The 144,179-nt window shown below is 41.9% G+C and overlaps 4 protein-coding genes and 1 long non-coding RNA gene across 6 annotated transcripts; 2 read left to right on the top strand and 3 right to left on the bottom strand.

Annotated features, from left to right (window-relative positions):
- Window positions 1–6,464: 6,464 nt before the first annotated feature.
- Window positions 6,465–16,430, bottom strand: LOC117521132. Its single transcript, XR_004563896.1, has 3 exons — window positions 16,420–16,430; window positions 12,540–12,543; window positions 6,465–6,782 (listed from the first exon to the last, which is right to left on the bottom strand). It is a non-coding gene; the product is annotated as an uncharacterized LOC117521132 (long non-coding RNA).
- A 6,947-nt stretch (window positions 16,431–23,377) lies between these two features.
- mmp14b (matrix metallopeptidase 14b (membrane-inserted)) lies at window positions 23,378–74,747 on the bottom strand. The gene is made up of 10 exons (XM_034182464.1): window positions 74,205–74,747; window positions 37,218–37,366; window positions 37,000–37,122; window positions 36,434–36,741; window positions 35,883–36,044; window positions 29,794–29,954; window positions 29,567–29,705; window positions 29,309–29,459; window positions 27,528–27,643; window positions 23,378–24,845 (listed from the first exon to the last, which is right to left on the bottom strand). Exons 1-10 carry the CDS (start codon window positions 74,301–74,303, stop codon window positions 24,397–24,399), a joined length of 1,857 nt encoding a protein of 618 aa, XP_034038355.1. The 5' UTR covers window positions 74,304–74,747; the 3' UTR covers window positions 23,378–24,396.
- Window positions 74,748–81,088: 6,341 nt separating this feature from the next.
- sall2 (spalt-like transcription factor 2) lies at window positions 81,089–87,777 on the bottom strand. Its single transcript, XM_034184079.1, is given in 4 exon segments — window positions 81,089–81,917; window positions 82,095–84,452; window positions 84,454–85,934; window positions 87,410–87,777. Coding segments are annotated over 4 exon segments (4,239 nt in total). The 5' UTR covers window positions 87,486–87,777; the 3' UTR covers window positions 81,089–81,593.
- A 3,065-nt stretch (window positions 87,778–90,842) lies between these two features.
- Window positions 90,843–119,007, top strand: trim110 (tripartite motif containing 110). The gene is made up of 7 exons (XM_034182570.1): window positions 90,843–90,953; window positions 109,546–110,052; window positions 110,137–110,232; window positions 113,478–113,696; window positions 115,093–115,115; window positions 117,902–118,047; window positions 118,940–119,007. The coding sequence occupies exons 1-7, from the start codon at window positions 90,843–90,845 to the stop codon at window positions 119,005–119,007; spliced, it is 1,170 nt and encodes a 389-aa protein (XP_034038461.1).
- Window positions 119,008–130,885: 11,878 nt separating this feature from the next.
- On the top strand, window positions 130,886–141,601 carry cbln12 (cerebellin 12). Of its 2 annotated transcripts, XR_004564228.1 has the most exons (5): window positions 130,886–131,132; window positions 131,707–132,162; window positions 136,773–136,892; window positions 136,970–137,233; window positions 141,572–141,601. XR_004564228.1 is itself a non-coding variant. In XM_034183917.1 (4 exons), exons 2-4 carry the CDS (start codon window positions 131,851–131,853, stop codon window positions 137,165–137,167), a joined length of 630 nt encoding a protein of 209 aa, XP_034039808.1. In that variant the 5' UTR covers window positions 130,886–131,132; window positions 131,707–131,850; the 3' UTR covers window positions 137,168–137,691. The 2 variants fall into 2 exon arrangements, 1 of the variants encoding a protein (XP_034039808.1); XM_034183917.1 differs by lacking the exon at window positions 141,572–141,601 and having other exon boundaries at window positions 136,970–137,691.
- Window positions 141,602–144,179: the final 2,578 nt, after the last annotated feature.

Here is a 144,179-nt window from a genome sequence, read left to right as displayed (position 1 = left end):
CCAAGACCTGGGTCCGGTTTCATAAAGCAGTCTAATCTTGTTTAGTCGAATAAACTCACTTAGTTGGCTGATTTTTTGACATTAGTCATTGAACAAAGCTTTTAGTCAGATAAAGTTTCACGTTACCCGACTAAAGTTTTTAGCCTGGTACAGAGGAGGCTAAGCTTACTTTTGTCTAGAAGATGTCAGTGTCTTACCTCACAAAACACACAAGACGTGTTTTGTGAGGTAAGACGTGAGACGTGACGGAGTACGTCATTCGTATTCCGTCAAAAGGAGAGCTTCCTCCGCTTTTGGTCATGGTTGCAACAGACGACTGTCGTAATGTGTTTGTGACAGTTCTCACATGAGCCACCGGGTGTCGCTGTTATGATGAGCAACGCTGTGTGCACAAAAAAGCTCGATGGAAATGTAGAAGAAGAAACTGAAGAGTGAAACTGCTAGGCTAATATAAGAGCTAAGCAAGTCATTCTGCTGTTTATGTGGGTCTGTAAATGTTAATAAAGCCAATTAATGAAACAAAGGCTGGATAGTTCATGACAATGGCCAACCTGGAAGTAAACAAAATGGCCGCACATTGGAGCCGTCTCTTGGCAACAGCATGCATGAGGCTGTTATGCCCATGAAAACCATTGACTAAGGTAAGATGGGTAATCTACAAGTTTAACCGTTGATGTCAAACGGTGATTAAATGGATAATGTTGGACAACTAACTGTAGTTGACTAAGTACGTTTAGCAGACTGAAAGATTAGATTGCTTTATGAAACCGGGCCCTGATGAACGTCAAAATTCAGAACATTCCTTAGTGGTCATATTGTGCAAAAACATTTTGATTTACCTTTTAGAGGTAAATATGGTTACATCATCAGAGTCCGAGAAGAAACTACCCTGCTGTAAGCAAAATGTAGCCCTGAAAATGGTTCATTGATTCCGCAAATTCCACACCTAAACTCCTGCTTGCTCTGCTGCATACGCCCATCTGGTCTGATAGAGAGATTCCCAGACTTGTCTCAACTTGCCAAACTGTGCTCTGTGTGTTCACAGGTGAGACCCCAGTGCAGAGAACAAACCAGATGATTAAGTGCAAAATTCCTTTAAAAAAAAAAACAACAGGGAATCAGACCAGGAACAAGAAACAAGTGCCTGTGATGTGACAGAGTGAATGGTAACTCACAATATAATTAAACTTCAAGGACACAGGGAATCAGTCATTCAGAGGGAGGTAACAGAGGGTTATCCAGTAACAGAAACAAGTGTAGCTGCCACTGTAGAGTAAAGGACAGGTATATAAATATACACTCACTGATATTTGAATTCTTCCTGATTTGGCCCAGAAAATGTAGGTCAAAGTCAGTGTCTTCTGAACTCTTCTGAAAGGGTTGTGAGATGAACTTATATCCCAAATATCTTGGATCATTAAGGATTTTGTGTTAAGTATTTGCGTGGCAAAAGACATGGAAGTGTGAATGGATGCACCTATGGATGGAGCCCATTTCTATGTTACTATGTTAAATTAACACTGACAGTGTACATATGGTGTTAATTTAACACTGTCACTGTTAGTTTTACACTGGTGATTTTACTGTGTATAAATATCAATTCTTCTGAATTTTGTCTTTTTAGTCCCCGTTTATAAACCAAGATGCTGCAATCACCCGTGTGCGCATTTCATGGAGACTGAGTGGGGAAAAGAAAGCACTGGACCTCAGCACTCAGTTGTGCAACATGCAGCATGCAGCGTGCTTTTTGCATTGTCGGAACTTTGATAAAATTGGAGTGGGGGGAGGGGGATGTTGCAGATCCCAGCTGCTTCCCCTCCCCCATCCACTCATTGGCGTGTCCTGCTGTGTCTGGCCATCAAGATGCAGTTGGAATTCCAGATGTTGCTAATGGAATTTTGCTTCATCTCTGGCCTCCAAATGTGACTTAATTCTCCTCCTCCATCTCCTCCCTCGTATAAGCCTCGTGACTCTTCTGCCTGGACCCAGTTCTTCAAAACACTGCAACATAATAGGAGACAAATGGGCGCCCCAAATCTCTACAGCGCAACAGGAAAATACTTCATCATTTTCACTGCAAGCAATGATAACGTGTCATAGAGTCGCCAGCCCACCTTGCCTTCAGTCATCTTCACAGTGTGTTTGATGCTGGTGCAGCAGTCGTGTCATTAGTGGGACACACCTAAACTCGTTGCTGTTTGAGTATTTATTGGCTCATATACACTATACACATATAAAGACATTTATAGCTGTTAGAAATGATGCATGACAGCATGCGTGCATGTGCACACAAAGATGTGTTTGTATCTCCATGGGCACAGACTTGATGTGTGCAAATATCATAATGCACACACTCTCTCTCTCTCTCTCTCTTTCTCTCTCTCTCCTGTAGCTGACATTTGTTTTCCTGCTGTGCAGCAACAGATCCACACAAAGGGTTCATCGCTGTTTCCACTTAAGCTTTGGACTATGGCCACGCTTTCCGACCCAGTTTGCGGCCTACTAGTTTTCGAGCCCCAGTGTGGCAGAGCGGTGCTGTAGGGGAGCAAGAAACCTGGAGGTCCAGGAGTAGTGAGAAAGGCCAGTTGGTAAAGGTGTGTTCAGAGTGAGAAGTGGAGGGGCCAGATGGATGCTTGACATCATCCATAGGTTTTCTATAGAGTCCCAGACCAGCCAATATTAAGCCCATATATGGGCGTCACCATGTTGGCAGCACAGACTCTGCTGACGGTGCATCCAGAAAGTATTCACAGCGCTTTGCTTTTTCCACATTTTGTTATGTTACAGTCTCATTCCAAAATGGAGTGAATTAATTTTTTCCCCTCAAACGTCTACTCACAACACCCCATTATGACAACATGAAAAGTGTTTTTTTGTGTGTGTAAATTTTAAAAATAAACTAAGAAATCACATGTACATACATATTCACACCCTTTGCTCAATACTTTGTTGATGCACCTTTTGCAGCAATTACAGCCTCAAGTCTTCTTGAATATGAAGCGTGGGTGCACAGCCATTTTCAGATTTCTCCAGAGATGTTCAATCGGATTCAGGTTTGGGCTCTGGCTGGGCCACTCAAGGACATTCACAGAACTGTTCTGACGCAGTGAGAAGTTGGATGTCTAGAAACTTTCTACTTTTAAACACTAATGGTTCTTGGTCCAGTGAGACATCGGCATCAATTTGGCCGGTTAACGCTCAGCCTCGGCTCGTGTGTCATACATCACACTGACAAAGTGAGGAACCTTGGGGTAATTTTTGATCCTTCGTTGTCCTTTGGCCTCCACATTAGAAATATTACTAGGACTGCTTTCTTCCACCTGTAAAATATAGCGAAGATTCGTCCCATCCTGTCTATGGCTGATGCTGAGACCCTGATCCATGCATTTATCTCTTCAAGATTGGACTACTGCAGTATTCTATTTTCTGGTTTACCACAGTCTACAATTAGGGGTCTCCAATTGGTTCAAAATGCTGCAGCCAGACTTTTGACACGAAGCAGAAAGTTCGACCACATTACACCCATTTTGGCATCCCTTCACTGGCTTCCTGTCCCAGTGAGATCAGATTTTAAGGTTCTGCTACTAACCTATAAAATTATTCATGGACTCGCACCTCCCTACCTAGCTGACCTAATTAAACCTTACGTACCGGCCCGGGCTTTACGTTCTCAGGGTGCAGGACTACTCTGTGTCCCTAAGGTGAATAAAAAGTCTGTGGGTCACAGAGCTTTCTCTTATCGTGCCCCTGTTCTGTGGAATGATCTCCCTGCGTCAATAAAACAGTTAGATTCTGTGGAGACTTTCAAGTCCAGACTTAAGACGCACATATTTTCCCTTTCATATGGCTAGCATACTGGTAGTTTTGTTTTACGCTTTTTACTCTTTTAATTCATTTATTAGTAATTGGAGTGGGCTGCGGCCTCAACTTAACCTAAATTCTGGGTCTTTTAGTGAAGTTTAGGGCTATTGGCCGGCGATCACCTTAGTATTTCTCTGTTTTTCTTGTTGTTTAATGTTGGCAAATTATACAGTATTTTTTGTCTTTCTGATGCCTGATTCTGTTTTTTCTCTCTGTTTAAGGTGCAGCTTCATCCAGAGATGGGAGTTGTATTTGTGTTGGCGATCCTCCTGTCCTGTGCGCCAATAGCATTTCTTGTATATTTGTCCGTGAATTGTTCTGTAATTTATGTTTGTAGCAATTCCCAAGCAGAGGGTCACCCCTTTGAGTCTGGTATGCTTGAGGTTTCTTCCTCAGAGGGAGTTTTTCCTTACCACTGTTGCTCTGGGGGTTGGTAAAGTTAGACCTTACCTGTGTGAAGCGCTTTGAGGCAACTCTGTTTTGATTTGGCACTATATAAATGAAAATAAATTGAAATTGAAAATTGAAGCCACTCCTTTGATATCTTGGCTGTGTGCTTAGGGCCATTATCCTGCTGAAAGATGAACAGTCGCCCCAGTCTGAGGTCAAGAACGTTCTGGGGCAGGTTTTCATCCAGGATGACTCTGTACATTGGTGCATTTATGTTTCCGTCAATCCTGACGAGTCTCCCAGTTCCTGCCACTGAAAAATATCCCCACAGTATGATGCTGCCACCACCATGCTTCATTGTAGGGATGGTGCCCGGTTTCCTCCAAACATGACGCCTGGCATTCATGCCAAAGAGTTCAATCTTTGTCTCATCAGACCAGAGAATTTTGTTTCTCATAGTCTAAGAGTCCTTCAGGTGCCTTTTGGGAAGCTCCAGGTGGGCTGCCATGTGGCTTTAACTAAGGAGTGGCTTCCATCTGGCCACTCTACCATACTGCAGAGATGGTTGTCCTTCTGAAAGGTTCTTCTTTCTCCACAGAGGAATGCTGGAGCTCTGACAGAGTAACCTTCAGGTTCTTGGTCACCTCCCTGACTAAGGCCCTTCTCCCCCGATCGCTCAGTTTAAATGGGCAGCCAGCTCTAGGAAGTGTCCTAGTGCATCCAATCCACTTCCATTTATGGATGATGGAGGCCACTGTGTTCATTGGGACCTTCACAGCAGTAAAACTGTTTCTGTACCCTTCCCCAGACTTATGCCTTGAGAAAATCCTGTCTTGAAGATCTACAGACAATTCCTTTGACGTCATGCTTTGTTTGTGCTCTGACATGCACTGTCAACTGTGGGACCTTATATGTAGACAGGTGTGTACCTTTCCAAATCATGTTCAATCAACTGAGCCACTTATTTTCTCAATAATCATGCATTAAATGGACCTCATCAATCAGGCTACCAATAACTGCTAACACTGTTAATGCCGTTAGCATACAACATTAAATAAGACGAGAATTTCACTCAACATGAACATTGAAGCTGGGGCGTCTTAGAGACAAATGATAGCGGCGCACCTAGGTGGTGCAGCAGCTTTCCAGCTCTCCGTTCAGTGCTCGTTTCTTTTTATTTTCCTACAGTTTTATTTATTTTTGGACACTATCTGTGCTGCGAGCTTGCAGTACACCCGCCAGTCGCTGTTGGATATCGGCCATTTACATCAGATATCTGTTTCGAGCAACTTTCACCACACGCACAACATCCCAGACGACATAACGAGACCACCGGGCTCTCCATGGATTGTTATCGGATCTGGGAGGCGATGAAGACCGAGGAGGGAGAGGAAGCAGAAGCGAGGCTGCAGGTCTGGTGTTATGTTAAGGCTACGCAAACAACCACACAAGCCACCCCTCCCGAGCCTGTTTCTCTCCAGTGCCAGCTCCCTGGTGCATAAAACGGACGACCTGGTTTTACAACTCGCTGGAAATCGCTATGTTCGTGACTGCTGTGTGCTTATTATCACCGAAACCTGGCTACACCCGGACATACCCGACGCTAGCGTGCAGCTAGCTGGCCGCACGCTGCTATGCGGAGACAGGACAAAGGACTCCGGGAAGAGGAGAGGTGGGGGGCTCTGTATTTATGTGCATGATAACTGGTGCAACAACGGGACAATCATAGACAGTCACTGCTCCCCAGATGTCTGTAAAGTGCTGGCTTTTTTTTCTCCCGATAGAGCTAACTATTGTTATCATCACTGCTGTGTATATTCCACCCGACGCCAGTGTAAACACAGCGCTCTCTCACCTGCTGAGCACCATGAACGAACAGCAGCGGGCTCACCCAGACGGAGTACACATCTTAGCAAGGGATTTTAACAAGGCCAACTTAAAGACTGTACTGCCTAACTTCTACCAGCACGTGAAATGTGCTACAAGAGGGGAGAACACACTGGATCATGTTTACTCCAACATCAAACTTGCATACAGAGCCATACCCCTCCCCCACCTCGGACAGTCAGACCATCTTTCCCTCCTGCTCACGCCAGCCTACACCCCCCTTAGACGCAGGCTTGAGCCCACAACAAAGACTGTTAGAATCTGGCCTGACAACACACTCTCCATACTCCAAGACTGCTTCCAACAGATAGACTGGGACCTGGGACCTTTGAACATCATGAGCTGGAGACACACACGGGAACGGTTCTGGACTACATTCAGTTCTGCATCGGGAATGTAACTGTGACAAAAACCATCTGGGCTTTTCCAAATCAGAAACCCTGGATGACCAGCCAGGTCCGCTCACTCCTCAGGGCCTGCGATGCTGCCTTCAGGTCAGGTGACAGAGCTCTGTATAGTGCTGCCAGAGCTGACCTGAAGAGAGGAGTAAAAAGAGCAAAGGCGGACCACAGGATGCAGATAGAGTCCCATCTGTCTAGCAGCAATGCACGGAGGGTGTGGCAGGGAATACATGACATCACAAACTTCCAGGGTTGTGATGCTCCAACAGCGGACCTGAGTGCACCACTGGCAGAGGAGCTAAACGGCTTCTTTGCTCGGTTCGATCTTCCCAGCTGCACTCACCTGCTCCTGCCCTCCCACTGCCTGAGGTGGGGGCCGACAGAGCCTGCTGACATATTGCATCACAGTATGGTTTGGCAGCTCCACCGCTGCTGACAGGGAGAGAATGCAGAGGGTTGTTAAGGCAGCACAGAAGATCATCAGCCGCCCTCTCCCCTCCCTGTTGGACATTTACACCTCCCGCTGCCTCAGCAGAGCCAAAGCGATCTCCAAAGACTGCTTTCACCCTGGCTCTGCCCTGTTTGACCTGATGCCCTCAGGGAGGCACTACAGGCTCACAAGGACAAAAACAAACAGACTGAAAAACAGTTTCTTCCCGAAAGCCATAATAACCACATTGAACTCTAGCATGCACTGATCCTCCTCGTGCAATCCTAACCATGTGCAATAACCCAATCACCCATAGATAATATACATTTCTGTGCAATATATTTATATCCTAGCCGCACCTTGCACTAGTGTCAATTGTGTATATATATTTTTCCTTACATTGTTGAATTTTTCTTTATATCTTGTTTTTGACACATACTCTTGCACTATTTTTATCTGTTTTTTTGCACTATTTTTATTTTTATTCTATTTTATTGCACTGCAACTGGATGGGCCTAATCTCGTTGTACCAATGTATAATGACAATAAAAAGCATTCTGATTCTGATTCTGATGATCCATGAGGATGTTTCACCACACAAAAAGCCATATTATTCCAAGTGTTTGCAATAAAATGTTCAAAATGAGACACACAGCCCTCCACAACGGCTAGCAGTCGCTACCACCAGACACTGGTTTACAGACATTATGATTGGCTGAGACGCAGAGGTCAGCTACCGTCACTCAAACCAACCACGCCCCTAATTATACATAATTTTATGGCTTAAAATGTTTTAAACAAAGAACTTTGACAAAAAATTACCCCTGTACAGCTGTCTTGGAGGAAACTACCGATAGAGTGTTTTCACATGATGTCACGAACCTGGAAGTGGCCATCTTGGCGGTACACTGCTATCCATTCTATTCATACCTACATCTATTTTTAGCATTCAAATGCTGTCATAGTGATTCATTATCACGTTGTTGGCTGCCACAGATGTCAGACAGAGAGCCAATGTTGTGCTGTATTGGACCTGTGCTCTGCCTCTGGTTCTCCTCCTTTCCTGTCTCTTCAGGCGCTGCATCACGGAGCAGATTGGCACACCTGTCTTCAATCAACCACCTGCTGTATTTAAACCCTGGCTCTTCCACTCCACAGATGCCGGAAACTCAGTTCACCTTGCGTGTTATTCTGGCCTCAGTGTTTCCTTCGTTGTTCCTAAGCTAATGTATTTTTGGACATTCCTAATCGCTTTTTCTTGTGCACTTAGATTCATCTGCTGTCAGCGCCGTGTGTGGCCACTTGGTTCTGGCTCCTCTGTCACCTGTCTGGGAAGATTTAGCTACACTCTGGTCTGGTCGGCGTCTCCCTCTTCCAGTGTCTCTTGAAATCTTACCATTATCATTTACCTTGACCTACAACAAATTGTTACTTTTTTGCCTACTCATTGTGTGCTTCCTGCATATTGAGTTCTTTAACCTGTTTTCTGGTTTTAACCATAATAGGAGTTTCTGGCCAGCTTCATGGACTCAGCTGGAGCGGACCCAGTCAGACAGGCCTTCAGCTCGCAGGGAACCTTTCTTGACCAGCAGCAACAAGAAATATCCACCCTGACCAAACAGCTCTCCACATTTACACAGCAAGTATCTCTTTCTAACTCTTGTATCACAACCCTCACAACTCAAGTCGCTCAGCTCACTTCTTTTACTTCACAACCATCCACTTCCACACAGTCTCCAACCATTCAAGCACCCGTTACATTATTCTACTGATAGCAGCTTCCGTGGTGAAGCTCTTTCGTGGGCCATGGCTCTCTGGGGACAGCAGTCGCCTTTACTGTCTACTTATTCTGCTTTTGAGCAAGATTTCCGGATGGTGTTCGATCATCCGATGCGGGGGCAGACGACCTCCAAAAGATTATTGTCCCTTTATCGTGAGGCTCACAGTGTGGCAGCATATTCCGTGGAATTTTGAGTACTGGCCGCCCAGTCAGGCTGGAATGCTGGCGCACTGCGAAGCGCGTTTGTTAATGGTCTTTCCGAGAATCTTAAATATGAACTGGTGATCCGGGATGAACCAAACTCCCTCGACCCTCATCCCTATTGCAGTTAATGTGTTAGATGGGACACCTCTCTCCAGTATCACATATCAGATGGTGCCTATCACCTTAATTGTTTCAGGTAATCACAGGGAGTCCATTTGCTTTTATGTTTATTCTTGAGTTCCTTCACTGGTATAGGGGCACCCTTGGCTGTCATTGCACAATCCTAACATCGATTGGCCGACTGGTGCCATAACCCGGTGGGGCGAGCCCTGCCACCTGTGGTGTCTTAGGTCCTCTGAACCTTCTACCCCCAGTGCCAGGGAGTCTGAGTAAAAGCCATGCTCTTTCCCTTCCTCCTCCACAGACCATATGATTGCACCATCGATTTGCTTCTGGGCACACCACTGCCTTCCAGCCATTTGTATAATCTGTCGCACCTGGAAAGGTAATCAATGAAGCAATACATACAGGACTTCCTGGCAGCTGGTCTCATTTGGCTCTCTTACTCACCCATGGGTGTTTTTTTTTTTTTTTTTTGTGGGGAAGAAGGACGGAACATTATGACCTTGTTTTGATTTCCGGGGTCTTAATGTCATAATGATACGTAATAAGTATCCCTTGCCACTTTTGGATTCTGCTTTCAACTCTCTTCATGGTGCATCTGTTAGGGAGGGAAATGAGTGGAAGACAGCCTTTAACAACCCCCTGGTGCATTTTGAGCACCTGGTAATGCCCTTTGGTCTCACTAACACTCTCACCATGTACCAAGCCCTGGTTAATGATATACTGAGATATTTCCTTAACTGCTTTGTCTTTGTGTATTTGGACGACATGCTCTTTTTTTCAAGAACAAATAAGATCATAGTCACCATCTCCATCTAGTGTTACAGCGACTTCTAGAAAACCGTTTGTCAAAGCAGAAAAGTGTGCCTTCCATCAGTCCAGTGTATCCTTTTACGATTTGTTTTCCAACAAGATCAGACCAGATCCAGCCAAGATCTGCGCCATTTCTGACTGGCCAGTCCCTGCCAACATAAAACAGCTTCAACAATTCCTCGGGTTTGCCAACTTTTGCTGCCGGTTCATCAGAAATTTCAGTCAGGTCACCGCTCCCCTACACAGTCTTACCTCCTCTCATTGAAACACAAGTTCACTAACGCACCCATATTTATTCAGCCCAATCTGGATCATGAATTCATCATGGAGGTCGATGCCTTTGACATCTGGATCGGGGCCATCCTTTCCCAGTGAGCTGAGGGAGATAACCAGTTGCACCCCTGTGCTTTTTTCTCCCAGCGTCTGTCTCCCACTTGAACATAATTATGATGTGGGGAACCAGGAGCTCCTGGCAGTGAAGGAGGAGCTGGAGGAGTGGAGACACTGGCTGGAAGGTACGTCAGTTCCCTTCATAGTTTCGTCTTCCAGTTTGTACATGCCTCGAAGTTTCCCTGTCACCCTGGAATATTCGCACCCTCAGCAGGCTTAAGGAACACTTCTGGTGGCCCTCAGTCCAGGCAGATGTGCAAGAATATGTTAAGGCCTGGACCATCTGTGCCAGAAGAAAGGCTTCTCACCAAGAACCATCTGGACTGCTTCATCCCTTGCCAACTCCTGGGTGTCCCTGGTTGCACATCTACCTGGACTTTGTTACTGGGCTCCCACCTTCAAACGGACACACAACCATCCTCACCATCGTCGACAGGTTTTCCAAGGCAGCGCACTTTGTGGCCCTGCAGAAACTTCCATGGGCCCAAGAGACTGCCAACCTCCTAGTGCACCATGTCTTCCGGCTGCATGGCATACCAGTGGACATCGTTTCAGACAGAGGACCCCAATTCACCTCCCAGGTCTAGAAGAACTTCTGCTTGGCGTTTGGGGCCTCAGTCAATCTCTCGCCCAGCTACCACCCTGAATCCAATGGTCAAGCGGAAAGGGCCAATCAGGACCTGGGAACCACCCTGTGGTGCATCCCATTGTCTCATCCGACCTGCTGGAGTAGACAGTTGTCTTGGGTTGAGTACGCACACAGTTCACTGGTATGTTCTGCTACAGGCATGTCTCCATTCTTATGTTCTCTGGGATACCAGCCGCCACTGTTTCCTCACCCAAAAAGAGACTTAACGATGCCTTCCGTTCAAGCCCACCTACGATGGTGCAGATGTGTATGGAGTACAGCCCGTTCCACTCTCCTCCAGACGAGAGACCGGACAATCCACCATGCAGACCGGCGCCGTACCCCGGCCCCACCGTATCAACCAGGCCAGGAGGTGTGGCTCTCAGCCAAGGATATACTACTCCAAGCTGAGTCTTGGAAGCTGGCACCTCGGTTCATCAAACCCTTCCGCATAGAGAAGATCATCAACCCATCCGCTGTCAGGCTCCAGTTACCATGCTCTCTGCAAATCCACACTGTGTTTCATGTCTCTTGCCTCACGCCTTTTCTTACCAGCGACCTTTAAATTTCAATGATTCCACGGCGTGTAGATGTTATGGCGTCAGTGACCCCATGGCCTTGGCGGAGGTTTGCACTCTCTGAGTGCTTCTAGTTTTTAAATAAAAACCTTTGAAGCCCCCAAATCTCCTTCATTTTGTATTTCAATCAATCAATCAATCAATTTTTTTATATAGCCCCAAATCACAACAAACAGTTGCCCCAAGGCGCTTTATATTGTAAGGCAAGACCATACAATAATTATGTAAAACCCCAACGGTCAAAACGACCCCCTGTGAGCAAGCACTTGGCTACAGTGGGAAGGAAAAACTCCCTTTTAACAGGAAGAAACCTCCAGCAGAACCAGGCTCAGGGAGGGGCAGTCTTCTGCTGGGACTGGTTGGGGCTGAGGGAGAGAACCAGGAAAAAGACATGCTGTGGAGGGGAGCAGAGATCGATCACTAATGATTAAATGCAGAGTTGTGCATACAGAGCAAAAAGAGAAAGAAACAGTGCATCATGGGAACCCCCCAGCAGTCTACGTCTATAGCAGCATAACTAAGGGATGGTTCAGGGTCACCTGATCCAGCCCTAACTATAAGCTTTAGCAAAAAGGAAAGTTTTAAGCCTAATCTTAAAAGTAGAGAGGGTGTCTGTCTCCCTGATCTGAATTGGGAGCTGGTTCCACAGGAGAGGAGCCTGAAAGCTGAAGGCTCTGCCTCCCATTCTACTCTTACAAACCCTAGGAACTACAAGTAAGCCTGCAGTCTGAGAGCGACGCGCTCTATTGGGGTGATATGGTACTACGAGGTCCCTAAGATAAGATGGGACCTGATTATTCAAAACCTTATAAGTAAGAAGAAGAATTTTAAATTCTATTCTAGAATTAACAGGAAGCCAATGAAGAGAGGCCAATATGGGTGAGATATGCTCTCTCCTTCTAGTCCCCGTCAGTACTCTAGCTGCAGCATTTTTAATTAACTGAAGGCTTTTTAGGGAACTTTTAGGACAACCTGATAATAATGAATTACAATAGTCCAGCTTAGAGGAAATAAATGCATGAATTAGTTTTTCAGCATCACTCTGAGACAAGACCTTTCTGATTTTAGAGATATTGCGTAAATGCAAAAAAGCAGTCCTACATATTTGTTTAATATGCGCTTTGAATGACATATCCTGATCAAAAATGACTCCAAGATTTCTCACAGTATTACTAGAGGTCAGGGTAATGCCATCCAGAGTAAGGATCTGGTTAGACACCATGTTTCTAAGATTTGTGGGGCCAAGTACAATAACTTCAGTTTTATCTGAGTTTAAAAGCAGGAAATTAGAGGTCATCCATGTCTTTATGTCTGTAAGACAATCCTGCAGTTTAGCTAATTGGTGTGTGTCCTCTGGCTTCATGGATAGATAAAGCTGGGTATCATCTGCGTAACAATGAAAATTTAAGCAATACCGTCTAATAATACTGCCTAAGGGAAGCATGTATAAAGTGAATAAAACTGGTCCTAGCACAGAACCTTGTGGAACTCCATAATTAACTTTAGTCTGTGAAGAAGATTCCCCATTTACATGAACAAATTGTAATCTATTAGACAAATATGATTCAAACCACCACAGCGCAGTGCCTTTAATACCTATGGCATGCTCTAATCTCTGTAATAAAATTTTATGGTCAACAGTATCAAAAGCAGCACTGAGGTCTAACAGGTCTATCTAGCTAAGATAGCTGGGTCAAGTGATGGCTTTTTAAGTAATGGTTTAATTACTGCCACCTTAAAAGCCTGTGGTACATAGCCAACTAACAAAGATAGATTGATCATATTTAAGATCGAAGCATTAAATAATGGTAGGGCTTCCTTGAGCAGCCTGGTAGGAATGGGGTCTAATAAACATGTTGATGGTTTGGATGAAGTAACTAATGAAAATAACTCAGACAGAACAATCGGAGAGAAAGAGTCTAACCAAATACCGACATCACTGAAAGCAGCCAAAGATAACGATACGTCTTTGGGATGGTTATGAGTAATTTTTTCTCTAATAGTTAAAATTTTGTTAGCAAAGAAAGTCATGAAGTCATTACTAGTTAAAGTTAATGGAATACTCAGCTCAATAGAGCTCTGACTCTTTGTCAGCCTGGCTACAGTGCTGAAAAGAAACCTGGGGTTGTTCTTATTTTCTTCAATTAGTGATGAGTAGAAAGATGTCCTAGCTTTACGGAGGGCTTTTTTATAGAGCAACAGACTCTTTTTCCAGGCTAAGTGAAGATCTTCTAAATTAGTGAGACGCCATTTCCTCTCCAACTTACGGGTTATCTGCTTTAAGCTACAAGTTTGTGAGTTATACCACGGAGTCAGGCACTTCTGATTTAAAGCTCTCTTTTTTAGAGGAGCTACAGCATCCAAAGTAGTCTTCAATGAGGATGTAAAACTATTGACGAGATACTCTATCTCACTTACAGAGTTTAGGTAGCTACTCTGCACTGTGTTGGTATATGGCATTAGAGAGCATAAAGAAGGAATCATATCCTTAAACCTAGTTACAGCGCTTTCTGAAAGACTTCTAGTGTAATGAAACTTATTCCCCACTGCTGGGTAGTCCATCAGAGTAAATGTAAATGTTATTAAGAAATGATCAGACAGAAGGGAGTTTTCAGGGAATACTGTTAAGTCTTCTATTTCCATACCATAAGTCAGAACAAGATCTAAGATATGATTAAAGTGGTGGGTGGACTCATTTACTTTTTGAGCAAAGCCAATTGAGTCTAATAATAGATTAAATGCAGTGTTGAGGCTGTCATTCTCAGCATCTGTGTGGATGTTAAAATCGCCCACTATAATTATCTTATCTGAGCTAAGCACTAAGTCAGACAAAAGGTCTGAAAATTCACAGAGAAACTCACAGTAACGACCAGGTGGACGATAGATAATAACAAATAAAACTGGTTTTTGGGACTTCCAATTTGGATGGACAAGACTAAGAGTCAAGCTTTCAAATGAATTAAAGCTCTGTCTGGGTTTTTGATTAATTAATAAGCTGGAATGGAAGATTGCTGCTAATCCTCCGCCTCGGCCCGTGCTACGAGCATTCTGACAGTTAGTGTGACTCGGGGGTGTTGACTCATTTAAACTAACATATTCATCCTGCTGTAACCAGGTTTCTGTAAGGCAGAATAAATCAATATGTTGATCAATTATTATATCATTTACTAACAGGGACTTAGAAGAGAGAGACCTAATGTTTAATAGACCACATTTAACTGTTTTAGTCTGTGGTGCAGTTGAAGGTGCTATATTATTTTTTCTTTTTGAATTTTTATGCTTAAATAGATTTTTGCTGGTTATTGGTGGTCTGGGAGCAGGCACCGTCTCTACGGGGATGGGGTAATGAGGGGATGGCAGGGGGAGAGAAGCTGCAGAGAGGTGTGTAAGACTACAACTCTGCTTCCTGGTCCCAACCCTGGATAGTCACGGTTTGGAGGATTTAATAAAATTGGCCAGATTTCTAGAAATGAGAGCTGCTCCATCCAAAGTGGGATGGATGCCATCTCTCCTAACAAGACCAGGTTTTCCCCAGAAGCTTTGCCAATTATCTATGAAGCCCACCTCATTTTTTTGGACACAATTTCACAATTTATATCCCTGTTACATACAGTATTTTATGATGGCACAGTCATATTATAACACAAGTATATTATGAATGTCTTTAAACAAAAATATAGTCAAAATTTCAAGATGCACATCGAACCTTTATTTAACAGACATAACAGTGTCTAATTGTTCAACACAAATGCTATCTTAAAGATTGGCCAACAGATGTTGCCATATCAAATGTTTCAAGCACTGAACCATTTCAACACAATTGCTTCATATTGATTCAGTAGTTCAAAACGCTTCAGTTTCTCCATCACTAATAATTATCAATAAAATACTTCAGCGACCACACATTTTCAGCACATGTGCACAAATAGACTTGCAATCATGAATACTTGCTAACCAGGACATTAAATAATGTCCTTTAAATGGCCTAGCTTGCAACTAGTTGAAGTTTGTACCCTACTGTGCCAACACAGTGATTAGGCTACGTCTGTAGTGACAACCCAGTTTTATGAGACAATAGATTATCCAATTTGTTAGGGTATTTTATTGGCTTACCTTTGTCATTCAAAAAGTGGCCGACTCAGAAACAAGCTCCGAAGTTTTGCTCAAACTCTGTCTGAACTCTTCACGCACAGCTGACGTATCAGCTACAAGGTTTTCAGCGAATCAATGATCACTGAATGCTGCAGTCAGAACATTGTCAGCAGATGTTAACAGCTGTTTTGTGTGTGCACGGCATGTTTTAAACTCCTTTCCTTTCATTAAGAAACAATGCACTGTGGTCTGCGGTGAAACGTTACTTTTCCATTCATCCTTCACGATCCGTGACACTTTTTCTCTGACCCAGCCACAAACAAACTGGTTATAGACATCTAAGCTTTTGCAGTTTTTCAAGTCCTCTGAGAGGTCCAGGTGAAAAAAAAGTGGACAGTCAAGGAACTGCAACCTTTTCTTCTTCCAGGTGGGCTTCATCTGAGATCATTGAAGCTTATCACTTGGTTACACCTAACACCAGGTTTGAATGAATATGATTCTTTAAAGGGAATGACAGTCTGATTATTGTAATTCACGTTATGCCCAGAACACATCCATGATTAATTAACAGAGTAAATACCACCCCTGTTCACCGTACTCTGTGTTCAGATTACACAGTGTAAATAGAAACACAGAGTTGAACACACCCCAAATGCACTTGCAGTGGGCACTTCAGACCACACTATTGTTTGTCAAGACAGAAGTTTTGATGTGATTTGGATTTTTGGTTTTCTTGTTTCTGTTATTTGGTAGAATGACCTAAGCACTGGGTCACCCCTCTGAGTCTGGTCTGCTTGAGGTTTCTTCCTCATAAAACGCCAGAGGGAGTTTTTTCTTATGACTGTTGCTTGTGTGCTTGCTCAGGGAGGTTGGTGAGATTAGACCTTACCCATGTGAAGCACCACATGCTGTGATTTGGTAAATAAATCTAATTGATCAAACTTGGTGGAATGATGGTTACCCAAGGACAAATTAATTTGATTTTGAGAAAAATGCATATATGCAATGCATATATATATATACGAGGGCTGTCCATAAAGTATAGGTCCTTTTAATTTTTTTCAAAAACTATATGGATTTCATTCATATGTTTTTACGTCAGACATGCTTGAACCCTCGTGCGCATGCGTGAGTTTTTCCACACCTGTCGGTGACGTCATTCGCCTGTGAGCACTCCTTGTGGGAGGAGTCGTCCAGCCCCTCGTCGGAATTCCTTTGTCTGAGAAGTTGCTGAGAGACTGGCGCTTTGTTTGATCAAAATTTTTTCTAAACCTGTGAGACACATCGAAGTGGACATGGTTCGAAAAATTAAGCTGGTTTTCAGTGAAACTTTTAACGGCTGATGAGAGATTTTGAGGTGACACTGTCGCTTTAAGGACTTCCCACAGTGCGAGACGTCGCGCAGCGCTCTCAGGCGGCGTCATCAGCCTGTTTCAAGCTTAAAACCTCCACATTTCAGGCTCTATTGATCCAGGACGTCGTGAGAGAACAGAGAAGTTTCAGAAAAAGTCGGTTTCAGCATTTTATCCGGATATTCCACTGTTAAATGAGATTTTTTTTAATGAAAGACGTGCGGACGGGTCCGCGCGTCGGGACGCAGCCGACGCGGTGCGGCGGCACAGGAAAAACACCTCCGTGTTGATAACCATTTGTAAAATCCAGGCGGCTTTTGATGGCTTTCAGTGGAGTGAGTATATGAGAAATTGTTTAACAGCTGGACATGTTCCAACTTGTCCTTAAGGCTTCCAACAGAGGTGTTTTTCCTGTGGCGGAGCGTCGCGGCGGCTGCGTCCCGACGCGCGACCCGTCCGCACGTCTTTCATTAAAAAAATCTCCTTTAACAGTGGAATATCCGGATAAAATGCTGAAACCGACTTCTTCTGAAACTTCTCTGTTCTCTCACGACGTCCTGGATCAATAGAGCCTGAAATGTGGAGGTTTTAAGCTTGAAACAGGCTGATGACGCCGCCTGAGAGCGCTGCGCGATGTCTCGCACTGTGGGAAGTCCTTAAAGCGACAGCGTCACCTCAAAATCTCTCATCAGCCGTTAAAATTTTCACTGAAAACCAGCTTAATTTTTCGAACCATGTCCACTTCGATGTGTCTCACAGGTTTAGAAAAACTTTTGATCAAACAAAGCGCCAGTCTCTCAGCAACTTCTCAGACAAAGGAATTCCGACGAGGGGCTGGACGACTCCTCCCACAAGGAGTGCTCACAGGCGAATGACGTCACCGACAGGCGTGGAAAAACTCACGCATGCGCACGAGGGTTCAAGCATGTCTGACGTAAAAACATATGAATGAAATCCATATAGTTTTTGAAAAAAATAAAAAGGACCTATACTTTATGGACAGACCTCGTATATATATATATATATCTTCTATTTATTTGTAACCAAACTTTCCTGTTGGCTCATGACCTTTGATGGTAAGGTTCAACCCAAGCTCTTAAGTGCTCATGTGCTCATAACACATACATTTCACCTGAAAAGCTGATCTTTAATTTGCATCTCAAACACCTGCAATGGGTGAGAATTTTTTTTTATTTGGTGATGTCCTGACATGATAGTAGCTCTATTCTTGTAATAAAAAATGGAATGGATATGATGAATGCATAGAGAACCATATTATGTTTGTGAAAAAGAAAGAATTAAATTGCAGGAATCAATGTCAAACATAAGGTGCGGGTGTTGCATTCTCTCAGGGTACCTTCTAGTTGTTTTTAACGAAAGAGTGCCTTATACAAATGAAATGTATCAGAGGGCTGATGCATACCCTGTACACTCTAGACGAGGTGTAAATGATCAAGTAAATACACTGCACAAAATTATTAGAGGGACACTGTGTTCCCCTAATTGTTTTGAGCAGTATATATTTGTCTTTATGACTTCCTCATATGACTTCATTATGAAGTCATTCGTAACAGTCAATCACAAATATCTGTCTGATTGATACATGCTTTAGATCATCCATCTCAGCTTCTTAGTTGTTCAGATATCACCAATAAATAAAGAAAAAAAGAATTTGGTCAAATTATATCTTTTCGATTAATATTCCCACCAAGTGTTATCCATCTCGGCTTGTTGGTTGTTGAGATAACCTCCAAAAATTGTGTTTTCAGGCCACGGTTCCCTTGACTCTGGCCAAGCTAATCCAAAATGTAATCACCTCTATCCAAGCAATATTCCCACAAAGTTCTAACCCCAATTCCAATGAAGTTGGGATGTTGTGTAAAATGTAAATAAAAACAGAATACAATGTTTTGCAATTTCTCTTCAACCTATATCCAATTGAATACACCACAAAGACAAGATATTTAATGTTCAAACTGATAAACCTTATTGTTTTTGTGCAAATATTTGCTCATTTTGAAATGGATGCCTGCAACATGTTTCAAAAAAGCTGGGACAGTGGTATGTTTACCACTGTGTTACATCACCTTTCCTTCTAACAACACTCAATAAGCATTTGGGAACTGAAGACATTAATTGTTGAAGCTTTGTAGGTGGAATTCTTTCCCATTCTTGCTTGATGTACGACTTAAGTTGTTCAACAGTCCGGGGTCTCCGTTGTTGTAATTTGCGCTTCATAATGCGCCACACATTTTCAATGGGCGACAGGTCTGGACTGCAGGCAGGCTAGTCTAGTTCCCGCACTCTTACTACGAAGCCACGCTGTTGTAACAAGTGCAGAATGTGGCTTGATATTGTCTTGCTGAAATAAACAGAGATGTTCCTGAAAAAGACGTTGCTTGGATGGCAGCATGTGTTGCTCCAAAACCTGGATGTCCCTTTCAGCATTGATGGTGCCATTACAGATCACTAACACACCCCCATACCATCACAGATGCTGGCTTTTGAACTTAACGCTGGTAACAATCTGGACAGTGTTTTTCCTCTTTTGTCCAGAGGACACGATGTCCATGATTTCCGAAAACAATTTGAAATGTGGACTCATCAGACCAAAGCACACTTTTCCACTTTGGAGCTGTCCATTTCAAATGAGCTCGGGCCCAGAGAAGGTGGCAGTGTTTCTGGATGTTGTTGATGGCTTTCGCTTTGCATGGTAGAGTTTTAACTTGCACTTGTAAATGTAGCGACGTACTGTGTTAACTGACAATGGTTTTCTGAAGTGTTCCTGAGCCCACGCGGTAAGATCCTTCACACAATGATGTTGGTTTTTAATGCAGTGCCACCTGAGGGATTGAAGGTCACGGGCATTCAATGTTGGTTTTCGGCCTTGCCGCTTATGTGTAGAAAGTTCTCCAGATTCTCTGAATCTTCTGATTACAACCCCTGGCAATAATTATGGAATCACTGGCCTCGGAGGATGTTCATTCAGTTGTTTAATTTTGTAGAAAAAAAAGCAGATCACAGACATGACACAAAACTAAAGTCATTTCAAATGGCAACTTTCTGGTTTTAAGAAACACTATAAGAAATCAGGAAAAAAATTGTGACAGTCAGTAACGGTTACTTTTTTAGACCAAGCAGAGGGAAAAAAATATGGAATCACTCAATTCTGAGGAAAAAATTATGGAATCATGAAAAACAAAAGAACGCTCCAACACATCACTAGTATTTTGTTGCACCACCTCTGGCTTTTATAACAGCTTGCAGTCTTTGAGGCATGGACTTGTGACAAACAGTACTCTTCATCAATCTGGCTCCAACTTTCTCTGATTGCTGTTGCCAGATCAGCTTTGCAGGTTGGAGCCTTGTCATGGACCATTTTCTTCAACTTCCACCAAAGATTTTCAATTGGATTAAGATCCGGACTATTTGCAGGCCATGACATTGACCCTATGTGTCTTTTTGCAAGGAATGTTTTCACAGTTTTTGCTCTATGGCAAGATGCATTATCATCTTGAAAAATGATTTCATCATCCCCAAACATCCTTTCAATTTATGGGATAAGAAAAGTGTCCAAAATATCAACGTAAACTTGTGCATTTATTGATGATGTAATGACAGCCATCTCCCCAGTGCCTTTACCTGACATGCAGCCCCATATCATCAATGACTGTGGAAATTTACATGTTCTCTTTAGGCAGTCATCTTTATAAATCTCATTAGAACGGCACCAAACAAAAGTTCCAGCATCATCACCTTGCCTAGACCTCTTCAAATTAGACCTTTTTCATCAAACTTATGCAAACTGATATTATTCCCATTCTCCAAGGTCTAACTTAACTAAATATACCAGTTACTTTGGTCTTGGACCTTGGCTATGCCTGCCTCAAGAGCCATGCAGTTTTTTTTTCAAAAACGCTGCAAAATTCGGGATATTATGTCCTTGTTTTCTTTGTAGCTTCCCAGAGGTTAATGCTATAGCATTGAAAGTGGTACCAAATGAAAGCTAATAAAATTGTCTTGCATATGGTGTCAAACACATGAACACCTGTATAAATTTTAACTCATTTTAATGCACAAACATACATATTTTTGATGCTTGGAAAGGATGACATCATATGATACATAACTTTATCTCAAAAATGTTACTCTATAGTCTATACAGCTTTACTAAAGCTGTATAGACTATAGAGCTATAGAACTATAGACTATAGAGCTCATGAAAAATGAGAGCAAAAACAAAAGTGTTGGATTTATATTTTTGTTCAGTATATAATTGTTTCCTGGAGGTTTATGCAAAATATTAAAATGCATGTTTTGTTTTAATAGCAGTGCTAATATATTCAGTTTCATTTGGCTCATTGTAACTGAATATTTTACTCATTACTTCCAGTGAAATTTATGATTTTGTTTACTTGGTGATAATTTGGCTTTTTACTTGTCAAACTTGTCATGTGATGTTCACTGAGCTTGACGCAGCATACAGCTTTAGTAAAGCTGTATAGACTATAGAGTAACATTTTTGAGATAAAGTTATGTATCATATGATGTCATCCTTTCCAAGCATCAAAAATATGTATGTTTGTGCATTAAAATTAGTTAAAATTTACACAGGTGTTCATGTGTTTGACACCATATACAAGACAATTTTATTAGCTTTCATTTGGTACCACTTTCAATGCTATAGCATTAACCTCTGGGAAGCTACAAAGAAAACAAGGACATAATATCCCGAATTTTGCAGCGTTTTTGAAAAAAACTGCATGGCTCTTGAGGCAGGCATAGCCAAGGTCCAAGATCAAAGTAACTGGTATATTTAGTTACGTTAGACCTTGGATAATGGGAATAATATCAGTTTGCATAAGTTTGATGAAAAAGGTCTAATTTGAAGAGGTCTAACCTTGCCCAATGCAGATTTGAGATTCATCACTGAATATGACTTTCATCCAGTCATCCGCATTCCACGATTGCTTTTCCTTAGCCCATTGTAACCTTGTTTTTTTTCTGTTTAGGTGTTAATGACGGCTTTCGTTTAGCTTTTCTGTATGTAAATCCCATTTCCTTTAGGCGGTTTCTTACAGTTTGGTCACAGACGTTGACTCCAGTTTCCTCCCATTCCTTCCTCATTTGTTTTGTTGTGCATTTTCGATTTTTGAGACATATTGCTTTAAGTTTTCTGTCTTGACGCTTTGATGTCTTCCTTGGTCTACCAGTATGTTTGCCTTTAACAACCTTCCCATGTTGTTTGTATTTGGTCCAGAGTTTAGACACAGCCGACTATGAACAACTAGCATCTTTTGCAACATTGCATGATGATTTACCCTCTTTTAAGAGTTTGATAATCCTCTCCTTTGTTTCAATTGACATCTCTTGTGTTGGAGCCATGATTCATGTCAGTCCACTTGGTGCAACAGCTCTCCAAGGTGTGATCACTCCTTTTTAGATGCAGACTAACAAGCAGATGTGATTTGATGCAGGTGTTAGTTTTGGGGATGAAAATTTACAGGGTGATTCCATAATTTATTCCTCAGAATTGAGTCCATATTTTTTTCCCTCTGCTTGGTCTAAAAAAGTAGCCGTTACTGACTGCCACAATTTTTTTTCTTGATTTCTTATAGTGTTTCTTAAAGCCAGAAAGTTGCCATTTGAAATGACTTTAGTTTTGTGTCATGTCTGTGATCTGCTTTTTTTCTACAAAATTAAACAACTGAATGAACATCCTCCGAGGCCGGTGATTCCATAATTATTACCAGGGGTTGTATATTATGGACTGTAGATGGTGGAATCCCTAAAATCCTTGTAATTGAACGTTGAGAAACATTGTTCTATTGACTATTTTTCACACAGTTGTTCACAAAGTGGTGATCCTCACCCCATCTTTGCTTATGAACGGATGAGCCTTTTGGGGATGCTCCTTTTATACCCAATCATGACACTCACCTGTTTCCAATTAACCTGTTCACCTGTGGAATGTTCTAAACAGGAGTTGTTTGAGCATTGCAAGGTTGGGTAGGATTACTTTGAAATGTAACCCAAAAGTAATCAGATTACAAGTAATCCAAATGTATGTACATACATACATGTAATCCACATGTATTCTTTCAAAGTAATCCTACCCAACCTTGAGCATTGGTGATGTAACACAGTGGTAAACATACCACTGTCCCAGCTTTTTTGAAACGTGTTGCAGGCATCCATTTCAAAATGAGCAAATATTTGCACAAAAACAATAGTTTATCAGTTTGAACATTAAATATCTTGTCTTTGTGGTGTAGCAACTGAATATAGGTTGAAGAGGATTTTCAAATCATTGTATTCTGTTTTTATTTACATTTCACACAATGTCCCAACTTCATTGGAACTGGGGTTGTATATGACAGCCTGGGTGGGGGAAGTGACCCTCTAACATTACTAAGTGAAAACCAGAGCACAAAAAAACATTTTTTCAAATTACTTTATTTAACAATACAAACATGAGTGGAAAGACAAAATCTCAAATCTCTATTTAGAAAACTAGAGCATTATCATTATTATCATAATCACTAGTATCATTATCATTGTTGCTAAACTACTTAGAAACCCATGATTTGTAACGCAGCACCATGATGTGAAAAACTGTAAACAAGTACAATGACAAAAAGCAGTCATTTTCAGATTATTGATTTATTGTCATTAGAAATTGATTCAAGATTTAAAAACAAACAAAACAAAAACAGTCAAGTTTCATGAATATATAACCCGCATCCCCATTCACTGTCCCCACATATAAAATTAAGGCCACTTTCAAAGCTGTATGTCACTGTCCAGCAGGACTTTTTAATGACAATGTACAAAAACACATTCTTTACACACAGGACAACAACAATAATAGTAATGTCATAATAATAATGACAGCATCATTTATAATAATAATCAACACTAAACAAATCAATAAAAAAAGAAATGCAGTCAGATATCTCATGCTTCATTAAGGGGTGGACTAATATTTGTTTTTTGCTTTTAGGTTCCATACGGGTTCAGACATGTAGCCTTACTGGAAGATTTCAAAAACAGTGACTTATGCTGCTGAGGCTTCCACATGTTTGTGGATCTTTTGTGAGTGATGTTAAGTATGCAAACAAACTAAGGTGGGACATTTTTCTTACACGAATGAACATGGTGGTCAGGAAGCTGCAGGTTCAAAGCTGCAGCTTCTCATCGCTGACAAAGACAAAAAAAATTCAAACTGAAAACAGGCTAAAACAAACAGCAATGAGCTGGCGTCAGTAACCACAAGCACAGAGACAGCGAAGGAAAGCCAAAAAAAAAAAAAAAAAAAAAGAAAGAAAGAAAAATGCAAGGATCAAGTGGTTTAGAGATGGAACAGAAGGCAGCGGTAACAATATTTTAAAACTGAAGTGTAGTACTCTACCTACTGTTGTTTCTTGCGTATTTTCTCTTATTTTTAAATCTCTTGCTCTGCTCAGTCTACACCTTGTCCAGTAACGATCGTTGGCAGTAGAGGAGTCGGCGTGGGGTACCATACCGCCGGAAAAACAGCAAAGCAGCCAGTGTCGCTATCACGCACACCAACAAGAACAGCGGCACCACTACCGCCGCTGCCCCGGTGCCACCGCTTCCTTGTCCCTCCTCATCCACCTCAATAATGATCACCTCTGTATCCTCCTCCCTCTCCCTCTCCTTCTCCCTCTCTTTCTCCTTGTCTCTATCTCTAGTTGTGTCCTTGTCTTCGCGTTCCTTGTCCTTCTCTTTGTCCTTGTCATGTCCTCCACCACCTCTTCCGCCATCTGTCTTGGGATCTTCATTGGGACAGCCCATCCAGTCGTGAAGGGCTGACTTGGGGTATCCCGGCTCCACTCGCATCATCTGGTTGTTGAACTTCCAGTACTTGTTGGCTTTGTAGAAGTAGGTGTACGCTGAGGAGTGAAAGAAACCAATGTCAAAAATACAGTGCATCCAGAAAGTCTTCACAGGGCTTCACTTTTTCCACATTTTGCTATGTTACAGCCTTTATTCTAACATGGATGAGATTTATTTTTTCCCCAAAATTCTACACACAACACCCCATAATGACAATGTGAAAGGCAGAGGACCCAGAGACATTAATGTCAATGCAGTGACAACTGAATGTCTATACAAGTTCAACATGTTGATGGCCGAGTCCCAGAAGGCACTGAAAGCCTGGCTCTTAGTCTTAATCCAGGACAATCACAAACCCAGACATTCTGATGCCTCACTTAGCTTTTGAAGTAATACAATCAAAGCATCCACTGATTCCAAAGTAATTTAGAAAGGTGCAATGCAAGAAAAGCTTTTAATAAATGTGACAGAGCACAATAAAGAAGAGATGCTCAAAACGATGATGACAAACAGTCAGATGTTGGATCCTAGATGAAGAGATGTGCACAAGTGCCATTGAAGACAAAGATTTTCCACAGTTTGGGAACTCAAACAATCAGTCAGTCAGTAATGAAGCAGATCAATGGCTTTTCCTTTCTTTTGCTGCCCCTTAATATCTTGAATAAAATTTTCAAGTCAGTTATTATTCTTCAGGAAGTGTGGAGATCCCCCTCTCACACAGTAAGGAACTTTGTAGAGAATTTGCAGGGAGCTGGAGTACAATGATGGATTTTTCTGCTTGTATCCAGAAGGTTGAGGCAATGAAAGTGAGGAAGTGGAAGATGTAGCAATAGAATTGTTGCATTGTTTGACACATGTGCGATAAGCACTCTGGCAGTCGCTCGTGTCAAATGCTTCAGGGTGAAAAGCATTAAAGTGAGTAGTCAGACGTTTATGCTCTGTGTAGGCAGGACAGACATGACTGAACTTATAGATAACCCAGACATGACAACTGGAACCTTATTTAGTGCATAACAGAGCTAAAACATTTGACAGACTACCAGTTTGTGCTTCCAAAGCCACAAAAGCATACAAGTTCTTCTGTGAAGGCTACATGCAGGAGATCCAGTTTCATCCTGGTGATGGAAAGAAATGCCACATAAAATCTAACGTTATGACCTCTATGACACAAAGGAGGATGTACAGCGTCACCATCAACCTGTCAGTGGAAAACCAACGTGCAATGGAAAGAATATGCACTTTACATCGAGTAAGTTTCATGCTGTCATCGTGAGGACTCCATGTTGCAGGTTACTGGAAGTGACATTGTTTCTGTTGTCAAACTTAAGGCACTGCTGATATTTTTGCTGTATTAATACGACAAATTCCTCAGTTCCATGTGTTCCAGTGTAATTTTACTATAAATAGTGTGGTATTGATAGGCAAGTACCAAATTATTGAGTGATCATAAATCATGGAACTGAGCTAAAGTTTTTAAATTTCAAAATTTGTTTGAATATAAAAAATTCCTACACAAATCTAGCTATAATATGCACAGGTCATTGTTACACAAAAGATTCGTGGGAAAAAAAATCTGTTTTCAAAGGTTGATCACGCGCTTTGCAGGACAGGTGGAATCAGCTGACAGTGTGGGATTTCACATGCACAGTCATTTTGTAACAAAGAAAGGTCTGTTTGTAAACTAAAAATCAGTCATAATCTTATTTGCATTTTTATGTTGGGGTTTGAAAGATTCGACAAGCCAGGATTAATATCCATCCATATTCTAAACTTGTTTATTCCAGTTAAGGGCCACAGGAGGCTGGAGACTATCCCAGGTGCCAATGGGGAGAGGCGGGGTACAACCTGGACAGGACTCCAGTCCATCCATAACAGAGCTGACACATACAGTCAAACAGTTTAAAGTCACCACTTCACCTAACCTGCATGTCTTTTTAAGTTGGAGGAAGCCAGAGCACCCGGAAGTAACCCACACAAACACGGGAAGAACACGCAAACGCAAACCCGGTGTCGCAGACCAAACGGTCCCCCCCCCCCAAAAATGGGTCCGCCCTGCCTCCACTGCGCATGTATCATTTCGGAGCTGAGCTGCTCATCTAAGACAGTCTCTTCACCCAAAGCGATCAAATGGATTAATGTGATTATTAACCATCAGATGACAAGGTAAAACCTCTTATATCATTCTAAAGTCAGTCTTAAGCAGAAATGAGGCCATTTTAAGCAGAAACGAGGTGAAATTCGGTGACGCTTTGAAATGACTGATGCGCAGTGAACACATCAGCTAGCAACTCATGTAGCCGCGGCACTCCGATAGCTTCCTCCATCTTTTATGATGAAATAATGCTGAATCTATGTGGAAATGATTGTACAAAATTTTGATGTACAAAAGCTTCAGATATCTGTCGCTGAGATAAATGATGACTGGAGTGCAGTTTGAAGCATAAATGAGGTGATAATCGGTGAACCACGGCAAATGATGCATGCACAGTAAAGGCAGGGTGGTCTGTTTTTTAGGGGGGACCGTTCGGTCGGCGACACCGGGACCATCTTGCTGTGAGGCAAAGGTACTGACCACAAAGCCACCATGCTGCCCCATTGTGAAGATTCACAAGATTTTTCATTTTGGGTTTTTTGTGGTTCCATTTTCCACTTGAGACTCTGCCACCCAAAACAGTCTGCGATTACACTGGAGGAAGTTGTGCACGTGGTGCAAGGTCACCACCACAGACCACCCTCACCTTGATCTTTGCTCATGAAGGCAGCCTTGATGTTGTCAGGCACTCCATGCCACACGCTAATAGATTTTGGATAACCATCATCAACAGCTCTTGAGGCTTCATTGAAGCGGTAATACCTGGATGACGGAAAATACAAAAAGAGAAGCAGAGTGAGTTTGAAGCATGATTCCCTCCAACAATCAGAGATCAGTGACCAGGAAGTTGACAGATAATATAATAATAATAATAATAATAATAATAATAATATAGCCTTTTATTGCCACTGTACATATACATACAATGAAATTTGTTCTCTGCATTTAACCCATCCCAATTACAGTTAGACACAATCCAACCACTAGGAGCAGTGGTTGGATGTAGATGATGTAGAGATGCTGCCTTGGTCAGGGGCAGGTATGGGAACAGACCCTAAAATAAGCATGTTTTTGATTGTGGGAGGAAACCAGAGTGCCCGGAAGAAACCCACGCAGACACGGTGAGAACATTCAAACTCCACACAGAAAGGAAACGATCCCACAACTTTCTTGCTCTGAGGCATCAGTACTAACCACGTGAATGCATTTACACATCATGCATGAAATAAAATGGTGTTGCTTTACAGCATCCCCGGGACGCAACATTCACGGCACACATGCACACTGCTATCAAAAATTGACTTTTAGAATAACATCTCTGTTTTGTTTTTCACTTGGTTGCCATCAGTGTCTGTTTCTCTGCAGGAGGAGGGGAACTGGGGAAGGGGGGGGCGGGGTCAGCTTCCACATTTGTGTTTAATGACTGCACATTTAAGAAGACAACAGCATTTAAAGCACTAAAAGTAAAACGTTTCTTTCATTTAGCCTAATAATGTTTAATTGGTACTGAATAAAGTAAAAGCTGTAGAAAATCTGTCTCTGTTTATCCTGAAGTATTGAAATAACATGTAGGTTAAAGTCTTTCTGCAACCGGGTTTTAACTTGTACTTGTAGATGTAGCGATGAACTGTGTTAACTGAGAATGGTTTTCTGAAGTGTTCCTGAGCCCATGCTGTAAGATCCTTTACACAATGATGTCGGTTTTTAATGCAGTGCTGCGTGAGGGATCGAAGGTCACGGGCATTCAATGTTGGTTTTCGGCCTTGCCACTTGTGTAGAAAGTTCTCCAGATTCTCTGAATCTTCTGATTATATTATGGACTGTAGATGATGGAATCCCTAAATTCCTTGCAACTGAACATTGAGAAACATTGTTCTTAAACTGTTGGGACTATTTTTTTCATGCAGTTGTACATAAAGTGGTGATCCACGCTCCATCTTTGCTTGTGAAGGGCTGAGCCTTTTGGGGGATGCTCCTTTTATACCCAGTCATGACCCTCACAATTAGTGTCCTCAGTTCCCAAACGTTTATTGAGTGTTGTTAGAAGGAAAGGTGATGTAACACAGTGGTAAACATACCACTGTCCCAGCTTTTTTGAAACATGTTGCAGGCATCCATTTCAAAATGAGCAAATATTTGCACAAAAACAATAAAGTTTATCAGTGTGAGCATTAAATATCTTGTCTTTGTGGTGTATTCAATTGAATACAGGTTGAACAGGATTTGCAAATCATTGTATTCTGTTTTAATTTACATTTTACACAACGCCCCAACTTCACTGGAATTGGGGTTGTACATCCAGGAACAATGACTTAGTTCAAATGTTTGGTCCTTATTTGGTAAATGTTCAGTGCTGTTTTTGGCTTCGTTTTGATCAAGCTTAAGCCCAGTTTCATGGTGACACAGAAAAAGAAGAAGGTGACTAACTTGTTTGCTCGGAAGAAGAATGTCTGTCCTGTTGGGGTGTAGTAGAGAGCAGCATCTATTCGATCTTTAGGAAGCCCACTGCCCATTTCCTTCAGGCTCCTGGGGTAACCAGAATCCAGAACGGATTCAGTGAATACCCAATGCCTGTCCCCTAGAGAGAGAAAGGGCACATCTGCGTGAATACTAAGCCTCTTGAGTATGAATGGTAACGTTTTTCAAAGTGAAACTGTTCAAATTTCCCCAAATATTAAAGCTTACCTTTGAAGAAAGCAAATTTCCCATCTTCCCTTTCAAAAGCTGCACTGACATGACTGGGTAATCCCCTCCAGAAGTGACCAATTGGCATTGGATACCCATCTAGAACACGGTTGTTACGCAGTCTCCAGAACCACTTATCCTGATAGAGTGTGAACAAAGGGAGATTTAATAATGGCACAATGAGAGAACTTTAAAATCATAACTTCAATGGTGTCAGGTGGGTTCACCTTGAACACAAACATTTCTCCTCTGAGGATGGCAATGGTGTCAACGTGGCCTTCACAGATGTTGGGGCCAAAGCGAGGCGTGTCTGGTGGATATGTGGACTCGGGGTTGGTGTCAGGTGCACGTGGTGTCACAGGTGGGGGATGGTGGCCTGATCCTGACCCTAAGTGAGTTGCAGAGGGAAATTAAAGTTAATGTTTATGTCTAGTCCTTTGAGAGACATTACAATAGAGGGAAAAATCCAAATTAAATGTTCATACTGGCTATTTCATGCAGTCTGATAGCATCATTTTCTCACTAAAACTGCAACAGGAGAGGAAAAACCCCTATGCCCCAATGGTTAAAAACAAAACACAAACAACAACAACAAAAAACTCTCATCCACAGGGCACTAGCGAGGCAGGGGTAATGGTTTGATGTTCATGAAAATTTGCAGTCACAAGATCGTAACAGAATTGAACACCTGTGGAAGAAGATTAATTAATTAATCTTTCATTTTCTATATACCCGCTTACTCTAAAAAAGGTGGCGGGGGGGGGGGGGGGGGGGCTATACCAACAGTCATAGGCCAAGAGGCAGGGTACACCCTGGACAGGATGGCAGTCTATCGCAGGGTCACATACAGAATGACAAGCTCATTCTCACACACACACACACACACACACACACACACACACACACACACACACACACACACACACACACACACACACACACACACACACACACACACACACACACACACACACACACACACACAGTACCTACATACATTTTAAAGTTTCTAATCCACCTAACCTGCAAGTTTCTAGAGGTGGGAGGAAGCTGGAGCACCCAGAGAGAACCCATGTGAACATGCAAACTCCATACAAAAAGGACCAGGCGAGTAAAGATCCCAGGACCTTCTTGCTGTGAGGCAACAGTGCTAACCACTAAGCCACCTTGCCGCCCCCGTGGAATATTTTGGACGAATATGTCTGACAATACTTTCGACACATAATCGCAAAAACACCAAATGAGGAATTATGTTTAATTAGAATGGTACTCCATTTCTTCAGTAGAGCTCCAGAGACTGGTAGAACCAACGCCAAAGTGCACTGAAGCAGTTATGTATTTTATGAGTATCTTTTTAATTTCAACCTTATAGTTTAGATTTAGGTTTACTCCAACATCTGTTCAGGGACTCCAGATGAAATAGACCTTTGACTAGCTGTGGTACATTTACAGCAGTGTATATTAAGGACCTTACCGAAGGGCACTTAGTGACTTCCCAGAATGATGGGGATTGAAACAGAGCATGGTTTAACCTCTACACCTAGGTTTCCCTAAACTGGGGTCTATGCACTTCTAGGAGTGCATGAATTGCCATTAGGAAATGCTCAAGAGAAAATCGGTAATGGCAGGAAAAATATATTAAAAAAAAAAATCAAATGCCATTTTACACATGAAAGTCTGAACCATACACAGTGTTTCTATACAGTGCATTCAGAAAGTACTCACAGAGTTTCACTTTCGCCACATTTTGTTATGTTACAGCCTTATTCCGCAATGGAGTAAATTAATTTTCCCCTCAAAATTCGATTCACAACACCCATAATGACAAATATGAAAAACACATATTTTTTTTTTTGCAAATTTATTAAAAATGAAATACTAAGAATTCCCATGTACGTAAGTATTCACACCGTCTTCCATAAATGATGGAGGGCACTGTGCTCATTGGTACCTTCAAAGCAGCAGAAATGTTTCTGTATTCTTCAATAGATTTGTGCCTCGAGACAATCCTGTCTCAGAGTTCTACAGACAATTCCTTTGACTTCATGCTTGGTTTGTGCTCTGACATGCACTGTCAACGTTGGGACCTTATATGTAGATGTGTATACAGTTGTATGCAAAAGTTTGGGCACCCCTGATAATTTTTCTTTCTAAATCATTGGTTGTCTGGATCAGAAATTTCAGTTAAATATATTGTATAGCAGATGAACACACTGATATTTGAGAAGTGAAATGAAGTTTCTAGTATTTACAGGAAGTGTGCAATAATTATTAAACAAAATTGGGCAGGTGTATAAATTTGGGCACCCTTGTCATGTTATTGATTTGAATACATTTAGCACTAATTATTGGAACAGAAAATTGGGTTGGTAAGCTCACTGAGCCTTGACCTTCTTACACAGGTGAATCCAACCATGAGAAAGGGTATTTAAAGTGGCCATTTGCAAATGTTTCCTCTCTTTGCATCTCTTCTAATGAGTGGCAACATGGGAACCTCTAAACAACTCTCAATGACCTGAAAACAAAGATTGTTCAACATCATGGTTTAGGGGAAGGATACAAAAAGCTATCTCAGAGATTTCAGCTGTCAGTTTCCACTGTGAGGAATATAGTGAGTAAATGGAAGACCTCAGGCACAGTACTAAGTTAAGGCCCGAAGTGGCAGACCAAGAAAAATCTCAGATAAGCTGAAGCGAAGGATGGTGAGAACAGTCATACTTGACTCACAGACCTGCTCCAAAGACCTACGTGATCTTGCTGCAGATGGTGTCTCTGTGCATCGTTCAACTATACAGCGCACTTTGCACAAAGAGATGCTGTATGATGCTGTAATGCAGAGGAAGCCTTTTCTGTGTACAGGCCACAAACAGAGTCGCTTGAGGTATGCTAAAGCACATTTGGACAAGCCAGCTTCATTTTGGAATAAGGTGCTGTGGACTGATGAAACTAAAACTGAATTATATGGACATAAGGGGCGGTATGGACGGCTGAAAAAGAACACAGCATTTCAAGAAAAAAACTTGCTACCTACAGTAAAATTGTGATGGCGGTTCCATCATGCTGTGAGGCTGTGTGGCCAGGTACTGGAAATCTTGTTTAAGTTGAGGGTCACATGGATTCCACACAATATCAGCAGATTATTGAGAATAATGTTCATTAATCAGTGACAAAGTTTAAGTTGCAGGCCTGGACCTTTCAACAAGACAATGACCCTAAACACTGCTCAAAATCTACTAAGGCATTTGTGCAGAGGAACAATGTTCTGGAATGGCCATCTCAGTCCCCAAACCTGAATATTATTGAAAATCTGTGGTGTGATTTTAAGCAGGCTGTCCATGCTCGGAAATCAACAAACCTGAGATGTTTTGTAAAGAAGAATGGTCCAAAATACCTTCAACCAGAATCCAGACTCTCACTGGAAGCTACAGGAAGTGATTAGAGGCTGTTATTCCTGCAAAAGGAGGATCTACTAAATATTGATGTATTTTGTTCTGTTGGGGTGCCCAAATTTATGCACCTGCCTAATTTTGTTTAAAGAATTATTGCACACTTTCTGTAAATCCTATAAACTTCATTTCACTTCTCAAATATAACTGTGTTTGTCTGCTATATGATATATTTAACTGAAATTTCTGATCACACAACCAATGATTTATAAAGGAAAATCATGGAAATAATCCGTAGTGTCCAAACCTTTACATACAACTGTATTTCAAAATCATGTCCGGTCAAGTGAATTTGGACTCCAATTAAGGTGTAGAAACATCTTAAGGATGATCGGTGGAAACAGGATGCTTCATGGCAAAGGCTGTGAATAATATATACGAGGGCTGTCAATAAAGTAACGGTCCTTTTTATTTTTTTCAAAAACTATATGGATTTCATTCATATGTTTTTACGTCAGACATGCTTGAACCCTCGTGCGCATGCGTGAGTTTTTCCACGCCTGTTGGTGACGTCATTCGCCTGTGAGCACTCCTTGTGGGAGGAGTCGTCCAGCCCCTCGTCGGAATTCCTTTGTCTGAGAAGTTGCTGAGAGACTGGCGCGTTGTTTGATCAAAATTTTTTCTAAACCTGTGAGACACACCGAAGTGGACACGGTTCGAAAAATTAAGCTGGTTTTCAGTGAAAATTTTAACGGCTGATGAGAGATTTTGAGGTGATTCTGTCGCTTTAAGGATTTCCCACGGTGCGAGACGTCGCTCAGCGCTCTCAGCCGCCGTCGTCAGCCTGTTCAAGCTGAAAACCTCCACATTTCAGGTTCTATTGATCCAGGACGTCGTGAGAGAACAGAGACGTTTCAGAAGAAGTCGGTTTCAGCATTTTAACAGTGGAATATCCGGATAAAATGCTGAAACCGACTTCTTCTGAAACTTCTCTGTTCTCTCACGACGTCCTGGATCAATAGAACCTGAAATGTGGAGGTTTTCAGCTTGAACAGGCTGACGACGGCGGCTGAGAGCACTGAGCGACGTCTCGCACCGTGGGAAGTCCTTAAAGCGACAGAATCACCTCAAAATCTCTCATCAGCCGTTAAAATTTTCACTGAAAACCAGCTTAATTTTTCGAACCGTGTCCACTTCGATGTGTCTCACAGGTTTAGAAAAAATTTTTATCAAACAACGCGCCAGTCTCTCAGCAACTTCTCAGACAAAGGAATTCCGACGAGGGGCTGGACGACTCCTCCCACAAGGAGTGCTCACAGGCGAATGACGTCACCGACAGGCGTGGAAAAACTCACGCATGCGCACGAGGGTTCAAGCATGTCTGACGTAAAAACATATGAATGAAATCCATATAGTTTTTGAAAAAAATAAAAAGGACCACTACTTTATTGACAGCCCTCGTATATATATATATATATATATATATATATATATATATATATATATATATATATATATATATATATATATATATATAATTTGCAAAAATCCAAAAAGAAAAAAAAAAATCACACTGTCATTATGGGGTATTGTGTGTAGGATTTTGACAGAAAAAAATAAATAAATTCATCCATTGTGGAATAAGGCTGCAATTAAACAAAATGTGGAAAAAGTGAAGTGCTGTGAATACTTTCTGGAAGCACCATACATTTAGTCTAGTTAGTTTGCTTTCACGCTGCAATGTTACGGTTGGACAAAAGAACTTTTAATGGCATACTGTACTTTTGTCTTGACATCTATACAAGCCACATCTCCCCATACTCGACAATGACTGCCTTGTAGGCGTGTGAAAAATGAATGAACAGAGTGTGGATAAATGATTACAATTTCCACCCAATTCCAGTGCAGTCCAGTCATTTGTTTGTTTTTTCTGGTTGATACCTTTGTGAATGTACAACACTGAAATATCTTTCTTATTTGCAGCGAGTGGTGGGCGATTTTACAGCACTTGCCATCAAAAGGAACAAATTTTCAACTGCTGCCTGCTGCAGTACCGCAAAAAAGGATGTTTTATCTTATCTTATCTCTAAAGATGGCATCAAAGGATACACTAAGTTAGACAGGATGTACAGACGGGTGTGTGACCTAAAATGTTTGGGGAGCACTGCTCTTGATCATCACCTACCCTGATGTTAAATGAATTAACAAACAAGGAATATGCTTTATTGTTGTTTGTCTTGTAATAGTTCACTCATCTGTACATGAAGGTCCTCAGCCCCGCACACTACCCAAGCCTGAGTGGTCACATTCCTGATTGACTGATAAAACCTGAGCAGAAAGAAATGGAAAATGTGCAATCTTAAGGGAGTCCTTGCGGATCTGGATTAAAAGGTACCACTTTAGAAGACCTAACCTTTACCCTCATAGGGTCTGCCATTGACCTCCCCAAAAGAGGTCATGTTTTTCCACTCACATCTGGAGCATCTGTCTGTTTTTGTTGGTAAACAACAAAAACAAATGAAGCAATTTTAATTAATCCTTTTGTAGAAGTGAGGTATCGTCAGGAAAAATCCACTATCCTTGAAAAATCCAATGAAATTGGAGGGCAGATCTGGATCAAGGGGCGGATAAGACAAGTTGTTTCACATTGCTGGACAGGGCCATCTGGATCAAAGTTCAGCAGTCAGGACCAAAGATCAAAAATCAGGATCAAAGATCAGCAGTCAGGATTAAAGGTTACTGAACAGGATAGAAGGGTCTGGAATATAATCATGGATTCATGATCAGGACCACATGCGAGCATTCAGGGTCAACATTTGACGGACAGCCAATGGTAGCAACTATCAGCTTTCAGTATCAAAGATCACTAATGAGGATCAAAGGTCAATCGTCATGTTTTGATCATTTGCATAACGTCAGTGATAACGCACCATAAAGTTGCTGAATGCCTCTACGGTCATCATCAGGAAGCTGGAAGTTCTCTGTCTCCATCCACTGGTAGAAAGGAGCCATGATGGCGGATGGGTCGTTGGAGTGCTCTAGACCCAGAGCGTGACCCAGTTCATGCACCGCGACCAAGAATACATCATTACCTGAAATGCCAAAACAAGAACAACTCTTTCTTTATTTGTATTTAATTGAAGTCCAATTCAGTTTAAACATACATTTGGGGGAAACACACAGCAGATAAAAATATTCTCACATGACATTTGCAGGTCATGTGAGAATGTTTTTGAGTCACACAGCTGACACTGTCAAGTAAAAATAAACCATTTCTCCATTTCTCCTGTGTTAAGACAAAAAAAACCCCGTCTCACCAACATGGACCAGTTCCTGCTCGTACTGTGCTTACAGAAGCAAATTTAAAAGTCCCAACTCCCCAAAAACAAACAAACTCCCACAGTCTTTATCGTGTCATCAGTTTAACTGGAATCACTCAACAAAGTGCAAAGTCAGTTTGAGCTCATATCCAGCTGCTCACCTAACAGATCCTGGTTTCTCAAAGTCCATGGCTCAGCTGCATCAAAGTGGGTATCTCCACCAATGCCATTTCCAGGAAAATATGCATGAGCTAGGAAGCCCCCCTCGCCATCAAAAGGGCTACTGTCACCGTGGAAACCTTCAGCGAAGAAGATCATGATGTCTGCAAATTCTTCCACCTTGTCCCGGATGTAGCTATAGGGGACTTCCCGGAATCGAAGCGGAGTGATGCTCTCCCACACCCTGAAGGCCTTCCTGATGGCCTCGTATGTCTCATACTCACCCACCTTGGGGGTGTAGTTCTGTATGCTAAAGAGATGGCAATGGGTGTGAGAGAATGTGGAGGAGGTGAGATGAAGCAAGGTGTTTTTCCATCAGAAGATACTCAAGTATGTAATAGACAAGCATTTTCAATGCACACACACAAGTCAGAAGTATTTATTATTTTTTCTATAAGTATTTGGTTTTTTTTTTTAGATATTTATTACCTCAGTTTGGGTTTCTGTCTTTGGACAATTAGAAATTCTAATGACAGCTACAGAATAGTCTCTTAAAATTCTGACTTACGAGAAAGTGATGTCCTTCTTCTCCCACTTCAGAGTGTTTATGGCGTATCGCTTCCTCCTCAAGTTACTCTTTAGCTCGGCACCAAACTTATCTGGTACGCCACAGCGGGGCCGCTTCATAGCCCTGTCAGATACAGGACAAAGCATGAAGTCTAATATGGCGGCCCCTGAATCACCTGCCTCGCTTTTATGTGGAGAATGCGTTTGCTCGCTTCTCACTCCATGGTGTTGCTGTCGATGATGCCGGTGATTGTGAGGCCGTAGAACCGCTGCATGGCGGCAATGGCTGAGGTCACGGAGTGAGGGGAGCGTAGAGAGTGGGTCCTCATGTCGCCTGGTGGAAGGTAACCGTACTGCTGCAGCCACGACTGCAGAACAAAAACAGGAGACACACAAGAGCTCAATAAGGTGACTCATGAGAAACACTGCAAAATGAAATCAAGACAACTCCAAGCTGAGTTTGCAGAAAGAGCTGTTTTCATTTAGGCACGTCATATCTCAGCTGATTTCTGTTGTTAAATAAAACACAACCACAGGAAAGGAGTCACCGCCATGCTGACTGAGCTACAAGCTGAAACAGTGCAGGTTCTGGGTGTTTCATACAAGTCTTCAACACTGTCTTTTAGTACCTGGTACATCTCCAGGCAATGTCTAAAAACAAAGCTATTTTAAAAATTTAAAAAAAATTTTTGGCTCTGCAGTCAGTGCAGACAGCAAAGCTAATAGAGATGATGGTCAACTCGAAAGAACGCCACCAAGCCCACATAGCTCTAAACAAAGATGATTTATGTTTGGACAAAAATGCTGCAAGAGTGAAACCAAACCAGGAAATTCCCCTCTCAGAGTTACAGATTAACAACAGTGTTTACACTCAAGGTACACTTTTGTTTGGGTTTCAGTGCAGATCGCCACTGTGCTCACTGAAGCTGTCATTGGAAGTGATCAAAGTGTTTGCAGTACGTACTGTGACACTCACTCCTTCCCAGCGTGACCTCATTTTCCCCTGGAAACCCTTCTAACCAAAGCACCGGTTTGACCTCTGGACTGCTTCCAAGAGCGTCACACCGCACCTCTCCCACACAGTTTCTCCTGCACTCTTTGTCTCCCAAACTAAAGCTGACAAACGACTTTTGTGAACAAAGTGAAAAGTAAGACCACTGTGATGTTCTTATCCACATTCTTACTTTACTGTCTGTGATAAACAGATAATAAGCACTGAGTTTCTTTGTATGATTTTTTTTTTTTTTGAGGTGGGGAGCATGATATAGACATGACATAGTCCAAACTTTTGACTGGTAGTGTGTCTATACATGCAAACACTAAAATCTTTCAGGGTGATTCAACTTAAAAACATAAGTGAACTCAACTTCAAGAAAAGCTGTAATTCAACTCAGGATTTTATATATATATACATATACACATATATATACATATACATACACATACATATATATACATATACATACATATACATACATATATATATATATATATATATATATATATATACATATATATATATATACACACACACACACATGCAGGGGTGGTGGCCAAGTAGTTAGTGCACTTGGTTTCAGTGCGGAAGGTTCCTAGTTCAAACCCCACCCCTGCCACATTTCTCCATGTAATGTGGCACTGCATCAGGAAAGACATCTGGCATAAAATTTGTGCCAATTCAACATGCAGATCCACCTTGGATTTACTGTGGCAACCCCAAGTGCAAGCAAGGGAGCAGCCAAAGGGACTTACTTTATAAGTTGTTATATACACACAGGCAGTGGTGCTCATACGTTTACATACCCTCGCAGAATATTTGATATTTTTTGGCCATTTTTCAGAGAATGTTAATAATAACACAAAATCATTTTTTCCACTCATGGCTAGTGGTTGTGTGTTTATTCTTTACAGAAACTAACCAAATGACCCTGATCAAAAGTTTACACACCCTGGTGATTTTGCCCTGATAACATGCACACATGTTGACACAAACAGGTTTGAATGGCTACAAAATCTAACCATCATCATCTGTGATCTGTTTGCTTGTAATAAGTGTGTGTATAAAAGGTTGGTGAGTTTCTGGGCTCCTTACAATCTCTTGCATCTTTCATCCAGTGCTGCACTGATGTTTCTGGTTTCTGAGTCATACGGGAAAGCAATAGAATTGTCAAAGGATCCATGGGAAAAGGTAACTGAACTGTATAAAAGAGGAAAGGGATATAAAAAGATTCAAGGACCTTAGATTGCCAATCAGCAGTGTTCAAACCCTAATCAAGAAGTGGAAAATGAGAGAAACCAAACAACTGTCAGGTAGACCCACATGAATTTCAGCAAAAACTGCCAGGAAAATTGTTCAGGATGCAATGAAAAACCCACAAATAACTTCAGCTGAAATACAGGACTCTCTGATAAAATGTGGTGTGGCTGTTTCAAGATGGCACTTGAAGAAAAATGGGCTGCATGGTCGAGTTGCCAGAAGAAAGCCATTACTGTGCAAATACCACAAAATATCTCACTTACAATACGCCAAACAGCACAGAGAACAAAGTCATTTGGAGTGATGAGACCAAAATTTTACTTTTTGGCCACAACCATAAACATTACATTTGGAAAGGAGTCAACAAAGCCTATGATGAAAGGTACACCTTTTGTACTGTGAAACACGGAGGTGGACTGCTGATGTTTGGGGGTTGTGTGAGCCACAAAGACATAGGAAACCTGGTCAAAATTGATGGCAGAACTACTAGCTGTAGTACCAAAAAAAAAAAAAAAATCCCCTCATGCTGCTTTAACAAACAAACAGTCTCACAACTGCAGATGGAGAAAGGTAGACATATTGGGCCACATTTATCAAACGAACGTACGGCAGAAAACGTGCGTTCGACCATTTTTACGCAAGCTTCGGTATTTATCAATTTGGACGTGAGCGGAGGCTAAGACGAATCTCACGACAGAGCTCACATCTGGTCTGAGCTCGTGTACGCAAATCTGAGTCTGTGGATTTGCGGCGCAGCACTACAAAATCTGTCTGAGTCTGAAAATAATTATGAAACAAACCTCAGCTGTCATCCAAGCATAAGCAGCCACATATTCAGAACAGATCAAAACGGATTCTTAAAATGGATTAAACAAAATTAATTTAAAAAAGCCCACTTTTAATGATACTGCTTCCTTTGTAAAATAAAAAATACATATGCTAAATAGCCTAAACATGACAACTAATCATTGCACATTGAAATGCCTAATGCTGCGCTTAAGTTCCGCAACACGTTTTTTGGTGGCCAGCTTTAAATCGGATCACTTTTCCTTGACCTAAATGCAAAGAATTCTTAATCAATTAGCAGGCATAAGCTTTTAACTGTGGATGCATAAAAGACTGATTCAAAATCATTAGGCATAGGTTAAGTCAAAGAATTCTTCAAACCTCAGCCAGAGTCCGTTCCTCTGCGGCAACGCTGTTGACCGCCTCCGTTACACTCTTCCACATGGCATTTTTATGAGCGCCTTTGACTCCACTTTTCAGACTGCCTAAAAAGTACAAGTTTGTTTTTCTCCACCTCCGATGTTAGGATGCCGATTTCCATCTCCGAAAAGTTTTTTCTTCTTCCCAGTGCTTCTTCTCTCCATGTTGAGCTCAGTGGGCGAGGCTTCCGAACCATGAATATTTAAGGGCGTAACATGCTAATGACGATTAAATTCAGCCGCCGCATTCATCAAAAGCCGATCATTCGTACGCTGGGATTGGTCAGATACGAATGTTTCATAAATCACACGTGCCTCTTGTTGTAAGACCAATTATGCGCTCAGATCTGTGCCTGTTTTTACGCAATGTTGATAACTGAGGCCCATTGTGTGTGCAATAGACCAAGTGGAAGGAGCATCAGCGGTGGGTACAAGTTGTACCATGGTGAGAACAGGAAGAGAAATGGTGTTGGGGTCATTTTAAAGGAAAAGTATGTTAAAAGTGTGTTGGAGGTTAAGCGAGTGTCTGACAGGGTGATGAATGTGAAGTTGGAAAAGGGGTGATAATGAATATCATCAGTGCATATGCCCCACAGGTAGGGTGTGAGATGAAGGAGAAAGAAGATTTCTGGAGTGTGTTAGATGAGGTGGTGGAGAGTATGTCCAAGCATGAAAGAGTGGTGATAGCAGCGGACTTCAATGGGCATGTTGGTGAAGGGAACAGAGGTGATGAGGAAGTAATGGGTAGATATGGTACCAAGGATAGGAATGGGGAAGGACAGATGATAGTTGATTTTGCAATAAGGATGGAAATGGCTGTGGTGAATACCTACTTTAAGAAAAGGGAGGAGCACAGGGTAACGTATAAGAGTGGAGGAAGGTGCACACAGGTGGACTACATTCTTTATAGGAGATACAAGCTAAAAGAAATCAGAGACTGTAAGGTGGTGGCAGGAGAGAGTGTCATAAGACAGCATAGGATGGTTGTTTGTAGGATGACTAGAGGTAAAGAAGAAGAAGAAGAGAGTGAGAGCTCAACAAAGGATCAGATGGTGGAAGCTGAAGGAGGAGACTGTTGTGTGAAATTTAGCGAGCAGGTGAGAGAGGCACTGGTTGGAGGGGAATTTTGGACAACTGGAAAAGTACTGCAGATGTTGTGAGGGAGACAGCTCGGACAGTACTGGGTATGACATCTGAACAGTGGAAGGAAGACAAGGAGACTTGGTGGTGGAATGAAGAGGTCCAGGAAAGCATAAGGAGAAAGAGGTTGGCGAAAAAGTTTTGGGATAGTCGGAGAGATGAAGAAAGTAGACAGGAGTACAAGGCGATGCGGCGTAAGGTGAAAAGAGAAGTGGCAAAAGTGAAGGAAATGGCATATTGTGAGCTATACAAGAAGTTGAATAGTAAGGAAGGAGAAAAGGACTTGTACCGATTGGCCAGACAAAGAGACAGAGCTGGAAAGGATGTGCAGCAGGTTAGGGTGGTAAAACATGCACATGGTAATGAGCTGACAAGTGAGGAGTGTGTGCTGAGAAGGTGGAGGGAATATTTTTAAGAGCTGATGAATGAAGAAAATGAGCAAGAGAAAAGGCTGGATGATGTGGTGAGAGTAAATCAGGAAATGCAAGAGATTAGTAAGGAAGAGGGCTGCTATGAAGAGGATGAAGAGTGGAAAGGCAGTTGGTCCAGATGACATTCCAGTGGAGGCATGGAAATGTCTAGGAGAAATGGCAGTAGAGTTTCTAACCAGATTGTTTAATAAAATCTTGGAAAGTGAGATGATGCCTGAGGAGTGGAGACGAAGTGTGCTGGTTCCTATTTTCAAGAAAAAGGGTGATGTGCACAACTGCAGTAACTACAGAGGCATAAAGTTGATCAGCCACAGCATGAAGTTATGGGAAAGAGTAGTAGAAGCTAGGCTTAGAAAACAGGTGAAGATCTGTGAGCAGCAATATGGTTTTATGCAGAGAAAGAGCACTACAGATGCAATGTCTGCTCTGAGAATACTGTTGGAGAAGTACAGAGAAGGCCAGAAAGAGTTACATTGTGTGTTTGTGGACTTAGAAAAAGATGATGATATGATAGGGTGCCAAGAGAAGAGCTGTGGTATTGTATGAGGAAGTCTGGAGTGGCAGAAAAGTATGTTACGGTAGTGCAGGACATGTTACAAGAACAGTGTGACAGCGGTGAGATGCGCAGTCAGAATGACAGACTCATTCAAGGCTGGAGGTGGGATTACACCAAGGCTCAGCTCTGAGTCCTTTCTTGTTTGCATTGGTGATGGACAGTTTGACGGATGAGATCAGACCGGAGTCCCCATGGACTATGATGTTTGCAGATGACATTGTGATCAGTAGTGAGAGTAGAGAGAAAGTTGAGTCTAGTCTGGAGAGGTGGAGATATGCTTTGGAGAGAAGACTGAGTACATGTGTGTGAATGGGAGGGAGCCCAGTGGAATAGTGCAGTTACAAAGAGTAGAAGTGGTGAAAGTAGATGAGTTTAAATATTTGGGGTCAACTGTTCAAAGTAATGGAGAGTGTGGTAGAGAGGTGAGAGGCAGGGTGGAGTGGATGGAGAAAGGTGGCAGGAGTGATTTGTGACCAAAGAATATCAGCAAGAGTGAAGGGGAAAGTTTACAAGACAGTAGTGAGACCAGCTATGTTGTACAGCTTAGAGACGGTGGCACTAACAAAAAGACAGGAGGCAGAGCTGGAGGTGGCAGAGCTGAAGATGTTGAGATTCTCTTTGGGAGTGACAAGAATGGACACGATTAGGAATGAACATATCAGAGGGACAGCTCAGGTGGAACGGTTTGGAGACAAAGTCAGAGAAGCGAGATTGAGATGGTTTGGAAATGTGCAGAGGAGGGACCCAGGGTATATAGGGAGAAGGATGCTAAGGATGGAGCCACCGGGCAGGAGGAGAAGAGGGAGTCCAAAGAGGTTGTTTATGGATGTGCTGAGGGAGGACATGCAGGTGGTTGGTGTGACAGAGGAAGATACAGAGGACAGGGTGAGATGGAAACGACTGATCTGCTGTGGCGACCCCTAACGGGAACAGCCAAAAGACAAAGAAGAAGATTCTGTTTTACTGACTAATTACATGGAACATCATGTAATACAGTGGGGGAAATAAGTATTTGATCCACTATCAATTTTGCAGGTTTTTCCACCTACAAAGACTGTAGAGGTCTGTAATTTTTATCATAGGTACACTTCAACTATGAGAGACAGAATCTAAAAAAAAAAAAAAAAAAAAAAATCCAGAAAATCACATTGTATGATTTTTAAATAATTAATTTGCATTTTATTGCATGAAATAAGTATTTGATCCCCTGCCAACCAGCAAGAATTCTGGCTCTCACGGACCTGTTAATTTTTCTTTAAGAAGCCCTCTTATTCTGCACTCTTTACCTGTATTAACTGCACCTGTTTGAACTTGTTACCTGTATAAAAGACACCTGTTCACACACTCAATCAATCACACTCCAGCCTGTCCACCATAGCCAAGACCAAAGAGTTGCCTAAGAACACCAGGGACAAAACTGTAGACCTGCACAAGGCTGGGATGGACTACAGGACAACAGGCAAGCAGGCAAGCAGCTTGGTAGAAGACAACAACTGTTATGATTATTTATTAGAAAGTGGAAGAAACACAAGATGACTGACAATCTCCCTCTGTCTTGGATTCCATGCAAGATCTCACTTTGTGGGGTAAGGATGATTCTGAGAAAGCTCAGAACTACACAGGAGGACCTGGTCAATGACCTGAAGAGAGTTGGGACCACAGTCACAAAGATTACATTAGTAACACATGATGCTGTCATGGTTTAAAATCCTGCAGGGCAGCAAGGTCCCCCTGCTCAAGCCAGCACATGTCCAGAAGTTCACCAGTGATGAACTGGATGACCACATGACCTTCTCCCATGCCTCCTCTGGATCATCCAGAGGAGGCATGGGAGAAGGTCATGTGGTCAGATGAGACCAAAATAGAGCTTTTTGGAATCAACTCCACTTGCTGTGTTTAGAGGATGAGAACAACCCCAAGAAAACCATCCAACCGTGAAGCATGGGGGTGGAAACATCATACTCTGGGGGTGCTCTTCTGCAAAGGGGACAGGATGACTGCACCGTATTGAAGGGAGTATGCATGGGGTCATGTATTGTGAGATTTTGGCAAACAACCTCCTTCCCTCAGTTAGAGCATTGAAGATGGGTCATGGCTGGGTCTTCCAGCATGACAATGACCCCAAACACACAATCAGGGCAACTAAGGAGGGGCTCCGTAAGAAGCATTTCAAGGTCCTGGAGTGGCCTGGCCAGTCTCCAGACCTGAACTCAATAGAAAATCTTTGGAGGAAGCTGAAACTCCAAACCTGAAAGATCTGGAGATCTGTATGGAGGAGCGGACCAAAATCCCTGCTGCAGTGTGTGAAAACTTGGTCAAGAACTACAGGAAATGTCTGACCTCTGTAATGGCAGACAAATGTTTCTGTACCAGTTGTTAAGGTCTATTTTTCTAGGGGATTAAATACTTATTTCATGCAACAAAATGCAAATTCAATCAATCAATCAACTTTTTTTTTATATAGCGCCAAATCACAACAAACAGTTGCCCCAAGGTGCTTTACACTGTAAGGCAAGGCCACACAACAATCACGAAAAACCCCAACGGTCAAAACGACCCCCTGTGAGCAAGCACTTGGCTACAGTGGGAAGGAAAAACTCCCTTTTAACAGGAAGAAACCTCCAGCAGAACCAGGCTCAGGGAGGGGCAGTCTTCTGCTGAGACTGGTTGGGGCTGAGGGAAAGAACCAGGAAAAAGACATGCTGTGGAAGGGGGCAGAGATCGATCACTAATGATTAAATGCGGAGTGATGCATACAGAGCAAAAAGAGAAAGAAACAGTGCATCATGGGAACCCCCCCACAGTCTACGTCTAAAGCAGCATAACCAAGGGATAGTCCAGGGTCACCTGATCCAGCCCTAACTATAAGCCTTAGCGAAAAGGAACGTTTTAAGCCTAATCTTAAAAGTAGAGAGGGTATCTGTCTCCCTGATCTGAATTGGGAGCTGGTTCCACAGGAGAGGAGCCTGAAAGCTGAAGGCTCTGCCTCCCATTCTACTCTTACAAACCCTAGGAACTACAAGTAAGCCTGCAGTCTGAGAGCGAAGCGCTCTAATGGGGTAATATGGTACTACGAGGTCCCTAAGATAAGATGGGACCTGATTATTCAAAACCTTATAAGTAAGAAGAAGAATTTTAAATTCTATTCTAGAATTAACAGGAAGCCAATGAAGAGAGGCCAACACGGGTGAGATATGCTCTCTCCTGCCAGTCCCCGTCAGTACTCTAGCTGCAGCATTTTGAACTAACTGAAGGCTTTTTAGGGAACTTTTAGGACAACCTGATAATAATGAATTACAATAGTCCAGCCTAGAGGAAATAAATGCATGAATTAGTTTTTCAGCATCACTCTGAGACAAGACCATTCTGATTTTAGAGATATTGCGTAAATGCAAAAAGGCAGTCCTACATATTTGTTTAATATGCGCTTTGAATGACATATCCTGATCAAAAATGACTCCAAGATTTCTCACAGTATTACTAGAGGTCAGGGAAATTTTTTAATTAATTATTTAAAAAAAAAAAAAAATCATACAATGTGATTTTCTGGATTTTTTTTTTAGAGTCTGTCTCTCACAGTTGAAGTGTACCTATGATTAAAAATTACAGACCTCTCCATTCTTTGCAGGTGGAAAAACCTGCAAAACTGACAGTGGATCAAATACTTATTTCCCCCACTGTATTTACCCTCAAACTGACACTGACAGCTTTCAACTGTAATATGTTGCAAGAAACAGATACAATAATATCCAAATATGCATGTGCCTAACTGTACACAGAGCAGTGGTTGAGCATTTAGAGAACAAATTTGGGCATAAGGCAGAGAGAGAAAGTGAGGGAGTGTCCCGGGGTGAGACTGTGGCCTTTGGCAGCATCAACCCTCCAGTCGAGCAGTAGCGTCAGCCGGTAATTTAAGCGGGAAATTCTTCTTACTTGCCTCCAAACCTCAAATTCGAACTCTTTCCCTAACGTCCATGTCTCCATCTCCTCCTCATCACTCCACTCCCCTGGCTTTCCCTCATCCTTCTCTTGTGGAAAACCAGGAGATGGGACGGTGAATACTTACAAACAACCACACCCATGAATGCCCAATTACTGCTGCACGCTCTGTGTACTGGAATGCCAGAACATCAAGTACAGTAAAGATAACAGCAAATGCGGCATTCCCGTTTCATGGATTATCTGAGCATCCACTCACATCTGTGTATTTATATGTACACGACCTTACTGTATTTGTACAGACAGCCTTGGTGTTTCTGTTGCTTCGAGAATAAAATAAATCATCAGATGCCTGAAGGTCTAACAATCGCTCTCTTTTTCCTCTCACACTCTGTGTCTTTGAGGAGCACGGAGGTCTCCAAGTTTAAACTTCACCCCTGAAGGAGCCCTTTTCTGCTTGTGGCTCACCAACATAAAGACACTGTTTATTGAGCGAGGACAGACCGAGGTTATCCTGTAATTCACACCCGTAATGAGAGTGTTGCAATTTGAGGCTCAAATAATTATTCATGTAATTTTCATCCTGTAAAGTAGTCGAACACACACACACACCTCGCTGGTGAAGATACAATGGAGTGAGAAGTAACTAATGGATGAAATTGTTATGTTGTAGGTTGTATCCCATTACATTTGTTTGAAAATTAAAATAAAATTGTATATTACTTTACAAGTTAAAATTAACATGAAGAACATATTATAAATGTTGCTTTGTTTGATGGTAAATTAATAAATCCATAAGTACACTGTTAAATATAAATTAAACAAATATTTAATATTGCAACTGTAAAATTATACTATTTAATACAAAGCAACAAAGGCTTTAGTGTAAATAGCTGAGCGGATAAGGAGCTGGTCTGCCAATATGTGGGCATCGGTTTGAATCCCACTCATGCTGTGTCCTTGGGCAAGACACCTAATCTGCATAGTCTCAGTCCACCCAACTGTAAATGGGTAATGCTGGGGAAGTGATCCGTGTTGAACTGGCATCCTGTTCAGGGGAGTTGTAATCGCTCATCCACTTGAAGCTACCAAGCAATAAACCTGAATAGCTCAGATGTTGCCCACCTGTAAGAAGAAAAGGTTGCAGTTCCTTCCATGGCCACTTCAGGCTTCCTCAAAAAGTGAGCAGGTTCCCATTCAAGTCCAACTTTAGACCAGAAATAAACATTTTTACAGCCTAGTACAAAAGCCACTTTTGGTCTCTATAGGTAGTTTCCACCTTAGGAATGAACATATCAGAGGGACAGCTCAGGTGGGACGGTTTGGAGACAAAGTCAGAGAGGCGAGATTGAGATGGTTTGGACATGTGCAAAGGAGGGACCCAGGGTATATAGGGAAAAGGATGCTGAGGATGGAGCCACCAAGCAGGAGGAGAAGAGGGAGACCAAAGAGGAGGTTCATGGATGTGCTGAGAGAGGACATGCAGGTGGTTGGTGTGACAGAGGAAGATACAGAGGACAGGGTGAGATGGAAACGACTGATCTGCTGTGGTGACCCCTAACGGGAAAAGCCGAAAGACAAAGATGAAGAAGAAGGTAGTTTCCACCTCCATGACAACTGTACTGGGGTGAATTTTTTCTAAAATTTAGTTTAAGATCATTTAAACAATACAATTAAGTACAATTAGGGCGTGGTCATTTTGAGTGACAGCTACTGACACCAAATTTCAAAGCGTCCATAACTCAGAGGCCGTCTGATGCACCCTCTAATTGTTGTGGAGAGCTGTGTCATTTTGAGGATTTTACTACAAACACCTGAAATGATGTGGCTTGTGTGGTGAAATGTCCTCACAGATTATCTAAGACATCTACAATATTCGTGCTGAGTGAAATTCTCATCTTATTTAATGTTGTCCACTAATGGCATTAGCACTTTTAGCAGCTGTCAGTAGCTTCATCAGTTAAGTCCTATTAATGCACAATTACAGAGCAAATAAGGGGCTCATGACTTTTAATGCCCACTCAAAAGCAAACCATTATGAGAACCATTGCACCGTCCCCAAAAATATGATTTAATAAACACTCAAACTGAGGTAAACCTGTTACCTGAACTTGTACGGACTTGAAGATAGGAGCATATTCAGGCTTCTTTCAACATAAACTGGCCACGGTCCACCTCTTTATCCATTTAAGAGTTCAATGTGATATAGGCAGAATAAGCACTACTATCAACATGGCGATGCCCAGATATGGGCTTCATATTGGCGGTCTTTATAGAAAATCTATGGGAGATGTCACACGAGGTTTGTTCAGTCTACGGACACTACAGAATCGAGAGAGATATAAACACCGGCAACAACAAGCCTATATAGGATTTAAGTGGTCCGAGTGGCCACAAGCACCCTAACCACAAGGCTTCAGAAGCAACTTGATAGGTCTGTCTGGCTTTAGTGTATGTTATGTTGTCCACATTAAAACAGGCTAAAACTGTTTCACTGCTTCTCACCTTTATCTATCAAAATGTTGAATATGCAGTAGTTTTCATGGTGTTAGTTACAGAAAGTCACTGACTGACTGACTCCGTTAATTTTATGCTTGCCCTGCTAATATAGTGTACAAATAATGAATGTTTGAGTTCAATGGTACGAGTATTTCATGAGGTGAAAGCTGGAACAAACCATTCAACTTGGCTTCACCTCATTGAATGGTTTGTTCCACCTTTCACAGAATATTCATTCCACTGCAAGAATGTAAAAACATTCATTATTTGTTTTATATAACAACTAAAATAGATCCTTGTCATTTGATATTTTATTAATTTATAAACAACATAAAAGGGACTTACATTTTGGTGTTCCACTGCTCCTAAAGTCCAAATTGTGACATGTAGTCCAGTGATGCTGTGCACTGACTTCGGACTTCCATAAAAAAATAAAAATAAAAAATAAAAAAAAGACTTTTTGTAGTTCCTCAGTCCAGCCAAAATTCATTTTGTGCTGTCTGAAGATCCTCTGTAGTTTTTCCCCTACTCCTGCTAAATAATGTCTATCTGGTCTCTTTGTTCTCTGGGACTTCTGCACTTTGTCAAGGGACCATCGTAGGTACCCACATACTGTGAGGGCTTTCCGGACACGTTGTTGTTCTTTACAAATAAATTATAAAAAAAAAAAAAAATCATACATTGTGATTTCCGGATTTTTTCTTAGATTATGTCTCTCACAGTGGACATGCACCTAAGATGAAAATTTCAGACCCCTCCATGATTTTTAAGTGGGAGAACTTGCAAAATCGGAAGGTGTTCAAATAATTATTTTCCTCACTGTACATATACACATACACACACACACACATATATATATATATACATATATATATATATACATATACACACATATACATATACATATATATATATACATATACATATATATATATATATACATATACATATATACACACATATACATATATACACTCAACAAAAATATAAATGTAACACTTTTGGTTTTGCTCCCATTTTGTATGAGATGAACTCAAAGATCCAAAACTTTTTCCACATACACAATATCACCATTTCCCTCAAATATTGTTCACAAACCAGTCTAAATCTGTGATAGTGAGCACTTCTCCTTTGCTGAGATAATCCATCCCACCTCACAGGTGTGCCATATCAAGATGCTGATTAGACACCATGATTAGTGCACAGGTGTGCCTTAGACTGCCCACAATAAAAGGCCACTCTGAAAGGTGCAGTTTTGTTTTATTGGGGGGGGATACCAGTCAGTATCTGGTGTGACCACCATATGCCTCATGCAGTGCAACACATCTCCTTCACATAGAGTTGTTCAGGTTGTCAATTGTGGCCTGTGGAATATTGGTCCACTCCTCTTCAATGGCTGTGCGAAGTTGCTGGATATTGGCAGGAACTGGTACACGCTGTCGTATACGCCAGTCCAGAGCATCCCAAACATGCTCAATGGGTGACATGTCCGGTGAGTATGCCGGCCATGCAAGAACTGGGACATTTTCAGCTTCCAAGAATTGTGTACAGATCCTTGCAACATGGGGCCGTGCATTATCCTGCTGCAACATGAGGTGATGTTCTTGGATGTATGGCACAACAATGGGCCTCAGGATCTCGTCACGGTATCTCTGTGCATTCAAAATGCCATCAATAAAATGCACCTGTGTTCTTCGTCCATAACAGACGCCTGCCCATACCATAACCCCACCGCCACCATGGGCCACTCGATCCACAACATTGACATCAGAAAACCGCTCACCCACACAACGCCACACACGCTGTCTGCCATCTGCCCTGGACAGTGTGAACCGGGATTCATCCATGAAGAGAACACCTCTCCAACGTGCCAAACGCCAGCGAATGTGAGCATTTGCCCACTCAAGTCGGTTACGACGACGAACTGGAGTCAGGTCAAGACCCCGATGAGGACGACGAGCATGAAGATGAGCTTCCCTGAGACGGTTTCTGACAGTTTGTGCAGAAATTCTTTGGTTATGCAAACCGATTGTTTCAGCAGCTGTCCGAGTGGCTGGTCTCAGACGATCTTGGAGGTGAACATGCTGGATGTGGAGGTCCTGGGCTGGTGTGGTTACACGTGGTCTGCGGTTGTGAGGCTGGTTGGATGTACTGCCAAATTCTCTGAAATGCCTTTGGAGATGGCTTATGGTAGAGAAATGAACATTCAATACACGAGCAACAGCTCTGGTTGACATTTGTGCTGTCAGCATGCCAATTGCACGCTCCTTCAAATCTTGCGACATCTGTGGCATTGTGCTGTGTGATAAAACTGCACCTTTCACAGTGGCCTTTTATCGTGGGCAGTCTAAGGCACACCTGTGCACTAATCATGGTGTCTAATCAGCATGTTGATATGGCACACCTGTGAGGTGGGATGGATTATCTCAGCAAAGGAGAAGTGCTCACTATCACAGATTTAGACTGGTTTGTGAACAATATTTGAGGTTAAATGGTGATATTGTGTATGTGGAAAAAGTTTTAGATCTTTGAGTTCATCTCATACAAAATGGGAGCAAAACCAAAAGTGTTGCGTTTATATTTTTGTTGAGTATAGAAGGCCAAGGTCACCAAGTTGATTCCAGTCCTCTGAGTGGGCGGGGCCATTGGATGGAGGCAGGAGGGGTGGAGCTTTAAATGCTCCACTTTCCAGCTCGAGTCGCTTTTGTTGAGTGTATATACATACATACACATATATATATACATATGAGGTTTGTTAGAAAAGTATCCGACCTTTTTATTTTCTCACAGGACATGTTGTAACATGCCCAGCTCGTCAACCATTCGGAAGATTCAGACGGCTTTCAGTGGCTTTTCAGTCGTGTGACTATCCGAGAAATTGTGGACAAGCTGGACATGTCAGGGCATGTCCTGTGAGGCTTCATCACAGAGGCGCTGTTGCTCCGTGCCGATGAATTTCGCCGCCACTCTTTTCATGGCAAAATCTTCTTTCACAGAGGAAAGTGCTGAAAAAGTGCTGATGTCCACCTCTTCCGCAATTTATTGGATAGTCACACGATGGTCCCACATCACACAGCGTTCACTTTGGAAATGATCCGGTTGTTTCAGCGTGTTGATGCCGATCAGAGCGCGGCTCACTCTCCACCGTTGTGCGGACGTCTTTAAACTGGTTGTACCGCTCCTTAATCTGTGTGATGCCCAGAGGATCATCACCGAAAGCAGTCTGAATAATCCGAATGGTTTCCACCTGGCTATTGCCCAGTTTGTGGCAAAATTTGATGCAGTCGCGCTGCTCCAGTTGTTCCGCCATTTCCTTGCAAAGAAAAAATGATGGGAAACTCCACCCATCCTCACACAAAGGCTGCTTACAAGCAAATGACGCAACCGACAGGCGTGAAAAAAAATCACGCATGCGCACGAAGGTTCAAGGTTGGCTCATGCAAGCACATGTGATTCAAATCCATCAGGTTTTGGGAAAAAATAAAAAGGTTGGATACTTTTCTAACAGACCTCGTATTTAGGTGTATTTTCAGTGCTCTCCTTCAATTTATGAGAAGGTAAAGTTGTATTGTTGTCCAAGGCTTTTATTATTACAACTTTTACATGGTGGTAGTTAAGTGGGATATGTCGGACAACCAATATCTTGACCAGGGTTCAATTCCTGGCCAGGCTACATGTCTGTGTCCTTGGATAAGACACTTCCTCTGTATTGTCCCAGTCTACCCAGCTATAAAAGAGCAATGGTCTCAGCTGCAAGAGGAAGTAACCTTTGACAGACTGACGCCCCATCCAAGGCAAATCACAGACTTTCGTCCACTTCACACTACAGAATCCCGAGATATAAGCTCTGGCACCAATGGGTCTCAGGCTCTACGACTTCTGCATTTATGAAAATAAAAGACCTGAATAATTAATTCATGATCACGCACATTACTTTTAACTGTAAAAATTATAACAGTGCTTACTAATCCTATAATTAACTATTTGAGTCCATTATTCTTTTCTTCAATTGGTTTATGTTTAATCAAACAAAATATTAACTTTGAATTGCTGTTTTTGAGCCCTTTTTTTAAACTTTCAGTCTACCGGGCATCTGCTTGTGTCATGTGACTAAATAAAGTCTTATTCACTGTCGCAACAGGTTATTTTTGACCACACTAAAGGTCTGACTGACTGCAGAAAAGGAAATGAGCAGGATTTATGGTGGTACATCAGACGAGAGTTAGAACTCATACAGAATTTTGATATGTGGAAACTTTTTAATGTGAAAGCCTCTTGATTACTGGCAATGTCAAGACAGAGTAGCTAACATTTTTTCCCGGTAATGTGGTAGAGTGAAGGGAGAGTACTGTGATTGGGCCAAAGTCTTTCCAGTACGGAAAGACTCAAGTATCCAGTGCGGATACTTTCCAGATACTCGAGTATCCGCTGAAGAGACCTAGTACCTAGTGTCCAAAGACATCCAATGGTGGCCAATAGTGAGCATCCAAGTCTCACAATCGTACAGTCCACTGCACCATAGACCAACAAAAACTTGGTGTAAAGTCAAGTCAGGTTTTTCAGCTGGCTGGCTGGAGCTGTGGTGGATGTCTGCGAGCTTTGACACTTGAGGATCAGAACCCTTTCCTCACCCAAAAACTCTCACTTCTGAACCTGCCATCTAAATAACAATGTGTCAGTCATATAGTTTATGCTAATTTTATATTTGTATATGTTTGTGTGTGGTTGATCCAGAAGGACATTTTCAACTTGTAAAAATAAAAAAATCAATAATAATTATTATTATTAATTCAGTTATTTATGAACATTTGGATTTTCAATGAAGTGTGACAAATTATACTCAATATGTAAGCCTATTACTGGCCATCTACTGTCAGGCAGTTAGTGCACCTGCTTCCAAAGCAGCTTCCCCAGTTAAAGACCACCTGTGCCCATTCTCCATGTATTGCTGAGTTGCATCATGAAGGGCATTCGGTTTAAAACTTAGGCCAAATCAACATACAGATCCACGTCAGCTCCGAGTGAAAAGGGAGACGCTGAAAGACCTTAAAATGTAAGCAATGCATTCCCATAAAGGCCAGTCACAGTGGTGCATTAGAAAATTTGTGCCACAGAGTTTATTTAATGGAATATCTACAAGACTACAACAGTGGTTGCTGGGGATGTGAGCAGGCAGCACACCCACTGTATAGAATGAGAACAGGGGAGGAGGGATTGCATTTCAGAAGAGAAAAACAGTCAGTTGTTCCATTTGTTGAGAGCCAATGGAAAGAAACTTGGCTTGACAGTGATGGCAGTCCAACAGAATCAGACTGAGTACACATCAAGCACCGGCCCTCATTATATATATATATATATATATATATATATATATATATATATATATATATATATATATATATATATATATATATATATATATATATATAAAACGGCTAAGTGGATTCTTGTCATTTGATTGGTGCTTTGTATGTCACATGACATGGATTAATTCGTCCCATTTGTGTTGGATTGCATTTAGAGTGCAGTATGGTTCCATTTAGAGTGCAAATTTGGTTCCATACCTTTGGTACCACTCCAATCTGCACACACACACACACACACACAAAGTAAATCCACTGCACTGTCTGGAGGCTGTTAGCAGGAAGAAAGAATGAAAAGCTGGACTAATTCTGATGTGATTTTTTTTCGCTGCACTGAGGATGTATACAGTCTTTTTTTGGTAGTACACGCACGCACATGCACCGACCTGGTTGCATGTGGGACAACTCGACCGAGACATAATTTGACTGAGCTAACTGATGCTGCCAATTCTTGTAACACACACACACACACACACACACACACACACACACACACACACACACACACACACACACACACACACACACACACACACACACACACACACACACACACACACACAAAATCCACTCCGCTGTAAGCCATCTGGATGCATTAAGAACTGTTCAGAAGAAAAGCTGACGTGATTTTTTTGCTGGACTGAGGAACTACACAAAGTCTTTTTTTTTTTTTTTTTTTTTTTTTTTTAATGGAAGTCCGAAGTCAGTGCACAGCATCACTGGACTACACGTCACAATTTGGAATTTAGCAGCAGTGAAACACCAAAATGTAAGTCCCTTTTCTGTTGTTTATAAATTAATAAAATATCAAATGAAAAGGATCTATTTTAGCCGTTATATATAGTAAAACAAATAATGAATGTTTTTACATTCTTTCAATGGAACAAATATTTAATTTAGTGATGAAATATTCGTACCACTGAACTCATAAACATTAAATATTCATTATTTGTATAATATATATATTTCAATGTGACTTTGTGCACCAAGATAAAGCTATTTCTCAGACCCAACCCCTGCAGCCAGGACCGCTAACCCACATACCCTCCACCCCCCCCAAAAAAACCCACACACCAACAATAAGACAGTAGACTTGAAAAATGCAACACTGCGAAAGTCATATGAGCAATGAATTAACACAGAGTTAACCTCTACAGTAGTATTTCCTCTCTAAGGTGGGGGGACCTTTATTTTACACAAATTCCACGTTTCCTCAGCTCACCAATCACTGATCACCACTACCCTCCTTAATTTCCTTTTTTTATGCCTGAATAACCGATACGACTCATTAATGGGCCGGTGTTGGTTAACACATCCTCTGATTGGGTGAACAGACGGGGTCTGTCTGTAATGATTTACATCCTGTCCTATTCAAACGGCTGATTACTTCATTTTCTGACTGTCCTTTCCCAAGATTGCATCATCACCGGCACCACAATGGCTTCCATTCTGGTTTGTACAAGTCTCCTCACTGTTTTCTTGCATACATTCTCTCTTTTCATGTCCATTCATCTTCCTCGGCAGAAAATGACCTCATCTTGCCAACTTTTGCGCATGCATGTGTGCATGCTTGGGTTTCTTCCTTTGTTTGCCCACATTGGCAGATGGCTGATGACGCGACATGGTGCTAAAATAGAAAAGAAAAAATTCCATATCACTTCTGAGAAGAGGAAGGAAATGAGTGTTACTTCCTTAGCACCCACAGACCCACTGACAAGTACTCATCCATTCACGAGCACCCAACTCTTTGGTAGACCTAAACAATTATGTGGTGAGTTGTGATCTCAACCCTTTAAGTAAATACAAATACAGGATGCAGTGGTGCTGAGTTCGGCTGGTGTCATGAAAAAGAGAGGAGGTGAATCACTTAACGAATATAAACCTACTGAATCACAGAACTTAAGACAAATCTGTTCTTTCATATGCTATCCCATATCAATGTCATAACTTTGATGTCTGACATTATGGACCTTGAGCATTACCTACTAGGGGTCGACCGATTACTGATCAACATTTTTCAATGGTTTTTGGGTAATTTAGGGCGCTGACGCTGAATCTGGTGTTAGTTTTTCCCAATCACATCACATTTTTGCAATATAAAAACATATTTTTTCACATTTAGCATTGAAGCAAAAGCTGCAGTTTCGCACACCTCTTCGGTGCCATAAATGATATTACGGCTCTTGTTCACATTTTGCAAACCTGATTTGAAAACTATGCTTTTGAAGCTGCTTTTGTGAATGATTAGTGGCATCGAACTCATGAGTGATTGAGAAACTTTTGCATAATCCATCAATATGGAACATGCAGACTTCAAAAAAACAAAAACATGATGTGATAGAGGAAATATGAGCCTAGATTCGGATTTACCCTAAATCAGTTCTCATAGTCCATGCAAGAAAAAAAAAAACTTTTTTTTGACCAGTGTTATCAGCACTGATATTCAGCATTTTTTCGGATAACGGTATCAGCCATTTATACCGTCACTGGCCACCAACTTCCACTTTGACGTACTGTGTGCTGCAGCTCAGAGTGAAACTGGAGCACACAGCTGAAAGCAGTGTCTCTTCATCAGAGTAAAAGAGAAAAATTAATCAAAATCGTTAAATAAATCCTCCTGTATCCGTAGCTGCAGTTACATTCAGAAATTAACCATTTATTTTACAGATTAAAAGCTCCATGTTTCCTCAACAAGAGAAAATGCTGCAGCAGAGAGGGTGTTTGAATGAAGGGGAGGGGGAGGGGTGTCACTCATTGTCACATGAAAACAAAAACATAGCAGCCATGGAACGTTTATAAACTATACAAGCTGTTCACGGTTTACAAATAATCATGTGAGCATTTGTAAACAGCGAACTTTAGTGCAAAACGCTCACTAAAGCAGCGGAGCAACTTAAATCATCAACAATCATCCTTAGCCTCACTTTGAAACAGGAAAGTGTGAAAAACTATGACCCATGCAGGTTTTAGCCATTAAAGAGCAGGTTTATAATGAATCAGTCCAAGAAAACTGTCAAGATGACTTTGTTAAATTGTCTGATGGAGCTCTCTGCCTCACTGGATAAAATCTACCGAGTGTAATTTACACACAGTAGCTTTTATCCAGTGAGGCAGAGAGCTCCATCAGACACTTTAACACTGTGAGGCAGTTTTGAAGAAGGGACCAAATGCTATGTCCATCAAATATTTATGTGTTTTTAACCTTTTAACCATTATTTATAACCTACGCATTACATAAATATACATGAAATAACAGAAATATGAAATTTGCATAATTTCAGTTAAATTGCCTTGAGTTATGGCTTTTACACTAGATTACAAACATTATAAATCTTACTTTAAGTTATTTTGCTTCACATAGACCAATTCATGTCTGAGAAGTACCCTTCATATGAAGCAAATGCCCCCTGATTTCAGGCACTGAGGTGCTATTAGCCCACACCACTGTTAAAATATGAATTGTTGATATGAGTGGCGGTTTGTAGCAAATTCTGTTGTGTGTTGGGGGGGTTTGGCTGGACAAGGTTGGGTTGTTTTGTGTTTATTTTCCTTCCCAGGTGATTTGGGGCTGTTCTCTGAGGAAAATGTGCTGCAGAAGAGTCTCTCTCCTCTGTTATGATGATTGGCTGCACCTGTTGCATTCTCGTGCGGCTCTCTATCAGGACAATCCACGACACCTGTGATGTTCACGTGCAGATCTGAGGACTTCCAGCTGGTACCAATGTAGTGATGAAAAACTACATTTAAACCAGCAGTGAGTTGGATAAGATTGCCGGAGAATACGACCTTGTGACGACCATGTGGGGACGCTGAGGGCCGTTTCAGAGTCTGACATCGCACCTGTGAAGGAGGACGAGGGTGAGAGGCAAACGTTGTCAGCACACGACAGAGGTGAATATTCTGAAAAGTTTATCCGTGAATGTAAATTGGTGTTTATACGCAGCTATAAGTAATTATTGGTGGAAATTGTTTGGCGTGCTCCTCACGGCAGTGGCGTGCGGATTAATGATCCTCCACTGGCTGTGAGCAGCAGCCTCTTTGAACTAAGTTTGAAACCAGACCTAAACGTGTAGCTGATTGGTTTGCCTCTAAACAATATTTCGTAGTAATAAGTATTGAATAATCTCATCTCTGTTCCTCCTTCGCAGAGTACAGTCTGGGAAAGTCACCTGGGGGGGGGTGTTGGCGGAACTCCTGAGTCCTGAACGTTCGGACTCCGACTGTTGAGACGCTGAGAGAGCGCGCCGCCTTTTCACCTCACCAGAACTTTAATCATTTAGTATTTCATGTATAGCACAAAGGGAGACAAATAAATGTGTTTTCTTTTTGGAACTGCTTCTAATTATTTCATGCTGGATTCAGTCAGATACTGGACCGCTCCTCAATCTGCGTCTTATCCATAACAAATTCCCTCCCACAGGACTACTTGTTTTGTTAGAGAAGTTCAGCCAGTCAGTGCTGAAGCCTGCTGTCCCACAGACTGGCATAGAAGAAGGTAGCAGTGAGCAGACTGGAGCTGTGTTGGATGCATTTATTTATTTGTTCACCTTCATAATGTCATTTGTAGCTCCTTGCACTTTTTGTGAAGGTCATGCTGAAAGGTTCTGTCAATTGAACATATGCTGCAAAACATTTAACCCTCTGGGGCCGTCGCCGTCGTATATGATGACTGGTACCAAGCTTTACTAAATTATAAATAACTTTTTAATGACATGAGACAGAAACTTACTTTTTTTTTGCTGAAAAGTTAACTCCGCGAACTTTAGATCCACCGTCGGCCATCTTTGTACTCCTCATAGAAGCTGCGTGATGGTGTGTGCAATGTGGGTGTCCAATCGGAATTGGTTCACCATCACATGGTTTTCCAAAATCCAATTGTAGGCCAGATTTACCTCACGTGATAAACCAAAGATCGTTTTCAGGAGTGATATCTTACTAGTTGGCCCATTTGAACAGGCCCCTAACTCCTCCAATGCGCCCTGCGCCATTATGCACAGCGAAAGTGAAAGCAGATGGAGCAGACGGAGAGCCTTGCATGACAATCTTACGTGCTCAAACAAAGAGTGTGTAACTATCAGGATTGCTCCACTAGTTTGCATTTGAATGTTACTGGATAACTCTGTGGCTCTCTCCCTCTGGCGTAAAGCACTGTTTAACATATCAATGGGGTGAGGGAAAGGGGCCACTCCTCAGACTGTAGGAGCCAATGTGTGAAATGAAATCTACTTTCCAGAGTCAGACAGAAGACTCCAAAACACAGCAAAAATAGAAATTTGTGATGTGACCTTTGTGGAAAAGCAGATAGAAATTGCTTTGAGATGAAGACAAACAATATTGTTTGAACTTTTTGTTGTACAGTCTTTCACACAGGACCTCAAATTACCTTTAGAAAGTGTCAAAACAGTTGTTTATTATAGTTTGCTGTGTGTTTTGAATAAATGTGTATGGAAAATTATATTCCGCTTTACGTTTTCCTTTGTTATTTCTGATTGCAAACCTTTATTACACTTATAAAACACAACAAAAGCATATATATTATGAAAGAACAGGTTGTCCTGAAAAAAGAGACATAAAACTTGATTGTGGGACACAAGGAGAGCTGTTAACAGCAATAATAAAACATTTATGCCAGGCGAGTGAACTGTCCAAAAAATGCCCTCAGACCCCAGAGGGTTAAAGAAAGTTTTGTATTAAGACTGTATTATACTAAATTTTGACATGTTTTACTCCAAGCAAATTTCAACCTCAAATATCAGAGAAGGCAACACCTGCACAGCTTACATTGGTGCTGACAGTTGCTGTTTCCACCGCACTATGGAATCGCATTTGCTTCTAAATGGCAACCAGTCAGATGGACAACCACACCATACCCACCTCTACAAACTAGCCATTTGTCTGATACAACAAGTGAAACATGGTTGTCCCGTTGGTCTTTCCCCAGCGGGTGGGGTCCTGAACACTGAGGTACCGGCATGCTGTATCACACACAGAGTAAAGTGACACATAGCCAAAATATCGTAGCTAATGCTTCCTCACAATGCAAGTGATACTATCTGAGTCTCACCAAGTAACATTTCATTTGACACAAAGCCATTCCAGCTTTGTCCAAGAAAGCTAGCTGTCGTCACAGGTCACTCATTAAGGTCAAAGTCTCACAACCATACTGTAAGACAGGGAGCACCAGGACTCTAAAGGCTTAGATCTTTCTTCTCCTGCAAAGGAAATGGCATCGCTAAACACCTGTCCAGCAACCTCGTGACTCCATAAGCTCTCTATGCCGAGGACCCAGAAACATGAACGCCACTGCTGAGATTGTTCAATGTCTCCACAAGTTCAACAGTTTCACAGCATACAGCTACACTTGTGATGGGCGAGTCCAGGCCATCATTAAAAGCCTGGATCTTAGTCTTGATCCAGACCACAAACCCAGACACTTCCAGTCACTCAGTTTCTCAGCACCTGCAATCAGGGTATCCATTGATTCTGCAAAGATAACAACATGGTCTTTGTCAAGGTCAGTAAACATTTCCTCACTAGCAATGCTACCTGAGATGCTGGTTTCCACTACACTACCCAACATTCAGTGCAAGCAAGCACTGAACAGTGTAGGAGCCAGAATACATCTCTGTTCTGTGTCAGTCATGGAATTCTTTGGGATTCAGAGTGTGGTCTTAACATATGATGATGAGTTAAACAGTTAGAATTTTGAGTTTCACCTTTTGAGGTTACCCAAAATCAAAGGTTGTATAACAAACAGAAAGCTGATTTAGCTTCATATTCATGTTTAATAGTAACCATAGGTTTATTTAACTATCACTTAGATATCAAGATTGGGCCAAAGTATCAAAGTTTTCTCAGAAACAAATCCCTGTCCTTGGCTGACCCTTAATTCATTCCTAAAGGTTTGGTCCAAATCAGATTAAAGCTGTTGGAGAATAGATTGATGGAGACACAGGACTGAAAACAGTAACTCAACTCTTCCTTGAGGTCTACCTCACAAAAGAATTTCATTTAAAGCCTTTCATGTCTTCTTGAGATTTCCTGCTGGACATAACAGACAAACAAACCTCTTGGTGAAGGTAACAAACAGACTGGACTAATCAAATAACCTCCACTTGCCTCTTGTCCTTTTGCCAAAGTAATGATGTCATATAAAGATGTTGCTTAGAGCCAGTTAGTGTGGAGCAGTGGTTAGTGCTGTAGCTGAATTTCATGGTTAGTTTAATCATGGTACAGTACAACATAGTACTTCACAACAAAGTAAAAGACAGTACAGTGTAGTATTTGTATTTTTTCCCTGATGGCAACATCTCAGGAATGTTTTATTTTCACCAAACACTGTGATTGTGATGTAAATCCACACAATTTGTCACTGTAACAATTTTTTCCCCACAATCCTCTGCTGAAATGTTCTGATTGTTGCTTTACACATTAAAAAGTTAGAGATATTGGTCAGGGCTCAACTAGTTACTCTGCTTCTGCACAAAAAATAAATACATAAATAAACAAAATAATAATAAAAGAGTTCAGGGTACAGGGGTCAACACAGCCATGCCTTTTTCAGTAATGTAGGTTGTCCCTAGATACTGTAGGACGAGAGTCTACGACTCCCCCTGGACAGGACGGCAGTCCATTGCAGGTTACTTCTCCAGCCAAAGCCGGTACCCATTCACAGCTGGGTGGACTGAGCTGACACAGATGAAACTTCTTGTCCAAGGACACAGTCAAGTTGTGTGCCCTGGAACAAATCCCAAGTTCACATGTTGGCAGCCCAACATACTTGAGGGTCTGGAACCAAATAACATTGGCATTTTTCATGGACAAATTATGTGAACAATGAATTGATGATCAAAATAGCTGATTGTTTTTGTGAATGGTTTCATACATTGACTTGTCCTTTAGGTTTTGATGTATAGTACATCTCTTTTGTTCACATCTAATGCTTCATTTTTCACAAGGATCAATCATGTTTTCTGACTTGACTTTAAGGTCTAGATTTCTTGTCCAGACTGAATGTGTTTTAAAAAATATCTGTCAATTTAAGAATTATATCAGCCTTCAACCTGTGTTTTTTTTAAATTAAAATAGTCTCCTTTATACACTTGGTTGTACCTTTAAGTTGAAAGTCTAATGTAGGTCAGTGGAGTTAAGTTGGTTTTCTTCCACTGCTCCAGCTGGAAATATAACAACAACAACAACAACAACAACATAACAACCAGGAAGGGCTACTACACATCATGGTCATCAAATAACCAGTAAGAGCACAGTGTGTCCAGAAAGTATTCACGGCGGTTCACTTTATCCACATTTTGTGTTACAGCCTTATTCCAAAATGGAGTAAATTCATTTTTTCCCTCAAAATTCTGCTCACAACACCCCATAATGACAACATGAATTGTTTTTTAATTTTTGCAAATTTATTAAAAATAAAAACCTAAGAAATATAAGTAAGTAAGAAACCTAAGCAAGTAAGTATTCACATCCTTTGCTCAATACTTTCTTGATGCACCTTTGGCACCAATTACAGCCTCAAGTCTTCTTAAATATGATGCCACAATCTCAGCGCACCTATCTTTGGGCAGTTTTGCCCATTCCTCTTTGCAGCACCTCTCAAGCTCCATCAGGTTGGATGTGGAGTGTCGGTGCACAGCCATTTTCAGATCTCTCCAGATACATTCAATCGGATTCAGGTCTCGGCCCTGGCTGGGCCACTCAAGGACATTCACAGAGTTGTCCTGAAGCCACTCCTTTGATATCTTGGCTGTGTGCCAAGGGTCATTGTCCTGCTGAAAGATGAACCGTCACCCCAGTCTGAGGTCAAGAGTGCTCTGGAGCAGGCTTTCATCCAGGCTGTCTCTGTACATTGCTGAATTAATCTTTCCCTCAATCCTGACTAGTCTCCCAGTTCCTACCACTGAAAAACATCACCATAACATGATGCTGCCATGACCAGCCTTCACTGTAGGTATGGTGCCTGTTTTCCTGTAAACATGATGCCTGGCATTCACGCCAAAGAGTTCAATCTTTGTCTCTTCAGACCAGAGAATTTTGTTTGTCGTGGTCTAAGAGTCCTTCAGGTGCCTTTTGGTAAACTCCAGGTGGGCTGCCATGTGCCTTTTACTAAGGAGTGGCTTCCATCTGGCCACTCTATCACACAGGCCTGATTGGTAGATTGCTGCAGAAATGGTTGTCCTTCTGGAAGGTTCTCCTCTCTCCGCAGAGGAATGCTTGGAGCTCTGACAGACTGACTATCAGGTTCTTGTTCACCTCCCTGATTAAGGGCCTTCTCCCCTCTATCGCTCAGTTTAGATGGCCGGCCAGCTCTTGGTAGAATCTTGGTGGATCCGAACTTCTTCCATTTACGGATGATGGAGGCCACTGTGCTCATTGGGACCTTCAAAGCAGCAGAAATGTTTCTGTACTCTTCCTCAGATTTGTGCCTCAAGACAATTCTGTCTTGGAGGTCTACAGACAATTCATTTGACTTCATGCTTGTTTTGTGCTCTGACATGCACTGTCAACTGTGGGACATTATATGTAGACAGGTGTGTGCCCTTCCAAATCATGTCCAATCAACTGAATTTACCCCAGGTGGACTCCAATTAAGATGGTGAAACATCTCAAGGATGATCAAGGGAAACAGGATGCACCTGAGCTCAATTTTGAGCTTCATGGCAAAGGCTGTGTATATTTATGACCATGTGATTTCTTAGTTCTTCTTTCCTTTGTTCTAAATTTGCAAACATCTACAAAAAAAAAAAAAAAAAACTTTCACATTGTCGTTATGTGTGAAGAATTTCAAGGGGAAAAATGAATTTCATCACACAACCAAATGTGGAAAAAGTGAAGTGCTGTGAATACTTCCTGGATGCACTGTGTGTACATAAAAACTTACAGTATGAAGACTTATATCCATTACTGTACAGTGTGGTCGTTTTCAACATGGATATGTTATACTGTATTATATGATGAAAACTATACCAACTCAATGAAATGAACCACAGTTTTGCAAACATGTTGGCCAAAGAGCTGGAAAACTGAGTTTTATATCCATAAAATGGGCTGATTGTCATCTAGTATCTCAATTTTGATATATCAGGCATCAGGCCTGGGTTTGGTACAAACATCAAGCTGCATATAAATAAAATTCACTGTGCAGTTTTGGAGATCGAGCTCCAGGCTGACATCCATGAGCAGTTCCAACGTCCTCCAAAATGGGCATCAAAGAAAGAACGAAAAAAGAATTAAAATTTTCTAGGATGGTGCCATTGGTTAAGAAACATAGTTGGTGGGCTTTACCTCATCCTTTCTGTAAAAAGAATGGATGAGGAAGAAGGTGGGGAGCATCCTGGCAGATTGCTCCCACCATCTCTTTAACCAGTCTGAGCCCTTCCATGCCCTAATATATATCTGTGGTGCAAATATGGTGAGAATTCATTAAGTAGTTTTGATGTAATCATTCAAAGCCTATATAAAGGGAAGTCTTGATCCAGAATCTGGATGTGGATCAAGATTACCTCCAAAATTCAGTGGTGTCTTCCATGCATAATATTTATTTGTGGTGCAAGTTTGATGAGAATCCATGACGTAGTTTGACGTAATATTTCAAAGCCTAAATAAAGTGAAATCTTGATCCAGAATCCAGATCCAAATCACCTCCAAAATGTAATGAAGTCTTCCTTGGTCTAATATCTATCTGTGGTGGAAATTTTGTCAAAATCCCTGCAGTAGTTTTGACGTAATCTTGCAAATAGACAGACAGACAGAAAAATAAATAAATAAATGCTGATGATTTTATTACATCCTTGGCAGATGTAAAAAATGAATAAATATAACAAATGAATAAAAAAAAAAAAAAACTTAAAAAGTAATGTAATGTAAAGTCTGAGTGTGAATGTGTTTATCTGTCTATATGGGCTGTTACTAGGATTAAGGATATGATTCCTTCTTTATGTTCTCTAATGCCATATACCAACACAGTGCAGAGTAGCTACCTAAACTCTGTAAGTGAGATAGAGTATCTCGTCAATAGTTTTACATCCTCATTGAAGACAACTTCAATGACTTCAACTGACTCCATGGTATAACTCACAAACTCGCAGCTTAAAGCAGATAACCCGTAAGTTGGAGAGGAAATGGCGTCTCACTAATTTAGAAGATCTTCACTTAGCCTGGAAAAAGAGTCTGTTGCTCTATAAAAAAGCCCTCCGTAAAGCTAGGACATCTTACTACTCATCACTAATTGAAGAAAATAAGAACCCCAGGTTTCTTTTCATCACTGTAGCCAGGCTGACAAAGAGTCAGAGCTCTACTGAGCCGAGTATTCCTTTAACTTTAACTAGTAATGACTTCATGACTTTCTTTGCTAATAAAATTTTAACTATTAGAGAAAAAATTACTCATAACCATCCCAAAGACGTATCGTTATCTTTGGCTGCTTTCAGTGATGCCGGTATTTGGTTAGACTCTTTCTCTCCGATTGTTCTGTCGGAGTTATTTTCATTAGTTACTTCATCCAAACCATCAACATGTCTATTAGACCCCATTCCTACCAGGCTGCTCAAGGAAGCCCTACCATTATTTAATGCTTCGATCTTAAATATGATCAATCTATCTTTATTAGTTGGCTATGTACCACAGGCTTTTAAGGTGGCAGTAATTAAACCATTACTTAAAAAGCCATCACTTGACCCAGCTATCTTAACTAATTATAGGCCAATCTCCAACCTTCCTTTTCTCTCAAAAATTCTTGAAAGGGTAGTTGTAAAACAGCTAACTGATCATCTGCAGAGGAATGGTCTATTTGAAGAGTTTCAGTCAGGTTTTAGAATTCATCATAGTACAGAAACAGCATTAGTGAAGGTTACAAATGATCTTCTTATGGCCTCAGACAGTGGACTCATCTCTGTGCTTGTTCTGTTAGACCTCAGTGCTGCTTTTGATACTGTTGACCAAAAAATTTTAATTTTATTACAGAGATTAGAGCATACCATAGGTATTAAAGGCACTGCGCTGCGGTGGTTTGAATCATATTTATCTAATAGATTACAATTTGTTCATGTAAATGGGGAATCTTCTTCACAGACTAAGGTTAATTATGGAGTTCCACAAGGTTCTGTGCTAGGACCAATTTTATTCACTTTATACATGCTTCCCTTAGGCAGTATTATTAGACGGCATTGCTTAAATTTTCATTGTTACGCAGATGATACCCAGCTTTATCTATCCATGAAGCCAGAGGACACACACCAATTAGCTAAACTGCAGGATTGTCTTACAGACATAAAGACATGGATGACCTCTAATTTCCTGCTTTTAAACTCAGATAAAACTGAAGTTATTGTACTTGGCCCCACAAATCTTAGAAACATGGTGTCTAACCAGATCCTTACTCTGGATGGCATTACCCTGACCTCTAGTAATACTGTGAGAAATCTTGGAGTCATTTTTGATCAGGATATGTCATTCAATGTGCATATTAAACAAATATGTAGGACTGCTTTTTTGCATTTACACAATATCTCTAAAATTAGAAAGGTCTTGTCTCAGAGTGATGCTGAAAAACTAATTCATGCATTTATTTCCTCTAGGCTGGACTATTGTAATTCATTATTATCAGGTTGTCCTAAAAGTTCCCTGAAAAGCCTTCAGTTAATTCAAAATGCTGCAGCTAGAGTACTAACGGGGACTAGAAGGAGAGAGCATATCTCATCCATATTGGCCTCTCTTCATTGGCTTCCTGTTAATTCTAGAATAGAATTTAAAATTCTTCTTCTTACTTATAAGGTTTTGAATAATCAGGTCCCATCTTATCTTAGGGACCTCATAGTACCATATCACCCCAATAGAGCGCTTCGCTCTCAGACTGCAGGCTTACTTGTAGTTCCTAGGGTTTGTAAGAGTAGAATGGGAGGCAGAGCCTTCAGCTTTCAGGCTCCTCTCCTGTGGAACCAGCTCCCAATTCAGATCAGGGAGACAGACACCCTCTCTACTTTTAAGATTAGGCTTAAAACTTTCCTTTTTGCTAAAGCTTATAGTTAGGGCTGGATCAGGTGACCCTGAACCATCCCTTAGTTATGCTGCTATAGACTTAGACTGCTGGGGGGTTCCCATGATGCACTGAGTGTTTCTTTCTCTTTTTGCTCTGTATGCACCACTCTGCATTTAATCATTAGTGATCGATCTCTGCTCCCCTCCACAGCATGTCTTTTTCCTGGTTCTCTCCCTCAGCCCCAACCAGTCCCAGCAGAAGACTGCCCCTCCCTGAGCCTGGTTCTGCTGGAGGTTTCTTCCTGTTAAAAGGGAGTTTTTCCTTCCCACTGTCGCCAAGTGCTTGCTCACAGGGGGTCATTTTGACCGTTGGGGTTTTTACATAATTATTGTATGGCCTTGCCTTACAATATAAAGCGCCTTGGGGCAACTGTTTGTTGTGATTTGGTGCTATATAAATAAAATTTATATATATATATATATATATATATATATATATATATATATATATATATATATATATCACACACAGACACACACACATCTATGCAAAGGACAGGATGGACAGAATCTACTACAAATGTACAGAATTAATTGTTGGATTTCATGTTTTTTTGCATGCTCAGATTTTTTTCCTCTTACTTATTTCTATTTTCAACAAAGACCAGTGATGTAATTTCAGACTGCAGGAAACAGGTGTGTAGGAGTACGATAATAAAGTTGCTTCCTGCACCCTAATGACTTCCTACTGGTACACAGGGTGTGAGCTTTTTAGAACTAGTGGTACGACAGAACAGAACAGAAACTTTTAGTTAAACTGTCCCTGATACCAGTATCAGAGTTGGTATTTCCTCTTGCTACGTTAATGGAAGTCTGCAATATGAAGAACTAGATTTCAAGCTGTGGAGTTTTTCCACAGCTGACCATGGCTAAGATCCTGCAAAATCCACCTCCTCCAATCCTGAGCATTAACTCAGGACAGATGTCAACAATTACATCTCTCTCCATTCCTCTGAATCAAACTGCACCCACAGCTCTCCATCTCCCCCATTCCAACAAAAAGTGCCTGTCTGTCTCTGCCTCGACCACAATACAAGCTGGAGCTTTTCTTCTCACTGGCTTTGTGTTGCTGTGCTGCGTCTGCCGTCTCAGCACTTCTCAATGGTTTTATGAGAGCGATCATCATTATGGGCTGCTTCCCTTAACCCGGGGTCAAACCCACCCTGCTGGAGCTGTATATAGAAGCTCGTTATCATGTGACTGTGCACTGTACAGGACACCGAACTTCCATTGCCAAAAGGGTCAAACAGGATGTTTGTCTGTGTTGTCCGCTCTTCATTGTAAATACCGTAGGGAAGCCGGGACTAACATATCATGTCACAAGCAATGGTGGCCTGGGTGACTGTCAGACCTACGCTTTGGAAATGAAAGAAATGGAAAAACAAGCATTATTCAAGCTACATATAACTTTAAAATAATGCATATGATATGAAAGTGTCTGGTTCAGTTACATTAATTCAGAATCCTTTCCACCTGGTTGTTTGGACATGTAACTATGTTATTTGAGGTTTAGAATATAACCACTATTAAGCCATCACAAAATAATGGTGTATTTCTCTCATTTTCTGTCGAAACAGATCTTTCTCTCTCTCTCTCTCCAACTGTCCCCATTCACTGCATACTTGGATCAGCCATCAACCTCGCTCTCTTTTAGTTCTGTGGTTAAAATCATACAAAATCCTTTCCACTGGGTTGTGTGGAAGTTTGGCTGTGCAACAATGATAAACTAACAGTTTACTTCTCTGATATAGAACATTTCTGCACCGAAACCCTTTGTCTCTGTGACTGACATCCACACCTGCTCCTAATCCAAAATCTATCCAGCAACCCCTAAACATCCGGTAGGTGGCAGTCATGTCTATAGGATACTAGACAAGCAAAACAAAATTGCTTTTTGAATTGATCGACTGTTTGCCATTTGTTCTCATCATACACCCTTTTACTTTGGTGAGTTACAAGATTTTTGCTTTTTTTTGGAAGTAATGATAACAAAATGGCAAGGATGGACTCAACAATCCCTATCCATCTATTTATCTCTTCAATCTGCATTTTAGAGGTAACATGCCTAAACACCCCATTCACAGTGCAAATATAAACAACTCCAGGGCAACACCTGTCAGAACAGCTGGTATGTGCGCACCATGTAACGTTGTGTTGATGGGCAGGTGTGCACGATGCTGGTGCGACGGTTCGATGTGTAACCACATCGCACAGCTGAAGAAAAAGTAAAAAATAAATAAGTAAATATGTGTCAACCACGGGATTTGAACCCGTGCCTTCCAAAAGCTCTGACTGCCAGTCAGAAATTTTACCAAGTGAACTACCATCACTGTCCTGTAAAAGGTGCTGAAAACTGCCAATACAAACAACAGGCAATACAATATGAGCCATCTGTTCCTTTGTAGATGACCCATGGTCACTGACGTACAGTCATGAAATGACATGAATGAGAAGTAGTTTGCTCATCTCATTCATGTCCACATCTGCTGGCAGCATCCAGCTGGCCTGCACGTGTATCCTGCCGACAAGTGTGTCTTGTGGATAGTGCGCTGCAGGACACTGCGACATGTGGAACAGAGCTCACGTGGGTGACATGACAGTGGGATCGCCTGCTGCATGTTATGATCTGACGGTCCGTTTCAACCTGGGGCAGCCTGTCCATGTGCGCGTGGTGTGCGCGTGTACTCGCTTGCTGCAGCCCGTCGCCACAGTGATATATGTTTTTATTTATGTCCACTTGATGACAGCAAACAGACACATGTGTCACAGTGGTTAGTTGTTAGTCCATGTCCGTCCAAACATAGTACTGTCCAGCTGGAATGTCCAGAATGACAGATCCCCACAGCCACTTCTGTCATAGCCACACCTCCTGTCAGTTCAGCGCACACACCAAAGCCACACTCATGGGGCACGTAGACAAATTTCACTGCGAGTATGACAGTGATTGTCTGCAGTCTGTTGTGATGCCAAGAGTATTACTGCCACACATTTTCTAAGTGCCATGCGAGCGGTGTTAGATGTTCGTGTGTGTCAGCTGGAATTTGGCCAACATCTGCAGTGACAGGGATCGATGGGTTCGCACAGCGCACACTCTGTCTTTCAGCCGCTGGTGTGCACAAATAGTTGTAGCAACAGGTGTACGAGGCATTGAAGGCAGATACGAAATTACACGATTTGCATACGATTCCTGCTTCATGTGCACTTAATGCGCAATTCAACCAAATTTGCACTATGTGTGAAGGGGCCCTAAGCTTTCCCAAAGCAAAATAAGATTTGAGGGTTACTCAAACTTATGGCTGTGCTAAAATCATGAACACAGAGGTTCCTTGTTGACATAGATTTGGCAGAGGTGTTTTATTTACTTTCTTTTAACAGTCATATGCATTATCTGGTAGAAATTATGTGTAATTTTTGTCAGAAGAAGTAGTAAGTCCTACATAGGCCCCAAGGCCCTTGTGCCGGCCCTTGTCTTCAGATTTCTTAGCGTGAAGCATAGGAGAGTCACTCCCCCTGAATGGGATGCCAGTCCAATGCAGGTTACTTTCACAGCCAAGGCTGGTATTATTTACAGCTGAGTGGACTGAGACAATGTAGATTAACTGTCTTGTCCAAGGACGCAGACAGATAGTTTGACCAGGAATCAAACCCAGGTCTACATATTAGCAGCCTGACGACTTATTCACTAAACTAACTACCCTACTTTTTGTGCATGGAACTTAAAAAAGGCTTTGTCCTGTATTGCTTCTCTGCCTTTTCTGTACAGTTATCCGCCTGTCCAATACCCACAAACATTAACTACACGCAACTGTGTTACCGATCAGGATGTAAATCACATTAATGCCTGGTTCACACACCAAGATAATTATGCGGATTTCTGACCCGATCTTCCCCTTCCGACAATCTTAAGGAAGCCCCGACTGTCGTGATGGCTCTAAAGATAATCTTATCAGATATTCCTGCTGTGTTGAGTGCTCTAGTCTGCTTGGAAGGATGTCGGGACCACTCAGACCTCAAATCGTGAATATTCAACATATTGGATTGTCTTGCGCTGATATCCTAGTGTGTGGGGTGTGACCCGAGCACAAACAAGCACACAGCCTGTTGGACGTGACATGAAGCCAATCAGAAAGCAGGGAGGGGAAGTCACGTTTGATCTCGAGAGGTTTTGCGAGATTTCTCGTCTGACCTGGGAATGTTCGTGAGTGTCATCTGTTTGTGTGTGGTGTGTTGTCTTTACCATGTGGCTGCACACCACACACTGTATGACCAAAACTGTTAAATCTGTGATTTTTTTTTATTGCCATGTGTGGGGTCTCTCAGGAATTGAAAACCTACCGACTATTTTAAAATCCTGCCATGTGCAGGCATAACAAAAACACATTACAGACATTGCGTTCACATCAGGGAATAACTGTTCTATTATTAGGTGCACACCTGAGATACCAATGTTTTCTTTCTATCATCTTAGAAAGATGTTAACTGTTGCTGAAGAAAAGAAAAATGAATGCAAGCAAAACTGTAGCAGAAAACAGAAAAAAATAGAAACAAGCTCCAAAGTGACAATCAACACATCTGTGGCAAAATATGAACAAACAACTGCAAGTTCTTAGATTGACAGTGATTTTACTTTTGGAGGCAAAGAATGTGTGACTATTTTTGTGACCACTGAGTGTCAGTCATTCTGTCTCTTAAACTGTGTGTGCGTTTTTTGTCATCACAGCACTTCTTTCGTGCATTACTAACATCACACTGTAGGAAAACATTCAACCCTCACTGAAGGGTTTATGTATTTTGTTAAATTTCTCTTTGTATTCAGTTTCTTGACCCCTGACTGTATTTCTCAAAACTGCAGCTTTATCATCACCTCCTTTGTAATTCTCTGTCTCCAGATTTGACCATCTATTGATTTAATCCCAATCTATGGTTATTCTTTGCCTCAGGTTTGCTACTCACAGGATTCTGCACCCCTGCATATATTCATTTATTTTAATATCCATTTTTCTCTTTCTCCAACAAATTTATATGTGACTATTTATTCCACATCTCATTCTTTATTTCTAGCCTTTATTGTTCACACTTGACATCATTCCCTGCTATTAGATCTAATTATATCTTCTGTCTTCATTTTTCACCTGTGGATTAATTCACCTTTAATCATCACATCTGCATTTCCCCTCATTTCTGGGTTTAATCCTCACTGTTGGATTAATTCATCTTTAAATTTATTTCTTACTGTGGTTTTAATCTTCACCTCAGGATTTAATCCTCACCCTGAAGCCTGGATTTAATAGAAATTCTACTTTTAATTCTAACCTCTGGTTTTATTTGGCTCTACAAGTTATCCTGTTCTAGTTTAAATCCTCACATGTGGATGTATTCATCTTTGCATAATATGCCACACCTGTGGATTTATTAAAATCCATTTCATCATAAAGCTAGTTTTAAGATCCATCTCTGGATTTATAGAGGTGGATATAGATTTCTTCACATGTATTAATATTAACCTCTGCAGGTTTTATCTGGATTTATTCATCTCTCACCTCTGAATGTGACCCCTCTTGATTAACCCCTAACCTCTGGATTTATGAAACTCTAGTTTTAAACTTCATCTGTGGATTTAAACCTCCACTGGATTAATTTGCCTCTGGATTAATTAATTTTTGGATCTATAGCTCACACCTGACTTCATACAGCTGTAGAATAATTTATTGTTTGGTTAATTCTCACCTTTGAATTTACTGATCTTTGTATTAATGTCTCATATGTGAATTTATGCACCTCTGGATTTATTATTATTTGGATTAACTTCTCATATCTGGATTTATGCACCGCTGGGATAATTTACTGCTGGGTTCATTTGTACACCTCTGGACTAATTAATTCACAGCTGGATTTGTTCTCACTCTTGGAATTAAGCGCCTCTGAATTATTGTACATGTGTATTTGCTCTTCACCTCCAGTTATTGCACAGGTTTTTGCTCCTCACCTCTGGATTATTACACGTGTCTTTGCTCCTCACCTCCGGAATATTACACGTGTCTTTGCTCCTCACCTCCGGATTATTGCACGTGTCTTTGCTCCTCACCTCCGGATTATTGTACATGTGTATTTGCTCCTCACCTCCAGATTATTGTACATGTGTATTTGCTCCTCACCTCCGGATTATTGTACATGTGTATTTCCTCCTCACCTCCAGATTATTGTATATGTGTATTTGCTCCTCACCTCCAGATTATTGTACATGTGTATTTGCTCCTCACCTCCGGATTATTGCACGTGTCTTTGCTCCTCACCTCCGGATTATTGTACATGTGTATTTGCTCCTCACCTCCAGATTACTGCACATCTGTAGTTGTTCCTCACCTCCAGATTATTGTACATGTGTATTTGCTCCTCACCTCCAGATTATTGTACATGTGTATTTGCTCCTCACCTCCAGATTACTGCACATCTGTAGTTGTTCCTCACCTCCAGATTATTGCACATATGCATTTGCTCCTCACCTCTGAATTATTACACGTGTCTTTGCTCCTCACTTCTGGATTATTACACGTGTATTTGCTCCTCACCTCTGGATTATTACACGTGTCTTTGCTCCTCACCTCTGGATTATTACACGTGTCTTTGCTCCTCACCTCTGGATTATTACACGTGTCTTTGCTCTACACCTCTGGATTATTACACGTGTATTTGCTCCTCACCTCTGGATTATTACACGTGTATTTGCTCCTCACCTCTGGACTGTTGCACATGTGTAGTTGCTCACCTCTGGATTGATTTGTTTCTGTGTGGTTCCCTGTGCGCTCAGATCCAACTCCGACACCAGCAGCACCAGCAGCACAACCATCTTCAGTCCTGGTGCCATCCCTCGGTTTTCCAAAGACAACTCAAAAAAATAAAAAATAAATAAAAAAATCGAAGATTTTCCTTTAGCAGTTCATGCAACACGGACTGCTATTTGTAAAACATTGCTTTTTCGGTGTTTTTTTTTTTGTTACAATCTTTAAAACCGGCTTCCTGGCCGCAGGTAGAGCGCAAAAACAAAAAAATACTTTGTAGATTTGCACCAATGCAAATTATTAGTGGGACGGCGAGGCGTTATTTGTCCAGACAGCGCATTCTTCTTCCTGCGCTCGTGGAATTTTAAGCAAATCACAGAGGGGGGCGGGGGGAGGCCACGAAGTCGCGCGCGCTGTGCGTGTGATTTTACGTCCAAAAGCCGTTTGCGCTCTGCTCCAGGTGCTCCGACGCACTTTGTTATCGTGGAGTATCCTCACTTCCTCCTTTGCCAGCTCCTTTCCTCCTTCCTCTCCCCGCTGCAGACGTGGTGCTCCGAGTCTCCCGGCGACTCGAGCTGGAAAGTGGAGCATTTAAAGCTCCACCCCTCCTGCTTCCATCCAATGGCCCCGCCCACTCAGAGGACTGGAATCAACTTGGTGACCTTGGCCTTCTACACTCAACAAAAATATAAACGCAACACTTTTGGTTTTGCTCCCATTTTGTATGAGATGAACTCAAAGATCTAAAACTTTTTCCACATACACAATATCACCATTTCCCTCAAATATTGTTCACAAACCAGTCTAAATCTGTGATAGTGAGCACTTCTCCTTTGCTGAGATAATCCATCCCACCTCACAGGTGTGCCATATCAAGATGCTGATTAGACACCATGATTAGTGCACAGGTGTGCCTTAGACTGCCCACAATAAAAGGCCACTCTGAAAGGTGCAGTTTTGTTTTATTGGGGGGGATACCAGTCAGTATCTGGTGTGCCCACCATTTGCCTCATGCAGTGCAACACATCTCCTTCGCATAGAGTTGATCAGGTTGTCAATTGTGGCCTGTGGAATGTTGGTCCACTCCTCTTCAATGGCTGTGCGAAGTTGCTGGATATTGGCAGGAACTGGTACACGCTGTCATATATGCCGGTCCAGAGCATCCCAAACATGCTCAATGGGTGACATGTCCGGTGAGTATGCCGGTCATGCAAGAACTGGGACATTTTCAGCTTCCAAGAATTGTGTACAGATCCTTGTAACATGGGGCCGTGCATTATCCTGCTGCAACATGAGGTGATGTTCTTGGATGTATGGCACAACAATGGGCCTCAGGATCTCGTCACGGTATCTCTGTGCATTCAAAATGCCATCAATAAAATGCACCTGTGTTCTTCGTCCATAACAGACGCCTGCCCATACCATAACCCCACCGCCACCATGGGCCACTAGATCCACAACACTGACATCAGAAAACCGCTCACCCACACGATGCCACACACGCTGTCTGCCATCTGCCCTGAACAGTGTGAACCAGGATTCATCCGTGAAGAGAACACCTCTCCAACGTGCCAAACGCCAGCGAATGTGAGCATTTGCCCACTCAAGTCGGTTACGACGACGAACTGGAGTCAGGTCGAGACCCCCCGATGAGGACGACGAGCATGCAGATGAGCTTCCCTGAGACAGTTTCTGACAGTTTGTGCAGAAATTCTTTGGTTATGCAAACCGATTGTTTCAGCAGCTGTCCGAGTGGCTGGTCTCAGACGATCTTGGAGGTGAACATGCTGGATGTGGAGGTCCTGGGCTGGTGTGGTTACACGTGATCTGCGGTTGTGAGGCTGGTTGGATGTACTGCCAAAATCTCTGAGACGCCTTTGGAGACGGCTTATGGTAGAGAAATGAACATTCAATACACAAGCAACAGCTCTGGTTGACATTCCTGCTGTCAGCATGCCAATTGCACGCTCCCTCAAATCTTGCGACATCTGTGGCATTGTGCTGTGTGATAAAACTGCACCTTTCAGAGTGGCCTTTTATTGTGGGCAGTCTAAGGCACACCTGTGCACTAATCATGGTGTCTAATCAGCATCTTGATATGGCACACCTGTGAGGTGGGATGGATTATCTCAGCAAAGGAGAAGTGCTCACTATCACAGATTTAGACTGGTTTGTGAACAATATTTGAGGGAAATGGTGATATTGTGTATGTGGAAAAAGTTTCAGATCTTTGAGTTCATCTCATACAAAATGGGAGCAAAACCAAAAGTGTTGCATTTATATTTTTGTTGAGTGTGGATTTGAGTCTTCATCCCTGACGTGTTTTTCACAGGAGTGTAAGAGCTGAATGACACCGTGAGTCTGCTGGAGACTCAGTTTAACAGTAACGACAAAAAGAGAATTTAAAGGATATTTGTTAAGTGATTAAAGGCCTCACCTCTTTTAATATCTAAGTGTCATGTCAAACAGCTTCATCTTCACTTACACATTTACTTATTCATGTATTTATTTATTTATTTAATGTTAAAGCTACAGTGTGTAGAATTGGATGTCATCTAGTGGTGAAGTTGCAGATTGCATTATGCCGTCGCGGGTCACTATTTCATATTTTTTCACCGTCTGTCATTCATACATGATAAAAAAATCTATGATTGTCCATTTTCTTCTCAAACTTGTTATCCTGCACAAGTACAAGGGAGCAATGACTGATACCACATATTTGTTCCATCCAGCCACTAAACCATCTGATTGTAATTAGTTCAGCTCTTCACGCTGGTAAATGAGCTAATTAAACCCCTATTCCACAGGGCACCAATCTATTACAATCCCCCAGGATCCAGAAAAAGTGCAAAAATGGGATGAAAAGGCATGCATCCCATCAGGCTGTCTTATAAAGCACAAACCTGGCAACCTGCTTGAACACGAAAGTAAAGCAGCATTTTCACCCAGAACCCCAACAAACTCTGCTTTTGCTTCAAATTTTTACACCAGTGGAACCCAATCAAACAATCTGTACTCACTAACTACCCCGTTTAAAGATGTTTGAACATGACTGAAGCTGGTAAGACCACAAACACAAACATCTCGTAATGACACCAATTTGGTGAATCGGGATGAAATTTTTGAACAGCTCTAAAATTTCACCCCAATTTCAAAATTGGTGCAGATGATGGCCAGAACTACTTTGTACACCAATTTATTCAAGACTGACAAAGACGGATCAAGAAGTTACTGAGATGCTTCAAAATGCACCCCAATTTGCAATCAAATGGGAAGGAACGGCGCTCTGTGAAACAGTGGTATAATGAACTCACCTGTTTTAGGTGATTTCTTTTAACTTTTGGTAGGATTTTTACTCCCTGAAGCCGGGGTTACCCACCGTTGATTCTAAGCTAATGAAACCACATCGATTTGTACGCTAATTACAGATGGTTATGAATGCTATACAGTAAAATCACCAGTGTAAAACGAACACTGACAGTGTTAAATTAACTGACAGTGTACATATGTGGGACCATATGTACACTGTCAGTCTTAATTTAACACTGATGATTTTACTGTGTAGAATCCATTACCAGCTTCACCATTGTGTTGCTCTGGGTCACCAGAACAGATCTGAGGTTGTTCTGCATGTTGATTTGGTAGAAGTTTTTTGCCGATGCCCTTCCTGACGCAACTCCAAATAAGGTGAGACCTTACTTGTTTGAAGCGCCTTGAGGCAACTCTGTTGTGATTTGGCACTATATAAATGAAAGTAAACTGAAATTGAATTGAAAAAATTACATAGAGAATGGACAGGTGTGGCCTTGACCCAGGAACCTTTAGTACTGGAAACAAGCACACTTAACAGCTTTGCCACCACTGCCTGATTACTGATTTATTATTGGTCAAAAAAGTCATCCATCCATCCATTTTCTATACCCGCTTACTCCAATTAAGGATCGGGGGGGAGCTGGAGCCTATCCCAGCAGTGAAGAAGTCAATCCTGGACTGAAATATAAACAAAGACATTGTAAAAAGGTTTTGGTTTGTTTGTTTGTTTGTTTTAAATTATGTATTTTGCCAACATTTGGTATAAAGATGTATGCCAGGTACATTTTGGCAGTGATCTGAAGCTCCCTTAAAGTGTTCATAACATTATCACTTTGGTGGTAGGAAGTTGGCATGGGGGGCAAAACTGTGACCGCACTCTGAGTATTGTACTGTTACCTACGTAATGATGTAATGAAGGCAGAACTGTTTGCTTTTAAGTTTACTATGTAGTTGTCTTTATATATACGAGTGTGTGTGTGAGAGAGATGAGAATTGAAAAATAAAAGCTTGTGACCAGATGATCCTCAGTTTGATGTCCCACCAGTCAGGAACATCACTACAGTGCTTTGCTTAGTGCACATATCTGCACCCTAATGAGTACTCTTTTGCTTTTATTAGAAAGTTAAAATTGTAATTTGGTTTGCATCTACAATTTAATGTATTTTAAAATACCTTTAATACTTTCCAATACTTTTTCTTATTGCTTATTAGAATTATTCTTAATAGGAATGTGGAAGCTTCCCATTTTACAGTACGCAGAGAAATTGCGCCCTCTAATGGCCACCTGAATCATACACGAGACATTTTCTCTTAATCATCTCATGCACTTGATGGTTTTGTACTTCGCTTGCTGATTTCTGCTGCAACTGGAAATGTGTGTTCTTTTTTCCAAGAAGTGTTTCTTGCTTGTTCTGATTTCACCTCAAAAGGACACAATGAGTAAATAACTGTTAGGTGTAGGAGCATTACTTTAAAAATGTTTTCCAATAAATTTCTAATTGGCATCATTTTTAAAAACATATTGCAACAGACCAACAATTTTATAATTTGTTTATTCCAGTTGGCTAGAACAATATGAGTGTGGTCCAAATGTGGTGGAAGGACCCAGAAACAACAAAAACACTTTGTGGCCTCGCTAACTGACCATATTGTCTATGCCACGGTCCACTCCTGTGCACATGAAGACATGGTGAATATCACCGAGGTGTAGTGCTGAAAACATCATGTGGAACATTACTGACTGTTAACATTAATGAATTCCAAATGCAAAGTTTGAACTGTCAAACTTTGATGTACTTAACTAAACATTAACACACAAGGGGCCATTAAACAGCTGATAACATTTGGTACCTAAAAGATGGAGAGCCACACACTAACAGTGCTATAACTCCTACTCTGTTCATGTGATATATGGACCCTAAGATTAAAGCTGACGGTGTGCACAGAGAGACCATTTTCAGAATTGGACTTCAAAGTCAGTAAAATATGATGAACAGCTTAATATCTGTCAGTGTCCACGGCAGCCGACGGGACTTACTTGTACTGCATATTATGTAGTGATGAAAAATATCAGGCAAAATTTATTTGTTTTAATATGTAGATACAGAAAGTACAGCTTACAACAGTCATAGACATCTGATATATATTTATAGCAACTCAAAAGTTTTAGTAACTTTAATACTAACTGAAAGTGTGTTACGTATTACATTTAGACAAAAGAACAATCCTAATTTTCACAAAGCTGAAGGTCAAAGGTCACACAAAGTCCTTACTTGGCTCACAAACACTGCTGCTGTGCTTCTGTGACGACAGGACATCATCGAGTAAACCACAATGACACGAGCGAGACGTTAATGTGAACCACAAGATGGACGACAAACAACAAAATACTCCACGCACAAACACATTCAACCTGTTGGTCTTGTTTGCTATGGAAAAAAAAAATTATGTTTTGTTTCACTGCTTTTCCTTGTTCATAATTCTGTGTTGGATTCAGACAAAGATAAGCTTGTGGTTGAATTTTTCTTTTGTTTGGCAAGAGGCTACTCTAGTGCCAGTTTGATCAGATTTGGTGTGGAACAAGCACAAAAAAAAAAAAGAAAAAAAAAAGCCAAAATATTTCATGGCAGAAAATTCTGTCTTGTACATTTGTGTCCTAATCAGCTGACAGTGGTGGACAGAGCTAACCTAAAAGCTGGCTTCAATAACCACTAATCCAGAAAAACAGTTTAACTGTGATAACGCTAAACTGCTAACACACTTAGCAGAAGCTACTGATAACAGCTAACATTTATGATACAAATTTAGCTTTGGTGTTTTGTTTTGTTGTTTTGTTGCCCTAAAATCCTGAATAAAACAGACCTAAAGAGCTGAAATTTTAATGTGCTGTGGCATAAAAATGGAGGCTCCCAAACAGGGTTAGCATGCTAACCAAAGGAGTAAATCCAATTAAAGTGGTTTGCATTCAACATACAGTTTATTCACAGTACAGAAAATATTAAATGAATAAGAAATAAAAATACATCAATCCATTTTCCATACCTGCTTACTCCAGTTAAGGGTTGCGGGGGGGCTATCCCAGCACTCATAGGGCGTGAGGTGGGGTGCACCCTGGACAGGACACCAGTCTGTCACAGGGCGACCTATAGACAAACACATTCACACCTGCACACATACCTACGGACAATTTAAAGTTTCCGGTTCACCTAACCTGCACGTCTTTAGAAACTGGAGCACCCAGAGGGAACCCAGGCAAACATGGGGAGACCATGGAAACTCCACACAAATAGGCCACAGGTGGGAATCAATTCCATGATCTTCTTGCTGCAAGGCAACAGTGCTAACCACTAAACCATCGTGCCACCAAATAAAATACATGTGAAAAATAATTAAAAAACAAAAAGCATTTCCTCTGGCTTGACATCCTGCTCCTCCAATCTCCTTGTTGCCTTCATGCAGTGTCAGTTTCACTTATTAGATTAAGTGTATAAGCACCAACAGGAACAAACATGTATGATTTTATGGTTTACAAACATTTTTGACCATTAAACTTTATTTAAAAAATATTAGCTAACTTAAAGTTTGCTGAACTAAATTTAGTGGAAGCTAAATGGTCCTCTAATGGTTTCAAAAGTTAGTCAAAAGGCTAATCCACTAATATTAACCTTGCTAATTAGCAGAACTGTGCCCCCACTGTCATCTGACTATATTATAATTACTTTTAACCTTATTCAAACAATGAAATTGACTTAATCCAACAACAGAGCACAACAAAGCTACTCTTGACTCGTATTAGAATTTGCACATTTCCGCCAAACAAGGATAATCTCACTTTTTAAAAATTCCAGCAATAACTGGACTCACTTTTTAAACTTTATTTAAACAAGAGACATCTTGTTTTAAACCACAAGCCCTCACAACTTTTACAAACATGTTACACTGACTAGTCAACGTAGAGGCTACTCAAAATGCTTCTAAGAAGCAGTACAATGCTGAAGTCACACCATTTCAAAAAGGGGTAAGCACTGTTTGAAAACACCAAAACAACATTCAGCCAGTCACATTCACTGGGGTTTTGTCCCTTCACCAGACTCTTCCTGGTTGTCCTCAGAGACTCTTGGATCACTCTGAGGTCGCACAGGTGATTTTACTGGATGTGGAATCACCTCCTTTTCTCCTCTGGTTCCACCGACTAAGCCCTGGCTGGGTTCATTGGTTACATCGGTGTTGAGGAAACTTTTGTACTGGTTCCAGAAGCCAGCTGAGCTCCTGGTGGCAGGAATGTTAAAGGAAGTCATGGAAGTAGGAAGCTGGTCAGAGGAGGAACGACTGCTCCTGGATGGAGGACGTGTTGCTTTAGTTACTACACCATGGTGTTTCATGTGCCCCTGTGAATGATCAGAATTAAAACTATTAAATGTGCAATCATAATTGTGCTCATAGTTATACCAACAAAGTGGATCTCAAAAACTGATCCAAGGACTAACATTTTAAAGCAGTGTTCTTTTTGTGAAATAAACTTGTGTACATTTGTTTTAAATGAAAAAAAAAAATACTTTCCTCACCTTAAGTCCACTGCGGCTAGCATACTCTTTTCCACACTCAGCACAACAATAAGTCTTCTTCTCAGGGCGAGACATTGGAGATGGGAGTGTTGGGGTAAGGCTGACAGGAACAGAAGCATCAAGCACTTCACTTGGATCTGCTCCCTTAATCTTAGCACCTTCCGCTCGGTCCTCCTTCCCGTATGTGCATAAATGGAAGTTTTGATGTGACTCCCTTGCAAAAGTGGAAGGTTTCTGTGATGCACCACTTACTTCAGCAACAACAGTGTCAGCATTCTCTGAAGTAGACTTCATCTTCGAAAGTTCATCAGGCACAGTTGCTTGGTCGTGCTTAGGTGTTTCTGATAGAGGAGAACTAATTTTGTCCTCTTCCATGGGTTCAGGGGATTGTCTTCTTGGAGACACCTCTAATTTCTCAGTTGGTTCTGCATGAACATTGGAGAGGTCTTGACTGGGGATAGAATTACAGGAGGAGAAGGTGCTGGTACAGGGGTAATCAAAGGGCGTGTCATGGCCAGATGTGCTTTGCAAGTCATTTGGGTTTGATGTGGAGCTAAGGAAGGCATCAGCTGAGGTAGATGCTTCATTTTCTCCATAGTCTGTGGCATTAGATGATACTGCAGTTCCAGTCACAACAGAAGAAACTGCTGAGGCAGTGACTTTAGGCGGGTGTACATCAGTACTGGATATTTGTTCACCTTGTCTGTCTTCATCACCTTGGGAAATTTGATATGCGTTGTCAAGAGGAGGAAAGCCAGCACTGCTACAAAGAACAGGGGGTTCTACACTACCGAGAGGTGGAGGCTGTGTGGTGGGATTCAAATAGGGGTCTGGGCTAAGGTCAGAGGGTGGGATGAAGTCAGGGCTGGAAGATCCACACTTGACTGGATTTTGGATGTACTCTGGTGATGGCACTGAGGTAGAGCCAAATGCTGGAGTTTGACAGCTAGAAACTGGGCTCTTAGAACTCCTGGCTGCCACTAGAAGTGGTGTCTTACTTGTGAGTGGGTCAGTGGCCTGGGGCTGAGATTGTGACAGTGGTTTGTCATTTGATTCAGTTGATGTTTCATGTGCAGAATCCTCTGTGCCATCTGAAGGCAACTGCCCACCAAGGTGCATACGGATATGGTGCTGGAGCACAAGGGCATTAGTGAACTTACGTTGGCAGAGTGGGCAGGAGTTCTGGATCCGTGCATTGGGTGGTCGAGCATGATGAGTGGCCATATGTGACCGCAGGCTGCCTTTGGTAGAAAAAGATCGTCCACATATCTTACATGGGAAAGGACGTTCTCCAAGGTGTGTAGCCTGGTGCAGACGCAATGCCCTGGGACAGCTTAGCACACGAAGACACACCCCACACTGATTAGCTGTCAGGTTACCAGGTGAACCTGTGATGTTCAGTGATGGCAGCATGCCCCCTACCATGATGTTAGCTCCATTAGCACTCATACCTAAAGCAGCAACTATCTCACGGGTAAAGTTTGAAACAGAAGTAGTGACAAGAGTGGAAGACGGTGTGTTTGCTGTGACATAGGTGGTAGATGTACTGGCATTTGTGAAGCAACTGTTAACTGAACATACTGTAGAGGTATTGTTTCTGCGAGATAACTCTGCCATGGATGCTGAAGCTGAGGAAGGAGCCCATAGAGGAGAGGAACAGGGAGGTGCCTTGTCTAGCTTATCCACCAGGCTCTGCAGCTTGGATGTTTCAGATGTAGGAGTGGAGATGGCCATAGAGGAAGGCAGGGCACATGATGTGGTGGTGGTGTGACCTTGGACTTTAGGAAAGGATGAGAAAGGGAAAGCGAGATGAGAATGACTTGAAGAGGTAAAATGATGGGAGCCTGCGGTAGTCGTCAGCGGGGTCCGTAACAAACTCAAAGCTGGATGGTTGTAGAGGGATGGCTGTGTGGTTGAGGTAGAGGAAGTAGAGGCAGATGGAAAAAGGAGTTTTGGCAGGTGGGCTAGTTGAGAATAGTTTGCAGAAGGAGGCAAGGGGGCATAGGGGGGAGTATTCTCATCAAAGTGCTGTTGCTTGACACCCTTGAATAACCCTGTGATAGTGGAAGAGGAAGACAAGGAAGTGTTTGAGAGCAGGGAGGTAGCTAGAGAAGAGGAGGAGGCTGAAGAGGAGGAAGAGGATTGGGATGAGGCGGAAGCAATAGATGCTGCAGCAGCTACAGCTGCAGCCCTGTTGAGCTGCAGAAGAGAATGTGAAATCAAAGCCAGATCCACAGTAGGAGGCAGTGGGAGGGTGGAAGGGGTAAGTCCACTAGAGGCCCCCAAAGAAAAGCTGCTACTGGTACCACTGGCCTCTAAATTATCTCCACGTGTTTCATCCTCAGGCCTGTTTTTTTCGTTTCTTCTGAATCACATTCATAGTATTGCTGCTGCTAATGGACTGTCCCAGATCTGATCCACCAGTAGCTCCCAATGCTACTCCAAACAAAGATGGTGGCAGAAGAGAAAGTGAGAGGTCTGGGTTTTGCTCACGATGGCGTAGGAAGTGCACCTTCAGGTTTCCCCGTGTGGTGAAGCGGCTGAGACACACTGGGCATTGATAGGGTCGTTCCCCTGTGTGCGACCGCAGATGTATCTGCAGAGCAGAATCACTGGTGAACATTTTTCCACAAAAACGGCAAGCATGCTGGAGACGGCCAGTAGTGGCATTGCTGGATGCAGAAGAAGAGTCTCCAGAAGATGTTCCTTGATTTTCAGAGGGTGGTACACTAGATGTTGATGTGGGGGTGGATGGGTTGAAGAAGGACGGGCCACTGTTCCCACTAACTGAAGCAGTGTTCAGAGATTTCTCATTCAGATAGCGGTTGGGCAAAACTAAAGAAAGGGCCAGTGGGTAGCTAGAAGAGGCCATAGAGATGGCAGAAGAGGATGTGGAGGGCACTGATGAGTGAGAAGTAACCCTTTGATAATTGTGAACTCCTGTAGTTCCTCCAGTCCCTTCCATCTGTGGCCTGTGGGGTTGCAGGATTTGAGACATAGAGTTGCTAGTCTTTGAAGGTTTGTTGGTTGCCTGAGAGGGTAGCAGAGGGGAGAAACATTCCAGAAGTGGAGCTACAGATGTGGAGGGCTGGGGAGCTGTTGGCTGGGCTGTTGGGCTATCCGGTCTTTTACTGCTTTCCAGGCAAAGCTGAGGAAAAGGAGGAAGAAGTTGCTGAGGTGTTTCTGTTGTATAAGAGACACCACCAAGACATAAAACCTGTCTACAGATCTCCTCTGTGATCTGCATCTGATGAATCTGCCGTTGCTGAAGAACTCGCAGCTCCTCCAAGATAAGAGCAATGCTCAGCTGTGCCCGAGATGGTGCAACTGAGGCAGATGTCACTCCTGGGCTGGGAGTTGGAGTAACAGGACTTGGGGGGCCTTCGGGGACACGGCTGGGGCTTCCAGGGTGTGGTGGGGGCCATAAGGAGGCAGAGGAGGATGAGGATGAGGATGAAGTGGTGGTAGTGACTGACACACCCAGCTTGGGAGAGGCCATTTTTTCACTACGGGAAATGTGGATGAGTCTACTGACTGAAGTTGTCGGACTGATATCAAGGAGTTGAAGGGTGAGTGGATATTGACTTTGGGTGGAGAGAGAGGAGTGTGAGAAGTCAGGAGTGAGGGAGGTCTGAGGACCTTTGAGGGTCTCTTGGGATGGCTGATTGGACGAATAGGATGGAGGTTGACCCTTACTGGGTAGACTGGGAGTCTGAGAGCCCTTGATAGATGGTTGAAGAGTCAGGGACAGCTGAGAGTGTTGAGGAGAAGAAGATGGAGAGCACAAGGGAGAAGACGTAATAAACGGAAAGCAGAGTGGCTTCACTTCCAACTGGTCATCTAGAGGATAGCAAAAAGAAAAGAAAACCTCAATGTCATTTCATTATGATGACCAAAATCAGGGTTTGCACAATAAATATTAATCCAAACTTTCTTTTACAAGGTACATTAGGTAGACTGGAAAATCTGTTATAGAGCAGACCATGTTATTCAGTGAGTATCTGCATCCAGCACACTGAGAGTTTATGACTTCTAAAAGGCTCTTTTAAATCTCCACTACCTTATCATTCTCCTTACCTTGCTTTCTTTTCTTATTTGTGCCATCAGTCATTAAATGCAGCCTGGTGACCTGGCCATACAAACCCTCAGGCCCACACACATACACCAAGATTCCACTGGTCTACACGAACACACCGGTCACCCGCAGAGGGGCCTACACCTTGTTTCCTGGGCAACATGAACAAGACAATGGACTTTACCTCAACCCTCCATAAAAAAGACACCACCCCCTCTGTTCTGTGTCCTTCTTTTCAACTGTTTCATCTCTTGAGCGTCCTTCCCCCACTGAAACAGTAACTATAGGGGTCAGCTCGTGGTTGGGTACTGGACACTGCACAATATGTCTAACTGGCTGGCAGGCTTGACCTTAAACACTATTGGGTCACATTTCTGATAAGGTTTAGGAATCAACAGTGGAATGTAGGAGGTGTGTGAAGAAAACAAACAGCCCAGTAGACGGACATGATGACTCAGAGCAAAAAGCTGATGAAGTCCAGAAAGTTGCACGGACAGAGGTGAAATGCACAGGTGTTGCATACATAAGCATAAAGTAAGTGGAAACGTAGATATCTGGTTCTCAAGACCAGGCACCTAAGTGGCTCTACTTTACTCTATTCTGCTCTTACTTTTTTAGATATTTACTATACACTAGTAGAGTTCTACCTTAGAAATGGAATATATTCTAGAAGACGTACCTTACTGAATTTTCATGTGGACAATTTATTTAAAAGTTACACTGATGAGACACCATGCTCGCTATCCCTGCACGGACAGGCACAAATACACATGCACACTTCTTCATGGGTGTTCACGCTTCATTACCCAGCAACAAAGCTCAAAGGGGACAAAGGGGGTTGTAGTTACAAGCCCCCTTACTTTTAGTGACTGGAAAAGCTGACCTTCTCGTCTCTGTGCTATAGTGCTTTGCTTTTAGTAACCTTTTAATTCACTTTCCTTCTCAGCCTAAATGTTTATAGATTTTGTTCCTCCAGATCTGTGTGGTCTTGAAACCTGGCAATGAGGAGGGTGATGAAACTTTTTTTTTTTTAACAAGGCAAGGCTGGGAATAAATTTGAAACACAAGAAAACATTTTCCTCAGGGGGGGAATTATCAAATGCATGCTCAACAGATGTGCTCAACATTTCAAATGTAAAACTCTCAAATTCAAAATGACCAAACTAGACTATGAATGGGACATATTTAAACGTTGTTTCATACATTAAGGTCTAAACTGTGCATCCAGCATGAATCTCACCATGCTCAAGTATCCGACAGGCACCGAGGGTCAGGCTCATAAGCTGCTGGGGTCGTTTCTGTTTCCGACGGGACATGTTGCTGCAGGACAGGGCGGACGCAGGGGCGCGCTGGCCAACACGCAACTTTTATTCTGTCTCCCTGCGCACTGAAAAAGTAGGCATCTAAATTACTCACAGCCAAAAAAATAATAAAAATAAAAATCTAAGATATCTTCCTTTAAAAGATATGGCAGTTGATGCGCACACTTAATAAATAACCATAAACTTGGACCACACTGGCGGCATTATGGCGCAGAGAAAACTTGTTGAAGACTAGAAGTGCCAAGGAGGCATGTGTGACAATTTCAACAAGTCTCTTTTCTCAAAAAAAAAAAAAAAAAAAAAAAAAAAAACCTCACTGTTGGCCCTCCTCTTCTCTCATCTCTTACGCGCGCACACACAGCTCACTTGTTCATCCGCTGCTTTGCATTCAAATAGCGAGCACACAGCCCTTCTTTCAGTCAAGAGTCCGCTGCCGCTCTTCAGTAAAACCTGACACATTGGCGCTCAAGTTCATCACACAGTGGCGCAATAAAACGCCTCAAAACTGGCGACCCACACCGTGCGCTGCTTGGGCGACCGTTTTACGCACGAGTGGTCGCCATTGGGATTTTGGTGATTACTGATTTTTATCATCTATTTTATATTCCTGATATTCCCACAAACCAAATGACCTTTGGTGTTAAGAAGGTACGCGCAGGCTTGCGCTCAATTCTCACGGTGCTCCCGTGCGCGTGAGATCAGTAAACAGGACTGGAATGTGCAACAATGGCGCTGAGGGAACACAGCTGAGTGCACATGCACCCTCTCGGAGCCTCTCCGACACATACGGCCACTGACTGGAGCGCACAATGCTCCCTTTTCACCCGCGGCCCGACTGCTTACCACGTGTGGAGAGGGAGAGGGAGAGAGGGAGAGAGGCGATGAAAGAAAGCCACAGCCGAAGAGAAGGCAAATAATTTTTTCAAATCGGGCCCGGTGACACCCCCTCCCCAACACCCCGCCACCCCCTCTCTGTCTCTTCTCAGACTTGGACGGAATAATAAAATGCACAGAGCACCGGAGCACATCCCTCAAATATTTACGATAAAGTCACACTAAATTTGCATGCGACATTAATGCGTTCTCATTCCTGCTGCAGGCCGTCGTGCAAAAAAAAAAAAAAAAAGATTTCCGAGCAAAATATGACGATCGGTGCCAATCTTTCTTTAGGAAATGTGCGCAAACACGCACGGACAGCAGACAAAAGAGACGCATCCGTTGTTTTCCATTGTGTGCCAACAACGCTTTCCCCCCCTCTCTTTCGACCGGATTCGACAACGCGATCGTGCGTCTTTTACTGTAAAACGTGTGGAAACGCGCAAAATACGCGCACCGAGCTGCGCGTTCGTGTTACAGTAGGGAGACCTGTTGCACGCCATGCGCGCTCCCGCATCATAACAAGTTATGATTCATAAAATATTATGACTGGTCCAAAAAAAAAAAAAAGTAGAGCCCCGGATGTGCATTTCCCGCGCAGGCCACGCGCGTCGCCGACACAACACCTTTAAATTGAACACAAAAGCAACTTACCATGTTTGAAACGGTGATTTTTGACAGCGATGTGGTGGATTGAGGAGGAGGAGAAAAAAAAGAAACCCCACAGGAGCTGACGTCGGCTAAAGATCCGCTCAGCCGGGACACCGGCGCAGCGTTTTTACTTCCACGGATGCGCAGTCGGACAGCCGCATTTTTTTTCAATTATTTATCTCCATCCGAAATCGCGTTTCTGTCTGTTTTGACAAAGATGCCTGAATGTATTTAGTCGCAATCCACCGGCAGAGGAAAGTCAGGGGCGGATCTGCTCCCTGAGGGGGGAGGATTATTTTCGTGGCTGTGCGTCCTCTTCTGCTCCTTTTTGTAATTGTCAGGCCTGCTGTCCAACTTCGGCCTGTCTGCTCTCTCTGCGGTACCGTCTGTCTGTCTGTCTGTCTGTCTCTTATAATTAATGACCTCGGCCGCCAGACGGCCCTCTGGGAAACAGTGACCAAGGTTACTTCCACTTTTTTTGGCTCAGTGTGGAAGCAGGCCCAAATCAAAGGATGAATTACCTACAGTCAGGTCCACAAGTATTTGGACAGCAACACTGTAATTTTATCTCTGTGCTTCACCACAGTGGAGTTCAGTAAAACCATCGAGATGTGCTTGTAGCATAGACCTTTACCTTTAATTAAAGGGTTTTCACTATTACAGACATTTTTATATGCAGTCCTTATATTTTCAGAGGCCAAAAGTAATTGGATAAACTAAATACAGTATTAGCATTATTGTTCATACAACCATCTTTTTTTAAGACAAGTCAGGATGGATAAATGAAGTCACTCAATATGTCTTGGACTTCTTTTACTTCAATCACTAAGAAATACAAACAGTAAACAGTATGGTACTGTGGGGTAATCTGTCTGGATTATGCAGTTCTCAATAACAAGAAGAAGCGAGTGAAGGAAGCCACCAAGACACCCATGGACACACCCATTTTGGCATCTTTGCACTGGCTCCCTGTCTCTGTGAGAGCAGATTTTAAGGTTTTGTTATTGACTTATAAGGTTGTTCATGGTCTGGCGCCTTCTTATCTGGCTGATCTGGTGGAACTTTATGTGCCAGCCCGGGCTTTGCGGTCGCAGGATGCGGGACTTCTCTAAGTTCCCAGGGTGAAGAAGAAGTCAGCAGGTCAAAGAGCCTTTTCGTATCGTGCACCCACCCTGTGGAATAGTCTTCCTGCGACCGTGAGGCAGTCAGAGTCCGTGGACATTTTTAAGTTAAGACTGAATCCTATTTTTATTCTTTCTTATGAATAGTTTTTAATTTTTATCTGTTTTATTCTTTTTCTTCTGTTTTTTATTTATGTATTTGAATTTTTTTATTCAATTTTAATTATTTATTTAAATTTTATGTTGAATTGTTTTTTGGTAAGGCACCTTGAGACGTTTTTTGCTGTGATTTGGCGCATTATAAGCTAATTAAATTGAAATTAAATTGAAATTGAAGGAGTTATAGGCATCTGTGGCTGTGATTGTAGAATTTCTGAATAGTGCAACTTTTGTCCGTTGTGTCACCAGCTGCACGGCTTCATGGTGGAGTGACAGAGAGAAGGATTTTCTTGAAAACAATATGTGAGTTTGCAGTTTGCCAGAAGGCATGTAGGAAACTCAAGACTATTGATCTATATTGTCCTGTTAAAAATAATTCTATGTAAAACCACAAACAGTCAGTGTGTCCTGCTATTTTTTGAAAGTTGTGAAGTGTATTTTATTGGGTTTAATCTGGAGAGGTGGAGGTACACTCAGGAGAGAAGGGGAATGAAAGTAAGCAGTAAAGCAGAGTCCATGTGTGTGAATCAGGGAGGGCAGCAGAATGGTACGTTTCCAGGGAGGTGAGGTGGTGAAGGCAGATGAGTTTAAATACTTGAGTCAGCTGTTCAGAGTAAATGAAGAAGATGATAGAAAGATGAAGAAGAGAGTGCAGGCAAGATGGTGGGGATGAGAAGAGTGCCATGAGTGATTTATGACAGAAATGTATCTGCAAGAGTGAAAGGGAACGTTTAAAGGATGGTAGCAGTTATGTTGTATGGTTTGGAGGCAGTGGCATTGACAAACAAAAGACAGGAGTTGGAGCTGGAGGTGGCAGAGTTGAAAATTCTGATTTTTCTCCAGTCGAAAAAGTGAAAGAAGTGTTTGACAGGATTATGAATAAGCATATCAGGTGGACAGTGCAGGTAGATTGGACTGATGACAATGGAAACACTGAAATGGCTTGGACATGTATAGAGGAGGGATGTGGGGTATATAGAGAGAAGGATACTGAGGCTGGACAAAGAGGAGGTTTGTGGATGCAATGAGGGAGGACATGCAGGTGGTTGGTGTGACAGAGGAAGATGAAGAGGAAAGGGTGAGATAGAGACGAATGACAAAGGTTGAGACCGCTAATGGAAACACCCAAAAGAAAAATAAGAAATCTACTCATATATTAAATACTGTACATGTTTATCAATGCCCCCGATTGTTGCATACATGAAAGAAAGTATAACCTAAAGGTTATTGCATACAATGTATGAAAATAGTCAAAGCAGTAACAATGTGTCAACTTGATTTTCTCTTGAACAGTGTGGAGAATTCTCACTTTTCAGTATTTATAAATTGTATTATTAATACAGTAATTTATATTTTCATTACATGGAGAGTCAGGTAAAGATACAGGCACAGTATTTTTTGTTGTTGTTTTTTTTGTTTTGTTTTTTGTTTGTTTTTTTGCAAAAGTGTCTAGCAATGATAATACTCAATTTGTGTTTTGCACAAATTAGGAGGTAATGGTCTTGTGGTTAAGCGGTGGGCTTGAGACCAGAGGATCCTCGGTTCAAATCCCAGTCTGAGCGGAAAATCATGAAGGGCCCTTGGGCAAGGTCCTTAATCCCCTAGTTGCTCCTTTTGTGTAGTGAGTGCCTTGTATGGCAGCACCCTGACATCGGAGTGAATGTGAGGCATTATTGTAAAGCACTTTGAGTGTCTGATGCAGATAGAAAAGCACTATATGAATGCAGTGCATTTGCATTCAAGAATCATGTTCACAAGGAATATAGTGACATTGCAAACTGGACAAAAAATATGAGAACCTGCAATATTTCTCATTGGATGATTCAATTAATTATTGTATTTTGTATAATGTTATACGGCACCAGCACAAATGTTTTTCAATGTGGTTACTGCATGTATAAATAGAGGTAGAGGTATAAATGAGTAATTGTTTCTCAGAGCCTTTGGAGTTAGTACAGTAAAGGCCACTGTTCATGAGCCCCAAAATTACAAATACCCCTAATAATAATAATAATAAGAAGAAAAAAAGTGGGGTTGCACTTGACAACATTTGTCATTTAAACAGCTGCACGGGTCCTGTATGCTGATTGATCAGCTGTTCACTGGCACCAGCTACATTTGTTTTTCTCAAATGATTATTTTGAACATTTTCATACTATCACACCAGACACACACTCACTCACTCACTCATCTTCAACCACCACACCAGACAGCGAAAGCAAAATAACAAATGGATCACACTGATGAGGAAAAATTCTGAATTGGCCCTTGAGTTCCTCATGTGATTGAACCTTCCTGTGAGGTCTACTCTTTGCTGTTCTTTTACCCCAAATATTTTCTTCCTGAAACACACAACCCAGTTTTGCTAATTTAAACCTGGACATTTAACACCAGATTGTGCTTGTAATACAGTTAAATGTCAGTAGTGTACCACATGGGACACAATCTTTATTAGTTTTCAATTAAAATGTTAGAACCAAAATTAACCCACTAGGGGACATCCACCCATTTCTCCACATGTGACATATGTAGAAAATTACCCTCTTTATGGCAAAATAATGACTAAGGCTTGTGAACAGTTATGATGAATAGCCAACACAGTCTCATGGCAGTTTGTGATGGCATCACGTAAAGTGATCTGATATATTAGATCATGGTACCCTCACAAAATGTAGTTGGTTTTGTGACTGTATCAGAATCTAGTTTTGTGATGGTATCACAATCTAATAGATCATAAACTGCCATGAGACTGGGCTATTTTATGGACCTGTTGTGGGGGGTTAGGATTAAGCTTTGGGTTAAACTGCCCTATCACGGAAATCTGCATTTCGTGATGGTATTACGATTTAATACATGAGACTGGGTTCCAACAGCTGGCAAAATAAAAAGCATCCAGGAGGCATCAAGGGAACACTTCAGAAGGTTTAACACAAGATCCAAAGTAGCGGTCAACCTCAAAAACAGAAAGCTCAAAGCAGAAAAGTAAACTTCTCAATAGCAAAAAGGACCTGAGGACAGCTGTAGTTGACACTTAACAAAGCATCAGTTTGGCATGACAGTGGGTTTCAAGGGCTTCAATAAGCAATTTCTGCTCAGATCTGATAAATAGATTAGATTAGACTGGACTTTCCTGATCCCCTGGGAAGACTCCCTCAGGGAAATTGAGGTTCCAGCAGCATTGTATAGCAGCACACAGGGTAAGAAGCACACAGAGTACCAGAACTGAAAGCAAAAAAGTAAAAGAGTTTGCAAATATAAATACACTCAACAAAAATATAAACGCAACACTTTTGGTTTGCTCCCATTTTGTATGAGATGAACTCAAAGATCTAAAACTTTTTCCACATACACAATATCACCATTTCCTTCAAATATTGTTCACAAACCAGTCTAAATCTGTGATAGCACTTCTCCTTTGCTGAGATAATCCATCCCACCTCACAGGTGTGCCATACCAAGATGCTGATTAGACACCATGATTAGTGCACAGGTGTGCCTTAGACTGCCCACAATAAAAGGCCACTCTGAAAGGTGCAGTTTTGTTTTATTGGGGGGGGGGGATACCAGTCAGTATCTGGTGTGCCCACCATTTGCCTCATGCAGTGCAACACATTTCCTTCGCATAGAGTTGATCAGGTTGTCAATTGTGGCCTGTGGAATGTTGGTCCACTCCTCTTCAATGGCTGTGCGAAGTTGCTGGATATTGGCAGGAACTGGTACACGCTGTCGTATACGCCGGTCCAGAGCATCCCAAACATGCTCAATGGGTGACATGTCCGGTGAGTATGCCGGCCATGCAAGAACTGGGACATTTTCAGCTTCCAAGAATTGTGTACAGATCCTTGTAACATGGGGCCGTGCATTATCCTGCTGCAACATGAGGTGATGTTCTTGGATGTATGGCACAACAATGGGCCTCAGGATCTCGTCACGGTATCTCTGTGCATTCAAATGCCATCAATAAAATGCACCTGTGTTCTTCGTCCATAACAGACGCCTGCCCATACCATAACCCCACCGCCACCATGGGCCACTCGATCCACAACATTGACATCAGAAAACCGCTCACACCCACACGACGCCACAAACGCTGTCTGCCATCTGCCCTGAACAGTGTGAACCGGGATTCATCCGTGAAGAGAACACCTCTCCAACGTGCTAAACGCCAGCGAATGTGAGCATTTGCCCACTCAAGTCGGTTACGATGACGAACTGGAGTCAGGTCGAGACCCCGATGAGGACGACGAGCATGCAGATGAGCTTCCCCGAGACAGTTTCTGACAGTTTGTGCAGAAATTCTTTGGTTATGCAAACCGATTGTTTCAGCAGCTGTCCGAGTGGCTGGTCTCAGACGATCTTGGAGGTGAACATGCTGGATGTGGAGGTCCTGGGCTGGTGTGGTTACACGTGGTCTGCGGTTGTGAGGCTGGTTGGATGTACTGCCAAATTCTCTGAAACGCCTTTGGAGACGGCTTATGGTAGAGAAATGAACATTCAATACACGAGCAACAGCTCTGGATGACATTCCTGCTGTCAGCGTGCCAATTGCACGCTCCCTCAAATCTTGCGACATCTGTGGCATTGTGCTGTGTGATAAAACTGCACCTTTCAGAGTGGCCTTTTATTGTGGGCAGTCTAAGGCACACCTGTGCACTAATCATGGTGTCTAATCAGCATCTTGATATGGCACACCTGTGAGGTGGGATGGATTATCTCAGCAAAGGAGAAGTGCTCACTATCACAGATTTAGACTGGTTTGTGAACAATATTTGAGGGAAATGGTGATATTGTGTATGTGGAAAAAGTTTTAGATCTTTGAGTGTCATCTCATACAAAATGGGAGCAAAACCAAAAGTGTTGCGTTGTATATTTTTGTTGAGTGTATAACACCAGACATACTAATACAATAAACATGCTTTTGGAGGGTGGTATGCATTTCAGAAGCCCGACATCCTGTCCAGTGCCCAAAATGACAGATCTTTGCCCTCGTTTAACTTGGGTGAATACTGTCATTTTGGGCAACTGGGCATGGATGTCGGTCCTCTGAAAATGCATATTAAACGACAACTGCATGTTATTTACATTATTATCACTTACTGAGATACACAACACGCAGAATTAAAATTAAGTAAGAATTAAACAACGCAGACGCGGAGTCTAAAGCACCACAACACAAAGCGGAGTGGTGTTACCTCCGCGAAGTTTTGTCCAGTGTGGATGTGTCCTTCTTGGATGTACTGCCACCCACCATACCACGGTGTAAAAGAGGACGCCAGGTTGAACTTCCACAGGAGTTTCCTGCAGATGTTAAATGACCACAACCTCCTCAGAAAGTGTAGCCTCATAGACCTTTTGCATGTAATTTTGCATAACCATAAATGTGTACGTGGTTTTATATAAGTACTGAAGTCCACCTTTTCTAACTGGTGTAGTGTGAGTGCATATAAGGTTTCTTTAAGTGTGTTTTTGAGTTCTCTAAATTGGTAATTGTATGCGTAAGGTAAACCTGCATGGCACTTCTTTATTATGTGTAGTCAGTCACCTTTATATACAGCAAATTTATCATGTGGTGTATGGCGTGTGCAGCTGTTTATGACATACAATGAGAAGACCACTAGATGTCTCTCAAGGACAAAAATTAATTCAAACGAGGTCAGATTACCAATAACAAACACTAAATGCAAAATCTAGCAGCAACTCCATTTGAAAACACAATGTATTGAACTTACAATGCACATTTCATGCAAAATATTCATGTAGTAATAATGACAAATCCAGAAATAACAATCTAAGATACAGTTTATGTACAGTTTGGCTACAAACATTCAAACTTTTTCAACTGCACACATTCCATCTTATCAAACAATATCTGCATTAAGTCAATCATTACATCTACAACCATTACAACCATTACATCCATTACAACCATTACATCTACTTTATTTCATATGAATTTATTTAAAAATAGCAGTTACAACATATATTTATTTCATTTTTTTATGAACCGTCAGGTTTGCAGTGAGCCCTGAAGATGTACATTGATTCAGAGAACACCAAATCATCACAATCAGACATATCAGGGCATTGGAGGTATAGACCTACAAGCAACATTGAGATTTGCATAATATTACATAAATTGTTGGAATTACTATTTTTAATTGGAATACCTTTGGCTGTATTTAAATGTTTCAATGACGAATGAGGCCCTTCATGCATTTATGAGCAAGGGGAGTTGGTGTGGGGGGGCTTTGAAATTTCCCCAATGGGATTAATAAAGTTCAAGTTATCTTCTAGAACACTATTTTGCATCTCCACCAGTCATGTTCCTCATTAAGCAACCATCTCAAAGAAATATAAATAAAACAAAAGAATTTAAAAAATAAGAAGAACCCAAGAATCTTGATTTAAAAGTCAATTTAGCCTCTTGTCCTCACCTATAGTCATTTGGGTAATGACCAATAGAACAAGATTGCAGATACAAGCAGAACAGGGTGAGAAGCTTGAATATCCAGGAGGAGACTCAGAATAGAGCCGCTGCATCTTGGCATCAAAATGAGTCAGTGCATGTAGTTTGGGAATCTGGTGAAAATGCCCTCTGGTTGTCTCCCGAGGGAGGTCTTCTAGGCAAGTCCAACTAGGAGGAAGCCCTGGGGAAGATCCAAGACATGCTGTAGGGATTATATGTACCATTTGGCTTGGGAACACCTCAGGATCCCCCAGGAGGTACCCCATAATGACAACATGAAAAAGGTTCATTTTTTTATTTTTGCAAATTTATTAAAAACAAAAATTGAAGAAATCACACGTAGATAAGTATCCACACCCTTTGCTCAATACTTTTTTGATGCACCTTTGGCAGCAATTCCAGCCTCAAGTCTTCTTGAAGATGATGCCACAAACTTGGTGCACCTATCTTTGGACAGTTTTGTCCATTCCTCTTTACAACATCTCTCAAGCTCCATCAGGTTGGATGGGGAGCGTCAGTGAACAGCCATTTTCAGATCTCTCCAGAGATGTTCAACTGGATTCAGGTCTGGGCTCTGGCTGGACCACTCAAGGACGTTCAGAGTTGTCCTGAAGCCACTCCTTTGATATCTTGGCTGTGTCCTTAGGGTCACTGTTTTGCTGAAAAAAGAACTGCCACCTCAGTCTGAGATCAAGAGCCCTCTTGAGCAGGTTTTCATCCAGGATGTCTCTGTACATTGCTGAATTCATCTTTCCCTCAATCCTGACTTGTCTCCCAGTTCCTGCCGCTGAAAACATCCCCACAGCATGATGCTGCCACCACCATGCTTCACTGTACGGATAAGCCTCGTTTCCTTCAAGCATGACGCCTGGCATTCACGCCAAAGCATTCAATCTTTGTCTGATCAGACCAGAGAATTTTGTTTCTCATGTTCTGAGAGTCCTTCAGGTGACTTTTGGCAAACTACTTGTGGGCTGCCATGTGGCTTTTAATGAGCAGCTCTACGAATACGCCACTGTGACAGGGGCTTAAGGACTGGTTTCTGTCTGGCCACTCTACCATACAGGCCTGATTGCTAGATTGCTGCAGAGATGGTTGTCCATGTGGAAGGTTCTCCCATCTTCACAAGGGAAAGTTGGACCTCTGACAGAGTGACCATCAGGTTCTTGGTCACATCCCTGACTATGGCCCTTCTCCCCCAGCTGCTCAGTTTAGACGTGCAGCAAGCTCTAGGAAGAGTCCTGGTGGATCCAAACGTCTTCCATTTAAGGATGATGGAGGCCATTGTGCTCATTCGGACGTTCAAAGCACGAGAAATGTTTCTGTACCCTTCCCCAGATTTGTGCCTTGAGACTATCTCATCTCAGAGGTCTATAGACAATTCCTTTGACTTCATACTTGGTTTGTGCTCTGATATGCACTGTCAACAGTGGGATCTTATATGTGGACAGGTGTATGTCTTTCCAAATCATGTCCAATCAACTGAATTTACCACGGGTGGACTCCAATTAAGTTGTAGAAACATCTCAAGGATGATCAGTGGAAACAGGATGCATCTGAACTCAATTTTGAGCTTCATGGAAAAGGTTGTGAATACTTATGTACGTTTTTATGTACATTTTTTTTAAAATTTTATAATAGATTTGCAAAAATCCAGAAAAAACTTCTCACATTGTCATTATGGGTTATTTGTATTTATAATTTTTGGAAAAAAAAATGAATTTCACCCATTTTGGAATAAGGCTGTAACATAACAAAATGTTACAGTTTTCTCAGATTTTCTCAAAGTTTTTAAGCCCAGAAATGCATGGTAGGGTATAACATGATTTAAAATCATCAATAATTGGATTCTTTAGTCTTTTCCAAAGCAATTCAGTGATTTGTTTTTTTTTTTTTTTTTCAGAAAGCATGTCTTTTTATCTCCAAGTCATGATAATGAATCAGATGTAACGTCTGTCACGTGGAATTTTTCACAATCCTGAAGCCAGTGTTGCCAAGTGCCTCATTATTTGTTCTCTACTGCAATCAGTATGAAGCAGCAGGAACCTTCGTGGCCGGGACGACGGTGGGGGATCGAACCCACGAGGCTCGCACCAAAAGACCGTTCCTCTACCAGGTCAGCTAAAGGGGAACTCCCCGTTAGCCAAGCTAGCGGGAACGTCTTTTCAATTGGGACCCGGGACTTTCATCCCGCTACAAGTATATTAGCGAGCCGACTCCCCCTATATACCCGGAGTTCACAATCATGAATTAATGTTAGTTTTCAGAGAATTTTTAAATCAAGTTTGAGGAAACTTTCATGTGTCAATTTCTTGTAACATCAGTCACACTCATATTTTTGTTTTCATAAAAAAACAGAAGCACCACTGGATACCTTTTGTTCTCTGCCTAAGACCTTAACTACACAAGATTAGGGACTTATGACTTCATCTTTTAGTGTAAGACTGGTTGAAATGGTTCAGACATCTTACAAGTGTAATATCCGTCACGGTGGCATTGTCCAGCTGTGAGGAAAACGTCTCCCTCCCTGAGATATTACTCACTGCAGGCAAAGACAACAGACAAGTTACTCAAAGAAGACTCAAGTCTGAGACTCATATTACGCTCAGTGACAGGGGTGATACCTGACACCATCGGAAGGAGCCTGTCCTCCACGATGACTGCCACCCCCTCAGTACACCGACCACTGAGGCAGCCAGACCAAAGGTAGGTACATGCACCCACTGAGATCTGGCTGCTTCCAGGTCTGCGTTTGTCAGAAATTGGAGCCACTGTAGTGCAAAGCTTTACAAGCTTCCAGGGGGAAGGTGTTCATCCTAGCTGAGAGGAAGGATCTTCATTTGCCAATCCACCTGAGCTGTCTCAGATGTGAACCTGGATGGTACTGTGCAGTGGACAAACCCTCAATACACTTGGTGTCTCTGGTAGCTTTGTCTTTCCTAGAGAAGAGGCTTCCCTCTCCCCTGCATAGTGTGTGCCACCTTCCAATGGAAGACAGCTGCAAAAATACTCCCATGGAGTGTGTTTTACCACAGTTGAAGTATTAGTTCCACCAATAACCCCAATCCAAAAAGCAGTAATCTCTATGTTGCACTAAAAGTCAGCAGATGCACTTTAACATCATGCTCAGGAAAAGAATACAAGGAAACAAACAAAGAAACAAAAACAGATACATAAAATTGACATACACTTCGAAGAAAAATGTAACAATGACAGCCTACCATTAACAAGCTGCGGGGCCTAAAAGATGTACCTAAATATTTGTTTCTTGTGAAATAAAACATGTTGCCTGAAAAGTTTCACATTAAGGGCAACATTACAACTTGAATGTGCAATGTGTGATTACATTATAATACAATCACAAATGATCATGATGCATTAACACTGTATGTGCACTGCACTGTACTGTATGTATAATAACTGTATAAGCTGTATGATCTTATCTGACAGACAGTTGAAAACATTTTATGGCATACAAATGTGTACTGCTATTACTATGGTACAACTCTTCTTTTACCAACATGTAATAATCAAAGATGGCAGGCCGGCTGGTTTTACATAATCACAGCATGTTATGCAGTCATGTCAACATAATAAACACAGCATGTGGCTCAATACTGTCACATTTACTGTATGTAAGAATGCCATCTAGAATTGATCATATTTGCAGCTAAATTAGGTATATTTAAGCATCTGGTGTGTAATGCAGCATACAATTCGTGTTTGCTGAGAACAAGAGGTGTTTTACTTTCCATTAGCAGTCTGTTGATTGATCTGTTTATTTCAGATAATCTGGAGCTCAGAAATATCTGCAGTGTTTCTGACTGTTGTGCATAATAACGTCTATTCACGCACATTCAGTCCATCCAGAAATTTGTGACGTCAGGATTTCAGTAATTCAACCAATATATCTACATACTGTGCAAGCGGAAAGTATTTACAGCGCTTTACTTTTTCCACATTTTTTATGTTACAACCTTATCCCAAAATGGAATTGTCATGTATTGTGTTTTTTATTATTTTGTACTGTTGGGTTTTGTTTTTGGATTATGTTATTTGTCTGGCTGGGTGTGTCTTGCTTGGGCTTTCTGGTCCCCATTTCTCTTTTTTTTTCAAGCTTGGTGGGGGGTGTTCCACTCCGGTTGGGTCACGCCCTGTTCTGGATCTTTCCACACGTGTTTCCTATCTACATCTTATCACTGGGAGTATTTAAACACCACTGGTTGCACTGGTTTTTTGCCTGATCATTGTGCCCTGTGCCATCGCTTCTAGCTCTGTTCCTTGTTTATTCTAAGTCCTGTTTCCACATTGTGTTTTGACCGCCTGCCTGTTATATCGACCACGCCATTGCCTGATGTTTTTGATTTGTCTGCTTCTCTTGGACTGCCTCTCTGTGTACCGGACCCTGCTGAACCTTTCAGTAAACGCGTCATAGAACCGGAGCTACATTGTCGAGTCCTGCATTTGCCTCCAACCCTCTTGGTCCAACAGTCTTGATAGGAGTACATTCCTTTTTCATCCTCAAACTTCTACTCACAACACCCCATAATGACAACATGAAAAAGTTGCTTTTTTTAAAAATCTTTTTAAAATCTTATTTAAAAAAAGAAGAACTCACATGTACATTAAAGTATTCACACCCTTTGCTCAATACTTTATGAATCTTTGGCAACAATTACAGCCTCAAATCTTCTTGAATATGATGCCACAAACTTGGTGCACCTATCTTTGGGCAGTTTTGTCCATTCCTCTTTACAGCACCTCTCAAGCTCCAGCAGGTTGGATGAGGATCATTGGTGCACAGCCATTTTCAGATCTCTCCAGAGATGTTCAATCAGATTCAGGTTTGGGCTGTGGCTGGGTTTACCTTTATCAAACCAATACCCCCCTTTTATGGGACATTTCATAAATCAACATCATAACTCAGGAAGTACTCATCACACATCTTTTTTTTCAGCATGGACAGTACAAATGTAAGTACTCTGTCTTTAATTTCTCTGTTTTCAGAAGGATTACCTGTTGCCTGTTGTTGTACATCTTAATAGTGCAACCTTGTTACCAATTTTACTCATATAAATATTACACAAAATTTATTTAATATACAAAATATGTGTTTATCCATAGTTACCATGCGCCATATGTTTCCTAGAAGTTTCATATTTTATGATTAAATTGGCTACATCTTATAGGCTACATCTGCAACCCTGTTGAGTGCAGTTGAAAAAATAGTGTATAACATTTAGTTTGTCAATGAAAATGTCAATATGAATACATTTATGTACATATTACAATTGGAATGAAATAAATTGAAACTCATTAAAATTATTTTCCTTTTGATTTCATGCTTTGTATTAGACAGCTGTTAGTATTTTTCACTGGTTCAGCTAACCCATTTGATTTGCATGATCTGGAAGAAAATGTATCTATATTTCTTTGTAAGCATAGCATTAGGCCTAACACGTGTATCAGGTAATAAAGTAAGTGAAAACTAATTCAGAGTGAAAACATGTGTAAACAGTCTTTATACAGTATGTCACTGGGTTAACAGCTGGCTTATGGTAACACAGCAGACTTCCCTGTCTGTCAAACCTTTTAAAAAAAATGAGCCATTTCACGATCAGTGTATTGTTCTGGGTCTCAGAGTAATAACTTCCAACACATAAGTCTTAGTAATTGTTATCAATATTAGAAAAGGAGTGATATACTCTATTTTGCACAAGAAAATAGCTACTAGAAGTCTTCTGGTGCTATGAAAAGTGACAAAACATAGGATAATATGGAAAATACATTTGAACTGGAATGTTTAATTTAGATATTATTATTTGTCTATGTACTGTATCTACAAAACATAAAGATGAATTAAAATGTTTACATGCCTTTGAGACAACTACCTGCATTTTCATAAGAGGGTGGCAAAAATGGTGTATGAAAAAACAATATGCAAAATACTCATTTTAATAACCTGGGATGGGAAAATGGTATGTTTGGATGATTACTTATATAAGTTCATTGGCACGGTTTTGAAAAAAAAAAAATAATAATAATAATAATTTTTTGTTATTTTTTATCCTGAGGCCCAATTTTTACTCCATATGTGGAATAACTTGGTCCTTTAGGTCTGTTTTCAGGGTTTTAGAGTCAAAATCCAAACAAAAATATTAAAAACTAGAAGCACTCAGAGAGTGCAAACCTCCGCCAAGGCCATAGGGTGACTGACCCTAAAGAGATTCCCTCCTTGGCACAGTGATCTATTCAACAATTCAGTGTTACAACCAAAACTATGATACATACACTTTTCTTTCTTGTATATTTGACATCCTTGACCATGAAAACATACCACTAGAACTTGGAATCACTTTTATGTCTTTATTAGTTGAAAAGTTATTGTATAAAAACGATTTTTCGGTAATGGTGGTTTTCTTCTGGATCTACCTCTCCATAACATTTGAAGCTACATCAAATCTGATGACACCTTACTGAATCAGTACAGATTCAGCTACAATTTGGTGTTAGTTGTGCAACTCTAGCTTCATTTGTCACCTCACACTGACACATTTTCTATTTTCCCTATATTTTTGCATATTCTGGATCACCAGATCTGGAATCCAGATCCGATCATCACCAAACTTTGTTGTTTGATAGAACATTTGACTATGTTACACCTTAATTTTTTTCAAGCCTTTCTGCCTTGTTTTTGTGGAGTTAGAAACTAGAATGTCAAAATTCCCCCCTATCCCGCAATGGTGAAGAATTCTTTAAAAAATTCCTGGATCCAGATCGTGATCCGGATCACCACTAAAATTTAATCACTTGTTCCTCTTGTCATTTCCAACCACTCCACAAAATTTCATTAAAATCCGTTCAAAACGTTTTGAGTTATCCTGCTGACAGACAGACAAACAAACAAACGTGACTCAAGAGAAATCCTGAGTCCATGAGGTGATAGCATGACATAAACAGACTGATTTTAATCCGGCTCTGTCGGGAGGATCACAGGTCACGGGTTTTCACTTGTGGTTTTGCCTGAATGCAGGAAAATGGTTTTAAAATGGGTACGAACTGTGTTCACTGGAACGGAATAAGACAAGTCTTCTGAGAACAGACACTTTTAGGCAGGAACCTTAATGGAAAACTGACCCCCCCACCCCACCCCCATGTGTGGTCATGTGGTCTGTGTCTGAAGCTGACACTCCTGGGGTGGTGAACCTTTGGGATTAGACTCCACTGACATAAACGTCTTAACACATTGTGCTCACGATAGGACACCAACAGGTATGGCCACTTGTGCTCTGTTTTTCTATATAGTTGGTAGAAATTTGGTTGAACATGAATATATTGTGGCGGCTGTGTAGATGTGGAAAAGCTGAGTATTTGTTGAGTAAATGAGGGCAACGAACTGTGAGGGTTGATCTCCTGATCCCTCCACGGCAGCAGTTTGAGTCCAGATGGCACTTGGGGTCAGTGTTACAGCAGTCTTATGCTTCCTGACACGACAGAGCTGCTTTAGTTGGCTATTAATAATCAAATTTCAGTGATTGATTACTACAGTAAATCTGAAGTCAAATGTTTATTACAGTTGGTGCAATAACTGACTTTGCTTGACTCGGATCATTGAAGTCAATCAACCATAACAAGAAAATGATGCAATAAGTCAATTCAAATGTTGAGTATCGGGGTGGTTTTTATGATGGATTGTACTGGTTTGGTGAATTCAAATGTTTTTCCAACTGTCAAGTTGGAAACACCTTAGAAAATGACAATACGTGTTTTAATTTCTTATTTCAGTTATTCAAATGAAAAACATTTTTAAACAGCTGTGATTCTTTTGATGTGAGTCTTGTCTGTCATAAAGTGTTTTCTCTTGGACATATTGTTGCATTACCTTCCCCTTGCCTTCTCTTCATGGTTTCCATGTTTGATTGATTACTTTTTTCCTTTTTAGATTTTCTTAATTTTACAGTCCCCTATTTACTGAAACAAAGCCTCTTGTCTGTTTCTCCTGTGTTGCTGTCTTTCGGTCAACAGCACTCTCTGTTGTCTGCTGAGCAAATAAAGAAATACACCAGAAGGGCATTCAGTAGAGCACATTCCTTTGTCAAAATGTGTGTTTGTTTTTCAGCAAGATATCTTAAGAAGACATGGATGGATTTCAGTTAAATGTGTTGATGAGTTTGGTCTTGGGTCAAGGAAGCATTCATTTGAATTTGATTTGTATTTTAAAGGGTTGATTAGAATGCCGGGCCTTGATAGAGGTATGCACACTGAGCGTGCTATACATAGTACCTCCACAAAGGTCCAACATTAATCTGTTTGTCCTGAACTGAGCTGAAGTGCAGGTGGACGTGCTGTTTCACTCATGTATAAATAATGAAGAATACAATTAGAATGAAAGGCACAGAGGGGTAATGCATAACCTGTGTTCAAATACTGTAAGCATCCAGGAAATTACTATATTTTTGTGCAAATAAAAAGAAAAGGATCAGGTGAAAACCTTACTTCCTTGGTAAAGGCAAACAAGTAAAAGGATGACCAAAGTTGGCCTGTTAATGAAAGCTACACTGAAACTACAGGTACACATTAAGCCATACAACTTATGACTTTATGGCACTGTTTGGGAAAAAAAACATTGCCGAAAGATTCAACATAGAAGTACTGTACACACATTTTCCAGGTTTAAGGGCCTGATGCATGAGCCACAAAGTGACCCAACAGACTGACCATTGGGTTCTTGGTCACCTGCCTGACTAAGGCCCTTCTCCCCTGATTGCTCAGTTTAGATGGGCGGGCAGCTCTAGGAAGAGTCTTGGTGGATGCATTTATGGATGATGGAGGCAAAACAGCAGATATGATTCTGTACCCTTCCACAGATTTGTGCTTCAAGACAATCCTGTCTTGGAGGTCTACAGACAAATCCTTTGACTTCATGCTTGGTTTGTGCTCTGACATGCACTGTCAACTGTGGGACCTTATATGTAGACAGGTGTGTGTCTTTCCAAATCATGTACAATTAAGTGAGTGTGAACTCCAATTAAGCTCTAGAAACATCTCAAGGATGATCAGTGGAAAAAGGGTGCACCTGAGCTCAATTTTGAGTTTCATGATAAAGGGTGTGAATACTTATGTACATGTGATTCCTTAGTTTATATATATATATATATATATATATATATATATATATATATATATATATATATATATAATTCACAAAAATCTTGAAAAAAAGTTTTTCACATTGTCATTATGGGGCATTGTGTGTAGATTTTTGAGGAGAAAAAAATTATTACATCCATTTTAGAATAAGTTGGTAACATAAAATGTGAAAAAAGTGAAGCATTGTGAATACTTTCTGGATGCACTGTATGTATGTCCCTTTTGGGCTGCTGTGCCAGCATGGCAGTGCTACACTGTTGCTTTGCAAAACAGCAAAACACCTCCGTTGGAAGCATTACAGGACAAGTTTAAACATGCCCAGCTGTTAAACAATTTCTCGGATACTCACTCGACTGAAAGCCATCGAAAACCGCCTGAATCTTACGAATGGTTATCAACACAGAGGTGTTTTGATGTGGCGCCGCGCCATGAGCGGCTGGGTGCAGACGCGCAAATCCGTCCGCACGTCTTTCATTACAAAATCTCCTTTAACAGTGGAATGTCCGGATAAACTGCTGATCCCGAGCTCTTCTGAAACTTCTCTGTTCTCTCATGACATCCTGGGTCAACAGAGGCTTAAATTTGGAAGTTTTCAGCTCGAAACAGGCTGATGACGACGGCGGCTCGGGGCGCGTCGCGCCGTCCGGCTCTGTGGGCAGTCCTTAAAGCGACAGTAACACTCCATAATCTCTCATCAGCCGTTAAAATTTTCACCGAAAACCGTCTGAATTTCTCGAATGGTGTCCACTTGGATGTGCCTCACAGTTTCTGAAAAAATTTTGATCAAGCAAAGCGCCAGTCTCTGAGGAAGAAGTCAGACAAAGGAATTCCGACGAGGGGGGTGGACCAGTGCTCACTCAAAGCCTGCCCACAGGCGAATGACACAACCGACAGGCGTGAAAAAACTCACGCATGCGCACGACGGTTCAAGCTTGTCTGATGTAATCGCACGTGATTCAAATCCATATAATTTAAAAAAAAAGAAAAAAAGGTTGGTTTCTTTTCTAATAGACCTCATATATATATATATATATATATACACACAGTGACAACAAAGGCTATATTATTAAATTGTGATTGTGGTATTTTGGCTATATTATCATGGCCATCCCTCTGTGGCGAGGAAGGTGGTCTTTTGTTCGATTCCCGGCCAGGTTGGTGGACTTGGAGATGACTGGATTGGATTTCATTAGTTACTTCCTCCAAACCATCAACATGTCTATTAGACTCCATTCCTACCAGGCTGCTCAAGGAAGCCCTACCATTAATTAATGCTTCGATCTTAAATATGATCAATCTATCTTTATTAGTTGGCTATGTACCACAGGCTTTTAAGGTGGCAGTAATTAAACCATTACTTAAAAAGCCATCACTTGACCCAGCTATCTTAGCTAATTATAGGCCAATCTCCAACCTTCCTTTTCTCTCAAAAATTCTTGAAAGGGTAGTTGTAAAACAGCTAACTGATCATCTGCAGAGGAATGGTCTATTTGAAGAGTTTCATTCAGGTTTTAGAATTCATCATAGTACAGAAACAGCATTAGTGAAGGTTACAAATGATCTTCTTATGGCCTCAGACAGTGGACTCATCTCTGTGCTTGTTCTGTTAGACCTCAGTGCTGCTTTTGATACTGTTGACCATAAAAAAAAAAAAAATGTTATTACAGAGATTAGAACATGCCATAGGTATTAAAGGCACTGCGCTGCGGTGGTTTGAATCATATTTATCTAATAGATTACAATTTGTTCAAGTAAATGGGGAATCTTCTTCACAGACTAAGGTTAATTATGGAGTTCCACAAGGTTCTGTGCTAGGACCAATTTTATTCACTTTATACATGTTTCCCTTAGGCAGTATTATTAGACGGCATTGCTTAAATTTTCATTGCTACGCAGATGATACCCAGCTTTATCTATCCATGAAGCCAAAGGACACACACCAATTAACTAAACTGCAGGATTGTCTTACAGACATAAAGACATGGATGACCTCTAATTTCCTGCTTTTAAACTCAGATAAAACTGAAGTTATTGTACTTGGCCCCACAAATCTTAGAAACATGGTGTCTAATACAGATCCTTACTCCGGATGGCATTACCCTGACCTCTAGTAATACTGTGAGAAATCTTGGAGTCATTTTTGATCAGGATATGTCATTCAATGCGCATATTAAAGAAATATGTAGGACTGCTTTTTTGCATTTGTGCAATATCTCTAAAATTAGAAAGGTCTTGTCTCAGAGTGATGCTGAAAAACTAATTCACGCATTTATTTCCTCTAGACTGGACTATTGTAATTCATTATTATCACGTTGTCCTAAAAGTTCCCTGAAAAGCCTTCAGTTAATTCAAAATGCTGCAGCTAGAGTACTGACGGGGACTAGACTCACCCATATTGGCCTCTCTTCATTGGCTTCCTGTTAATTCTAGAATAGAATTTAAAATTCTTCTTCTTACTTATAAGGTTTTGAATAATCAGGTCCCATCTTATCTTAGGGACCTCATAGTACCATATCACCCCAACAGAGCGCTTCGCTCTCAGACTGCAGGCTTACTTGTAGTTCCTAGGGTTTGTAAGAGTAGAATGGGAGGCAGAGCCTTCAGCTTTCAGGCTCCTCTCCTGTGGAACCAGCTCCCAATTCAGATTAGGAAGACAGACACCCTCTCTACTTTTAAGATTAGGCTTAAAACTTTCCTTTTTGCTAAAGCTTATAGTTAGGGCTGGATCAGGTGACCCTGAACCATCCCTTAGTTATGCTGCTATAGACTTAGACTGCTGGGGGCTTCCCATGATGCACTGAGTGTTTCTTTCTCTTTTTGCTCTGTATGCACCACTCTGCATTTAATCATTAGTGATTGATCTCTGCTCCCCTCCACAGCATGTCTTTTTCCTGGTTCTCTCCCTCAGCCCCAACCAGTCCTAGCAGAAGACTGCCCCTCCCTGAGCCTGGTTCTGCTGGAGGTTTCTTCCTGTTAAAAGGGAGTTTTTCCTTCCCACTGTTGCCAAGTGCTTGCTCACAGGGGGTCGTTTTGACCGTTGGGGTTTTTCTGTAATTATTGTATGGCCTTGCCTTACAATATAAAGTGCCTTGGGGCAACTGTTTGTTGTGATTTGGCGCTATATAAATAAAATTGATTTGATTTTGATTTGACTGTAAAAAACCCAGTCTTGAGGTACACTGTTTCTGACAGACGATGCATGTGACCAACTTATATAATTCCCAGTAATAGCGGTTCCGTGGTAAAGCATTCTATTCCTAGACCGCAGCAGGCAAAGGCCCAGTGGTCAGGATTAGTGGTTTAAATACAGAGTTAGAGTGAAGTGACGACTACCCACTGGCCAGCAGCTCAGCAATCACTGTGCCTTATTCCCCATTTGGGAATCAGAATTTCTTACATCAGCATGTAACTTGTGCAAGTACTGCCTTTTATTTGGTACACCACAAGCACACAACACAGCAATTTCTTCAATTTTCTCAGCATATATAATTTGCTTGGCAGCAGCAGTAACTGTGGTACAAGTTGCCACCCGTCAGACAAAATTAGAATGTGGGTGTGCAACATCATCAGTGTATAGTATTTCTATTTCTTCTGCTTTAATACACACTCTGAATCACTGTATAATCTGTAGTGTTGTGTGGCATCAACCATAGCAGCCCTGGATGAAGACCTGACCTGCTCAGTGTGCCGCGACACCTTCACTCACGCCGAGCCCCTGCCCTGTGGTCACAGCTTCTGCCCCACCTGCATCCGTGAGGCCTGGGGCAGCCAGAGTGAGGGCAAAGGTCATTTCACATGCCCACAATGCCAGGAGGAGCACAGCGAAGTGCTGGGCGACTGCTGCCCCCCAGAGGCGGATGGTGGAAAGGCACCCTTAGCTGTCAAAACCTGTCTGACGTGTGAAGTGTCATTGTGTGCGGCGCATCTTCAGCCCCATCTCGAAAGGCCGGCATTTAGCACTCACCTACTTGTGGATCCACTGGGCGACCTCTCTCAGCAAAGGTGTCCAACGCACACAGAGATATTTCGCTATTTCTGCACCAATGAGAGGGTGTACATGTGCGGAGACTGTCTGCTGGAAGGAGGCCACACTCAGCACAAAGTGAAGCTGCTGAGGCAGGTGGAGAAGGACCTGAAGGTCAGCTGGAGCATGACATGTATCGGCTGAATTCATGTGTGTTCATTTTATATTGCCTCTGCTCAATCACATGTGACTTCACAGGTCATCCTTGAGACTATGTTCCGAAAAGCAGAGGAGAAGCTAAAAAATGGAGAGCAAATTCTTGAAGAGCATCAGAATCTTGATTCCACCGTGGCTGTGCGTACAACAAATCACATCATGTTTAAACACCATGAAATCTAACATAACCAGTGATGAGCACTGATCTGATTCAAAGTATTGTTATTAGGTATTTTACGACACATGATGTTAGCATCTGTAAAACAGACACATTTCCAAAGTTGAAAGGCATACCCCAAACTTGAAAACTTGTTACAAAACTGATAGGTGTCATATTTTTTGCATAGACTGCATATATAGACTCAACAAAAATATAAACGCAACACTTTTGGTTTTGCTCCCATTTTGTATGAGATGAACTCAAAGATCTAAAACTTTTTCCACATACACAATATCACCATTTCCCTCAAATATTGTTCACAAACCAGTCTAAATCTGTGATAGTGAGCACTTCTCCTTTGCTGAGATAATCCATCCCACCTCACAGGTGTGCCATATCAAGATGCTGATTAGACACCATGATTAGTGCACAGGTGTGCCTTAGACTGCCCACAATAAAAGGCCACTCTGAAAGGTGCAGTTTTATCACACAGCACAATGCCACAGATGTCGCAAGATTTGAGGGAGCGTGCAATTGGCATGCTGACAGCAGGAATGTCAACCAGAGCTGTTGCTCGTGTATTGAATGTTCATTTCTCTACCATAAGCCATCTCCAAAGTCGTTTCAGAGAATTTGGCAGTACATCCAACCAGCCTCACAACCGCAGACCACGTGTAACCACACCAGCCCAGGACCTCCACATCCAGCATGTTCACCTCCAAGATCGTCTGAGACCAGCCACTCGGACAGCTGCTGAAACAATCGGTTTGCATAACCAAAGAAATTCTGCACAAACTGTCAGAAGCCGTCTCTGGGAAGCTCATCTGCATGCTCGTCGTCCTCATCGGGGTCTTGACCTGACTCCAGTTCGTCGTCGTAACCAACTTGAGTGGGAAAATGCTCACATTCGCTGGCGTTTGGCACGTTGGAGAGGTGTTCTCTTCACGGATGATGCGAAGGAGATGTGTTGCACTGCATGAGGCAAATGGTGGTCACACCAGATACTGACTGGTATCCCCCCCCCCCCCCCCCCCAATAAAACAAAACTGCACCTTTCAGAGTGGCCTTTTATTGTGGGCAGTCTAAGGCACACCTGTGCACTAATCATGGTGTCTAATCAGCATCTTGGTATGGCACACCTGTGAGGTGGGATGGATTATCTCAGCAAAGGAGAAGTGCTCACTGTCGCAGATTTAGACTGGTTTGTGAACAATATTTGAGGGAAATGGTGATATTGTGTATGTGGAAAAAGTTTTAGATCTTTGAGTTCATCTCAGACAAAATGGGAGCAAAACCAAAAGTGTTGCGTTTATATAAAAAAAAAAAAAAAAAAAAAAATATATATATATATATATATATATATATATATATATATATATATATATATATATATATATATATATATATATATATATAATATCCCCTATAAAGTTGTCATGGAGGGATACTAGCTATAGAAGAGACCAAATCCATTTTTGTAAACATGTTTATTTCTGTTCTAAAGTTGTACATTTTAACATGGGCTTCTATGTGTTATGTGTCGGATGCAGCTCGGAGAACCGACCAGCGTTTGAAGGACCCAGTATGAAATAAGCAGAGCACGGTACAAAGGCTAACTGAATTTAATACATAACAGTGATGTGATACAAAACAACAAAAGAGTGTGCGGTCTGGCGTGGTGGTGATATGGTGCGCTCCCAGCAGCGCTAACGGTCCGGAGCCAGAAGCCGTTCGGACCCAAGGACCCCGCCGACACCCCCCAGGTGGCCGCAACAAACCAAGTCTGTGAAAGAAGGAACCATTATGTGAGTCCACACTCCACACACAGAGAGACCACTCAAAGGTGTACATAAACAGCAAACACTTCCTGGCTTAATTACTAATCAGCTTCCCAACCTGCAGGCATGGAACATCCAGTTCACAAAACTCCACTGCAGTGGAAGCCGATACATGACTAACGTACAGCTCAATATAATAAGGTGTGAGGGACACCACATTTACTGACTGTATAAACGTTAGTCACAAAATCTAACGTACCTCAGGAAGTGTGCTGACGAGCGTGAGACCTCACCCCCTCCTCTTTCACAGACCGTGCATCAAACCCTGGACGTTCTCTGCATCCACTGATGATGAGATGGCTCCCGAGACGACGATCTCACCCGTCTGGTCACAAGGTCGAGTCTCTGGCAAATACACACTGTATACTCCAGTCTTAAATGCCACCATGTTCCAATCCATATAGATGCACCACAGCTGTGAGTCCTGACGAGCCGCAGGTGATCAGGGTGAGGTCCTGATAACCTCAGCAACACAGCCACTCAGTCCCAAATGCAAGCCACCTGGAAGGAAAAACAAAAGACAGAAACAAAAAGGCAGCCAGGCCCCCCAGCCATACAACACTATGGGTCTCTGCTCTTGCAGCTATTCAAGGAAATGCCTAATTTTGGACAGCCCAAGCCTATTGCTTTATTTATTTTATTTACTGAAATAGAACTGAACATTTAACAACAACACTGTGAATTTAGTTAACATTTTTTAACACATTTTAAAAAACACTGAGGGTTCTGTCTTGAGAATCTATACTACATGGAATAAAATGCATAACTCCTTGTGGGGAGTGTCAAACTTCAATTTGAACACATTGCATAACCTGAGCACTAAGCAGGATTCAGAGCACAAAGGGGTTACACAGGTCAGAGTGTCAGAAGTGAGAGGTTTTCTGGCAAGGAGAGGGTTCCGCATGCAAATTGTTAAAGCATGGAAGCAGGAGCAGCAGTAATCCTGAGGATTTTAAGATTACCAGAGTCATTTGAGTACACAGATGAGCAAAAGTAGAACTGCTATTTAAAGAATGTGGGTGGTGGGTGTGAAAATTGTGACTGGGTTGGAGGGGAAAAAGATAGCGCCCTTAATTGTTAACAAAAAAATATATGCTGACCTTCAGCACTGGCAGATACCTAGTATTAATGTATTCGGTTCAAGGCTAAAAACAAAATTTTAAGGACCTCTATCCACATTCACACCAATCCTGTGCAAAAAAAACAAAACAAAATAAAATAAAAAAAATCCAAGGATTTTGATTTACTGTAATGTTTGGAAAAAGCACATTCTGGTCTGAGCATGATTTAGTGCACTGATCTGGCTTAAACACATGCTAATAACTTCAAGCAGTCATTCTAATATCCACCATCTCTCCTTACTGCTGAAGAATTCTTTGCAAAAGGATGAGACTCAGGTGGAACACCTGGGCTCCAACTTGCAGGTCCACGTGAAGAAGCTGGTGGCAGCCCTGAGGGAGATCACCAAGAAGGACCGAAAGCAGGTGATAGAGCGTGTACATGACGACTGCTGCAGGGTGAGGGAAGACATGGTTCAGACACAACGTATCCAACACTTCCTGACATCACTGCTTGCAGAGTCCGATCCCTTCCTGCTCATCTGGGTGAGGCTCAGTGCTGCGTGTGACCTGAATGACTGTGTCCGGTTTGTTCGTCAGCATGTACACGGAAATCAGGACTAGGAACAGTAGTTTACACGTGTTAACTGGTGGAAACATTATTGGGGTGTTCCTGGTGTGTTGCAAGGACTATCACATGCCAACAGATCAAATTTTTCAATCACTGTTGGGAAACTGTCTTAATATGATCAGCATATTAATTTAACCACAAAATAGATATGACATGTTCATCTTTTTGTTTTTATTTGTGCAGGTTACACATATTTTGTCATTATCTGGCAGTGTGAAGTTTGTGCTGTGGTAGTGAACTGAATGTGAATGTTATTACCTCCACCAAGGAGGTATGTTTTTCTGTCTGTCTGTTAACAGGATAACTCAAAAAGTTTTGAATGCATTTGAACCAAATGTGGTGGAATGATGGGAAATGTGCCCAGGATCAATCGATTAAAATTTGGTGATGATCCGGATTAAACTCTGGATTATAGTATAATGTACAGTATTAGTTTGCCCTTTTGTGAATCCACATCCTTCGATACTGATATGTGGCATGGTGGAAGCGAGCACTCTACCGAATGCCCTTCTAGTTTTAACTGCTGTACTGCTAATTTTTTTGTATGATGTGAATCTTGAAGGTGTGGTCCCCATCAATTTTCCACCAAATTAACAAAAATTACTTTGTATTGAAATCCACTTATTATAAGGTACTTTTTTTTTCTGGAGTTTCCAGGAAAATTGCAGTTAATTTTATTACTGGTGATGTATTTATTTTGAGGGAATTCCATACAAATATATTGAGTTAGATCTGTGAGATCTTGTAGACAATATGAAGGAAGAATCACATATTTGCTTGTACAAGTTTACCTTCAGACCGTGTGACTGTTTGGAAAATGTCAGTCTGCCCATAATCGTTTTGACAAAACAAAAACTTTGTAACTAACTGTGTAGATTTTGTCCTTTGATCTTCTCAGTGAAATTGCCGGTTGCCCATGTTTAAAGGCTGTGTCTATTGCTTCTTTCTGCTTGAAATGTACATAATTTTGGCACTTTCAGTCAAAATTGAAGGCCCACCACATTTTTCAGCTCCATGGTGCTGACTCTGACCAAGTTCAGAAAATCCCCTCACGTCATCTATGATGTCACCACAAAAAATGTCCTGTCACTGTATTTTAACTCACATGGGTCAAAAACCTAAATTGTTTCCAGACAAGGTGACTTTTGATTATATTGGCCATATAAGATTGTGTGGCCTTTATCTGAATACAAATTATTGTGACACCATAGAAAATACTTTTCATGACTTTTAATGTGAAACATGACTTTTATTGTCAAATTTTGTTTCTTGACATTGTGTTCTCACCTGTACTAACTTTTCTGTTCTTAGGCTTTTCAATCAGATGACACCAAGTAAGTTCACATGACTTCTATGTGGCATTATGTCCTTGTGTGTGTGTGTGTGTGTGTGTGTGTGTGTGTGTGTGTGTGTGTGTGTGTGTGTGTGTGTGTGTGTGTGTGTGTGTGTGTGTGTGTGTGTGTGTGTGTGTTGAAGCGTGTGGTCAACTGTTTTAACATTACAGTCACAGCATTATCATGATAGATATCTTAAATTCATCTCCAGCACGTATATCTCCTTCAATTTAGTGGTGCAGCTTAGCTAAAATTTCCATAACAATCGTCCAGTTTGTGATAAAAGCATGAAATTTGGCACACATATTCTAAATTAGCTAATGTTTATTTTCACATATGGAGCCATCCTGGAGCTGACCTCAAAATTTAAAAATGCACCAATCATGTTGAAAACTATACATGATTTGTCTGATTATAATGATACCAAAAATGTATAGTATACTATTTAAAATGATGCAAATTATTGGTTAATAGCATTTTAAAAAGGAATACTTTGCACCATCTGTCATGCTTCGGTATCCAATGGACATCAACCTTTTTTGACCTTTACTTTGGAAACCAAGCATTCAACATACTCAAAACTATTCCATTTATTAATCCTTTTTGCTCACCCAATAATTTGCATCACTTTTTACCAAAATTGAAGTAACTTTAACTTTTGACCCCTGTACAAACTGAAACTGAGTTTTGTCACCATTTTTGCTGTTTTTAGCCCATAACTCCAGAACATTCAGTCAGAGATAGTCCAAACTATACTTTTTTTGGAATCCTTATGGTCAAACACATAATGTGGTATAGTTTTCAACATGATTGGAGCATTTTTAAAATTTGACCCCTGTGTAATTCTTTATTGAATCCTGTAGCTCATTAGAGGTCACTTCCAGGATGGCTCCATATCTGAAAATAAACATTAGTTAATTTAGAATATGTGTGCCAAATTTCATGCTTTTATCACAAACTGAATGTTTGTTTTGGTTATCTGCTGCACTAATTTTGTCTATCCAAAATGTGAGTTCCAGGAATTTATAATGTATTTTTAAATTATCATTGCCAATACAAATTGTGATTCACGTTTGACTAGATATTTCAGATATTCATTTGGACTATAATAATAATAATCATCATCATCATTGACATCATCATTCCAAATGTCTCCAATTATCTGACAAGAAAAAAACTACGGTTTTGAGTGGTCAAATATAATTTACAGATATCCTACACTTTAGTCATAAAAGTATTTCAGGTACCTATTGTGTCTATCTGATTTACATTAAAAAAATGTGAAGAAGGTGGCATTATTTCTATGATGTCATTACATATAATGGAAAGGGAACTGCATGAGGCAACAATTAATTTCATTCGTGTTGTAGTTATACGAACCCCAAAAAACAAAAGTTTGAAGAGTATGTAGGAATCACCCTGTCTGTGTGCCCAAAGATCTGTCATTATCTTTTGGGTGCAACTCCATCTAAACTGGCTCATACGTAGATTTCAATCAGACATCACACAGTGATAACACACCATATGAAGATATGCATGAATGAAAATAAAATAAAATTAAAAATAATTATAATCTGGCTTCATCAAGGGGAAATAATTGGAGGGGGTTATTTTTGTTGGGTGGCTGTATCTCTCTCTCCCTCTCACACACACGTGTGTGTGTGTTTGTGTGTTCAAAATAATAGCAGTGTGTCTGAAAAAGTGACTAAAGCTCAAAATCCTTATAATGGCACCTATTTCCATGCATACAAATGCATTGTGAACACTGCACATTCTATCCCAAATCAAAACATGAAGAAAATGTATCAAATTTGTTATTACTTTACAGAAAGTGAATACAAAGGATCCATCCTGTTGTGAAAGTGTAGTGACACGGACCCACAACAGGGGGCGTAAATGAACGGACAATGAAAGAGTCAAATGTGAACACTTTACTGTTGTGAAAAGCACAACCAAACACAGCAGATTACAGAATATGTACAATAGTCAATTAACAAAGGTGACGTGTGGGCAGGCTCGAGGATAGAGGACGTCTGTCCTGAGAAGAACCGGAACCACACGATTTCCTCCGCCACCGAACCCGGAGAATACTGGAGCCGCCAAGTCCCGAGTCCCCAGGTGGCCACCGTCTCCGAATGTCGGATCTGGTACTGCTGGCGAGGAGCAGAGACAATCAGATGTGGGTGTGTGAACACCCAGTAACAACAAAGGTGGAACTCCACCTCCACCTCTCATTCAGAAAGCTGGCACGTGCAGTAGTATGTGTACTTATCAAAGGTTTGGAGTGAAGACGTCAGTCCAAACCCAGCCTCCAGCTGCAAGCACTCACAAAACCTACTGCAAAAATAGCACAAGAAAACACTGTCTGTGGTAGCCAAAACAATAGCTGAGAACAAATTACCTCCTAAGGTAGACGATATCTCGGCAGCGAGGTGGAGATGAAGTCCGGTCTTTATGGAGTGGCAAGATGAAGCGCAGATGAGAGTGACAGCTGTCACTCCCGGCTGTGTCCATGGTGACTGCGCCCTCTCGTGCCTGAAGCCCGCACTCCAGGCAGGACGCCATCTGGTGGTGGGCCAGCAGTACCTCCTCTTCTGGCGGCCCACACAACACATCCCTGACCTTTACAAATGTTTTTTTTTTTTTTTTTTTTTTTTGCAAATAAGTGACATATAGAGAGCTTGTTAAGAGAACTAAAGGAAGGAAAGAGTGGAATCTGATTTTTTGATTGTATATAATACACTCACACCTTAAATGTATTCTATAATGATGTGCTCTTACTTTAGGTTACTTGCTGATCTGGAGAGCCCACTTTTCATCCCTCATCCTGTCAGTTTGGACAGGAAGCACATTTTGGAGGACACAGAGAACAAGTATCGAGAGTTCATTGCTGCCACTCTTCACTGCCTCAGTGAACTCAAGAGGGAGCTCTGTGAGTAAATTTTGGAGATTAGATGGTGTGGGTATGCTAACCCTGTATTTTCGATCTGTATCGGTTCAACAATAGCTGAAATTGCTGGTTCAGATATTAGATTTATTTTAATGCGATCTAATCCAAGTGTTCTATTGAACATCTGAGTCATGTTGTGAGATACGCAGCTTTGAAGACAGCAACAATAACAGCAATCTTAGGGCCCCTTCACACATAGTGTGAATAAAGTACAACTCACGGCAAAACAGATTGAATGATCGAACCACGAAACATCGCATGCTCGATGCCTTCACTGCGCATGTGTCATCAGCCGCAGTTCACCGATTATCACATCGTTTCTGCTTCAAACTGCACTCCAGTCGTCATCTGTCTCAGCGACAGATATCTGAAGTTTTTGTACAACAATTATTTCCACATAAATTCAGCACTATTTCATAATAAAAGACGGAGGACGCGATCAGAGCGCCGTAGCTACACAAACTCCTAACTGCTGTGTTCACTGCACGTCCATCATTTCAAAGCATCACCATTTATCGCCTCATTTCTGATTAAAACTGACTTTAGAATGATTTAAGAGGTTTTACCTTGTCATCTGATGGTTAATAATCCCATTAATCCATTTGATCGCTTTGGGTGTAGAGAGTCCGTCTCAGGCAAACTGCTGTGGTCCGAAGTGATGCATGCGCAATGAAGGCAGGGTGGACCAATTTTTAGGGGGGGGACTGTTCGGTCTGCGGCACCAGAACTGGATACATACGTCACAGGAACTCCCAAACTAATAAAAAATAAATGCAACTTATACTCTGGAAAATGCAGTAATTGGAAATTTGTCTGAGGGCCTTCAAGCAACGTCAAGTAACTAACACTGTAATTTTATTATCCTGTCACACAGTAACCAGTCCGTTGACTCTGGACACAAACTCAGCCCATCCTCTGCTGACCATCTCTGAATCACATTAACTGGACACATCTGGAATCCAGTTGATTAATTATTTGACTTATAAATCCAAATAGCTGTAAAAGTAATAATTTATTATAATGATGGTGAGCACTTACATAGGGCTATTATTTTGTGCATTTGTGGAATATGTTATGTATGTATTTACATTTAATTTAGGTATTGCAGAGACTTGTTTTCACATTGCAAATACAAGGGTCGGTTGAAAAGTTCTGCCTCCAGTGCAGTTATTTCAATAACAAGCAGGACATCAAACCACAATTGGTACAAGAATAATCCTTTACTTAGTGACTACCACGACATAAAACAGTTTTCGCCTGCAATTTCAAGCATGTGCACAATCATTTTCGACTTAAAACATGAGCATAGTTGGTCAAAAATGGCAACGTACATGGATGTGCATTTGAAACAAGGTGCTGTTATTGAATTCCTCACAGTGGATGGTTGTGCACCTGTGGACATTCGTCGACAGATGAGTGTTGTCTATGGTGACACCTGTGTGGATATCAGTACAGTCAGGAGGCAGGCAAGGAGTTCGAATGTTGAAAATCCAGCCATAATGAGTCTGCACCATTAGGCCATTAAGGGGCACCCTATAACAACCACAGATGCACAACATCAAGTGCAGTACAATGGCACAGTCCTCAGAGAATGTTTGGAACACGGTAACACTGTCACCTTTTCCCCCAAACTGAAAGAACACCTGGGCCTGGGTTTCATAAAGCAGTCTAATCTTTTAGTCTATTAAAGCTAGGTTAGGTAACTCTGTTCAGAAACACTTTTTGTTATATTTGGTGAAATGGTCCGTCTATCCTAACAGTTATCAATACATTATGTATTCAGAAAAAGGAATGAAAAAATCAGACATCTGTAGCAGCTGTACGATCGATAAAACTCCGACCAATATAAGCCCCGCGGTCCGCTCTCAAAAAACCAATCAGATGCCTTCATGTCCAGTTCTTCCTGCTTGCGTCACCAGGCTCAACGCCCCCCCCCCCCCCCCCGTTCCTCTCTCCTCCACGCGTGCACACTCACACTCATCTCGTTTCACCAAAGAAGCTCACATCGCTACAATGACAGAGGGAATACAGCCGAAACTACCACTTCCACCAGATTGTGCCATGTTGGATTAATCATTTCTCTGCAAACTGGCCATTTAAAACGGCTCTAATCACTTCCTGAATCACAGAGAACCGCTACACTTTCAGCCGTTCTCGCGCTTGCGCCTAACAAGCTGCAGAAAGCATTTTGAGCTGTCTAAAAAGGTAATTATTTGTCATGTTTACATTGTCATGGCTTGGTAAAACAGTTGTGTGTTCTTTTCTTCTTGTGTGCAGCTGTTAAAGTATGTTTCTAACAGATTTAACTTCTTGTTATAATGTTCAGACGAGCTGCGCTCTGATGTGATACGCTGACGTTGCCACGCATTCTGTTCACTTCTTCTTTACTCCACTTGACGAGCTGCACGTCATGTTGCCAATTAGATCGCGCCATGTAGCACAACATTTATGCGTGAAAGAGTTTCTGAAAATTTCTAAATTCTCTGTGTGCAATAGCACGCACCGGCCGCCCCTCTGGCATCCTGTCTGCACCCGTTAAAGAAGAGTTTACTCTCTTGCGAGAGTCAAAGACATGCTTGTGTCAGGGGGCCTTTAGCTCAAAAGCTAAATGCTGAAATGGCTAAGTCGGCTCTCCTCTGCCCCGCTGAGTCCTACAGTCACATGTGCTTTCAAGTTTGTGGGGGCATGGCTTTGGACGGAGCACTGATGAGGTAGGGGGAGAAGGTGGAACCTGGAGGTGCTACTTTCAAATCTTCCTAGCTCTCTTGCTAGCTCTCCAGGACTACCAACTCTAGCTGTAAACTTACTTAGTCCACTACAGTTAGTCGCCCAGCATTATCCTTCTAATCTCTGTTTCACATCGATGGCTAAATTTGTAGCTGTCTTATGCTAGTTGACAATTTTCAAGGGCATAATGGCCTTGCAAGCACCATTGCTAAGAAATGGCTCCAGTGCGAGATAGTTTTGTTTACTTCCGGGTTGGTCGTTGTCATGAACTATCCAGCATTTGTTTCATGAACTGGCTTTATTAACATTTACAGACACATAGCAAACGGAAGAACCACGTGCTTAGCTCTTAGCCTAGCAGTTCTTCTTCTACACCGTCAAGGCTTTTAGTGCACACAACACTACTCAGTGTAACAGTGACCCCCGTTGCCTAATGTGAGAACTGGCACAACACACATCACATGACAGTCATCCTCTGCTGCAACTACGGCCAAAAGCGGAGGAAGCTCTCCTTTTGAAGGAATACGAGCAACGTAGGGGTGCTCTTGAGTGTTCCATCGAGTGGTGGTACATGATATCTGAAATTTTTTGAGGTAAGTCACTGAAGTTTTGTCCAGGCTAAAAACTTTAGTCAGGTAATGCAAAACTTTAGCTGACTAAGCGCTTTGTGCAACGACTAACGGCAAAAAAATAGTCAATTAACTGAGTTTATTCGACTAAACAAGATTAGACTGCTTTATGAAACTGGGACACCGTTACACTAATGATGCAGAGGTGCAAGCAACTGTGCGTCACCGGAAGATACCCGATTTATTCACCAACCGGATGCATAAACTTGTCCAGCATTGGTGTAAGTGTGTGGAAAGTGAAGGTGTGGAAAAGTAATGACACCGCCTAACAGAGAACGTTCCAAGCTTTAAGAAGATATGCAATTCATCTGAGTAGATTTTTTGTTATTAAAATAATCACACAGGAGGCAGAACTTTTCAGTCTTCTCTCATAGAAGTTTGAAAATTACTGCATAAGAAAGCATATTTCTGCATTTGATCTTCTAAAACAATGAAATGGTAAAATATGGTCAATATGTTTTATAGTTATTATATTGCATAATAATATAGTCACACATAATGAAGTGCAACACAAATGCCTGTGGAGGATGTTGATTTGATCAATTATGATCTTATTTTTGTATGACAATAAAAGAAATGTGTCAGATTTAACATGCGGTGCACTAAACCATATGGAGCATCCCTGAAATGGGCCAAACTCTTTATCTCCCGCTTTGACTTCTATCCAAAATGTATAAAATATCTCTTCCACATTTGCAGGTGTCATGGAGTTTGACGCAACAACATGACAGGAAGCTCGCTGTGTGGCACAACCTCAGGAAAACCCGTCTAACACATCAGATGACCGGTAACAGAATTGCCATAGCTGTGGACTACAGTGCAGGCACCATAACTTTCTCTGAGGTGGGACCTGCCAGTGCCCTAACCCACATCCACACGTTCTCCACAACATTCACTCAGCCTGTCTGTTTGGGTTTTGGACTCTACAAAGCTGAGTTGAACAGCTGTATCACGATTCTCAGAGTCTGCACAAATGGAAGACTGACAGAAAATGACTGATGGGAACTATGCTGGCTTGATATAAAGACAGTCATGGCAAGAAAATAAAAGCAGTGATGTGTCTTGTCCACCTCTGCAAATCCAAAAACTCCATGCTGATTATGATGTTGTGACTTTCTCTGGTGTTTCTTGACCATCTTTCTCAACTGTTGCTGCTCAAATGTAGTTTTAACACACTATGAAAACCCAGATGCACTTCGACTGCCATATGTGTGTGCTTCGATTGCTACTCGAAGTCTGAAAGTCTAGGAGGCAGATGTGGGGAGAGGAGGGGGAGAGAGCGCTGTCCTCTGCCCTTCCTCCAAGACCTGTTGTGTCGCTCTACTGGACCCCAAATGTCATCCAACGTATGGACTGTAATCATGTAATGCAGGTCCCCCTGATGTCTGCAGCACTGTGGTGCATGAAAGATCAGTTTATCATGGATGTCAGATCATTTCCACCATCACCAGTGCACACATCTGCTATAACAAGCAGTCCATGATGTGGCCTGACATGTAACGTGTCGACACCCCACATGTGTCCAATATGTGTCGTGTGATATGTGATAAATGTGTCATTCACCTGCTCCTCTCTCTCACTCCCCCACTCACTGTTTGTCAGCACGACACATCCACTCAGGATGGACAATTCCTTCACACATGACGGACTCTCTGCATTATGCAACTGGAGTTTAGGAGCCCCCCACCCCTCACAGTTGCACAGGGCTGTGGTGTGGCCCCTCTGTCTGGCTGGAAAAGTGAGTGCAATCTGCTTCTCATGTGCCCTTCTGGGAGGAGTGCACATGTCTGCATGTCCAGGACGCCACAAACACCACCATGACATATGTACAATATGTAATATACAGTACACATTACTGGAGACAGTGTGAGTCAGTCTGGGCAAGTCCTTGCCGGTGCTCTCTGGCTGCTCCGTGCCACATTCGGCGCATGCCAGCAGGAGCTGACGTGCCTGACCATCGCAAATTTCCTTTGAATGCAATCAGACTGTTACGAATGCTGTTTTGACACCGTGATTATATTTAGAACGCAGTCAGATTGCAGTTAGAGTCCACCTTGACTGCCGTATGATATTTTTTCACCTCGGCTGTTTTGAACATGAGCAAAACAGTCTGGCTGGCCACATGAATTTGGGCTGGGAACACCACGGTATCCCCCAGTCAGAGGTGGTCAATGTATCCTGGGAAAGGGAAGTTTGGCATTGCCTGCTGGAGTTGTTGCCCTCGCGACCTGGTTCCGGATAAGCGGTTGAAGATGAGTGAGAGATGAGTTTATCCTGTTCTCTTTAAATACGCAATCACGCCTCCAAGCTGGTGGTGTAAGGGTAGAAGAAGAAAGTAATCCCTCAAGTATCAAACTAGTCTGACCTAGCATTGTGATATCGTCTAGCAGAATTCTTTGCTGTCTTGGTGCTCCAATAACACATGCTCAACAGTCTCCCCTTCTGTTGCATGTCAAGCACTGACCGCTTTCATGTTTTTCAATCCATGTTTAGTGATTCACAGGATTGCTAAAAAAGCAGTTTGAACATAATAGTTTTGAGTTTGTAGCGTCAACAGCAGATGCTACTATTATTGTGAACCCCCCCTTTTCTACTTTTTTTTTTTACTAATAGCCCAATTTCATAGCCTTAAGAGTGTGCATATCATGAATGCTTGGTCTTGTTGGATTTGTGAGAATCTACTGAATCTACTGGTACCTTGTTTCCCATGTAACAATAAGAAATATACTCAAAACCTGGATTAATCTTTTTAGTCACATAGCACTACTATTATTCTGAACACTACTGTACATGCATGTACATACACATATAGACAATATTGATGAATCCAGTGCATGAAAGAATGATATAACTGGTTTGCGATCCACCTATAAACACATGCTCAGTTTCTCCACTCACAGGCACAGAAGCTGATAATGTCTTCAGGGTTGCCTGGGTGTCTTGGTGGCTTATCCTCACTTGTCTTCTTGCGTGGTCACTCAGTTTTTGAGAACTGCCTAATCTAGACAGAATTACCATCCAAAATCATACTGTTTGTATTTCTTATTGATTGTTGTAAATGAAATTCAAGACATATTCAGTGACTTGGAAATGTTCATGTATCCATGAAAGCTGGATATCAAAATGCATCAGAGATTTTATTGTTTAAAATGACTCAGGGAGGCAAATAAAACCTTTTTAACCATTTGGAACAGAGATTGCATTGGAGTTTTACTTTGTTTATTTTTTTTTTTATCAGTTTTTTGAATGTAGTTTCTATCCAAACTTTATTTTGAAAATGTTGACATGCTCTATGACATGCTCTTTTTCAGTTCGGCACATCGGTGACACACATCTTTCTTTGATAGTTCAGCGACTGTAGCACGTACACCTGCCACATGTCATCTTGAACCACTGGCAGGGTGGTTGTAACCACCTGGGTGATGGGATCTTTAGGAAAATTCACACACCTTGTGCTTGACCTTTCATCAGGTTATGTATCTGCTGCAAACTGACAATATATGTATTTTTTTCAGTTAGTGGAGGGACAGACTGAAGTGACACAGAGGGTTTTATCTCTGGAGGTCCTCTCCGAACATCCCATCAGTGGTACGGTCTAGTTTCCACCAAGCAGACACTCACCAACAAACTGCAGGACTATGATATTTTATCCACGAATGACTGCCAGAGTTCTTATGAGAGCAGACATTTTGTGAGATTTGCTGATGATACAGTCATTGTGGGCCTTTTAAATAATGACACTGATCATGGTCCTATTGTTGGTGATCTCATTACTTGGTACAAGGATTTTTATTCATCAATAAATGTATCAGAGACTAAAGACATGATGATCGATTTTCATAGAACCTGGTCTAGTATTATACAGTCCTTCATTTTTATGTTATTGTGCCAGAAATCTTACTCTCATGACTCTTTTTGCAGCGCTAACATGTTGGACTGACACCTGCAGGTACTTAATGTTATAACACAACACTGACAATCCAAAACACCAAAAAAAGCTACCCAAGTTCACCACGTGGGCTCAGGAACACTTCAGAAAACCATTGTCAGTTAACACAGTTCGTCGCTACATCTACAAGTGCAAGTTAAAACTCTACCATGCAAAGTGAAAGCCATACATCAACAACATCCGGAAACGCCGCCGCCTTCTCTGGGCCCGAGCTCATTTAAAATGGACAGACACTAAGTGGAAAAGTGTGCTGTGGTCTGATGAATCCACATTTCTTATTGTTTTTGGAAATCATGGATGTTGTGTCCTCCAGACAAAAGAGGAAAAAACCATCCAGATTGTTGCCAGCGCAAAGTTCAAAAGTGTTAGTGCCCATGACATGGGCAACTTAGTCATTACAATATCTATGTGTTGTTTTAAATTAATATTGTGTTTCCAGGTGCGTGGATGTGATGTACAGAGTCAACACATGCACGAACAACAAGCAAAAAAACAAATATGTGCACACTTCCCATGTTGTCAGTAATGATAATGATCCCGCTGTGTTGTCCTACAAACAAAATGACCACTAGATGGCAGTAGTGTCCAATGAAATACTAAACGAGCCTTCGCGTGATGAACATTGGGAAGCCACGAATGGCCGATCGATCGATTAATTGATTAATTCAGCATTTAAAACAAACAAAAAAAAACCCCCACAATATTACTTATATAAAAAACAATAAAATGCTGGCACATGAGACAAAATTTGAATAGTTTATGAAAACTAAAATGTTTTCTTGGGTCCCCTGTTGCTTCGAGCAGACTGGCTGAATTAATTCATTAAATATCGACTGGTACTATAGTTAAGTGTTTTTTAAGTTTTGTTGCTGGGCACAAAATCTGATCAATACGGGTTAAAAATAAAATAAAAAGTGAAACTTACCTCGAAACTCAGGAGGAAATCCACTTCCAAAAAAAAAAAAAAAGCCATGTTGTGGAGAGTTTTTGAATGATCAAAGTTCAGAGTCGTCAGCAGTAGAGGTGGGCAATACCGGAAATTTTGGCATTGATCCGATACCAAGTAAATACAGGCCCAGTATTGCCGATATCGATATAGATACCGATACTTTTTCATATTTAAGCTTCATAGATCCAAAGGATCCAAAAGACCTAGGATAGAATTTTGCCAAGCATTGTACGTGACAACAAAATACTTTATTATCACAATCAACATTTTTGTTTAAAAAAAATATCACTCAACACAACTTAAAACAAAATCTCCTGAGGTAGAGGGCTGACAAACCACAATACAAGGGTGCGCTGCTCCGTGTTGTGTGACACAGCGCAGCGCTGCTCTTACAGACAGAGAGTTGACTTTGATGAATCTGCGTGCGCAGCAGTCAGTGCGTGCGGGAGAGAAAAAAGCTTGAGTATCGATTTTTTTACACGAGTTTCGTTCAATATCAATACCAGCATTGGAATAGATAGTATCGATATTAGGATTGATTCGCCCACCTCTAGTCAGCAGCCAAACGGAACCACAGACCACAACTTCATTAACGCACGAGCCAAAGCTGCTAATGATTTTTTTGTTTGTTTGTTTTTTATAATTCAGAGAATAAAGCATTTCTGACATAATTCTGCTGGATTTTGAGTTAGTTTTTGTTTTCGTGACTTTTTCTATTTTATTTATTTGTTGGTTGTTTGATTATTATTATTGTAACCATAGGACCTTTGTGGCCAGGACGGCGGTGGGATCGATCCCTGGACTGCTTGCACTAAAGACCAGAACTCTACCAGGTCAGCCAAAGGGGAATTCTCTGTTAGCCAAGCTAGCTGGAACGTCTTTTCAATCTGGACTTCATCTTGCTAGTGAGACTTGAAGTGAGATTTCAGATAAGAACCCTATCGTCTGGTAGAAGGTCTCTGCCTAGCGCTTTCTGGTCGTAGTTGGCTTTTCCACGGGCCGCTCCTTTATGGTAGGCCTCCTGCGTTCTCTCTTTCACGCAGCACTCATAGCATCCATGGGCATCGTTTCTTTCAATGTTGAACAGCAGGTCAATTGACAGGTGTGGGGAGCGTCCAAAGATGAGGCAATAAGGTGTGCACCCCATGCCCTCATTCTTTGTGTAGTTGAACACATAAGAGGTCCTGCTTTTCCTCTTCCTCCAGGGCGTGCAGCATGGAGAGCAGGGTTCAGTTAAACCTCTCCACCTGTCCATTACCCTGAGGATGATACAGTGTTGTGCGTGAGCCCTGGATATCAGAGTTCTTTCAGCCTTGCCATCAGTCTGTTCTCCAACTCTCCTCCCACATCATAGTGCAGTTTACTGGGGAAACCAAACTTCAGAGCACAATCATTGAAGAGCTTGTCAGCCACAGTCTTGGCTGATTTGTTCTTTGTAACATAGGCTTGTGCGAACCTTGTGAAGTGATCCATAACCATTAATATGTACTCGTAGCCATGTTTGCACTTGTCCAGGTGGAGAAAGTAGATTGAAACTATCTCAAATGGATATGTGGTCTGGATCGGGGTCAGGGGTGCATGGGTCTGCCAACTTGGGTTCTTCTTCTTTATACACGCACAGACTTTGGCCACAAAATGTTCTACATCCTGGTACATTTGTAGCCAGTAGAACCTCTCTTGGACCAGATCAAGTGTCCTTTCAACCCCTAAGTAGCCCATATCTTGGTGCAGTTCTTTGATGATCAGTGGGGGGTAAGACTTGGGAGCCACTAGCTGCTCTTGCTGGAAAGTCCTGCAGCATAGGACACAAGCAGTGTAGCGACAGCTGGCTGTTCTACTCTGATCTCAGCTTTACTTGGTCTGTGTTGCGGCTCTTGTACCAGATGACTCATGGCAGTACTTCATCCTCTTCCTGAACCTTACGGATCTGGGATGGGGTTAGGGGCTGGCCGGTTGTGCTGCTACAGTTTTGGATAAGGCTCAAGACACAGGTCTGGATAACTCTAACACCCTGGCACAGATCTCTGTTTTTGACTTTTACGTTCTCGATGAAATCACTCAGTCTCTCCACTGACCTCGCTCGTGCAGCTTTTCATATCGTCCCTGATGGTGAGCGGCATCCGAGCCAGTCCATCTGCATCATTGTTGATCTTTCCAGGGCGATAGCATATTGTGAAGTGGTAATCGGCCAGCTCCACCACCCATCTGTGTCCTGCAGCATTGAGATTTGCAGTTGTGCAAACACACGTCAATGGGTTATTGTCCGCATAAACCACAGATCAAGATAGAGCAAGATATTTTAATCAAGTCTTTGATTAAAAAGACACTTCTGGTGTCTCTAAAAACACTCAGTGCCACATAAGAGGGGTATATAAATGTTTTGGATCCAGCAGTCTTGGTGCATCTGACGTCAGTTCGTTTGGTCACCTTTGACCTCTTTGTACTGCTGCTTGGGCCTTTCGTGTGGGGGGCCTGGAGGTTCCAGGAGGCAGAACGACACTGAGCCAATTATCCTTGAGGGCAAATGTTTGGCCATATATGATTCCACTCCTTCACCAGAACCAGCTGGAAATGCCCTGGGTATGTCTGTCTGCTCCGACACCGGACAGGTGGCTTTCTGTCACCCGCCAAACCAATTGTAACCTGACCACTAGATGACACTAAATCCTTCCCACTGTAGCTTTAAATTTTTACATTACTCAGTCATCCTAATTATGTAGCAGAAGTCAGTCTAATTAATTTTACTTCATTAAATTAGATATTAATGTTTGAATGATTTGAGGTAACTAAATTTAAACAGTTTACAGTGTTTGACTTGAACTAACTTGTCAGAGCTTCATGAGTGGATAATAAGTAATGCACAGATGGGTGATTCTTAGACTACGGGCACTTATTATGTCCTTTGATCATATTGTATGAAAAACAGAAAAAAGGGGAAATTTCACACTTTTATAGTTATCTTTACAATGAAAGTGTGTTAAGAAATTTGTTCTAGTAGTCTATGATGACTTTTTCACCTTTTTTCAGCATCATTATATGCAAATACTGCCGTTTTGCGCTTGTCCCACACCCAGACGTTTGATCTTCAATGATAAAAATGAATGGTAAAGAAACGTTTTTTCTAATGTTTTAAAATATCCGTGAATAAAATATCAGTAAAATAATCAAAACATAATTGGGGTATTCAATGTCATACAACTTGTTGTGTGGGCCGCTGAAGAGGAGGTACTGTTGGCCCACCAACACCAGAGGGCGCCCTGCCTGGAGTGCGAGCTCCAGGCACCAGAGGGCGCTGCCGCCTCACAGGAGCAGCCGGGGTGACAGCTGTCACTTATCACCGGCGACAGCTGTCATCAATCATCGGCGACAGCTGTCATCAATCATCGGATCGACAGTGGTATATCAGCAAGACGGCATCTCCACCTCATTGCCGAGATATCGCTCTACCAAAGAGGTAACTTCTCAGCTGACTGTGTTTTTTGAATAACTGTTGCTTGTGTGAATTGGACAGCATTTATTCTGTTCCTTTTTTCGACGAGAGGTGGAGGTGGTTTCCCACCATACGTGTTGCTGGGTGCACACGCACCCACTTCTAACTGTGTTTGTGCTCATCGCCAGCAGTACCAGATCCGACACGCGGAGGCAGTGGCCACCTGGGAGTTCGGGACTTGGCGGCTCCAGTATTCCCGGGGTTCGGTGGCGGAGGAAATCGTGTGGTTCCGGTTCGACTTCGGACTGACGTCTCCTATCTTCGAGCCTGCCCACATGACATATTGTATTTGAGCTTATCTACTATTGTAATCTGTTGTTGTTGTGCACTTTCACAACAGTAAAGTGTTGTATTTGGCTTTATCCATTGTCCGTTCATTTGCGCCCCCTGTTGTGGGTCCGTGCTCTCACACTTTCACAACTGTTGTGATTTTTTTTTAAACAAAATGTAGTTGTCCCACACTATTGCCGTAATTTCCACCACAACACTGTAATGTCCCTAAACAGTTTGTATGAAAGATTGTTTGGGTAGTTTCTATGGAGATAAACAGTGACATCAGAGCACATGTATATAGCGCCAAATCACAACAAACAGTTGCCCCAAGGCGCTTTATATTGTAAGGCAATGGTGTGGTGGAAATTACATTTACAAGGCCAATAGTGCCCGTAGTTAAAGAATCACCCAGATATAAAAGAAGGCTGCAACATGAACCAGTAATATTTGTATCAGCTGTTTTTTTTGTGTGTGAACCTCAACTTATGTGTTGATATTGAGACAAAAATGTCAAGTGTTGCATTTAGTGTGTTTCTTCAGCAAGGTTTATGACTGTTGGCCATGACATATAAAAGTCAGCGCAACTACCAAAGGCAATGCAATTATCACTTTCGTTTATGTGAGAGAGCATCGGAACAAAAGGGCATGTTTGATCTATTTGAGTTTGCATGAAGACGCATAAAAGAGAGTCATTGATTCAGAATTAAAAGCATCTGGTGATCACTTACGTTGCTGTTTGAAGCAACTCAGACACCCTGTTATCTTAGTGTATCCTTTATGTTACAGTTAAGGTTAGTAGGAGGATGTAACAGCAAGAGTGAGAAGGCAGCAGGCGCAAAAGTAGGGGGAGGCTTTTAGAGAAAGAGACAAAGAGAAAGACATCAGAGTATCATCTGGTATAGCTGCGTGCACACCAACTGGGATGTTCTGCAATTATGAAATAGAGAAGCTAGAATATGAGGATTTTTGACTGTTTTTCTCCAGGTGAGAGGAAACAATTGTTTTTACCTGATTTGGCTCATGAGACTTCCATCGTTCACATGACATCAGGTGATGACCTTTTATTATTATTTATTTATAGTTCTGGATTATACTGCACAGAACTGAAACACAGGCAATAATGTAAATAGTAGGTAAAAAATGGAAATGTGATTCTTTAAAAAAACTATATTTGTGTGTTTGAAACTTGAAGATAAATATACACATCTGCAAATATAAGTGGCAAAAAAGTGTTTAAATTTTACAAGAAATAAAAAACAAACACAACAGAAGCTGGAGAGTAATGAAAAGATATGCAATAACTGATTGTGTTGTCTGTGTGTGTGTCTGAAAAGTATGAACGTGTGTGACGTGCGAAGGAATAAATGTGAGCATGTAGAGATGGAGGACGTGTAAAAGACAGATGGTCACTCAGCGGTGTTGTTCCCCCGCTCTCCGTCTCTTCTTCACTCCCTTCATGGGTCCTACATCCTTCACCTGAAAGCTCTCCAGAATCTTACCTCATCCTTTTCTCCCCTCAGTGTCTGTCACCACCCAGTTCCGCAGTCACGGTTGTAAAAGTCACTTTATCTTGTCATTTTCTGACTGTCTGTTCCCAACTTTTCCTCTCTTGCTTTCCTGTCAGGTCGCTCCTTGAAGAAATCAACTTAAAACTACCAGGAGGTCTGTTTGCCGTCAGACTGGCCCCTCATTCCGCACGCAGACAACAACCATTTATTGTTGCAGAGTTTATGTATTGAAACTTTTAACTGTTCTCATAGATATTTAAATGAGCACTCAAGGTTCATCCATGCATCTGACATCAGTCCGTTTGGTCACTTTTGACCTCTTGGTACTGTTGCTTGGGCTTTTCGTCTGGGGGCCTGTGGGGTCCAGGGGGCAGAACGACACAGAACCAATCATCCTTGAGGGCAAATGTTTGGTCATATGTGATTCCACTCCTTCATCAGAGCCAGCTGGAAATGCCCTGGGTATGTCCGTCCGCTCTGGCACCGGACGGGTGGCCTTCTCCGTCACCCGGCAAACCAACCATGAGCCCACAGATATGAGTAACCGAACCATGATCATCTACTTTGACAACGTGAGTATGTGAGCGCTGCTCCTCAGCAGTTGTTTCAGACATTGTTACCGTTTGACAATTTAACTACCATTAAGCTATCAAATCGCTATAAAAATAGCTACCTCTGCATGACAGGTCAATGTCCATGCCATAAGAAAGTACTGGCTGTCAATGTTTCTCTGCTAGTTTGAATGTGTCATACATCCTTTAATCTCATCCCATTGTGTCTGTTTGCATGAGTCAAGAAGTATTTCTCTATCTGAGATTCATGTTTTCCAGAATCAGCAAAATTCAGGTCTAGAACTGGGTCTGGACCAGGTCAGGCCATTTCGGCTTATATTGCCAATGCCACAACAGTTGATTTGGAAATACAGTTGTGCTCCCAGTATGTAGACCTGGGTTCAGTTCCCAGTTATGCTACTTATTTGTGTCCTTTGACAAGACTCTTCACCTGCCCTGTCCATCTAGCTGTTAATGGGCCTCATCTGGAGATGTATCCTCCATCAGACTTGTGTCATATGCAGGGGGTGTCATAGGCTCTTTCCTGCTTCATGGCACGAAATCCAAGGATAAGTACTGGTACCTCAGGGCCTGTATAAGATGTACTTCTTTAGTATATCACTGGGATGCACCCATGATTATGTAGTAGTATAAGAAATTCCACCAACCAGATTCTGTGATGTGATCACTGATTTTGTTTCTGTCTAAATCTGCTGCTTTGCGTAATTTCTATATATATGGGAAGGTGTGTCCCAATTTTTGACTGGTACTGTATATCTCCATCCCCTTGGTGTGATATCGTTGTATGTAGGGATGAGCAATTCAGAGAAAATGTGCTGACAGTATAATGGCTCAGTGGTTAGTACGTTTGCCTCACAGCAAACATGTCTGTGATGCGATTTCACCACATGCGTGTGTGGAGTTTGCATGTTCTTCCTGTATCTGCATGGGTTTCTTTCCATCATCAAAAGCATGCACATTAGGGTCTGCTCCTTTCTCTGCGCCTCACCAAGGTAGTGTCTCTGCAGCTGCCACTGCACCTAGTGGTTGGCTTTTGTGTGCAACTGTAAAATACACAGGCCATATTATGTACAATATCAATGTTTCTTAGGTACAATATCAATGTTTATTATGTACAATATCAATGTTTTCGACTTTGTAGTCGTATCATCTGACCTTCGGCCACGTGTCTCGGACACTCGAGTGAAGAGAGGGGCAGAGCTGTCGACCGATCACCACCTGATGGTGAGTTGGATCCGCTGGGAGGGGAGGAAGCCGGTCAGACCTGGCAGGCCCAAACGTATCGTGAGGGTCTGCTGGGAATGACTGGCGGAACCCTCTATCAGCGAGGTCTTCAACTCCCACCTCCGGGAGAGCTTCTCCCAGATCCCGGGGGAAGCTGGAGACATGGAGTCCGAGTGGACCATGTTCTCCACCTCCATTGTTGATGCGGCCGCTCGTAGCTGTGGTCACAAGGTCTCTGGTGCCTGTCGCGGCGGCAATCCCCGAACCCGGTGGTGGACGCCGGAAGTAAGGGATGCTGTCAAGCTGAAGAAGGAGTCCTACTTGTCCTTGTTGGTAGGTGGGACCCCGGAGGCAGCTGATAGGTACTGGCAGGCCAAGCGTGCCGCAGCCCGTGCGGTTGCAGAGGCAAAAACCCGGGTCTGGGAGGAGTTCGGGGAGGCCATGGAGGAGGACTATCGGTCGGCCTCGAAGAGATTCTCGCAAACCGTCCGACGCCTCAGGAGGTGGAAGCAGCTCTCCACCAGCACTGTTTATGGTGCGGGTGGGGAGCTGTTGACCCTGACTGGGGATGTTGTCAGGCAGTGGAAGGAATACTTCGAGGATCTCCTCAATCCCATCATCACGTTTTCCGAAGAGGAAGCAGAGACTGGGGACTCAGAGGCAGACTCATCCATTACCCAGGCCGAAGTCACCGAGGTGGTTAGAAAGCTCCTCGGTGGCAAGGCTCCTGGGGTGGATGAAATCCATCCTGAGTACCTTAAGTCTCTGGATGTTGTGGGACTGTCTTGGCTGACACGCCTCTGCAACATCGCGTGGCGATCAGGGACAGTGCCTCTGGATTGGCAGACCGGGGTGGTGGTCCCTCTGTTTAAGAAGGGGGACCGGAGGGTGTGGTCCAACTATAGGGGATCACACTCCTCAGCCTCCCCGGTAAGGTCTATTCCAGAGTACTGGAGAGAATTCGACCGATGGTCGAACCTTGGATTCAGAGGAGCAGTGTGGTTTTCGTCCTGGTCGCGGCACACTGGACCAGCTCTACACACTCCATCGGGTGCTCGAGGGTTCATGGGAGTTCGCCCAACCAGTCCACGTGTTTTGTGGATCTGGAGAAGGCGTTCGGCTGTGTCCCTCGGGGCACCCTGTGGGGGGTGCTCCGGGAGTACGGGGTCCTTTGCTAAGGGCTATCCGGTCCCTGTACGACCGCAGCAGGAGCTTGGTTTGCATTGCCGGTAGTAAGTCAAACCTGTTTCCAGTGCACGTTGGCCTCCGCCAGGGCTGCCCTTTGTCACCGGTTCTGTTCATTGTTTTTATGGATAGAATTTCTAGGTGCAGCCAGGGTGTAGAGGGGGTCTGGTTTGGGAACCACAGAATCTCGTCTCTGCTGTTTGCGGACGATGTGGTTCTGTTGGCTTCGTCAAATCAGGACCTTCGGTGTGCACTGGGGTGGTTTGCAGCCGAGTGTGAAGCATCCGGGATGAGAATCAGCACCTCCAAATCCGAGGCCATGGTTCTCGACCGGAAAAAGGTGCTTTGCCCTCTTCAGGTCGGTGGAGTGTCCTTGCCTCAAATGGAGGAGTTTAAGTATCTCGGGGTCTTGTTCACGAGTGAGGGACGGATGGAGCGTGAGATCGATAGACGGATCGGTGCAGCATCTGCAGTGATGCGGTCGCTGTATCGGACCGTCGTGGCGAAGAGAGAGCTGAGTAGGGGGGCAAAGCTCTTGATTTACCGATTGATCTATGTTCCGATCCTCACCTATGGTCATGAGATTTGGCTCATGACCGAAAGAACGAGATCGCGAGTAGAAGCGGCCGAGATGAGTTTCCTCCGCAGGGTGGCTGGGTGCTCCCTTAGAGATAGGGTGAGGAGCTCGGTCACTCAGGAGGAGCTTGGAGTCGAGCCGCTGCTCCTCCATGTTGAAAGGAGTCAGTTGAGGTGGCTCGGGCATCTTTTCCGGATGCCCCCTGAACGCCTCGCTGGAGAGGTGTTCCGGGCACGTCCCATTGGGAGGAGGCTCCAGGGAAGACCCAGGACACGCCGGAGGGACTACATCTCTCGGCTGGCTTGGGAACGCCTTGGGGTTCCCCTGGAGGAGCTGGGGGAGGTGTGTGTGGTTCGGGAGGTCTGGGCGGCTTTGGTTGAGCTGCGACCCGACTCCGGATAAAGCGGAAGAAAGTGGATGGATGGATGGATGTTCTAACATTTTGAAGAGGAGACCCCATTGGATGTGGGCAGTTTCTTTGCACCTTTAACATGTTCAGACAATAGAACACTTACGAAAGCTTTGTCAGAAAATACTGACAATGACGTCAACAGTTTTGGGGCATTTTTTACAAATAGTGTGGCTGTTCTACATGAGATGTTTGGAGAGTTTGAGAGCACATTTAAACAAATACTTCAAAGTTTAAAGCTATAAGTTGGAATTTGGGAAATGTGTGCGATCTAACTACAAGTACATGAAGTAATGTAAAATGTGTTGTTGATTTTCAGAGGGCATCCAGGTGATGGAAGAGTGGCTGCATTTTTATTTGGGGCAAAGATTTGCACATTTTGCACAAAAATCTTGCAGAAGTGATAAGATAAACTTTATTGTCCCTCTCTGGGAAATTTGTCTTGGGATGAAGCACAGGAAGCTGTCACATACAACAAAAAGAGACATGTAAGGGCCATAAAGACAACAAGGACATCCATCCATCCATTTTCTTCCGCTTTATCCGGAGTCGGGTCGTGGGGGCAGCAGCTCAAGCAAAGCCGCCCAGACCTCCTGATCCACACACACCTCCCCCAGCTCCTCCGGGGGAACCCCGAGGCGTTCCCAAGCCAGCCAAGAGACGTAGTCCCTCCAGCGTGTCCTGGGTCTTCCCCGGGGCCTCGTCCCAATGGGACGTGCCTGGAACACCTCTCCAGCGAGGCATCCAGGGGGCATCCGGAAAAGATACCCAAGCCACCTCAACTGTCTCCTTTTGATATGGAGGAGCAGCGGCTCGACTCCGAGCAATTCACAACAAGGACAATATAGTGCAAATAAGTACAAATAATTAAAGAATTAAAGTGCCATAAAATCGCAGTGCAAAACCTGTATAACACAACGCCATAAAAAAAAAAAAAAAACTGCACACCTGCAGGCTAGGACCAGGATGTATTTAACTATCTGTTGAGGAAAGAAATGGGAATGAAAGGAAAATTTATACCGGCTACTCTTGAATTTGCAAACTCTGTAACGCCTTCCTGAGGGCAGCAGGTCGTATTCTGAGAATAGAACATGACATGGATCAGATGTAATTTTAAAAGCTTGTCTAACAACCACCTCCTCACAAAGTTTGTTTTCTTTGTGATAACTTCACACAAGATAGAGCGCCACATGTATTTCTGTGCAATCGGAACAGATCTTGGTGAATGTGGGCGGCCATTTTGACCAGGAGAGCAGTATATTTTTGGCACCAAGGAGAGGGGTGTACAGCTTCACCTTCCATGTGGTGAAGGCCTACAATCGACAAACTATTCAGGTATGTGGTTCATCTGGATATTGAACAGCACTGTGCAGCATCCCGCACAGTCCAGTCGTTACTTTCCTCTCTTGTAGGTCAGCCTCATGGTGAACGGCTGGCCAATGATTTCAGCTTTTGCTGGGGACCAGGATGTAACACGAGAAGCTGCCACCAATGCCGGCCTGGTGATTATGGAGAAAGGAGACAAAGCGTATCTCAGACTGGAGCGAGGAAACCTGATGGGGGGATGGAAGTACTCCACCTTCTCTGGGTTCCTGGTCTTCCCCTTGTGAGGACAAATCTACAGAGGGCAGGATGAAACTGTGTTCATAGAGAACTGGATTCAGTTAAAGCGTGAAGTGAAAGGGTGAGCAAGAGAGAGATAAATGAGTACATAGAAAAAAGAGAACTGTTGTACTTACTAAAGCACTTCAATTGGTAATACTCAAATGAATCAGGTTGATCCAAATTAACAAGTAATATTTATCCTAACATGTTATTTTAATGTAGACTAATTTAATGACTGGTAAATTGTTTCTATTAGTAGCACTGAAGTGAGGAAATTGTTAATCAGGTTGGTACAAATGAACTTACAAGTAATATTTACACCAACTTGTGAACTTAATTTGGACAAACTTAATTAAATAACACTTAAATTAATTAAATTTTGCCATTTTTTTTATGTATAGGAGAACATATAATCTTGAAAGGACATGCATTAAGCAAAAACACATTGAATATTGGGAAATTTAGAAATGTCATACCAGAGGGCTAAACACATATCAAATTGTTGGGGGAAATTATAATTATTACATATTTTACTGAATTAATATTTGATTTGGAAAAACGAGGCATTTTATTTAGTTTAAACTAAAACATAAGTAATGTGGTCCTCTGTATGTACATTCTAAATGAACACATTTTCAACATTGCATCCCAAACTTGTACACTTTATTTATTGTGGTTTGTGTGATGATAATGCTTCTCTTTTTTGCCGTTTGTCTCCTGCAACAAATTTGTATTTGCACAGAAATTTCTCGAGGATAAAATATGAAATAAATATATCAATAATGTAGATTTGCTCCAGTATTTCACCTTGAATAAGTGTTTAAAAATGTATGTTTTCACATCATTTATCCCATCTTATCAAAACAGCTTCCTTTCAGAGATGTTGGAAGAATTTAATTGCATCAAACTCATTGGTTATAACATTGGAAAGAGAAAATCATCTCATCACACCACAACACAGTGAATATTTGAGAAATATTTGTTATGATGCACTGCCTTATTTCTCCATTCCACCCCCTCACCCCAAATAAATAAATAAATATTAAGAAAACAGTAATTCAGCTGTGATTCATTGCATTCTGTTAATTTTATCGCTCCAGTGAAATAATTTTCCTGACCTGTTACTAAAATGCAGCAAGAGGTCATTTCATTATTGTCAAGGCTCAAAACAGGAGTTTCTGGTCACTTTAGGAAAACTGGCCCAATTGGACCTATTAGAAAATTGTATTTTTGAGTAATTTAAACTAAAAATCTGTTGTGTCGCCCCAAAGGTTACTGAGATGATTAATTTGTGAATTTTATTGTTTTTGAATGTTAACATGAAATGTTTTATTAAAGCATTATTGTCCCATTGTAGTCAATAAAACATTTATCTTGCAAACACTGGTTGACCAGTGGTTCTTGAGATGTGGCATAACATTTGTGGAAGCATGTAAAAACAAACAGACTTTGCAACCCTTTAAAAAAAAAATTCATATTATGTATTCATGTTTGTTGGCTGGTGAATTAGATGGATCAGTGCGCGGTTTGAGAAGCCCATATTTTACAAATAATTCCAAGAGTAGGAAGTATGTTTGTGAATGAAGATTATTTTTATTTTGTGGAAAAGTGTGATTGTGTTCGTACTGTAATACAAGTCTGTGACAGATTGTTCTTCGTGTCCTCATGCAATAATGTGCCTCTCCTCCACATGGTACTGTACCCAGTGCCACGGCAGCTGTTTGTAAATATAGCTCTCAGCGGCAGAGCTGGCGTAGGTGTGTGGACCAGGTGGAGCAGCGTGAGGCAGCGAGTGGTGAACAACGGTGACTCCTCACAGGACCGCAGAGAGATGGAGGCTTTGGAGAGGAGTCAGGCTTATCTCTGCAGGTCTGGCGTGGATCAGGTGTAGCGTGCTGTCACGTCTCGTCATGTACACTTCCCTGCTTCATCATCTCTCTACTCTGTCACACACATGCACAGTGCCAGAATTATGTCCAGAGAAGAAAACGGAGATTAAACCCACAGTTTGCAGTCACTTTATTGCACCAAATGACGATGTAATAGTCGCCATGGATGGTGGATACATGGTGAATGACAAAATAAAGACATGGGACCCTCAGAGTCCCTTACATGGTTGACACAGACACATGAACATTAATTCTTTGATAATTCATGCACACTGATTCTGTGATACCATAATAAATGGTTCTGTGTGGCCTATAGACATTTAGTCAATTCTGTCCAAAATTCAACCACTTGAACCTGGAAAAAAAACACAACCCTTCCACCATATTTAATCCAGATTGGCTTCAAATTGTGTGAATGAAATGGTTATGACCTTGAGGTTAAGCGCAGCATAGTGGGTGCGGTTAGCTAGAGTCTCTTAAATGAGAGAGTAGCGTCAATTGAGAACATGGCACCATTTTGGGTCTAACTGTGCTGAACTACTGAATGAAAACTGTTTTCAACATTTTTAATCATTTAACCACATACAGCAATACACCCAGGTACAGGTACTATCAAAATAAATATAAAAATAGTCAAGCTATCAAATTTACATAAATTTACACACACACACATCTTTAACCACTTAGTCCAAATAAGGGTTGCGGGGGGCTGGAGCCTATTCCAGCAGTCATAGAGCGTGAGGCGGGTACATCCAGCACAGGACGCCAGTCTGCCACAGGGCCACAAACAGACAAACACAGTCACAACCACAGACACCTACGGACAATTTAAAGATTCCAACCCACCTAACCCGCATGTCTGTGGATGTGGGGGGAAACCAGAGCACCCGGAGGAAACCCACGCAAACACGGAATAAAAACACATGCAAACTCCACAAAGAAAGCCACAGGTGGGAACTGAACCCATGACCTCTTCGCTGTGAGGCAATAGTGCTAACCACTAAGCCACCATGCTGCTCCATAAATTTACAATTCATGATTATTTATTTAATTTAAAGCCTGATTTATGCTTCTGCAGCTCTGTAACTCCGTGTCATGCAATGACATGCGTGACAGTTTTAAAGTTCTCCGTTGCTGGATTATGCTGTATTATGGATTAATTTGACCCTCAACAAGCATTTTTTTTATACAATCATCACCTCCAATTCAAAGGTAAGCTGTACAATTTCTTCTTTTTCTGACTCTGTGTTGTAAAGTTGCAGACTTCTCTGCCAAACGTATGTGATCCTGAAATGTAATCGGTGTGCGCACTGCAAAAACTATTAAAATATGATGGCAGACGAAGGAATGAAAGCAGAAAAGTATCCAATCACAGCCTTTTGCGGTGTCTGATTTATTAGGTGCATGTTAGGCTGCGGGTCTGAGAATGAGCATGGTGTGAAAAAAATGAACAGTCGGTTTTTTAATCACAGAAATGACTTCGATCCCACGGGAGGGGTTTTTAATGGAAATACATTGCGATCGGATGGGACATTTTATACAATGTGAGAAAAAAATCTGTTATATACGGTGTGTATTACATAAAAAACAATACAAAAACTTTGTGACTTTTTTGTCGGGTGATTGTGAATATCTGGTTTATACGATGACAGTTTAGGTGAGTTTACTGTACATGGGACTGAACAATAAATTTACCTCTCAAAACTTTGATGATGAAGTTGCTTCCATCCCACACGGCTGACTTTATTTTCCCAAATTTGTCTTCTGTTGGGATCTGAAGGGAATCTTTACATCTTGAAGCCCTTGTTGTGTCTATTTGTGCATCTGGTTTTTTTTTTCGACTTGTCGTGTCGCTAATTAAGGGACTCTATGGTTAGTATGCTTGTCTTACAATAAGAAGGTCACTGCTTCACATCCCACCTGTGCCCCATTTCTCCTTGTATATCTGAGGTTAAATCAGAAAGGACACCTGGCATAAAATTCATGCCCAATCCAAGGCAAGAACAGGAGAAGTCAAGAGACAGAGAGCTATAATACTGATTTTGACCTTTCAAGGTTACCCAATGTGAAATGTCATGTGACCAACAAAAAGATGAGAGATGACTTTATGTTTAATTCAGTTCACCCTATTTGTCGAGTGCTGGTGCAGCACTGTTGACTCAGAGTGAGAAAAGTCCCAGGGTCTCTTCTGAACTGATCCTTTCTATCTGGAGTTTGCATGTTCCGCTGTTGTTTGTGCAGGTTCCATCCAGATGCTCTGGCTTCGTCCCACGCGCAAATGCGTGACTCTAAACTGAGCGTATGTATGAATGTGTTTGTACAACCCCTGGCAAAAATTATGGAATCACCGGCCTCGGAGGATGTTCATTCAGTTGTTTAATTTTGTAGAAAAAAAGCAGATCACAGACATGACACAAAACTAAAGTCATTTCAAATGGCAACTTTCTGGCTTTAAGAAACACTATAAGAAATCAGGAAAAAAATTGTGGCAGTCAGTAACGGTTACTTTTTTAGACCAAGCAGAGGGAAAAAAATATGGAATCACTCAATTCTGAGGAAAAAATTATGGAATCATGAAAAACAAAAGAACGCTCCAACACATCACTAGTATTTTGTTGCACCACCTCTGGCTTTTATAACAGCTTGCAGTCTCTGAGGCATGGACATAAGTGACAAACAGTACTCTTCATCAATCTGGCTCCAACTTTCTCTGATTGCTGTTGCCAGATCAGCTTTGCAGGTTGGAGCCTTGTCATGGACCATTTTCTTCAACTTCCACCAAAGATTTTCAATTGGATTAAGATCCGGACTATTTGCAGGCCATGACATTGACCCTATGTGTCTTTTTGCAAGGAATGTTTTCACAGTTTTTGCTCCATGGCAAGATGCATTATCATCTTGAAAAATGATTTCATCATCCCCAAACATCCTTTCAATTGATGGGATAAGAAAAGTGTCCAAAATATCAACGTAAACTTGTGCATTTATTGATGATGTAATGACAGCCATCTCCCCAGTGCCTTTGCCTGACATGCAGCCCCATATCATCAATGACTGTGGAAATTTACATGTTCTCTTCAGGCAGTCATCTTTATAAATCTCATTGGAACGGCACCAAACAAACGTTCCAGCATCTGCACCTTGCCCAATGCAGATTCGAGATTCATCACTGAATATGACTTTCATCCAGTCATCCACAGTCCATGAATGCTTTTCCTTAGCCCATTGTAACCTTGTTTTTTTCTGTTTAGGTGTTATTGATGGCTTTCGTTTAAGTTTTCTGTCTTGACGCTTTGATGTCTTCCTTGGTCTACCAGTATGTTTGCCTTTAACAACCTTCCCATGTTGTTTGTATTTGGTCCAGAATTTAGACACAGCTGACTGTGAACAACCAACATCTTTTGCAACATTGCGTGATGATTTACCCTCTTTTAAGAGTTTGATAATCCTCTCCTTTGTTTTAATTGACATCTCTCGTGTTGGAGCCATGATTCATGTCAGTCCACTTGGTGCAACAGCTCTCCAAGGTGTGATCGCGCCTTTTTAGATGCAGACTAATGAGCAGATCTGATGTGATGCAGGTGTTAGTTTTGGGGATGAAAATTTACAGGGTGATTCCATAATTTATTCCTCAGAATTGAGTGAGTCCGTATTTTTTTCCCTCTGCTTGGTCTAAAAAAGTAACCGTTAAGCCCCGGTCACAACCCACTGTGCGTTTTTTTTTCGCCGTACGTTTTCTGCGGATGCCACGGCCACTACGTGTTTTGTGAAAACGTACGGAGGCAGTAGCAAGAGGAGGGAGGGAGTACGTTCAACGCACGTCTCTAGGAGTGTAACGATAAAGAGAGTTGACAATAAAGCAGTGTGTGTGTGTGTGTGTTGGGGGGGTCGCTTTTCTTTTTTTATGAGCAGGACCGGAGCGGCAGGTGTTTTTCGGCGTCGGCGATGCATGAGCATGTCCAGCCTGCAGCGGTCAGTTATACGAGTGTTTACTTGCCTCGAAAAGTTAAAGCGAGTTATCAGACTGAAGCTGTGGAGTGTGTGTTGCTGACGTTAGGAAATAAAGTCCAAGTTCAAGTGTGAAGCTGCGTTGTGCATGCAAGCCTGTCGGCCTCCAAATCCGTACCGCCTACGTACGGATTTGGTTAATTCAATAGTAATTGAATGAAAATGTGCTGCTTTGAATCCGTACTGAGGCAGTACTCACAACGTGCGTCATCTGCACTGCTGGTGAATCCGCAGCCTGACCGCAGCGAAAGTTCTGCATGCACTAAAACCTCTACGGCGTCTGCGTGCTGCATACTGAGGCAGTACTTACGAAGTAAGGATCTCCAAATTTAGCCCACGTTTTTGCAAGTAGACTGCACGCATGTGCAAGTACGGCGGGTTGTGACCACGGCTTTACTGACTGCCACAATTATTTTTCCTGATTTCTTACAGTGTTTCTTCAAGCCAGAAAGTTGCCATTTGAAATGACTTTAGTTTTGTGTCATGTCTGTGGTCTGCTTTTTTTCTACAAAATTAAACAACTGAATGAACATCCTCCGAGGCCGGTGATTCCATAATTATTGCCAGGGGTTGTATGTTGCCCAGTGACAGCTGGGATAGGCTCCAACTCCTTGTGACCCTTATTTGGAATAAGCAGGTATAGAAAATGAAAGAATACATTGTCAAATCCCAAGTTGCCCCAAGGCACTTCACAAGAGTAAGGTTTAACCATACCCACCTCCAGTCCTGAGCAATACAGACCTTATCTTTACCTTTAACACTTGTTCAGAATAGCCACTCTGCAGTGCATCCAGAAAGTATTCACAGCACTTCACTTTTTCCACATTTTGTTATGTTATGGCCTTATTCCAAAATGGATGAAATTCTGTTTTTTCCCCTCAAAATTCTAGACACAGTACCCCATAATGACAATGTGAAAAAACCTTTTTGAGATTTTTGTAAATTTATTTAAAAAAATGAAGAAATCACATGTACATAAGTATTCACAGCCTTTGCCACGAAGCTCAAAATTAAGTCCAGGTGTATCCTGTTTCCACTGACCATGCTTGAGATGTTTCTACAGCTTAATTTGAGTCCTCAGTTCCCAAATGCTTATTAAGTGTTGTTAGAAGTAAAGGTG

The sequence above is a fragment of the Thalassophryne amazonica genome, chromosome 12 (assembly GCF_902500255.1).
Source record: "Thalassophryne amazonica chromosome 12, fThaAma1.1, whole genome shotgun sequence".
NCBI lineage: Eukaryota > Metazoa > Chordata > Actinopteri > Batrachoidiformes > Batrachoididae > Thalassophryne > Thalassophryne amazonica.
Note: the sequence above shows the minus strand (reverse complement) of the source record. Positions and strands in the feature narration are given on the sequence as shown.

Coding starts and splice junctions, on each gene's coding strand:
- cbln12 (XM_034183917.1), top strand. CDS start 131,851: ATGAGCACTCAAGGTTCATCCATGCATCTGACATCAGTCCGTTTGGTC. Junction 132,163..136,772: donor TGATCATCTACTTTGACAAC/GTGAGTATGTGA, acceptor CAATCGGAACAG/ATCTTGGTGAATGTGGGCGG. Junction 136,893..136,969: donor ACAATCGACAAACTATTCAG/GTATGTGGTTCA, acceptor CCTCTCTTGTAG/GTCAGCCTCATGGTGAACGG.
- trim110 (XM_034182570.1), top strand. CDS start 90,843: ATGGTACGTTTCCAGGGAGGTGAGGTGGTGAAGGCAGATGAGTTTAAA. Junction 110,233..113,477: donor ATCTTGATTCCACCGTGGCT/GTGCGTACAACA, acceptor TCTTTGCAAAAG/GATGAGACTCAGGTGGAACA. Junction 113,697..115,092: donor ATCCCTTCCTGCTCATCTGG/GTGAGGCTCAGT, acceptor TTCTGTTCTTAG/GCTTTTCAATCAGATGACAC.
- mmp14b (XM_034182464.1), bottom strand. CDS start 74,303: ATGGCACCAGGACTGAAGATGGTTGTGCTGCTGGTGCTGCTGGTGTCG. Junction 36,742..36,999: donor AAGAAGGACATCACTTTCTC/GTAAGTCAGAAT, acceptor CCATCTCTTTAG/CATACAGAACTACACCCCCA. Junction 27,644..29,308: donor TTCTTCTTCCGAGCAAACAA/GTTAGTCACCTT, acceptor TCCGTCATCCAG/GTATTACCGCTTCAATGAAG.